Source organism: Rousettus aegyptiacus, unplaced genomic scaffold, assembly GCF_014176215.1.
Source record: "Rousettus aegyptiacus isolate mRouAeg1 unplaced genomic scaffold, mRouAeg1.p scaffold_m13_p_1, whole genome shotgun sequence".
NCBI lineage: Eukaryota > Metazoa > Chordata > Mammalia > Chiroptera > Pteropodidae > Rousettus > Rousettus aegyptiacus.
Window position 1 is genome coordinate 31,679,306 of NW_023416284.1, and position 132,054 is coordinate 31,811,359.

At 35.2% G+C, this 132,054-nt stretch overlaps 1 protein-coding gene across 7 annotated transcripts; it reads right to left on the bottom strand.

Moving 5' to 3' along the window:
- Window positions 1-4,434: 4,434 nt before the first annotated feature.
- Window positions 4,435-99,488, bottom strand: SPATA6 (spermatogenesis associated 6). 7 transcript variants are annotated; one of them, XM_036233728.1, is made up of 13 exons: window positions 99,252-99,488; window positions 84,835-84,972; window positions 83,627-83,675; window positions 70,222-70,263; window positions 69,060-69,184; window positions 60,075-60,155; window positions 55,616-55,912; window positions 50,952-51,039; window positions 44,210-44,250; window positions 31,902-32,086; window positions 29,227-29,326; window positions 14,571-14,662; window positions 4,435-6,858 (listed from the first exon to the last, which is right to left on the bottom strand). In XM_036233728.1, exons 1-13 carry the CDS (start codon window positions 99,300-99,302, stop codon window positions 6,678-6,680), a joined length of 1,470 nt encoding a protein of 489 aa, XP_036089621.1. In that variant the 5' UTR covers window positions 99,303-99,488; the 3' UTR covers window positions 4,435-6,677. The 7 variants fall into 7 exon arrangements, with proteins under 7 accessions (XP_036089621.1, XP_036089622.1, XP_016006799.1 ...); XM_036233729.1 differs by having other exon boundaries at window positions 29,275-29,326; window positions 31,902-32,089; XM_016151313.2 differs by having other exon boundaries at window positions 31,902-32,089.
- Window positions 99,489-132,054: the final 32,566 nt, after the last annotated feature.

Here is a 132,054-nt window from a genome sequence, read left to right on the forward strand (position 1 = left end):
ATAAAACTTTCTGAAAACCTATATATACATTCTTATATACATATATATATATACATTTATATATACATATATAAATTCTTCTATAATTTGTTTGCATATATCACTAATTTTACTGAAAATCAAACACGAACAAAAACTCCAGTGAAAAATGTTTCATTAATAAAAGAAAGGCTCTAACAGGATACTTATTCTCAATTCTATTACATATGTTCAAAGGCATTAAAGGTTTTCTCTTACCTTATTTCTGAACTGTATCACAAACTCAGAAAGCTAAACTTCTTTAAACTTTTACTGCAACAGAAATGTAGTGGTACTTGCAAGTTTTTGACTTAAAGTCTACTATTTCCAATATTACTATAGCCACAAATGTTCTCTTTTGTTTACTATTTGCAAGGAATACTGTTCTCCTTTTCCTGCATTTTAGTTTGTATGTCCTTAAAGTATAAAGTGAGTCTCCCGTAGATAGCACATAGTTGGGTTTTGTTTTATTATCCCTTCAGCCACTGTCTTTTGATTGCGTTTAATCCATTTACATTTAAGGTAATTATCAATAGAAAAGGGTTTACTTTTGTCACTTTGTTTTCTGTTTTGTAGTTCTTTTGTTCCTCTGTTTTTCTATTGTTGTCCCCTTTTATGTTTTGTTATTTTTTTGCAGTAATATTTTTTTAATTTTTCTTATTATTTTGTGTATCCTCTGTATGTAATATATGTATGTGTCTGGTCACTATGTGGCTTGTTAAAATGTCCATGCTACCCAAAATGATCTACAGATCATCATATCTATCATTTCATTGCTATTCTATCAAAATCTCGATGGCATTTTTTATAGAAATTTTTTAAAAATCATAAAATTCCATACAAAAATTTTAAAAACCATAAAAATATGGAGCCACAAAATACCAAGTATAGCCCAAGTGATCTTATGAAAGAACAGCAAAGCGGGAGGCATTACATTTCCTGATTTCAAACTAAATTACAAAGCCATGGTAATAAAACATTACAGTATCAGCAAAAAGACAGACATACAGCAAGGAAACAGAATAGAGAGCCCAGAAATAAAGCAACACGTACGCACAGTCAACTGATCTTTAACAAGGGTGCCAAGAACACAATGGGGAAAGGATAGTTTCTTCAACAAATGTGGTAGGAAAAACTATATCTACATGCAAGAAAAAAAAAAGAAATTGAACCCCTACCTTATATCACAAACAAAAATCAACTCAAAGTCAATTAATGATTTAAATGTAAGACCTAAGACTGTAAAACTCTCCCAAAAAAACACAGGGGAAAAGTTTCTTGGTATTGGTCTTGGATAATTTCTTTGTTATAACACCAAAGCACAGGTAACAAAAGGAAAACCAGACAAGTGGAATCACACCAAGTTAAAAAGCTTCTGCATAAAGGAGGAAACAGCGATTGAAAATCAACCTAGGGTATAGGAGACAATATTTGCAAGCCATATTTGAAAAGGGGTAAGGGGTTAAAATCCCTTTTATTTGTTAATAATAACCCAAGATAAATCCTAGAGAACTGCTGAACAGCATGGTGCCCACAGTTAACCAAAAAAGCGACACCAGGAAACTCTGGGAGGTGTTGCTGAATGCATCTATCACCTTGATTGTGGTGACAGTGTCACAGGTGTTTGCATATGTCCGAATTCATCAAACTGTACATATTAAATATGTGCAGTTCTTTGTATACTAATTATACCTGAATAAGGTTTAGAAAATGCAGTGATGCGTGAATGTGCGGTTACTCAGTCAAAGACGGTCAGGTTAAGGGCTCCACAGAAAGCACACTCTCAAGTCCTTCATCTACAACAGTCCCAGACATGAAGTCTGGTGACCATGAAATCTTGGGTCCGTTAAAATCTTCAGCGATGTTCCTTTCATACACTTCCACCAACTTCTACCTTAGTTCATGAGATGATCTCTATTCGTTTTTAGTGTTTGGATGGTAGAAATCTGCCTTAGGTTTTACTGCATTAACGTGAGTTTAATCTGCATTGTAATCCGCTGACTGGTTCTCACTTGAAGAGACACAAGCTCCATCATTTAAAAACTTATACAATAATATTGCAATAACTACGTATGGTGCAAGATGGGCACTAGACTTATGGAGGGGGCCACTTTGTAAATTATATAAATGTCTAACCATTTTGCTGTACACTGCAACTAAGATAAAATAATATTGAATGTCAACTCTAATCGAAAAAAAAATATTAACTGTAACAAGCAGTTTTCAAGCACTTACCTAGCTGAGAGGCAGACTTGGGGTTAGATTCAAATGCAAGCTTTACCATTTACTGGCTGTGTTTATCACTGGTCCATCACAGCAGTTCGATCCTTAGTTACTTAACCTGTAAAACTGGGAGTATTTATACCTACCCTAGCTAACAAAGTTGTTGTGAATATCAAATAAGATAATGTATGTACATCACCAGGTACTAAATAATAAATATTATTTTAATTTCCTTGTTTTAAAAACTTTAAAGTTGACACTAAGGTGGAGATGGGAAGTTAGAAAACAACAACAAAAAACCACTGCAACCCCTCAAAAAACCTGCAGACGTTCATATACTATATAAATTAGAGCAGAATACAGTATCAGGGTCATTAATGTGAATTGTTGCAGCTTGAGTGTGACTAGGATTTATTAGTAAAAAAGAAAAAAAAAAGACTGTACTACATTGAGACAGTTTTACTTAAATAATCACATAAATACCTAATTCTTAATTAGTCAAGAAAGCCATAGTTTCTAGATTAAGTCAGTTGGTTACATCTGAATGCCAGAAGATAGAGAATTATTCAGTCCTGCAGTCAAAAATGCACTGCTTTGTGAACGACAAAAGATAAGACTTTGGGAAAGAAAATATTTAAGGCTCATCTTGGGAACCAAGAAATTTGCATTTCATAGAAGGGATTTAAACTCCATTGGAATATAAGGTGCTGGAAACAATTGCAGGCAATTGCTTTCTTGGTCCATTGCCTAACCCTATACTTATCACCCTTTGCAGTAGTGGTTTACGAGCAGGCCCGTCACCTAAATGCTGTATCTCTTAGTTGGTTTGCCAAATAACAGACAAAGAAAAAGTCAAGCCATTATTATGACTTTTTTTCTTAATTTAAGAGTATTCTTTTAAAAAATAGATTTCCCTACAGAAACACTAACTCAACTAAGAAACCATATATTTCTTCTCGAGGACCATGGTACAATTAAGATTTTCTCTTTTCCATTTTCATCTCTTTGGCTACAGGCAGAAATAGACTAGCTCACAGCAACAGTTGTGTCAGGGTATCTTATTTCTTGTATTCAGATAGAGTTAGGCTTTGCATTGTTTTTAGTGACCTTTCATGTATTTTTTCTTTCATGCAGTTATTCAACAAACATTGTGTATCTGCTGCGTGCCATGAAAGAAGAGGTAAACAAGGCCCTAGACCAACAGGAAAAAGCACATAAGTTATTCACGATTCAGTTTTTGTTAAGTGCTATAATAAACATATGCCCAGATTGTGGTGCTGGGTTACTTTACAAAGATAAAGAAATACATTCTGTGTAGAAGAGCCTTCACAAAATATGATCGAGTTAAAATGAGGAAATCCATAGCTATTATGTTATAATTGTTTACTTGTTTGACCCTCTATCAATAGTCGATAAGCTCCTTGAGTTCAGAAACCTATTTCTCTTACTTATTTATGTTTAGCACTTTTGTGGAGGTGATCCATAGAAACATAGCAAAATGCACTTTCTTGAATACCTAAATCCTTACAAAAACTTGTACACAAATGTTCAACACAACTCTGCTCCCCAGAACTTCCTGATCGTCCATGTTAATCAATTATACAATTATAGAAATGTTTCAAGATTTAAAGATCATTCTAAATTAACCCCTTCATCACCTTATAGGTAAGAAAATTGAGCTCCAAGAAAAATGACTTAATAAGGTTTACAAACAGTACTGGAACCAGGAAGAATTCCCTTTCAATCCAATCATTCACTGCTTTCCCCAGTTGGTTTGACATTTTCCTTCATATAATCCCCATTTTTTTTCAAAGAAAAAAAATGATTTAAAAGGAAGAAAGCCTCTTTATCTTTCATAAGTCTAATAACTATTATAAGATTGTGGGAAATATAGAAAAAAAAAGGCTAAGAGAATAAACAATTTTACCTTTCTGCTTCTAGCAATGAGAAAATACAACTATTAATATTTAAGATCTTACTCTTTAAAGATACTACAACATAAGAATTCACAGGACTAATTAGAGAGAGCAACAAAGACCCCTCCTTCTTCAAGGGAATGGAAATAATCAGACACATAACAAAGACACTACATATCTAAAAATATGTACCTGATCCTTGAGAGATATGTCGGATTTTATCCACAAGACAATGTCTTTCAGAATGTCACTTTCTGAAGTTCCCCTTTGAGATGCATTTTTTTTTTTTTTGAGGCTTTGGTTATAGCCAATAGCAGTACAAATACAATAAATAATCTTTGTGGTATTTATTCACTCGAGAGGTTTTCTATGATAGCAAAACCTTTTCCTGAAATTCGTATTTGTTCTTTTCACTAAGCAGTAACTTTTAAATGGAGTTTTTCATTTGTTTCCACACACGCACACACACACACAAAATAGATCCTAAGTTTCACTAATAATTTTTTTTTAAAGCATTATTTAATGTTGACCTTCAAAAGCTAATTGTATAAAACAGTATATAACCTACAGCCAGAGGTAACTCAGTGGTGGTTTAATCCAGCATTTCTCCAGCTGGTGTCTATGTACACCTGAGGATGACATCTGAGAGGGTGTGGGAAGTTGAGGAAGACAGAACGGGAGGGGAAAGGTAGCCATAACAACAAATACTGGCACTTGCTCAATTTTGTCTAGGAAATTCTGGGTTACTTAAATAAATATTTAATGAGCACCAAGTAGTGCCAGACTCTCTACTAGATGCTAGAGCAAACCAGGTTTATGCCAGGATTTCTTAGGGCTTCTAATATGCTAGTGTTTACTATGACCATGATGACCATATGTCCTAGTTTTCCTGGGATGGCCCCAGTTTACAACTGTGTTTCAACATTAATAGCACCTCTTTCACTCACGATAGTTCTGTAAGTTGAAGGCAGGGTGACTATAATGCACAGATTTTCTCAAACTTATATGAACAGTGAAATACTTGTATTTACATTTCTACAACCATCTCCTGAAACAGTAGTCCACAAATCACAGTTTGGGAAAACCTGATCTACTCCAGTCTCTCTCTTCATTTAATAGTTGATAGAAACTAAGGACCAGAGAATTAAAGAGACTCAGCTAGAAAATGGCAGAGATGGACTCCTGGCTCCTACCTATGATGCATTTTTTGATGTATCACAGATTGCTACACTAAAACTCTTTAACATGAAGTTAAAAAGTCCTATTATTAGTTTGCAAGTGTTATAATATTTTCTCCTAATAAAAAAATGTCACCCACCTTTACAAGTTAATTTCAATTTAAATATAGTTCAAATAGATTTTTTTCTTTTTAAATCATAGCTGTAGAATTAACCAAAAATGGAGTCAATGAAAAAACATTATCTTGTAGTCAACTCTTTAAGCCTTTAAGCTAAGTTTGCTTATTTCCTATCCTCTGCTTTCTCTCTACTCGCTCCCCAGTAAATGTGAGGTAACTGATTTCTTTGTATCTTCAAAGTGTCACTGGCCTAACAGGTGTGTGTTCAGTATATGGGAAAGGAGTTAATTTTATCAAACAACAGACTTCCCAGTGCCTACTATAAAGAGTTCTACTATATTTTACTCCTCTTTATGGTCCCAAGTGTCCTTTTAAAGTAAGGATACTACTTTCTCAGGCCATTTGTTACCTATGAAAAGTCTGAAAAGGTTAAATTAAAATATAATTTCCCTTATGCTTTTCAAGTCTCTACATGCTCACTAACAAAGACTATTTTCTGATTCTGTTTGCATCAAAAGACATGGCTCTAGAAAAAAATTGGGCAGAGAATTCTATCTTTAAAAATAAATTATTCACATTTTTGGGTCATACATGGCCACTGCTATTTCTAGCTGTTACACATTTTAGATAACTTAAGTAGTTCTTTTGAGAAGAGGGAGCAAATGATTATATAAATTTTAAAAAGAAAGCTATTTCTTATGCACTAAGAAACATAAATGGCCTTTACTGAGGAAAAGCAGAAAATACCAGTTAAAACACAGTTTAAAGTCTTGGGATATACATTTCTGTACAGTGTATCTTTTTGCTCATTACCAGGAAAAGGGAGTTAGCATTAACTCTTACTCAGACGAGATAACCAGTGAAATATATGAAAAGAAAACTATAAGGTGACCAAGGCAGAAGAACATTTCTGGAGCGAATCTACTCTTGGATTTGTAGATGGTGAGATGAGATGTATGCGGCAGAATATCCATCTCGCCGTCGGACTGGACGCTGTGATGGCGGTGCAGAGCTTTGGAACACAGCTCTCTCTTCTGTGACTAGAAAAAGACCTGCCTATGATAATTTACCATTTGAAGTAATGAGCTTATTTAAGTCTAACTACTGTACTCACTTAGAGCCACCTGTTTAAAAAAAAAAAAAAAGAATACAGATATTGATTACATCAAATGTTTTCATTGAGAAGTTGACACGAACACTCATACAGTTTATCGTGGATGGTCTCAGAAGCTTTCCTGTGTATGAGAAACAGAATTACAGGCCTTTTTGTACAAGTTCCTGTATAGCTTGTCCATGCTGTTCTCAAAGACGGGTCGGTGGGACTTTCCTTTATAAGAGGCTGCCCTGTTGGACCAGTATTCGCCATCATCCAAGTGGTGACTTCCACGTGGCCGCTGAAATGAGCTAGAAAAAAGGATATGAAAGGCTGAAACAATGGTGACAGTAGAGGAGAGGTAGTACTATATAGATTGCATATTTACAGAGCACTTCATGGGTATGTGATACTCTGGGTTATGAGAAATAAAAGACAATAAGCCCTGCGCCTTCAAAGGGTGATGCTATTTGGATGAAACAATTACAAAACAATAAAATGGAAATTGTGTGTGAGAGATAGAGTTAATAAGGAATTCAGAGAAGAGGGACAGATGTGCCATGGTAAAAGCAGAGCCCAGAGGCTGTGGTATGGCCAGCTACTGCAGTGGCTGGCCTCTAGAGTCAGGCAGACCTGGCACTGAATTCTGTTCAGTCTCTATAAGCTTGGGACCTTGAGCAGCTTATTTAAACATCCAGAGTCTTGGCTTCCTGTACTGTATCTTTGTAATATTTGCTTTAAAAATTAAAGAGAATATATTTAAAATGCATTGTACAGCGCTTACCTTGCACATGGAAGTTATTAAGTATGAGGCACTGAACTACTAGGACTTTCTACATATTTATATATGTTTATCAACATATCTTACAACCCTCTGAAGTTGGTAAGTGTGGAAATCGAGACTCAGTGAAGTCAAGCGACTGCCTAAGCCTGCTCAGAGAGGAAGTGGCAGAACAGAAAGAGGTACCATGTCTCTGGTTTCAAAACCCTTTCTACTGTGGCAGGCTGCTATTGTCCTCAAGCTGGGGTAGAAAGTTAGCCTGCATGTGGAGCACTTTCGGGAAATGAAAAACAAGGTAGAGGAATCTGGATCCGAAGTGATAAGGATTACTTTAATTTTGAGAGTTTTGAAGAAAAAAAAAAAGAACAGATAGGAAGCTATGAAACAGACCAAGACTTTACTGTTGTAATGGGAATAGAGAAGAAAAGGCAACTCTTTCTGAAAGCTTTTTTATACATACTAAAGTTATAATTTTACTGTCATAAACATTAAGTTCTGGGCTTATTATATCATTTGTTAGAAACAAAATGATGACCTTCGCAAAGACTAAATTCATTTTTTTTGAAATCAATAATTGACCCACTTCAATAAATTAAGTACTTATTATAGATGAGATCTCTCAGGCATGTTAGAGGTTATGAAGTTTGTGACATAAAAAACTATACGGTTATTAAATGCTACAAATATTTTCTTCAGATATTTGGAATCTCGCTTCACACAAACAAACGATTTCTTCCATGACTTATCAGTCTCATGATGTTAGTTCTGTTGTCAATTGTAAAAATAGGAATTCTTGCAGCTATATATCTGTAAAAAGTATTTGCTATTTGGCCTGAAGTCAGTTTTACCACTGAAACAGAATAAAAGTGACCACAAAAAAAAGGCATGGAGTGGCTGTGTTATCATTTCTAGAGCTTGACACAGTGTCAGTGATGACATAAAGTAATGAGAACATTTATCCACTTACTTTAGAAAACAGTTTGGTGTGTGACCTAGTAAGGGTGATTATGTAACATCAACCCAGGAAATCCACTTCTAGGGACCCCAGTGAAATTCTTGCACATGTGTACCGGGAGACAGGTACAGACATGTTCATAATAACACTCTTCGTAACAGAGCTAAGAACTAGAAGCAGCCTGAATGTTAGAACAGATAAATCAAATCAGGGTATATGTATACAATGGTATAATATACAGTGGGAAAATCAATAATCCAAACAATGCACAGTTGTAATTAAATTTATGATGCTTAAAACAAGGAAAATTAAATAATTTTTAAATTAAACATAGATACATATATAACTACTGAAAAAGGGATTAATAGAAAAGTCACACTAGCCGTTACTTCTATGGAAAGAGATGCAATTGCTTAGGGGCATAAGGTGGCTTTATAGGTATTGGTTATATTCTATTTCTTAAGCTTTATGGTAAGTGGTTTTTCATTATTATTATTATTATTATTATTATTATTATTATTATTAGGGATGCACAAACCTTAAAATATATTCCTTTGTTAGAGTGGATATATTTTATATTAAATTTTTAAAAATTCACTTCCATGAACCATGACAATGTGTTTTTCTACTTGCTGATGACTTTGCTAAAATGAGATTCTACCTCATACATCCTACCAATATTTACTAGGTCTTGTCAAACTTTATTTACACTTGGTATTACCTATTTCACCCTGGAAAATTTTGAAAATGATACAGTCTTCGAAATAACAAATATATTTTTTACACTTAAAGTACCTTTATTTATAATAGTCACAAATTCTAAACAATCCGAATGTCCTTCATTTGTGAATGAATAAACAAATTATAGAAACATCCATAAAGTGAAATATTATTCAGCAATAAAAAGGAATCCACTGTTAAAAATAGATACAGGTTCAAAGTTGGATGAATCTTATAGATAAAGGTATTTTGAAACATGATTATTGTTACTTCTATCTTGTCCATTTAGTTTCAGAGAGGTAATTAAAACAATTTCTAATAATGTCAGTATAACCTTTAAAGATTTTCAAAAGGCCTTAGCCAAGTCTCAATGCTACTATTTTGATATCACATTTATTTACTGTCTTTGCTCAAGAAGTAGTCTAGCCAACTGAATACAATTTATTTCACACCACTTCTCCCCAAGCCTAACTCCTACTGTCACTTAAAACCATTTTTTGGCAATTTGAGTCAAGTGATAAAGTCATACACTAGTTAATAGTTCACAAAACACAGATTTGTCCCTATCTCCTTGTTGTCTGCAATTATCAACTTTACTGTACACTGATGGCCAGATAATAATGTCCTTTCCTGAACTATATAGTTTGTTTAGTTGCCAGGCTCATTCTACTACCATGAACCTACTACTCAACAGAAGTTTGAATTTCTAACACACACCACCACCAAACTCTCCAGAAGGTAAGGAGTAGGGCTGCTAACTTGTGAACTTGTGTAGGTTGTGTAGGTATTTCCAAGACTGTAAACCAAATTCCTAATCCCTATCACAAATTATTATATCTAATGTTATCAAGCAAAGATTTTGCTACTGCTTTGGTTCTATTAGACACTTTTTTCCTTCATGTCTCAAAGCTGCCTTAAAATAAACACCTCAATTGCTTGCAATGAATAAATAAAATTCAGAAAGCTTTTAGGAGCAACTATGAACCTGATAAGGTTCTGTAAAGAGCTAAAATGGCCAAAATAGACATTCTAATGCTTTTGGATCTTGCAAATTTGGCAGGGAGTTTGTTTACAGTTAAAATTGCAAACTTTTTCAATTTAGTAAACAGTATTGTGGCTCTCTGGAGAGAATTTTGGAATTGGTTCAGCCTGGAAGTCTGAATTGCAAAGCAGAGATGTGAACACAGAACAGGTTCTAACATGGTTCATGGGTAGACAGGTGCAAACAAAGAATATCAAAATCCTAAAAACAATATTTACTTGTATACAAGGAAGCCTTGGTGAATTAATGCACTGTGAACATATTAAGTCAATTCTTATTTTGTATTATTTGGTTTATTAATAAGTTCAAAATGTGTAAGACACTAAAAAGTCTTATTATAATAACATAGTCTTTTAAAAACTACAGGTCTCTGTTTTACCATGAGTATCTCCAGCATCCATTCATTCAAAAAATGTAGTAAGTTCCTACTATACTCCACAAAATACTGCATCAGTGCTATATGCCATAAAATGGTTATCTTCAAAGCAGGGATAATATTGTTATTTTATTAAATGCAGTGGTTTTTTTTAATCAACTTAATAATCATGCTACTTGAATAGAGAGTATTCTCTTTAATTATGACAACGCTATTAAGAAAAAAAGAAAAACGAACAGAGACCAGGATAATATCTCAGAAATGGGCAGTTTCAAATCCTAAGCGTTAATAAGGTATAAATTATAAATTTATTTTTTAAAGCCTAGTGTATATGCAAAGAAGAGAAACGTCTTAGGCAGCTTATCATGGACCAAGAGACAAAGGACAAACCAGCTTTTTGTTTAGAAAAGGATGAACTCTTTGAAACTCTGATGGTGTTTTCTATAATCAGTATCAAATAAAAACTAAAAATTTATACATAGTGTTCAGATAAAATATCTATAAGGTTGTATACATAGAAAAGAAAGTCAGATGAATATACTACCCAAAGAATATTAATTCTAAAAAATAATTGGAAGATCATGAGAATTTAAAAAGTCATCATTTACCATTTGTCAAAGAATCAGAATTGAAAGTGACTTTAAAAATGATGATGCATATGCTATACTTTAAACTTGTAACCTAAGAATCAATATAATCAAAAACATTTTATAATATGAGATGAATTCCTTTCTATAATACTCTGTAAATGCTCCTATCAAGCAAAATTTTGACGAAATATGTAGAAGACCATTGATGATATAATATATGCTGTGTACACACTGAATGAATGAATGGGTGGAAAGTAGAAAGGATTCAAAGTCTTGGAGTTCAGAAAAGATGATAGAAGGAGATTATATTATGGTCCAATAAAATCTAAAAGGTACTTTGTACCTTTAAAGATACCATACATAGATAAATGTCATAAAAGATCAAAATTTATTGATAAATTATAGCACTATAGTTCTCAAATTTTAATATGCATCAGAGTCATCTGGAAGGTTTATTATAGCTTAAATTATTAAGCCTCAGGTCTGAGATGGGGTCTACAAATGTGAATTTCTAACAGGTACCAGGGTAATGCTGAATGCTGCTGGTCTAAGAACTATGCTTTAGAGAGGATTAAACTAGGTTTAGTTTTCTACAGGAAAAGAAAAAAATCTCAGGGAAAAAATTCCGTGTTGGCATTTATCTTCTATTAATTAGCAGAAACTATACAGGAAACATTAAAAGATATTTATTCAAATAAATTCACTGAAAACTGGTTATTTATAGTTTACTTACAGGTCACTTACTTCCCTTTCCTGAGTAAGAATGTGTAGAAATGAGCCACTGACAACAAATGAGGTCCATTACTGTTAATTCTAGTATTGATCCCTTATCTAGAGATTTTACTAAATATCACAATCATAAAATGGGTTTATTTAAATAATGTCTTAGAGTTTCAGCAATGTAACTGATCATTATTAATAAAAGACTCAATTTTAATATTTGAACAATTTTTTAAAATTGAGCTCCTAGCACATTTCAGAGACCTTGATGGGCAGACAAAAACAAAGACAAGTAAAACCTTTGTGCCTTCAGAGAGCTCATAGCTAGTAGAAGAAAGCAAGACAGACACAGAAGGAAATAGTTATCACTGTGAGACAGGTATTGCTAATTGAAATTATATATATGAGAGGAAGTGGCAAGATAAAAGAGAAAATAACTACGACTTAGTCTTAAAGAATGAGTAGGCATTTGCTAGATAAACAAGAAGAAATGGGTTATTCCAGGCATCATATTGTGACAGAATCAAACATGAAACAGTACAGAATGTCATGAAAAACCAAGTATATCTTCAGAGGTAAGAATAAAGTAAGAGTCAAACAGAGAATTTCATCCTGGGAGTAATAAGAAACTTAAAATGGGAGAATCAAAAAGGGATTTCTATTATGATGGGACATTAAATTAAAATTACAATAATTTTAAATAAAGACAAATTGTCTTTATTTAAACACACAAGAATAGTATTTTAAGATGATATTTTAAGTCATCTCTCTGGTTTCACTAATGCGGGTTAAATTCAATATCATTACCATGTCCACAGAAAGCAACTAATTTATTTTCATTATTCTTTTATGAATGTCATACCATCCTTCCAGTTAAAAAACAAACAAACAAAAAAACAAAACAAAAAAACTAGTCATAAAACTGACCTAATATGTAGTAGAGACAGATTACTTCAGAGAAGATTCATAAATAAATAAAAGAATGAACATATTTATTCCTAAAGGCAGTTATCACTAAAGCTTAAACAACTACAGTTTGAGCATAATATCAGTAATACTACTTATTATGGTTCCCAAAGCTAACTTGAGATTGCTGCTAATAATCTTTTCTATGTCATCATCTAGTCAGTAGTCCACCTACCTAATAATATTCAGTGAGGACCATAACTGCCTCCTCATTTATGAGAATGTTAGAAAATCATAGTCCTTACTAAAAGTTATATTTAATGTATTACTTTCTCATAATCTATTTAAAAAATAAATTAGTCTGGCAAGAATTGCTAGTCATAAAACCATTCTGGTTGTCTACTAATGTTCTTTAAGCAGGCTATAAGTTAAACGCTAGACATGTACTGATATTTTCCAGATACCAGGCATTAATATTAAGTAGGCTAGTCTAATTAATGAGGTTATATTTTTGTTTTTAAAGATGAATATACTTCCCTTTTCTAATAATGAGAAACTTCTCTAGACCCCTAAACTACAATTTTTACACTTTGAAAAATCACGTAAATATGCAGCAACCCAAATTTTCTGAATATCAATATGCCTTTTTGACAAAAACTTTTAAAAAAGAAAAACTAAATCTTAACTATTTAATGAAAAAGTTCTTCATAATGCTTGAATTAATAACACAAGATCCAATGAATTCAAATTAGAATTAAGCAACATTTTTCTCACTTAAAAATGAAAGCTTATTTTTAGTTATTCAAGAGATTTTATGTATATATGTATACACACACATACACACACACACATATATATTTAGACTTTTTTTCCTTCTATTTGTTAATACTAAAGATAGATTTTGGCTATTTATTATATCTTAGTAGATTTGTCAAATTAATCAGATAATTACCAATGGGAAAGAGAACTAAAGTCAATCCTGTGTTATTTAAAAATATATAGGCAAAATTTAAACTGTTTGAGATTCTGTTATAAATAATTTCATCATTGAAACATTTATATTGAGCATATTCCTACTGTTAGTAACCTGAAAAAATATGCATAAGAAAACAGAACACAGTTTTTATCAGTAGCCAATTCCATAAAAGAACAACATGGCTAAAAGTTTTGGGCAATAGACATAAAAGGCCAAGTCATATTCTAAATATGAACTTCAAATTATTTTTATACTATTTCTTTTTTTGGCTAACTCACATCTATATGAAGCATCACCTCATGCCTTGTCTTTAATTATGACTAATGTTCAAATAGGATAGTGATGCCAGAAGTACTGAAGAAATTTGAGATATATATATATATAGAAGATACTAAAAGGAGGGAAGAGCATCCTAGGGCCCTGGGAAGTGGCAAGGCTACCACAGCAAACATCTAAAGTTTTATAAAAGGCGGGTAATATGAAAGTAAGAAGGAAGTGTGTAGGGGTAGTAGATTCTTTCTCCAACCCAGCTCTCAAACCTCAAAGTATTGGAAGCAAAGGTCACTTAATAACTCCTTGAAAAGAGATTTCTTCCAAATCAATTTCATATTCAGAGGTGGTGGGAAACATAGGACAGTTAGCATGGACATATAAATACATCCCGAAATAAGCCCTTGATGTGTGGATTGGCAGGGAAGCCATATATACTAAATATCTTAAGTAGGATCAAAGCATCACCATTAATTGACTATATCTGTTTCCACTGAAAAGTTTCAGTAATACAAACATTAAAAGATTTTAATAGGATTTTACATAATTAAACTTTTAAATTTAAAAAAAAATAATAATTGCTAATTTGAATCTGAATTTCCCACAAATCCAGTAAATTAGGAAGAACGTCATTTTTATATCGACCGTGAGAAAGATCTCTATACATAGAATTAACCAAACTCATACCTATACTCAGGGTCACTGTCATAGGCAGAGTCTCTGTATAAAAGACCTCTTTTTAGTTCCAGTTCATCTTCTTTCTCTAGGTCTCTCTCATCCTGAAAAACATAAAGATTTTCATTAATTCATTTTATAGTTAAAAGGATGCTATGTTTCTTTGGGAAATGTTCTCCTCCTCCCCCATGATAAGAAACTTAAGCAAATGTTTGGATATGTTAGGAAAGAAACAAAAGTGTAAGTGAGACTTTATTATTCTGTTCAATAAAACTAATATGGCTTTATTATATTTTTGCTAATACTGCTCATCAAAGATTGGGCACCCAGTAGACGCTTATTGAATCAATAAATGAATGGGAATGAATACTGTATGTCAAGATATGTAATAAGATGTGTAGTAATATCTTGCACATTGCTATGTGACCTCTCAAAAGATTGTACCTGCATTCTGAAGGATAAGTATTTGGGAGAACTATGTAGATATAAGCATTCTAACACGTACCTATGGCTGACAAAGTAGATGACTCATAAGCTAAAATGCAATAACAAGCTACAAGAAGCAAAAATGAAAAGCAAGCTAGTTGAAATCAAAATACATGACTACTCATTCTTCTATGGGCGACCCATTCTTCTAATAGACACATTCAAGAGCATGAGAAAAATGATTCTAAAGAGACAGCTTTGTGAGTTATATCATTAATAATAATTCTGTTCTTAGTGGTATTTTCTATAATTTAATATCAAACATCTTTCTCATCTACTGGCCAATGCCCTTATTACTCAGTCAAACTGAAACAGAAATAAAGAGAACTGATAACAAAAGGAACTAGGAAACACAAATAGATTGCTACAAGGTTTAGTGTTAATAAGGGATTCATTCACTTTATGTAAGAAATCAGCTGAACACAGATTATGAAGAAAAATGATTTTAAAAATTTGAAGACAGTATGAAATTGAGAAGAGAGCATTCAGTTAAAAATGTAAGCAATAAATAATAGAGCCATTTGTGACAACATGGGTGGACCTCAAAATAAACATGCTAAGTGAAATAAGCCAGACAGAAAAAGTTGAAAATCACATGATATCACGTATATGTGGAATATAAACCTAAAAGCAACAAATGAATGGGACAAAGAGAGATTCATGGACATGGACGATAGACTGGTGGTTACCAGAGGGTAAGAGGAAGGGGAAAGGGAGGAGGGAGATGGGGGGAAAGAGGTCAAATATGTGGCAACAGAAAGAAATGTAACTATGGAAGGTGAACATGCAATGTTAATATATATATGCCTTACTGTTAAATGTACAACTGAAACTTATTGGATTTTATTAACCAATATCAACATAAAAAAAATTAATTAAATTTTAAAATAAGCAAGTTTAAATATCACAGAAAATGTGAATATATATTTGGAATTATTATAGCTTCTAGGTGAATTGAACATGTCTATCATGAAATAACTTCATTTATTTCTATTAATACTTTTTTTCCTCTAACATTTTTGGAGGACTATTAATGTAGCACAATAGCTTTCTTTTAGTATTTGGACAATATATATTTGTCCTTTTATTTTCAGCTTTTCTTTATTATTAGGTTTAGATCTTTTCCTTAAATATCATATAGTTAGATGTCACTTATTTTGGTCTAGTCTTATAATCAATAAAGTGGAGTATTTATTATTAATAAATCTTTATTAATATCACAGCAAATACAATTGCCTGTAATGAACGCAAAAGACACTACAAAAGCTTAAGAAATTAAAAAATGTAATGTTTTCAATCTCAAGAAATAGATTATGTTGCAACTGATTGAGAGATGTACATAATATTAAATTAAAAATTCTATACATTGCAAAAGTTATTAAGTTCTACATTATATTTCTAGATTATATAAGTGATATCAGACATAACCATAAATCAATATTCTTTGTTTAAATTTGTCAATACAATTGAAAAAAATAAATTTTTGACCAGGAGTAATAAAAATATTGACTACATTTTAAAAGTTTATATATAAAAAAATATATAAAAATACCTTGAAAAAATCTTAGCCTCAATTATTCATTAAACAAACACCATATTTTGAGCTGGGTAGTTGCTATTCTAGACTCTGAAGATAGAACAATGACTAAGACATGGTTCCTATTCACTTGTGGAATAAGATTTGTTTATTCTATGAAGCTCTGTGGTAAAATGAACCAAAGGGTAGATTTATCAGGAAACATAGTAAAGAACAGACTAAGAACATTACAATTAATTAAGCATTGGGAAAAGAGAATGGTTGTCTTTAGAGGGCGTAAGATCACAATTACTAAAAACTATTCACGCAAAGCACTTATCCCCATCTAAACTGAGGATTTCATGGAGGGTACTTCTGCCGTGAGAAACAAAAAGGACTAGATGGCCTTCGTGGTTATTCCCTTCGAATTTTAAGACTCTATTTTGTGACATTTTATATATACTTGATACACATACATATCTCTCATAACAGTCCTTTTATATAGTCTTTTTTTTTGAAGGTCAGGTTATATAAAAGCCAAAAGGCAACAAACATCACATTTTATTATAAGCTATTAACTATGGATCAAGCAAACATTCGAAAAGGTGTATCATTCTTGTCAGTGCCACCAAATACATTCCTGGGGCAAGGAGAGGTAATTCTCCCTTATTTCTCACCAACGTTCCCATTTTCCCACATACAAGTGCAGAAAAAGATGGACAACACCAATATTTCTTGAGCACCTTCAAAGTATCTAGGACACAGGTACTTCTCATATGAAACTCAGAAAAATTATATAACTTGCCCAAAGATACAAGTTATTTAGTGATAAAGCTAGACTTTAAATCCAGAGATAATTTGATTTACATTATACTGCCTCCCAGAAAGCAAGTAAACTGGACTATGAAATCGAAACCTCTGTCCCAAGCCATTAGATTATCTTCCTATGTGAAAATGAGGCTCAGATTCCTTCAGCTAATATCTACTTAGTTTTTTAGGAGAATATTCTAAAATAATATAGCCCAGAAGAAACTTTTTCAGAATTTCCATGAATTTTTTTTTCAGCAAAAGTCATCAATAAAATGAAACACTATTAAAAGAAGCCGAGGCTCTCCTCTGAATTAGCAGTTAAGTTAAATGTTCTCTTAAGATTCCTTTCACCAATGATCACTATCTTACACATGTAAATGCCATCATACCTAGAATGTCCCTGAAACAAAAAAATAAAAGATAGCCACTCATGCTTACAAATTTAGAAATTTAGGACAAAAGAAAAAATAAAATAAAATGAATCAACAAATCTGGGTGAATTCATCTGCAGTCAGAGCCACAACTAAAGAAAATCCTAGAGTATTATAATCACAGAAGTAAATAATCATAGAGGAAGCTTGGAGATGCAATGTGGAATAAAGAGCCACAAAATGGTAAAATGTGATTACATCTAAGTAAGTATCACCTACATAAAGTATAATGATGTAATACGATGTTTAAAATATATTAAAAACCCAACACAGGATAACAATAGTATGTTAAATCAGACGGGGAATAAAATTAATATGTTCATTTATATTAAACTTTAAGAATACCTGTTTTAATCTTTAATGTAACTATCAAAAGAATAGAAAAACCATCACAACTTAATAAGTTTGAAATATTAACATATAATCAATCCCAAAGAAGGCAAAAAGAGGAAATACAGAATGTTGAACAGGCAGGATACATACAAATAGTAGATTTATACCCAAATATATCAGTAGGTACATTAAATATGAACATAGTAAATCCTATACTTAAAACACAATGATTACCACATTGCATAACAGGTCAACATATACTATTTAAAATTCCCCTCATGTAAACAGAAATGTTGAAAGAGTAAGGATAAAGGAAGATATTTCTTATAAAATACTAATTGGATAAAGGTATTTTAGCTATAGTAATATCAAACAGATTTAAATAAACATTATTACTAGAAATAGTCACTTAATAACTATATAGTTTACATTTATATGTATCTAATCATATTATTCCAAAATACATAAAGCCGAAATTATTAGATCAAGAATATTAAAGTACATAAATATCAGATTTTAAAAGTTGTTCTCTCAGTAACTGACAGAACTAGTAGACAAGAAAAAAATCAATAGAATAAAGAAATAGAATAAGAATAAAGAAGAACTGGAACACATTAATACACCTGGTCTAGATGTCAAACACACTACTTAACAACAGACATCACATTTTGTTTGCAAGTACACTTGGACCAAAAATGACCACAGACTAGGTATAAATTAAGTCTCAACAAACTGCCCTCCGGTGATTGCCAGAGGGGATGGGGGTTGGGGGTTGGGTGAAAAAGGTGAAAGAATGAAGAAGTACCAATCAGTAGTTACAAAACAGTTATGGGAATTTAGAGTATAGCACAGGGTATATATAGTCAATATTATTGTAATGGTTGTATATAGTGCCAAGAGGGTGCTAGAGTAATCAGAGGGATCATGTTATAAATTATATAAATGTCTGACCATTGTACTGTATATCTGAAACTAATATAAAATGACAAATAAATTCATTTACCATAAATAAAAATAGAAATAAAATAAATTTTCACCAATTATGGGTTATGACATGACTGATATTGAAATGAATGGAAAATTAGGTTAAAAAATGAGGGAATCCTATCATCTGTGACAATATAAATGGACTCGAAAGGTATTATCTTAAGTAAAATAAGTCAGACAGAGAAAGACAAATATTTAGATTCACATATATGAAGACTCTAAAACAAAAACAAAACACCAACATCATAGAAAAAGAGATTAGATTTGTGGTTATCAGAGGTGGGGATTTGGGGGAAGAAGGAATTGAAAGAAGGTGGTCAATAGGTACAAACTAAACACAAAACAAAAAATGAAAACAAGCAAAAACTTCAGAAGACTGAAAAATTGAATAGTCACAAACCACGGAATAAAGCAAAAAAATAAAAAAGTAGAATAACCATACACGAAGAATGTTTGGAAATCTAGCAATATACTTTTAAATAACCCAAGGTAAAAATGAAATTACAACGGAAATTAGAAAATATTTTGAACCAAAATATGTAACAATATGACATTAAAACTTATGAGATCCAGCTAATATATTGCTTAGAAGGAAATCTATAGCTTTAAATACATGTACATATTAGGTGAAAGACTAAATATTAATGATGTGAATGGTCACCAAAAGTTTGTAAGAGAAAGAACAGCAAATTAATTCCAAAGAGGAGAAGGAAGGAAATGTTATACAGCAAAAGTCAATAATGTAGGAAAAATATACGACAGAGCCAATAAAACGAAGTTTTTTAGGGGGAAAGAAGTAATAAATCTCACAAACCTCTGGTGAGACTGACTTCTCAGTTTTTGTAATTATCTGTTTTATTACCATTACAAGTAGCAAACATTTATTAAACACTTTCTATATGCCAGTGTCATTCTAAATATGTTACATATACTATTTCTATTAATACAAGAGACCTTTAAGGAAACTGTAGCACAGAGAAGTAACTTGCCCAACAGACTGGTTCCAGACAGAACCTTCATAAAACGGCACATTCTGAGCATCATGATGAAATCTCCTGCCATCCCACTGAGAATGTGAATCATTCCTTTGTCAAGAGTGTCTAAACTGTATCTGCTACCCATCCCGCTGGTCACTCAGTGGCCATCTCGGTTATCAGATTTACTACTGCAGTATCGCAGTGCTTGTATTTCAATGATCCTTATGTTATTTAACAATGTCCTCACAGCACAATATTGATGCTGGCAATTCGAATAGGCCAAAGAGAAGCTGTAAAGTGCTACCTTTAGGTGAAAAGGTGAAAGTTATTCACTTAATAAGAAAAAAATCGTGTGCAGAGGTTACAAATCTCAACAGTAAGAATGAATCTTCTATTCGTAAAATCGTATGGAAGGAAAGAAATTCGTGTTAGTTTTTCTGTCACACCTCAAACTATAAAAGTTATGGCCACAGTGTATATATGTGGTTAAGTGCTTAGTTAAGAAAGAAAATGCATTAAAATTGTGGGTGGAATATATGAACAGGAAATGTATCTTATAGACAGAAACATGTTATGCAGGAAAGTGCTGAGCCTATGAGAAGACTATAGCCAGGGGCCCCCTGAAATGAGTGACCATGTTCACATAACTTTTATTACAGTATATTATTATAATTGTTTTAATTTTATTATTATTAGTTGTTAATCTTATTGTGCCTGATTTATAAATTAAATTTTATTATCGATATGTATGTATGCAAAGGAAAAAATATACTATGTATAGGGTTTGGTACTCCCTGCAGTTCAGGGGGTCTTGGAACGTAACCCCTGAGATAAGGGTGAGCGTGGGACTGCTGTGCTTACTCTAAGCCTTGAATGCATCTGACTTCATGACTCCTGTATTCCAGGATGAAATCTAAATTTCTTATCCTGTTTTTTCATTATCTGGCCCAACATGAACCTTCTGCTTTAACTGTATTATTCCTCACAATTTCCAGAATGAGTTTTATCTAAAAACATTAATTTCCAGACAGGAGAGGTGGGCAGGATTAAGTCATATTCTCTCTGACTTCTACCAAAAAGCAACAGAGCCTGGGGCTTAGATTTAGTAGTGAAAGGACTGAGATCTTTGTTTAAATGATCTCACATTTTCTTGAATACATGTGCATGTCAAAATGTTGGGTGTTTGCTTCTTTTCAACTGGATTTTATTTTCAACAGACTCTTTCCTGATCACTGACTTCCTTCAGTTTGTTTGAGATGGACTCTCTTTATTTTTTAATGATTGTCAAACTTCTGACATAGTATGTTTTGCGCTCTTTACTAGTCAAATATTTAATAATCACAAAGGACTTTTTCACTGTTCCAGAAGTTGTTATTTGTAAAATAAAAATCTGTTTTATCTTTTAAAATTCTTTGTGAAGCTAAAACACTCCCAGTGGATATCTTTGTCTCTGAGTATCCTTCACACAGGACCAGAATGGACCTGTGTCCAGGGAGTGTGTTTCAGTGTACAGCTCACAACGTCTCTCTCTGGTATGTTACTGTTTATGTTTCTGAACATGTATTGCTACCAAGGATCTCATGTTTGCATGTTTTTACATGTTTGTATTTGAGCATATTATTGGGCTTATGTGTAGCAGATTGACTTTGTGTTTATATCTGTAGAGTTTAGTAGTTATGATCAGAGTATTAATCTAGATTCAAATCTCGGCTCTGATCATCTTAACGAACTGTGACCTTACATAAGTCACTTAACTTTTCTGAGTCTCAGTTCCTCATCTTTAAAATGGTACTTAATACTTTGTAAGATTTTTGTGAAGATAAAATGGAATGATACATACATAATGCCTAGCCTGTAATTAACACTTAATAAACAGTTATTATTCCTATGTGATCAGTTTGGTTTTCTTTGGAAGAAAGATGGCATTTCCTACTTATACTTTTTATTCTTATATGTAATCATATACTATGCCATATTTTTTTTCTCTTTTATATCCACTTATTGGTTTATTAAATAATCACTGGATTATATAAATTCTTTATGGGCAGGAAATTTGATTTCATGAAAATATCTCCAGTGCTTTGCATGGTGCCAAGTACTGAACATGCAGATATTTGGTGAAAAATGCTCAATATATACCAAATGAATAAACAGAAGGCAGAAAAACATGACTCACTTTAAGAGCTTGTTTTCAGGTTGCTCTTAATGCAAAATGACTTAAGACACTGAGATTAGTGTGCAGTGTAAGCCACATGAGCAACATTACTGCCTTCCATTCAAGAAAGTCAGGTGAGGGCGTCTTTTACTCCTGAGTAAGGAATAGTTTGCATGTATTTAAGTACACACATATATTTTTTGCTTATTTTTTTTTGTTTAAAGGCATTAGAAAGCTGCTTAAATGGTACTAGTGGTGCCAAGATTACTGAGAGGAGAAATGAGCTAATGGTCTGCAGCTGGATTTTTTCCCTGGGGGTATATGTGTTTTCTGATCACTGAACAAAATGTCAAGAATCTGTGCTTTGTTCAACCACAAGTCCACTACGGCAGGACAAAGACAACAGCCAGGTTTTGGCAGTCTTCCTGTGCTAGATGAACACAATTAAAAATCCGAGAGGCCAAAATCCAATGAGACACAATGGGTACAAAACTCAGCTGATTGTTCCTTCCAGACAGTTGCAGAATATCTGCAACTGTGCAAGGTGAAGAGACAAAAAGCTAGGCGAAAAGCCTCTGAAATGCTAAGGCAGTTTCTCTGTCTTGCATAAGATAAGAATTATACACAGTGCCTACAAGAGAGAAGAGGGCTATAATCACACCAACTCTCAGTTAAAAACACAATGTGCTGAAATTAAGAACTCAATAGTTAAAATTTCTGTTTTGAATGTTTAGATTTACAGAAAATCTGCAAAGTTAAAGTGTTCCTGTACACAGGAACTTCATCCTTCATCCTTCATCCAGATTCTTTTTAAAATTTTGTAAATTTTATTTTATCATTAGTTTCAAGTATATAGTATATTGGGTAGACATTTACATAGTTTATAAAATGATCCTTGATTGCTCGTTTCTCTCCTCTGGTTCTCCTGGATAGATTCTCTTAAATTTAACATCTTTTGTAACCTATGTGACCACGATACATTTTGCAAAACTTAGAAATTAACACTGGTACAATACTATTATCTAAACTGCAGACTGTATTTTGATTTCACCAGTTTTTCCAAAAATGTACTTTTCTGTTCCAGGATCCAGTATAGGATACCTTATTGCAATTAGTGATCATTTCCCCTTAGTCTCTTCTGATCTGTGACAAGTTTCTGGCCTTCCTGTTTCATGACCTCGACAGTTTGGAAGAGTTCTGGTCAGGTATTTCATAGAAAGTTTCTCAGTTTGGTTTCATCTGATGTTACCTCTTGTATAGACAAAGGTTATGGGTTTGGGGAGACAATATCACAAAGAAGCACTGTGCTCATCACCCGATATCAAGGGATACATCTCAGCGTGAGTTATCACTAGTGACGTTAATAATCTTGATCACAGTGTTTAAGTGTTAAAGTGCCAGATTTTCCATCTAAGTTACTAGTTTTTCTTTTCTATGCTTTATTCATTAGAAGCAAATAAGCCCAGTCCATACTCAAGGGAGAAGGAATTAAGTCTCACTTCCTGGAGGGAGCAATATCCACAATTATTATTTAAAAATCTTCTGTAAGGAAGATGTGTCCATTCTCACCTTTAGACATTAATTGTTTTGCTTAGATCAGTATGGATTCATGAATATTTATCTTATTCTTTGGGTTATAATCCTTTTACTATTGCTATTTTTTTCATTTAACTTTTATTTATTTGAAATTTATTTTTCAATTTGAGTTGCCATTCAAAATTATTTTATATTAGTTTCAGGTATACAGCATAGTAGCTATTTATATAATTTACAAAGTGATCCTCCCAATTAGTCTAGCACTACATAATTACAATATCTTTTATTTTTCCTACGCTGATCTTCACATTCCCTTGACTATTTGGTAATTCCCAAATTGTACCCTTCGCCTTTTTCACCTAGTCTATTGCTATTTATTTTGTTGCACAAATTGTTGCAGCAATATCCACTGGGTGCTCATTTAGGTTGGCTCCTGTGTCCTTATGACATGCACCTAGTCCCCTAACCACCCCCTTTTTGAGCAATTCCTCACTTTCTACACTACAAGATGTTCCATGCTAATCTTGTGTTTTCCCTGCTCCAGCCCCAGAATTAACCATTGCTCCAAGAGAACTGGTAACTTTTCTTAAAAACAGACATATAGAAACCAAGATCTGGGAGCTGGGTGTGCTTATTGCTATTGGGTTATCACTCCTTCTAAGCCCTTTTGGAGAAAAAAGCTAGAACTATGTGTGTATATTAACCTGTATGTACACTCATATCTGTATTTCTAAATCAATCTATCTGTATACATTAAAATAAACACGAATTAAAATTGTTATCATAGACTCTAATCCAACATCACAGGATTCATTATAGTCTTTATTCACCTTGTTTCTTTAAAACTTCTTTTTCTGACAATGAGAAACCAGTTGTCTTTATCTGCAATTAATTTAGTTATTTGTCCAATTTTCATGCACATGCATTTTCAGAGATGCTAATCCATACAGCTACATGAGACACATGTTATCTATTAGAGCGGCTTTTGGCAAACTACAGCTCCCTGGGCAATTCTGGCCCTTTGCCTATTTTGGTATGGTCTGATAGCTAACAGCAATTTCTACATTTTTAAATGACTGGGAGAAAAAAAAGATTTCATGAAAATTCATGTGAAAAGTACATGAAATTGACATTTTAGTGTATCTGGGTAAAGTTTTATTGGAACACAGACATGTTCACTTGATTATGTATTGTCTGTGACTACTTCAGTGCTAAATAGCAGAGATGAGTAGTTGTGACAGGGACCTCATGGCACATAAAAAACAAAAATAAATATCTATTTACCATCTGGCTCTCTGCAGAAAAAGTTTGCTGACCACAACAGAATATAGTGATTATGCTGTTCATTTTGTCTATAGCTTTATAGTATCTAGCCAAATCACTATATTCCAAAATTATTTAGGTTTGGTAATTTAAATATATTTTTTAATACTAAAGACATTTTTAATGCTGTTAAATTCATGTATTACAAACTGCATTAAGTCCTCAGAAGCCTCAATATTATGCTTGCTATTTCCTTCTTTTAATTTTCATAAAGTTCACTCTTTCTGAGGTAAATTTCTTTCTGAAGTTCACATTTCTAGGAGTTTTGACAAATGCATACTGTCATATAATGACCACTCCAGTATCAACAAGTCCTATCACTCTAAAAATCCCCCTGTGAGTCTGGTGTCTTAGTAGTCAGTCATCCTCTTCTGCCTCCCCTAGAATTTGCTATTTTAACAATATCAAGTAAATAAAATTATACAATACATAGCTTTGGGGCTCTGGCTTCTTTGATTTAGCAAACTGAATTGAAGGTTCATCATATTGTTGTGTGAATTAATAGCTCAATTTTTAAAATCGCTAAGTTATATTTCTGGAATGGGCCCACTTAATTATGACGTACTTTCATTTTTATATACTGCTGGATTTGATCGGCTAATGTGTTGTTGAGAATTTCTGCATATATGTTCATGAAGGATTTGGGTTATATATTTTTTTGTGATGCTGTTGTCTGGTTTTGACATTAGAGTAAATGTTGACCTCATAAAATGACTCAGGAAGTTTTCCTTCCATTTTCAGGAATATATAAGATTGATATTATATTTTCCTTAAAGGTTTGCTAGACTTCACCAAAGAAACCAGCTAGCCCTACTATTTTCTTTTATGGAAGACTTGTAACTTCAAATTCAGTTTCTTTAATATTGTACAACTATTGAGATTATCTATTTCTTTTTAAATTAGTTTTGGTAGTTTGATTTTTAAAGTTATATCTTTCAAAAAGTTTCAAATAGTTTTAACAGCAAGTAAACATAGCGGAAGACAGGATTAGCAACCTAGAGGACATTTCAAAAAAAAAAAAATATCCAAATGTGAGAAAGAGAAAAAAGAATTAAAAATATCAAAAAAAGCATAAGATACATGAGTATAATCTAAAGATCTTATATAAGTGTAATTGAGAGATGATTAGTAAAGAGATATTGGGGCATAAGCACTGTTTACAGAAAGAATGGCTCTAAGTTTTCCAAAACTGATGAAAGATATCAACCTACAAGTTTGGGAAGCTCTGAAAACTTAACATAGAATTAATCCAAGAAAACCACATCTAGGTATATAATAACATGATTACTAAACACAGAATTGAAGACCAAATCTTAAATGCAATGTGGGGAAGGGAACACCACATTATTACAAAGGAATAACAGCTGACGTTTCAACAGACACAAAAGAAGCCAGAAGATAATGAATGACTTCTTTAACATGTTAAAGAAGATTAACTACCAACCTAGAATTTTATATCCAATAAAACCATCTTACATAAAAGTAAAGCCAAGATGTTTTCAAGCAAATAAAATCAGAATTCACAACCAGGAAAATGACATGAAAAATATTACAGAGAATTCTTAAAGTAGATGGAAAATGATTCTAGAACTTAGATGGGAACATGGAATTGCAAGAAAAGAATAAAAACTAATAGAAAGGATAAATAGTAGTTAAAATAAATAAAAATTACTACATAAAATTTCTTATCTGTTTCACATATGTAGTATTAAAATCCATGACAATACACAAAAAAGGAGGTGGGTTAAAAAGAGCCAGCTGTTTTTAGATCCTGATATTATTGGAGAGGTCATCTAAGAAATAATTCGTCAGGTATGCATGTTGAAATCTGTAGGACAACCAATAACAGAAAAGTAAAAATAAATAAATAAATAAGTTAATAAAGAGAAAAACAAATGGCAAAAAATACTTATTAATTCAAACAAGAGCTGCATCAAATGACATAAAAGTATTAGATTTTCATTCTTGAAAAAAAAATTTCATGTGCTACTTATGAGATACGCACTTTAAGTTTAATGATAAAATGCAAAGGATGGAAAAAAATACATCTTGCATATACTAGCCAAAAGAAAGCTGCTTTAACTAATGTAGACAAAACACTGTGAAACAAGGAATGACACTAGAATAAAGAGGGACAGTGCACAATAAAAGGTTCATATCACAGTCTGAAATCTGTATCCAACCAATAACATAGCTTCAAAATATGTAAAATAAAATTGACAGAACTAGAAAGAACAAGAGATCCATCCACTACCATGAAACTTGAGCCTTTCTAGAAACTTGAAAACTATTTACCACTCCACAGAAAAAAATAATTGCAACCTGATCATACATTTAAATGTGAAAGAAAATCAAAAGTCTTTAGAGAAAAAAGAACAAAGTTTGGAAGTACACAAGAATTCTAAAAATGCTAATCAAAAAAGAAAATAGATGAATTGGATTCATAAGAATTAAGATCATCTTTTCATCAAGAGATATCAGTAAGAGACTGAAAAGGCATGCAGAGTGGAAAAAGAATGTAAAACATATATCTAAGAATTCATCTCAATAATCTATAAGGAACTCTCAAGCCAAAAGTGAAAGGGAAAATCAGTACAAAAATGGGCACATGACTTGAACAACGCTCACAAAAGAGAATATCCAAATGCCCAATGAACATATTTACCAGTCATCAGGAAGCAGCAAATTAAAACAATTATGTAATAAATTGCTAATTAGTTATCAAAATGCCAAAACAAAAACACACATAGGCACACACACAACCAATCAAGTAGTAATGAGGATGTGGAGCAAGTAGGACTCACACATATCAGTAGTATAAACTATTAAAGTCACCTGGAAAAATCTTTGGCAGTATCTACCAAAGCTGAATGAATACATACCCTATGACGAAGTAATTCCACTGAAAGATATATACTCAAATAAAACGTATACAATCTTACTCAAGGATATGCATAAACTTCTAATAGCAGCTCTATAATAGCCCAAACCAGAAACAACCAAATTGTTGAAAGAAAGAATGAGTAATCGATGACAGTATTTTCATATAATGAAATACCATACTGCAGCAAGAGGGAAGAACTATTGCTAAAATACAACTAGATGTCGGTATTGCAAAAATATCTGACTTGTGAGACCAAGTCAGAAAAAAAGGAATAGACACTGTAGGATGTCATTATATAAAGATCAAAACATACAATACTAATCTTGCTATTAGACGTTAGGAAGATGTTTTATCCTTGGAGTTCAGTAACTGTGAGGAAAAAGGAGGGACCTTCTGCAGAGCTGATAATGTTTTGTTTTTTGATCTGGTAGACAGTGTACATGAGATGATTTGATTATAATTCATGAAGCTGTTACTTATGATTTGTGTATGTTCTAAATGCATATTAAACTTTGAAAACAAGTTTAATTTAAGAACATTATGCATACAGAAGCTTAAAACAGTACAAACTGATGTCAATGTCGCATAATCCAGTTATATTCCCAGGACTGAGCTTAGTGCCCATCATGACACAAATGATAAACAATTGTTTTTAAAACTAATAAATAAAACAAGAAATCAAACACAAAAATAATATACTGTAATTATTTCCCGGCTGTCATTTGTTTACGTTTTTTTTTTTTTTTTTGCTTTATTTCAGAAAGTAGTCTCATATTGATGTTCTCTAATACTAAACCTGATAGCCCTGACCTAGTTTTTTCCTCTTTTAAATATTTCATTAACACAGCAATTACTTGAGAGGTTTCTTCAGAATACATATTTTCTCACCTCCTCCCCACTTCTACCATTTAGAATCAAATCTACTTGTAGGATATAGAACTGCTTTATAATGGGCCACAAAATAAGAGTTCTCATATTTGAAGGCTATGAAAAAATTATCATAAAATCGTTACTTACTGACTCTATGAGATAATTATCACTAACTTTGTTTATAGTTCAGATGATCTGTGTCAAACATTTTGCATAATGGCTCAGGTCAAGCATGAAGTTAGAGATGGAGGTTGTATCTTTTTTCCTTTCCAGTGATTAAATATTGCAAGCTTTAAGCATCTTGGGTCATTTTCATGCCCAAATATAAAAAGCCTTCAAGAGAAAATTTTAGAAACTAACATATAAATGTCTTTGATGAGCCTGATGTGATTTCAAGACATTTTTTACCCGGTCATGGATCTCATCGCAGTTTGAAGGTGAACACCAATCAGAATGGAATCTGTAGGCATAAAAAACAAAGCCGACTTGTAACCAAAGGGAGAGAAAAAAAATCTTTCCAAATGCCAGACACAGAAAGGCATTTTTCCTACCCCTACGTAATCACATATAAAGATTAGAATAACATATTTTCTTCTTTTGACCAAGGATGAGAGGCGTATATAAAATCAGGTACTAATTCTCACCTGTAATATTAAGTCCTCAAAATATGTTCAATAAGTAGTCTTAATAATAAAGTTTGACATGCACTTGGGAGAACATACCAATATATCTGACTATTTTAATAATTTCCATACATAATTATTTAGAGCGTTATCTCTACATAAAGATATAAATTTTCATATTAGAACAATAATTCCATGTAGCATGCCTTTAAAATTAGTTTTTATTTTCTAGTAACTTACTGCTACTTAAGCTATGTAGAAGAAATTCCTTTCTGCATACAGAAAAATACACCTAATTTTGTGAAATAAGATGAAATATTTATAATAGATGAAAATATTATTTATAATCCAATCATGTTCTTATGTCTTCAGAATACAGGAGACTAGTGCAAATATTAAATCATTTCAGGTGTGTCATACACCTGGAACTAATATAATGTGTGTCAATTATGCCTCAATAAACGAACAAAAAAGAATACAGGAGAATATAAAAATTGAATGTTCCCATCTCAGTACAGATTATAACACTGGTCTAGTCTCTGCTATTACATAAGTATGTTTTTAAAAAGTAAAAATTGAAAAATAGGAAAGAAAAACATGACTTTTATTAGAATGTGAGTTTTAGAATCAAAGACGTGAAAGAAAAAATAAAGCAATCATTTCTCTTTCTATGCCTTTCCCAAACTCATAACAAGTCTTAATATAATTAAGCTACTTTGTTTTATATAATAATAAAAATTTCTAGATCTGATTATAGTGCATATATACAAAATATTATTGATAATTCCTTTATAAAGGAATGAGTACTAAAATGCTAATAGGTTGCTTGAAACTTTGTCTTTTTATCTCCTAGTTCTTAAAAAGTTATAATTTTTATATGTTTAAATGGAGTGTAGACTATTAAGTGGGATAAATGATTTATACAATCTTTTTTAAAGAATGCAACCAATAATGATCAACTATATCTAAATTTTAATCTCTTTCATTTGTAAAAGGAAGTGTTACTGCATCTCTACAAATATATTGGCAGACTTTGTTATTTCCTACATATGTAACACATCTTGAATATCTTGAGATCCATATGTAGCTTCAACAGGAGCTCTTCAATGATACCATGAGAGAGGATCCACTAGTCTGTGCTGTGGTATAAGAAATGATTGCCTAACGATCTAACTCCATTTACAAAAATTAAAACCTTAAGCATGATTTAAAAGAAAACCAGCTTCTTTTAATTAGATTTGCTAGTATTAGTCTGATTTTAGTAACAACTCTACAGCCTAATACCAATTACAAGTCATAATATTAATATTTGTACTTTGAGGAGAAAACGGCTTCTGAAATGTAACACTTATCAACATTGAAACTATTTTATGGTGTGCTAACTCTCTGGAGTTATTTTAAAAATGAGCTTAAAGCAAAAGAAACTTCACTATAAATTAAAAAATGTATTTGCTTAAAGTCAGTGATAAAGTTTTTAAAAGTCTGTTTATTCAAAGAACATGGTTAAGGAATCAGTTTCAAAGCATCAGTTTTAAGTTGAACCTTTGACAGACCCTCGACAGACTCTATAATTGAAACTTCATCAATTATGTCTGATGTCCCTGATATGCTGTAAAAATTTAGTGTGCTACTTTAGCTTTTGGATACTAACTGTAAAGATAGATTTTACCTCCATGTTGTTCATGGTATATCTGTTGGGTTTTCAAATTTCCATACAATTTTTAAAATATCCAGGGTTGGGTGCTTTTTTTTTTTTTTAATTTATGACAACTATTTTTTTTCTCTTACTATTTGTGAGAGAGGCAAGGAGGCAAGGAATTTCCAATTTGGATCCAACAACAGCAACAACAAAAACGGATAAAGAGGAATTACTTTTTCACATTCAAATTATAACTGGTGTCTAATTTTGGTTGCAAGAGCATTTTTAGAGGGAGAGCTGGCATCTGGAATCTTTACATAATTCAGGTTCTCATACGGAGTTGGAAGGAGGTTATTTGAGGAAACCAGGTACCACATATCAACAATATATAGTATCATCATTATCACCAAAAGGAAAATATAACCTATGCTATTTTTATACATAAGCCATGCCTATAATATTAAATACCTATGAATCTACTAAAAACAAACTATGACATACTCTATTTTTCACTTTTATGCACTACAGTACTTAATTAGGGCTAAAGTAACTCTAATTAATGATAGTGAACTCGCTTTAAGGGAACTGGGCTGGAGAGGAGTATTTAACACTAAGTAATATGCAATATGTTCTAAACAAAAATAATTTAAGTAAGCTTCTTAAAATCAAATTATACGATTACAAATAATCACTTCACATATGTAATTGCTGCCTTCTCTTTTCTAATTATGATTATTCAAAAAAGTAGTATAGAAATAGAGACTAAATATTACCTTTCCCTGAGAGAAGCTCGATTTAACACAGGGCTTGGAGAATGCTTTGGTACTGTTGAGGGTGCCGAATGTACTAGTAAGGTCCTCGCTGAATGCTGAGACTTGCTACATGACCTTGCGCTCAGATACTCATCACACCTTTCCAAGGAGTCATCGAAGTCTCTCCCATGGGGTGTCCTGATAACCTGCTTTAAAAAATTATATATGTATACACTTAGTAACATTACACACACACACACACATACACACCCTCTTTAAAAGTAAAAAAATATATATATAACACCACAGCTATATTTGAATGTAAATTTCAGAATGTAGCAATCATTATCATTGTAAGATTAAAATTAAACACTATCTGGATCGTTTGTTCCACATGTCTAAAATATACAAAACTCTACCAATTCTAAGAGCTTTTGAGTAAGGGTGAGGTAAAGATAGGGGTGTATATATAAAACAAAAAACAAGTACACATAAAGGAATAATAGCCTAGTTTAACTATGAGGCCAAACAAAACAGAATTCTAACGCTAATATTCATTGCTTCATTTGTTCTGGGGGCAGACAAATAAATAAATTGAGACAGACAAATTAATAAATTTCTGTCTTTTTTACTTATATTCTAGTAAAATTTATATTCTAATAAGGAATGAAAGATTTAAACATACACACACATCAAAATAAATAGGTGAGATATGAAGTATGTCAAAGGACGACACATATCATGGGAAGCAAATAAAGCAGGAAAGGAGAGAAGAAGTGATGGTGGGTGGGGAGGGAGGGGTATGTAGGGAAAGAGCTGTAATTTTAAATAGGACAGTCAATAGGGACCTCACAGAAAAGAGAATGTCTTGGTAAAGACCTAGGGAGCGAAGGCTTGAAGACCTTAGTAAAGACCAGAACACCTAAGTCATGGAGACATCTGTGGGAAGAACACTGCAGAAAGAAAGAAAAATAAATGCAAAGATCTTGATGGGCTGGTTGGGTGGGGTCACGTCTGATACATCAGAAACAGCAAGGAAGACAGCAGGGCTGGACTGAATAGTAAGAGATTAGGGAGATGCGGTCAAAAAAGAGAGATTTTAAGGATTTAAGCTTCTATTCTGGGCAGAGAAATCATGCTCCTTAAAAAAAATAAGATCTCCTTGGCTATTATATTAAGAACAGTTTATAGAGGGCCCATGGAAAATGACAAAGAAATCAGTTAATAAATTATCACAACGAAATAGAGAAAAGGATGCTGGCTTGGATCAGAGTGATAGCAATGGAGGAAAAAAGTGATCAGATGCAGAAGGCAATCCAAAGATGGAGCTAATGAAATTTGCTAATGAACTGGATGTCAAAGATAAAACCAATATCTTCTGGCCTACGCAACTGGAAGAGTTAAGTTTATATGAATAGTTATAACCTTCCAACTGGGAAAAGTGGAAGAGTACAGTATTAGGAGTCTGGTTTTAGACATGTTTAGCTTCTCATACCCATTAATTTGTTAACATATTAGCATGGCATTCAGGGGAAGAGTCCAAGATAAAGATATAAATAGTATTTAAAGATATGACACTAGGTGATATCACCAAGAAAGTGAGAGTAAATAGAAAGAAGAAAACATCTGAAGACTGAGCCTTGGGAATATTCCATCATTTAGAGGCTGGGAAAATGGGAAGGAAATTGACTGAGGAGTGACCAGGGGAGAAGGGGGCAGGGCAGAATAAAAAACAGAAGAAGGGAGAATGTGTTATTCTAGAAGACAACTAAAGAATGCACTTCAAGGAAGGAGAGTTACTGGGTCAAATATCGTTAATAGGTCAAGTTAGAGAAGACAGAATGGTCTTTTAGATTTAATAATAGGGAGATCATCAATAACATCAAAAAGAGTAGCTTTGATGGCACGATGGGAGTGATAATCTGGAGTTGAGTTCAAGAGAGAATGAGATAGAGGAATTGCATTCATTTAACACATAGTTAACTTCCAGTTTGAGGTAAGTGGGTTTACAACAGCTTATATTCTAGTAGTACTATTTCTGAAATATTTGACCTTTAAGAAAGCTACCTAATCTTTCTCAGACTTATTTCCCTCATATGTAAAATAGGATCAATAATAGCTAATTTGTAGATTTTCCAAAGTTTAAAGTATTTTACGGAATGCCTAGGTATATGAATGAATTATACAATAACTGTAAGTAATTTATTAAAACACCAGTCCAACACAGCTTTTTGATTCAACACTACAATTTCCACTGCTTTCCAGAATTACAGCAACATATGGTAAGTTGACAGTCAGCTGAGAGAATCAGGCTTTCATCACAGAACCAAATAGCATGTAATTCAAATGATTCAGTTACAATACCGAATAACTAAGAAATGTGATCTAGATCGAATAAAAGAAAAAAATTAAAAATCGCTCCATTATTAACCATTCATAGAGACAAAAAAGCAAAAACAGTGAATGTCAAAAACAAGATCAAAGAGGTCCATGGTCAAAAATGCAAGTGTATATATTAAGAGACTGACAGGAAAGGGGCAGGGGGCACGGGGAATGCTATAATATTGTTTCTAGAATTATAATCAAATATGAGCCGCTTGGCTTATACTAGAGAGATTATTTTCTCTTCATTAATTTCAATGTCAATTGACACATGTTGGCTGGCTGACCATTTCATTTTTTGTTCACTAAAATTTCTCCACAACAGGTCAGCAATGCTATAAATAAAGCCTCTTCTAGGTGACTACAACTGACTTTTTCTTTATCAGGACATTCACTGAGAAACTCTTGAACATGTTAGCTACTATTCAGATCTAGAGGGGTACATCGATTTAAACTCACAATCCAGATGAGACAGGGCATAAACAAAAAGATAACTGAGAATGAGATATGCTAAGTGTCAGGTATACCCTAATGACAATAACTAATGATTTAAATGGTAGAGGTCTCATGTAGGAGGTGAGATTGGAATTAAGGCCATAGTAAGGAAGAAGGGGAGAAGGGCATTCAGAATGGAGAACAGGGCACGAGGACAGACAGACAATGACTACAATCACTTGGCTATCTCAACAGCAGAGTAATAGAAAAAAATATCACAAAGGTGAAGAAAGGCACATTGTAGAGAACTTTAAATGCTATAACTCAATACTATTCAACAAATTTTTAAATATCTTCTATGTAGTGTATAAAGTACTAAAAAGGTAGGAGAAAGCCATCTCAGATAAATACAACAGGAGACCTAAAGACATTATAATCTATAACAGTAGAAATTAAAAAACGAGTAATGAGGAAACACTGAGAAGTGAAATTCGGGGTAAATAGACATACAGTAAGTAAGTGTGCAATGAGAACACAGCTGGGACGTAGTCTTTCCATAGAATTACAGTAAACATTTGTTTTGGAAAGTTTTGTGTCTACATAGAGAACTGGGAGGTATTATGGAGGATAAGTTTTTGATAAGGATCCTCTTTGAACTTTCAGACTTAAGCCTTAGTTTAAGAAACATTTCCGTAGCTCTAGAGAGTTTTCCATCGGTTACTTATCATTTCCAAAACCCAAATGGAATGTTGTCTCCTTGGCTCATTACAAGAGAGTTTCATTTCTTGGATGACTCCTCAAGAACAATGGCTTAGAGTCCAAAGATGTGGGTTCAAAATCCTTTCTAGTTATGTGACTCTGAGCAAGTCATTTACTCGATCTAAGCTTTGGTTTCCTTACCTATAAACTGGGGAAATAATCTTGTAGGTTTGCCACAAATATAATGAAATAAAGCTAGTGAAAATGCAAAGCAGAGGCTTATGAAAGACAATAATAGTGATTTCTTCTGTTTATAGTAATCTCCAAATGTCAGCATAAGGTTTATTTTTTTTTTCCATTTATGGAAATAGTTCAGTAAATGCCTTTTCTAAGATCTCAGCAATGTAACAATTCCAACATTTCAAATATTGAAATGTACTAAGATTAAAAAAATGTAATATTTTAAACCAATCTGAAACTGTTACAGGTAAGAAAGAAAATTTCATATGCTAAATTCATTATAATTACATAAATGTAATGTGATTATGCAAATGACATACTTTTCAAATCTGTGATATATAATGGTTTGGTTATACCATATTTATAAGAGTCACAGAAGTTACTTATACTTACACAGTAAGTTAGCAAGTTATTCATATTAATGACCACAACATTTTTATATTTACAGGAACATCAAGATCAAGTTAATGAAAGAATTAGACATTAAGTATAATGGGAACCGGAAATTCACTTACAGGACAAATATTTGTTGAAAATCTTCTAGTGTCTGGTACTACACACAATGCTCTAAAATCTCTTCTTTATCATGGGGCATAAAATTTAAGAAATAAATACAAATAATTCCAATGGAAATAGTGGGAAGTAGTTGAGAATAAAGACTGTAGAAAAGGAGGTCAGTATAGGTACTACTTTTAGGATGGTTCTAGTTCAAAAGGGAAAAAAACAAATTTTGGTACTGGATCAGTATTTCAATTTGCCGAGAACATTCTTCAGTGAATGAATTCCTATCTTATCCAATTTAAAAATCCATAAGCTCAACTATCTGGTTTGGTTTAAAGAAGATGTACTTTCTTTACACTGATGAAGAAATTAGAAAAAATTCCAAAATAACACAATAAAATCATAATTCCTAAATATATCAATCCCTGGGGTGGGGGACACTTGTCTTTTTAGACAACTGTTCTAGGCACTTTAAAAAATAACATTAATCCTCACAACAGTCTTATGAGGTAGATATTTTTATTTTCTACACTTTATAGGAGAGGAAACTGAAGCAAATTCAAACAGCCATTAAGCAGAGGGGATCCCAGGCCAATGACATATGAGATTTTCATGGCAGAAAAAAAAAAGAAAAACTTCCCTGATCCAAGCTTCACAGGATACCTGTAAGGAAAGTCCCACAGAAAATGGGCTCGCAATTCAACTTACCAACAACCCGATACACAGAGCTAAGGAACAACTGACAAACTATTCCCAAGAAAGAAAGAAAACATCCCCCAACTAATATTATGACGTGATCATAACAATGCTAGCAAACTCCTTGAGGAAAGCAGAAGAAAGGGATTTATGGACTATCTTCACTAGTGACCATATCTGGAAACAAATCTTAAATAAAATATTAAAAATTAAATTCAGTAATGTTAAAAAAAAAAAAAGAATACAACATGACCAAGTTGGGTTTATTTAAAGAATACAAGGATGGGTTACCATTAGAAAATCTATTAATCCTCTTTTAAAAAAGTCATTATCAACTCAAGAGATGCTGAAACAAAAGCACTCAATAATATTCAACATCCATTCACTCAATTTAAAAATAGACATTCTTTGCCAAAAAGGAATTTCAAAGAGTACTCTTTTAACTTGCCAAAGGATATCTAACTAAAATCTACTGCTAATAACATTTGTAGGTATGAAGGCTTGGACATGATCCTATCAAAGGACCAAGATAAAAGTGTGTACTGTATTAGTCTATGCTGCTCTGTATTAGGCTACAGTGTAGCAGCAAATTAAGTTTGAAAATCAGGGTCTTAACATAATAAATGTTCATTGTTCCCTGTGCTTTATGGTAATACAGGTTAGCAAGAGAAATCACACTTCACAAAATTGCCCAAGGACCTATGCTGATGAGACATGCTGAACAACTTATTGCTGCACCAACTATAAAAGGAAGCCTCATCATCGCTGTTAACAGGAGAGAGTTCATATCGGTTCTTCTATGCTTCACTCTGGAAGGTATCCACATAATTTTCATTCGTAACCTATCGGCTAGGACCAGTATACCTGCAAGAACGCTTGAAAACATGGAGAGGACATAAATAGCCAATAAGCAATAAATGTCTCTGCCGTATCCACTATCACCACTTTTACTCAACACTGTATTAAAGGTCCTAGTAAGTTAAGACAAAAAAATAATTTGAAAGTCAAAAGTAAAATGCAGTATTTGTAGATGATATGGTTTCCTCCATTAAAAAAAAAACCCTCAAGAATACATATGACAAGAATGTTATAGAAAAATCGATTTCAGTAAATCAAAATCAGTAAAACACACAAAAATGTAATTTTACACCAAATACTATTTACCATAGGAACCAAAGCTATAAGGTTTCTAGAAATAACTATAACGACGTGTTAACACATTAATAGAAAAGCATATATTACTTTAGTGAGACATGTGAGAACTGAGACCACCCGCATTCATGTGGCTTAACTATTGGAATAACTGAGGCCCACCTATCTTGACTTTACCATGAATTCCAGTAAATTCTTGTTCAGAAAAATAATGCTATAAACCAGTAAATAATTTCATTATTTGCTTCAGGACCTTCCAATACAGCATGTACCTGAAAGACAGTCTGCTTAATCATTAGTCAGCCTCCTTCTTGGTCTGGGCAAACAGTCCCCTTCTCAGGACAACAGATCACGTCAACTAGACACATCCCTTCCTTATCAAATAACTATTTACTTATCTCGACTCACATTAAGACCCCAACCTTTGCATCCATTAATCCTACATGTATATATCACAAAGTCTATTGACAAGATTCCCTTATTAAAAGTCCAACCTTAAAACACTGGATCCGGGAACTTAAAATGCCATAAATATCTGCCCTTAACCTTCCCAGGGACTTTCAGAGACACAGCTAAGACAGTCAAGATGGTTCTCCCCCTTGCGGCATTATGTCACAAACTCAGCTCTGCTTGATACCAACAGATTAATCAATTATTGTGGCGGTCTTTTGGTGTGCTGCAGTTGATAATTATGGAAGTCCAATAAGATCCAAACAGACCCCCTTGCTGCCACAGCTAAGACCTTCCACTTAGAAACAGCGTTAGAAATTCTCCTCTGAGGCTTCTTGAGCCTCCCTCCTCAAGGGGTTATGCTGACGACAGTGGTGAGGTAAACAGATATTGATGTGGAGTCTTGATGTGGGCCCTAACTTCCTTTTTGTTAAAGCTCCCAAATGCTACATTACTTTGCCTTCTAGGAATGTGGAACCCTTTTAGAAATCTTTTCATTATCTGACCAGATTTGAAAACTTGTGTCCCAGGTGGAAATCAGTCTTATTTCTAACATTACTAATTTGTCTCTATCTTTGTTACTTTTTGTCATGAGACTATAGGAGGAAGTTCATAGGGAAGTGAAGGGGCATAAGCTACCAGATCCATCTGCAAGCCAGGCCCAAGGACCGACAGGTTCAGGTGCTGTCATCATACCAGAATTCTTAGAGTAAAAACTTAGCCCTGGATCGCTTGTCAAAATATGAAAACATTCCTCCATTTTTTCTTGTTTTCTCCGTGGGAGAAAATGCCTCTGGAAGAAATTGCTCCAAAACCTTTACATCTTCCTAGAATTGCAGATTTGTCAGGTCTCCAATTCGAGACACCAACTAGGTTGGGGCCCAAGACACAAGGTGTACAAGCAACGTATTGACCAACGTTGCCTGTCTCCTGTGTGTTGGCTTCAGTTTAGGTCCATGCCCCGTCCAAGTTAGAGTCAAGCTTCTCACATGTATCATACCATAATTTTAAATTATACACTTATTGTTCCGAATGACATTACTTCACCAAGGATATTTTAGAATTACAGCGGCTACTGCAGAGGACATTTTGTGATCATAACTGTTCGTTTGAAAGATGCCTTAGAATGAAAAGGAACAAAAGTACAACATACCCAATGGTCTGCATTTCTTAATTGGAATAAGAAAAATTCCAAAAATAAGTCAGATTCTAAAAATCACTTCCTTAAAAGATTTATTGGGCAAGGCAAGTAAAAAATAAAAAATTTAACACTGTCTGATTTAGATACCCTCACACCCCACCTTCAAGAAATATCATTTACCCCACCATTCCTCATGTCCTGGGCTATGCTCAGACCCCTATCCTTCCTCTGATCTGCTTCCCTTCTCATCTAACCTGCCAGAAACGAAAGCCCAATAACTTCTTAAAGTTAATCCTCTTCGGATTACAAAAAGTACCATCTGACTGACTTTGAAGTCTGGTCTGTTTCTGAGTTGAAAGCCATTGTCAGAGACTCTCCAAAGTCTAAATGAGATAAACAAGTTTTGCAGTACTATTTAAAATTCTGTGAACTCCAAACTCACCTTCATCAGACACTGAGTTGTAAAAATCAGAAATCTAAGAGTCATTCTTAACATTTATATAGCTGAACTCCTTTCAATACTCTCTGCTTTCAATGTTTTATTGTCTATTTTTGCCTAGTTTCTGGAATTACAAAAAATGTGTGGAGATATTTTTAGGGAGATTTTGTTAATTTTCAAAATGCTCTAAGTAAAAGGACATTTTATGATATTGAATCCTTCTCCATGAGAACACAGTATATCTTTTCCATTTTTCAAGTCTACTTTCCATCGACATTAATCCCAAATATCTCCACTGCTATCAACCTCCATTACTACCACACCCTAACCCAAACTATCATCATTTCTCACTCTGACTATTCAATACCCTGCTAACTCATCTGCTAGTCCATTCTACTTTCCATACTGTAATCAAGAGTGATATTTCAAAGTATAAATCTAACCACGTCACCTTGCTGTTCACAACAACTTCATTTGCTTCCCATAGTACTTATGACAACTACCAAAATTCCTATAACATGACCTAAAAGATTTGATTCTATCTACTACTCTAGCCTCAATTTATGCACCTAACTTATGTCTTTTACTTCTGGCAACACTGGTCTTTTAGTTGCCTAGCCACTGAACCTTTATAAATGAATGCTATTTCTTCTCAGTCATATGAAGAGATGAAATACTGCCATTTGCAAAAATATGGATAGACCTTGAAATAACCATACTAAAGTGAAATAAGCCAGACAGAAAAAGTTGAAAATCACATGATGTCACTTACATGTGGGATATAAACCTAAAAGCAACAAATGAACAGAATAAACAGAGACTCATGGACATGGACAATGGACTAATGGTTACCAGAGGGGAGGGGAGAGGGGGAAGGTAGGTGGGGGAAAAATTTAAATCACTTCTTCAATTAAAATAATAATAATAATAATAAAATAAAATAAGGAAAAAAATAAATGATATTTCCCCCTTTTCCTTATACATGTTCTCTTTTTTTCATGTACTAAATTCCTATTCATCTGCAGAGCTCAAGAGCAATCACTGATCCTCCTCAAGATGTTTTTTCCATTCTCTTTCACCATATCAAATTCTCCCAGCATACAAAGTCTCAGCTAGTGCATGTACTCCATGATATTTATCACAGCCCCAAGTATATGCTGTTTTTCTAATTTCGTTAATACCTATCCCTTTCACTATTATGAAATATCTATGAGGGCAGAGATGATTTCTAGTGTTGCTAAATTTTTATTTCCAGTATAATAGAATTTTAGTCACATCATCTTTCTTAAAGGGAAAGAGAGAAGTTGGGAGTGGGGAGGAACAAAGCATTCCAGGTGTGGCAGAAATAGCTAGCTTTCCACCACAATTTCTCTTTCCCTCCTCCAGAGTAGAATTATTTCTGAGAAGCAATTCTTCCTCTGATCAGGAACCAAACTGGCTGACACACTGATTTTGGAATTCTCAGCCTACAGAAATGTGAGAAAATAAATTTCTGTTGTTTAAGTCAGCCAGTCTATGGTATTTGTTCTATTGTAGCCCTCGTTTTAAGAACAAATATTTTGCTTTGCCCTCTACTAAATCCGTAAGTGAAATGTATTGAAAATGTAATTTACAAACACACATACTTTCAAATAAATGTATTGTCCTAACTATAGTAAAAAAGAGAAATTAAAGGCATGTGACTTCGAACATGTACATCAATATATTAATGTTCAAAAATGACTATTCTAGAAAATATAATGAATGTTTGCACTTGCTTATATAAATAAGTTTAAAGTAAATGTAGGAGGATCATAAGCCAGTCCATCCAAGAAAACCAGGAAAATAAATGAGCAGCCATATACGTCATCGTGGTGTTCTATTATACCATATATTTTTTAACAAAACAAACTATAATCTTTATACTACACATGTTTTCCTGTAATATGGTGTATCTCAAAACAATTAAAAACATTCTGTTTTATGTAGAATGGGACTGGTTCTAATAATTATGAACATGTTTTGCACATCCATAATGGTCAGTGAGACAGCTGAAAGTCATGTGGGACGAGAATTCCTCAGTGTTTGGAATTGTCCCACTCTTTATATAGTATATAGCTTCTCTACTCATTAAATGTCAAGAGCACTTTCCCTAAATAACTAACAAAAAAAGTCCCTATATATGTCTAAAATGCCACATTGAGGTTGGTACAACCTCCACTGAAAACCAACATAGTAAATTAATACCTGTTATATGCAAAGCATATGGAACTACATATATGGGAGAAAAGAAGCCAGTGATTCAGGGTGGAGTAATGGTACAACAATAAAAAGAAATGACACTAAAAGAACATAAGTATTTATGAGAATAGTTGCTTATAATTTATCCAGGGTGAAGAGAGTTGAGTTTGGCCAAAAGAACAGATATAGCCGAGCAACTAGAAATCTTATAAAGGGAGCCAGCAGACATAATGGTATGGGGAAGTAGGAAAAGTAGTAAGTAAAGATGTTAAAAAGCCATTATCACTCGAGCCAGACCAGTAGTTTCTCTTTTCTCCTAGGACACTGTACTAATTCTAAATCCAAAGGCTTTTTCACATTACTTTCCTTCTGAAGACACTCTGCTTTTTCTTCTCTTGCCTATGTAAAATATATTTCTCAACAGAATTCAGGTGAAGTACTATTTTTCTAGAAATTTTTTTGCAAGCACCTCCAGTTTCATGACTCTTTTCCTTGTAGAAACCCTAAAGTGTTCTACCACCTGAATATTTATTACCCAGCTCCTACGTGCCTATAAAAAAATCTTTTATTCTTTCCATAGAAAAGACAGTTGTGTTCAATGCTGTTTAAGCACTTCTATGAAAACCTATCCCCCTTGAATACAAAAATAATCCTGTGAGCTCACTTACCATCCACTGCCTTATGAAGGTAGTACGACTTATCAATTTATCTGCTAAATCTAAAAGTAAAGAATCTGGAGGTGAGAGTGGGGGAGAGTTAAAGATGGGTGGAAGTGCAGTTCTTTCAAAGAATTCATTTGGAAAAGAGGACTCTAAATACTTACACCTATTTTTAAATGGACTAGCCAACGAAGAGCCAATCCCTGGTTAGATGGCAAGAGAGCTGCATAAGGATCACCTAAAAACTAGTTTAAACTAAAAAACATTTCCAGTCTCCATTCTCAACAATTTCAACTTAATAGGCCTGAAATGAATTTTTGTAAAGTTCCACCTGGATGATTCTGACACTCCAGTGGATCTAAGCCCATAGTTATACAGTGCCTTGACTCATTACTTCACTGTTCCATATTTCTTTTATCACACTCAAACCATGACAAAACACTATGCTATTTGGTAAGCATGAAATAAATTGTTTTCAAGTAAATAAGCAAAGGTATTGGAAGGAAAGTTATGTATCTTGTTTGGCTTTGTTTTCCCAACTATATTAACTCTATTATCAAGAAGCTTTCACTTAAGGACAGAAAAGAAACTCTGAGATAGAACTCCAAATGTAGGACTTGAACTACTAGCGGTATGACAGATAATTAATATAGTACCCCAAATGATTTTAGATGGTACACAATAATATTTTACACGGCACATGGACATACACTAAAAAATACAGCATCACAAAAAAAATGTATTTTCTTTTCAATTATCTTTCAATCAGAAATCTTCAGTTAGCTATTTATGTGTCCTATATCTCCTTACCATTGCTTACCTCATTTTGAGAAATAGAAAGTATGTTTTACAGTCTTTGGAAAACAACAATTATCTAGCCAGAATTTAGTACAATTGTCTTGCTTTCACTGTATTTTTTAAGACTATCATACTTTGAAAGCATATAATATTGACTTTTCACTTACAGTGGTGAGAAAAAAAAAAGAAGGTAAATTTAGAGAAAATAGCATAAATTCATGCAGGTATTACAAAAATTATGAGGATCCTCTGTGAATGACTGAAGTTTACAAATAGTACTGTCTCTCACACACACTTATACATACATGAACACATTCGATAAGTAACTATACCGAATGAACAATCAAAAGCCACAAAACACTTGTGGGAAGAAATGTAATGAAAAGTCTATTATACCACTTGACAATGTAGCCAAAATAATGACATTCATATGACAATTTTTGTTTGTGCAATAATCTCTGACATGCTTTTGTCTGAGAGCAAGGACAATTATCATTCTGTAATTTATACTACATACCTTATAATCCTTGGGTCGGTAGCAGCCAACATGAGAATGATCTAAAAAAGAATATACAAAACAAACTATAAATATTTCACATCAAAAATAAAATTTTGTTTCAACCTTGGTCTTTTCTACTATCACCCTTTTTCTATGATTATAATGCATACGGCAATTTTCAAAAATATCTTAAAATCCTTCGACAATGTTACATAAGTGAAGATGATAAGCAACAAGTTAAAATCTGTTATCAGTTCTTCGGTAATTAAGGGATTTCACAAATACTAATTTCATTAGAGTAGGAAATACCTGAATATAGATCTGCATAATTTTTAGTTGATAAACCAATTTGTCTACATGATTGGTTATGAAATTGATATGGATGACATGGATAATTTATAGTTGATAAACAAGGTTATGATGAAATATAATTTGATACATAGATTTGATAAGATATTATCAAACTACATGTATTCCTATTCTTGGCATCCATGTTAGAATCTAGTTTGCATAATGGAAACAAGACCAGCTTTAGAGGGTGGTAGCGTATACTTTAGTGTACAGTCCTTATTGACAAGTAGATTTACATTAGTCTTGCCCATAGCACTTCCTGTATGGCCTTGGACACATTACCTAATCTTTCTAAATCTCAGATACCTCATCAGTCTCATGTACCTCTTTCATAATTTTTTTAAAAGATTACATTAGATATTACATGTGAGGCAATAAAATGAATGTTAACTAATATTACTGACACCATCATTGACCTCATTGCTATCAAATTCTAAGTCAAATAAACCAGTGTTTAATTTCTGATCCTACTATTTATCAAATATATTACTTTGGTCCAGTTATACAATTAATCTGTTTCACTCCTAATTTTAAGAGTATAAAGACAATGCTAACTTTATCTCAGAGAGTCATAATAATGATTAAATTATACAGCTTATGAAAGCCCCTATATCTGTAACAAAGTCGATTTCAAAACAATTCTAAATCTCTCACAAAGATAATGACTATTACACAGTCGATGCAGACTTTGGGTTTTACTCATTACTTAAAGGAGTCAACTTTTAAGAATCAACTTTTAAGTATTATAATCTTTTTTATATTGACAGTCAAGCATATTAGAACCATAATTTCCAATTTTACTTCCTTACTCAAACATTCTGGTCAAAAGCATCCTAACATTCTACCTTTCACCTTCTAAACTGCTTTGTCCAGAAAAAAAAATGGCTATAGGGACAGACACCTAGGATAGTCTATATTTAGTCAGTTAGCTTTCTTTTATGGTACAAATGTTGTTTATTTTCCAAGTGTCCTGAACCATTGTAGAAGAGAGCTGAAATATTAATGTATTTCACACAAGGAAAATTTCACCATTTAATTCAGTAAGATTCAACTTACTTCAAGTGCTTTTCGAAATTAAAAATGAAAATAAATCATAGCCCAACTCCTCTTCTGCAAAGTCTAATATACAACATGGCCACAAGTAGCAGAAGAAATAAAATAAAAGAATAATAAGGACACATTGAGCCTAGTTCTCCAAACATGCTAACTTTGAAAATTAAAGTAATAATTTCAGGTATATCTTCCTTTTGACAGCTAATGTAATATCAAAAGTATCAGTATATTAAAACATTAGTATGTCTTTTGCTTTCCACAAAACATTTATAAACTTACTCTAATTCAGGCAGATTTATAATTTTCTTTCATTTTTACAAATTAAATTGTTACTCTGATCTGAGGTTTCCCAATGTTTACGTTGAATCATCCATACCAATAATTACTAATTACATTCTATAACGGAGATAAGAGTCATGGCTTGTGGTTGCAAAGTACTTATAATTTACTTTGGTTAAGTTATACAAAGTTGAATAACGGCAGCATAAAAGAATAGGCAAAGTCAGAATGGTATACACAATTGGTACTATTAAAGTCGTATCAGAGATCAATCTCTCAAGGTTGAAGACAATCAAAAAAGCTTCCTAAATGAGAAGAAAGTTGAGTTGGGCCTTAATAAATGGGTCGCATTTGAGAAAAGTATGAAGAGCTAATTCGATCGTGTGTGTGGCGGCGGGGGCGGTGGGGTGGCGGGGGATAGAGAAAAAAGATTATCTTGATCAACTTCTTTAAATCTCATGTTTCTTCATCTGTAAAATGAGGATAAATAATAGTATCTAAAATTCTCGATATTACTATGAGTAATTAACCAATGAAATATAAGTACTTAGAATATCTGCTAGCAAAAAACATACACTCAATAAATATTAGCTATTATCTGATTCTCTAATAACCTCATGAAATAGGGATTATAGACTGAATGTTTGTGTTGTCTCAAAATTCATATCTTAAAGACCTAGCCCCCCAAAGTGATGGTATTTGAAGATTGGGCCTTTGGGCAGTAATTAGAGTTAGATGAGGTTATAAGGATAGGGCCCTCAGGGACAGAGAGCTTGCACTTATGTGCATACTCATGTGTACTTTCCTACTTTTCTCTCAATCTCTTTCTCCATGCACACACAAAAAAGAGATCATGTGAGCATAGGGTGAGATGGCAGCTACCTATAAGCCAAGAGATCTCAGAATGAAACTTACCTTGCCAGCACCTTGATCTTAGACTTTCCAGCATCCAGATTCTGCAGAAATGCCATAAAATATTGTCTGTTGTTTAAGACCCCAGTCTATGGTATTTTGCTTTGGCAGCCTAAGCAGACTAATGCAATACATAATACTAATTTATTATTTCTAGTCTACATTTCAGGAGGCTGAAATGACATCAGATTATGGATTTGTTAGCCAAATGGATGTGATATACATGCAATCAAATTAATCAAATATCAAGTAATGACTAATAATACATATTGAAAACAAAATGTGGCCATCAGTTATCAAAACCTTTCCTTAGCAGTTATCTAATATAGAAACTAAGGTTCACTTTGTATCAAAGTCACCAGTCACACTGGGAGCAGTTTGATAACTCTGAGTCTCTGCATCCTGCATTTCTCCCTAGTTGACCCTCACCCAATAGGTTCAGATAAGACTCAGTCCTAAAGGATCAATTCCGACTCCAAGCAAGGACTTAAAAATGCTTTAATCTAAAACTCGACATCTCTTAGCAACTCATTCTATCAAAGTAACTCTTGAGCCCCATTCTGATAAAGATTACCACTGTGTTCCTTATGAGTCAGTCCCTATTCTTGGCAACCTCCACAGTACCCTACTATCATCTTCCCTTTTCATAACTTTAAGGAGTTATATCCTATTTTGGTAGTTAGTGCTACTAGTATCGCGAAACTTCTCTAATGCTGAGTGAACCTATTTGAAACTTCAAAGAGCAGACCCCTGGAGTCCTTTATCTGTACATACCCTACTGCTACCCCACTGCCCACAGAACATTCTAAAGTTGACCTCTTCTCTCCTGTGAATCTCCACGGAGCATACAGCCAATGCATTTGCTATATGTCAGTCTATAAATGGAAGCAAAGCTAAGATATCTAGCTTTATAAAATAAAACCAGGGTTTAATATCTCTCAAGGGATCCAGCCTTCTAAAAAGGAAAGGCCCTTAACAAAGTGTTTTCTATCTCTTGCTCATGTGAGGTATTCACCTGAAACTCATTATTCTGATCTCTAAATTTATCTTTCATATTCTCATGTCTGTGAAACTCTCTATAGCAGAAGTCTCAGACCTCCCCCCCCCCTCACTTTTCTCACCTGAAGTTTAGGAAAGAGCAAATTCTCTGTTTACCAGTGGCTGGAAGAGTGATGATCAGCGAAAAAAAATGTATAAATGACTAATAAGCACATCAAAAAACATTCAATGCCATTAATCAAATGCAAATTAAAATCACAATGAGATAGGACTGTATACCCACCAGAATAGTTATAATAATAAAAAAAAGCAATAACAAATGTTGTCAGGGATGTGGAGAAACTAAAAACCTCATATACTGCAGGTGGGAATGTAAAATGATGCAACCACATTGCAAAAACAGTTGGCAATTGCTTAAAAAGTTAAACACAAACTCGCCATATGAACCAGAAATTCCATTCCTAGGTATCCATCCAAGAGAAATTAAAACATATGTCTATGCCAAAACTTTAGTGCAAATATTCACAATAGCCAAAAGGTAGAAAAACAATCCAGGGGCTGAGTGGGGAATGCAGATTTATTTCAAATGGGTATAAAAAAAACTCTTCTGGATGACGGAAATATTCTAAAAATCAATTGTGATAGTTGAGCAACTATGCAAATTTATTAAAATTTATTTAACTGTACACTTAAAACAGGTGAATTCTATGGTAGATAAATCATACCTTACTTAACAAAGCTGTTAAAATGTTTAATAAAGAGTAAAGAAAGAAAGAAACTACAAGAGGAGTTCCTAAACAGGACACAGTTCTGTTGTCTACTGCTTTAAGATGAGGAGGCACACATTTAAATAAAAGCTGACACAAATGAAATATTTTGCTTATAAGTATATACATGATGACGATATGTTATGTTATTAAGAAAATATCAAAATAGTACCACTTTTTGCTATCTACTCAAGATATGGCATATTATGATTTGAATATTATTTCCAATTTATTTTACTTTACAAATAATAACCATCAAACGAAGGGATTAGTGGAAGCTCATAAAAATATTACAATCTTATATAGAAATGAAACTCACAAAAGAATCTTCAAATGAAGAGAATAAGAGAAGTTTCCTCCAAGGGAGGGGACAGAATCTAACACCTTTCCTAAATTCTAAGCAAATAAAATAGGGCTAAGGATGATGGCCTTGATTTTCTCCTCCAAATACCTAAATGATTGGACAAAGCTTCCAAACATTTTGAGACATAGTGAGTTTCTTCAAAAAGACTACAAGAATTACAAGTAGAATTATATATCATGGAAATTCCAGATAGGGAAAATGTGCTCAAAAAATTTATCTAAACAAAACAAAACAAACAAACAAAAAACAAAACAAAACAAAACAAAACAAAACCACCTGAATGAAAGCAGAGAAAGTAGTAGAGTGCTGGAAAACAAAGAAACTTGGGGTTAGAAGATAGGGATTCTAGACTGACCATGGCTATTTCGGAGCTCTCCCACAAATCGACCTCTCCAAGCCTGTCATTTTTTTTTGATCAAATATAGTTTAATTCATCTTCACATGATTATTACGAGGACTAAAACAAACAACAGTGATGAAAATGGTATCCTACAAAAACTTAAGAATTATTAGACAAGATAATTTGGCAAGAAAATATTCAAAAAACTTCCATCAGAGTAAGACAGTTTCAAGTAAAAATTCACTATGTTTAAGAGACTCGATCACATAAGAAATCCCCATATGCATTTAAATAGCTGATGAAAACCCAAATCACAACTGCTCAATTGCCAGCCGGGGGGGGGGGGGGGGGGGGGAGGGGATGTTGTCAAATGAATGGAAGCATTAAAAATTAAAGAAATAAGAAAGGAAAATCTTTATAGTAGAAATGCAAGCAATAAATTTACAAAGAATAATGGAATTTTAAAAATTCACTATTTGGCAAATATCACAGTAATGAATAGTTTCAGGCAAGAATCATCAATGTATGCTAAAGGGGCCAAAGCTGAGGAGTAACAGGATATTACAGAGTCTCCAGGTATCTCCCCATATTATTAAGGGAAGAGATAGCACCTTTATGATAAACAATCCTAGCAGGCACCATCTTAATCACGTGAGCAAACTAACATCAACAGTACAACAAAGCAAAATTGTGTACTTCCTGACACTCAGTGCAACATATTATGCCTATTGTATTATTCTGGGGAAAATGAATGAGCTAAATCTAACCATGAGGGAAAAAAATCAAACGAATTGAGGGATATCCTACAAAACAACTGGACTGTACTCTTCAAAATTATCAATGTTAAAAACATTGATAATTAAGACTAAGGAACTGAAATATGTTAAAGAAAACTAAAGAGACACGGCAACTGAAGGCCATGCATGATGTGGGATTTCTTTTGCTATAAAGATTTTATTGGGACAAGTAGCAATATCTGATTTAGGTTTATAGGTTATATATTATTCTTACACAGTTGTTAATTTTTGTTTTTGATAACTGTATCACATAAGATAATATCTATCAATCTCCTTTGGCTGCCATTACAAAAACCGCAGACTGGGTGGCTTAAACAACATACATTTATTTCTCACAGTTCTGGAGGATAGAAGTCTGAGATCCTTCAAAATGGCTGCCTGAGGGCTGTGTCTTCTCATGGCAGAGAGGGAAAGCAAGATCTCTCTGGTGTCTCTTACTGTAAGGACACTAAACTCATCTAAACCTAATCACCCCCCAAAGGCTCCATCTGCAAATACCATCACACTGGGATTAGAGCTTCGACATATGAATTTTGGAGGGGCACAATTAATTCCATAGTGATGTCCTTGTGAAAAAAAAGTTCATACATAGGTGCACATATAGAGATGGAGGCAGGGAAGGGAAAGAGATGGAGAGGAAGACAACTTTTTTTTTACTAGAGAGTATCAGTCTTTAATATACAAATACATATTTTGAATCTCAAAGGAGGAGATGGTTTATAGCAGCACAGAAATTCTATTATTTTTAGAGAGTGTCCCACAAGTTATAGAACGTAGCACTATACCATATTATTCAATAATACGGCAAAGAATCTGTTTTTGCTAAATGATGCCAAGTTACAGGCTTGAATGAAGCAAAGGCAACTAAGGCAATGAAGAGAGGTAACTTGTAGCTTACCATTGTGCATCCTGGACCACCCATCTCTTTCACAGTCTCTGCCAGAAGATCCATACAAAGCATCAGCCCTGGGACTTGGGGGATCGACCTAGAGGAAGAATGTCAATGCAAAAGAAGAGCTTAAATCTTCTTTCAGTCTCCTGGCACCAGAAAATCAACTAAAATATACAGACCACATATCGTCAGGTTAATGTGATAGTAACTACATGGTTCTTGTATGTTTCAAAGTCAGAGTTTAGTGGAGAATTTTGCTGTTCATTTTTAAACAAAATTAAACTCCGGAGATTTTTAGTTATATGTGTGTGCATATATATATATATATACACATACACACACACACATACATATATATGTATGTGTATATATATGTATTTATATATGTGTATATATATATATGTAAGTCTACTTTAAAATGAACAAATTTACAGTTGAAATATATATTGCTCCATTGCCTAGTTTACTTTCCATTATGAAGTTTAAAAAAGAGGACTCTACTTTGCCACATTTAAGAAACAAGTTTAGCCATTTTCTACTTATCCCTTTGGTATACAGAATTTGAATTCAAACAGTGTCATTATTTGGCTATGTTCAAAGCCCTGCATGCTGAGTGCTTTACAGCTTACAGATAATAACAGTCAATCATGGTTTCTAACCAAAAATAAAAAAGTAAGCATGATATATCTGTACAAAAAAGACAGTTCTGTTCATTAAAATTAAAAACTTTGTGCATAAAAGAACAATACCAAGGGAGTGAAAAGACAATCCATAGGAGAAAACATTTGCAAATGATTTTCTGATTTGCAGGCATTAATATGCAGAAAAATTTTTAAAACTTAATTAAAAAAAACTCAATTAACAGCAGCCAAAGGACTTAGACAGTTCTCCAAAAGATATACAAATGACGAATAAGCCATGACCAACATTCATGAAAAATTGTTCAAAATCACTAATCATTAGGGAAATGCAAATCGAAATCACAGTGAGATAATACTTCACTTCCATTTGGATCTCTATTATTAAAAAAATAAAATAATAAGTGTTGACGAGGATGTAGAGAAATTGAAACCATTTTGTACTGTTGTTGGGAATATAAAATGGTACCACCATGGAAAATAGTAGGGCGGTTCCTCAAAAAACTCAAAATAGGATTGTCATATGATCCAGCAATTCCACTTCTGAGTATATACCCAAAAGAACTGAAAGCAGGAAGCTGAACAGATATTTTTACGCCATGTTCGCAGCAGCATTATTCACAATAGCCAAAAGGTGGAAGCAACTCAAGTGTGCATCAACAGAACAGCCATGTAAAATGTGGCATATACACATTAAAGGATATTATTCTACTGTGAAAAGGAAATTCTGGCACATGCTATAACATGAACGAACATTGGTGACATTATGCTAAGTGAAATAAACCTGTCACAAAAGGACAAATACTGTATGTTCTACTTATATGAGATACTTAAAAGTAGTAAAATTCATAAAGACAGAAAATAGAATGGTAGTTGCCAGAGGCTGAAGAGAAAAGGGAATTGTTTAATGGGTACAAAGTTTCAGTTAAGTAAGATGAAAAAAGTTCTGAAGATAGATGGTGGGTGATGCTTACACACAATGTGAATATTCTTAATGCCACTGATCTGTACATTTAGAAATTGTTAAAATAGTAAATTTTATGTGTATATTTTACCACAATTTGTCAAAATTAAAATTTTAAAAGGGGAGTCAAAAGACAAGCCACAGAATGAGAAAAAAGTTTTGAATCATATCTGATAAGGTTCTAGAATCCTAAATATATAAAGAAAACTTAAAATTAAACATGAAAAGAAAACCACCCCCCACTTAAAAATGGGCAAAGAACTTGAGTAGATATATCTCCAAAGAAAATACATAAATGGCTAACAGGCACATAAAAAGACGCTTAATATCATTAGTCATTAGAGAAATGCAAATCAAAACCATAATGAGATACCGCTCCACACCCCCTATGATGGCTATAATAAAAAGAAAACAAAACAGAAAATAAGTGTTACTGAGAATGTGGATAAATTGGAACCCTCACACATTGCTGGAAGAAACATAAAGTGCAGCAAACACTGTGGAAAACAGTGACAACTCCTCAACAAGTTAAACAATACCTTATGGCCCAGCAATTCTATTCACAGGTATTAAAGCAATTTGGAATTAAAACAGGTATTCAAACAAAAACCTGTGTACAAATTTTCATAGAAGCACTATTTATATAATCAAAAGGTGAAAACAACCCAAATGTCAATCAACAGAGATGATGGCTAAACAAAATATGGTATATCTATATAATGGAATATTATTCAGCCATAAAAAGAATCAAGTACTGATATATGCTATGACATGGATGAAAACTCAAAAATACTATACTAAATGAAAGAAGCCAGACACAAAAGGCCATATAATTGTATGATTCCACTTACATGAAATGGCAGAATAGGAAAACCTACAGAGATAAAAAGTAGGTTAGTGGTTGCCAGGGGCTGGGGAATGGGAGGCGCAGGAAGTGAATGCTTGAGTACAAGCTTTCCATTTAGGATAATGAAGAAGTTCTGGAACTAGATAGTCATGACAGTTGCACAACAATATGAATGTACTTAATGCCACTAAATTACACAATTTAAAGTATACACTTTAAGATGACTGAACTGGTAACTTTTATGTTATATATATTCTACCACAATAGGAAAAAAAAGGGTCCTATTCTGCATAAACGAAATCCTATTCTATATAAATGACTAAGAAAAAAATGCTGTATAACTCTTCCGGAATGATTGTTCCAGTTTGTTTGGGGGCATGTTAGTGATTTCTTGAAATTGATCCATATTCTTTTAGGCTATTTTTCATACAATGTATGTAAAATTAGAATATCTTTCCTAAAAATGTTAACTGTTTTAGTTATCAATTTGGTAAATACTTTTAAAATCATGAATGGCTATGGGGCAGGGGGTGGCGGGAAGACATGACTAGGTTTACAAATACAACTGGAAAAATCCAATCTCCTGCACAGTGAGATAAACAATTTTCTAACTAAAGGCTTAGAAGTATGCATTTCTTTCTATTCATTAGAAAGCTAAGAGGGAAATAATTTAAATTAAAATGTCAAGATTTATACCAAGCCATATTAGAATTATTCTATTTTGAACACTGATGTGAAAAACAATAATATAATAAACATTTAAAAGCAGTTATATCCCCAAACAATTTTTATGTGGTTAACCACACCAAAATTCCTGGTTATCTTTGTGTATAGGCATTTTAATTAAAATGTTACTATTTTTTCAGATTAGAATTTAGTATGTCCTTTCTTTTCAGCTTAATTATAATTGAAGGCAGATATAAAATTAAAGACACTGAAACTGCCATTAAACAAGCAAGCAAATATTACCTGAATATTCTTTATATAAACGACCACAAAAAAAAGTGATCAGAAGTTATAAATTCTACAGAAATAAGACAAATGTAACCACAATAATCTGAATAAAATAATGACATTTAAAAGTACCGATTACATTATGAATTTTCTTTTTATAATAAAAATTCTATTTAAGTTAAAAAATAAAGGATTCAGTGTCAAAATATAAAGACAGAATGAAATGTTTCTTAAGACACATCTAAATTTTAAAAAAGGTATCACAAAGAAAACCTTAGCTTTCAGGTGGTGTATATTCAAAAAGCTATTAGATTGTCAAAGGAGTATATTTACATGTTTAAATTTATATTTACATTTTAGAATTTAGGAAAAGTAGAGGCATTAAATCAGAAAGCTTTATATATATCTCAAAAAGCTGTTTTGCTTCTATAGGCATTTCAGTCTTCAAGTTTATCATCATTATATATATATTAGTATTATATATTAATATTATATATAATCATTATATATTATTAGTAATTTTTTATTAATTTGCAAGCTTTTGTTAAAGAAATGCTTTCAAGGTAAAAATTATAATTTTTTTTCAAGAAACTATGAAGATTCTGAGAAGGCCCTTTTTAAATATTCTCATTATAGACACTTAAAATTAGCCAAAATCTACCTGACCATCATGTGGACATAAACTCTAAACTTAAACCATATTAAAAGCAGGTTTCTGTATAAAAAGATTAGAACTATGAAACCCTTAACTCTCTTCATTTTCAAAGGCTTTTTCATTCCCATTAAATAATGATTGGATTCAAAGATCCATTATATAAGGTTTACCCAAGGGACATAATTTCAAAGGAAACTTACTTTCCATTATAATTTTTAAAACGGCTGAGGCGGGTCTTCCTTTTCATAAAGAAAACTTGGTCCTCTTTTAAAACCCTACTCTGCCATTTTAATAGTAATGTCAATTACATCTAAGTTCAAGGTGTAGGATTATTATCACACTGTCCACTGTTTAAGAAGAAAAGCAATGGGTACTTAGAGGATTTCACATGGCATTCATAATGGAGCTTGATCTCTGTCAGGTGTAGAGACTGACAAAAAAATGTTCTTTTATTCTAAGTTAATTTTCCACTTTAGACTGCTAGGCTAAGAGACAGTTCAGAAGAGAAAATTATTAATATAAGTTAGAAGCTGAAAGAAGTTTTAGAATAATATTTCCAGTGAAGAACAGATTAGATCTGTATTAAATGGAAATGTTTAAGGGAACACATACATGTCTAATCACAAATGGAGGTTTATCTGTTTCTTTTTTGAATTCATAGGGTCCCAGATTTAAATGGGCCAGCCTCCGCCTGGTATCTTCGGATAGCTCACACATGCGTCTTTTTGTGTAGGGAGATGGAGAGTGTGATTTTGAAGAAATCGTAGGCTGTTCGTAGTTTTTTGCATTTACGCAATATTTATTTCTCTCAGGTGACTTGGACTTTTTCTTCTGTGATGACCTTGATGTTCTGCTTTGAAGTTTGCTGTGTGATTTTTCAACTGGAGCTGTATGGTAAATATATTTATCCTAAACGTAGAAAATGAAAACTAAGTTCAGTAGAATGCAGACAGATAGACAGACAGATATAGATACACACTTTAAGAAGTAATTTAAGGCACATATAACCTATAAAATCCAACTAGATTAGTCTGTGGTATCTGTGGGAAGTCAAATCCATATTTTCCAAGGTAACTCTCTGTCCAGTAAGTAGTTAATAAAGTATACTGTATCAAATTTCCTCTTAAGTCTAACAAGTAATTAATGAAAATGAAAGTCCAATATTTAATCACTTGAAAAATCTAAGAAAGTCAGAAAAATTATTTTTCAGCATACTAAATTATGAAGGCAAACTTTGATCTATCATTTATAATTATCTAAAAACTGAATATTTAAGAGGGCTTTGTTTAGTAATGTCACAGATATGCATGCTTAATTGTTGATTATGAAATCTTTATGGAGAAAACTATTAGAATATGTTTCATCCATACTGCTTTAATTACATAAACGTATGAAATGTATTACTTGGATTATACAAGGTAAATAGGATTTTCAGATCTTTTCCAAACTATAACTTTACAATTCAGAGACAGATATTTGTACTATCTTAATTCTGGTTCCATATTGTTATAAAAGTAAAAATGTATAAAAGACACATATTAATTTTAATGACTAGTATTTTATCTTCTAAAAAATTTGTTAGCAGCTTAAAATTTTAAAAAACAAATGCGATGTTTCTAATTCTTTTTTGCATTAGGATAACATTTTATATAGTCTCTGCCTTATGAATGCATTAAACACTGGATTACAAGTAAATAAGACCTTTTCACTATCTAGAATTATATATTTTCCAATATGAAGAGAAAATGGACAGGTAAGAATCTTTGAGCATCTTCCTAAATTTAATCGCTTTTAAAAAACACCGATCATACCCTCTCTCTACTTTCTCAATCCTGCTCCCTATTTTCTAAAGGTATCTCTTCTAAGAAAGTAAAACACGAATGTGAAATAGAAGGGAGAAGAGTCAAGTATTCTTTAAAAACAAATAAACAGGAAAGAACTTATATTTTCCTAATTGGAAAAATAAGTCCATCAGTTTCACACAAACCAGCAGCATCAGATTATTTCATTGCCTTTCTTCTTCTATAGCTCTTGATATGCTCCTGGACCTTCTCCCACCTTGTTCAATGGCTTCGACGAGTAATTCAGAATTCTTCTATGTTATCCCATTTCATCCACCTCTATGACATCACATTGACTCACAGAAGCAAGATTAACATGTAAAAGGAGCTTTGAGGTTTAATAAAATGTTCAAGCAACATATCTAAGACTTCGGGCTTAAACTTTCCATTTATCAGCTTCGATTATCTCCTTATACTTTGTCTTGGATGTCATCATTATTCAGATCCAAACTGAAAATTCTTTGCTGACCAAAACTTCTTTTCCTTAACCTACTTCTTTTATTCTCACCCTCCTCACCTTCTCTGACCCTCGACCTCTTTCCCCGAGACCTTCATAAATTTTTAATAAATCTTCGCTACAGATCCAGATGAACCAACCCATAATCACCCATTTCAGCAATACTGTAAAGTTCTTATTTACCTCTGATTATACCAAACCTAAAGTAACTAACCCCATCTTCTTTCTTCATATTTTTGAATGCTGAATACTACTAGAGGAAGTTATAAACTGTGGTGTATCTACTACAGATATATGCTGTCTAACTTCACTCGACCTTCAGTGCATCCTATTAAAGCCCAATAAAACTTAAAATAATGGCTGTCTTATACTGTTGACATAATAATGGCTCCCTCCTTTGGTCAACAGGACAGTATGATAGCACACATAACACAAGGAGGGATTTGAAAAGTATTTGCAGTCTTTTACTCCTGAAAACCTTCCTGCCTCTAAGTGACTGAGACAAATTGAGCTAAATTAGCCTACTAGAAAATGAGTCTTATGGCATTGTCCCTGCTGAAATCAAGCCAATTACCAGAAATGAAAAGTCTGTCCTGGACCAAAAAGGCAGCCAATCGGCAGACATGTGAACGAAGCCATCCTAGATCATTCAGCCCTAGTCTAGCCAGTACAGACCAAAAGAATCACCGACTCGATCCACAGAACTGTGAGGAACATTGTGTTTTAAGCCACTAAGTTAGTGTGGATTTTACATAGCAAAAGCTTAACAAATATATTAATAAAAGCTACTATTGATATTTAATAATAAATTTTACTTTGTAGGAGATTTAAAAAAGTAGAAAACTAGTTTTATTCTGGAAAATCACAGTAATATGCATAATTTTTCAGTCCTTTCAATTGGTGACAAAACATCCAATTTGAAAACAATGTGCCTAAAAGAATAAAAATCATTATAAGTATTTGTAAACTTCAATAATTTCATGATTTTACTGACTCCTCTCTTAAAAACCAAAATGGTTTGTTTTATTCTTTACTTGAATCTGAAAATGCTGCTTTATCGTCATTCAAATTTTACTTGTTACTAATATTCACTTTTGAAGAAAGCAGATTTATCATGTTCTCAAATAAGTTCAAATCAGATTAAAATACTGGCTGTTCGCATTCAGAATTTTAATGTAAGAGTGTCTATTTTGCTGTGCCTACCAGACAGTGTTGCAACTATTGTCTTCTGATCTCTCCCAATTGTCTTAATTAAAAGATAACCTCGTAATGGCCACAAAATTAATTAATTATATGTTATATGTCAGGCATATTGCATATAGTCTCTATTTTCATTTTTAAAGCAGCCTTATGAGGAAGAGGAACCCATATCTGGCTGATTCTAAAGCATATTTTCTTAAACGGTTTGACACCAAAGCCTAGTCTCTCACATATCTGTTCAATAGCGAAAAAATGAGGGACATTTTTGAAATAGCAAGTTAAAGAAATGAAAAAGTCTTCCAAAAAGTCTACAGAGAAAAATGTTAGCTCCTAAGTCTAAAGAAACAAATGGGGTGACAGCTTACACTTAGAAAGGATCCCCCACCAAGCTGTACTTGCGGAATGTGTGCACTTTAATGTGTATATGTTATACTCCAGATTAAAAAAAAAAAGACTTTTCTACCAACCCACTAAAAGGGCATACCCCAATGTGGAGAGAAAAATTTTGTCTGAGTCCAGGTAAGAGATTTCTAATAATTTATAATTTATAACAACTGTGCACAGCGCATATCACAAAACAAGTCAGTAACATATCTCTATGATTGGAAACCCCAGGCTGTTAGAGCTCTAACGGCTGTGCTTCAACTTGCATTTAAAAAAGATAAACAACTACAGTCAAACTCTGACATACTAAATATCTTGCAAATAAAATATGATTCCCTTGATAATTTTATAATTATATTTTACCTTTTTAGTTTCAATCAGTTATCATCCTCAGCAAATTTACTCTAAAACTGATAATGCAATAATTTAACACTCCACTCTTCCCATCATAGGCCTAGTCCTGCCCTGTTTGGGTTCTCTGGGCTTTATATATTACTGGCTCTTCATCACAGACTGACCATTGTTACCTGGTCATAATGCAACCACATATGAGTGAAACCTAACATGTGGACAAGGTAGCAAGATGATCCTAGTGACTTAGTAAGAAGTTAGACCAAAAGGAATATTAGATCCAGATATCTAAGTTTACTGAAGGCAGTTTTCACAAATATAGAAGGTGCTTAGGCTGGAGTATCCAAGCTTCCCTTGATCTGATAGTATCAGTATGGCTACCAAAACTGAGCAACAGTCCCTTAAGGAATGAGAGACACTCAAGAAACCATACTCACTAAACACCAATATCCCAGCCTGAGAACCTATGATTATATGTGCTAAAAAAGGTATCCTTTGAACTTTCGGTGGTGACCTGTAACTTCTGAAAAACTTATAGAAGCCTCCAATCTAGTTCTCATGGGACTTCTTGATCCCAGTATCTCTCTGACAGCCGAATTTCTTGGCATTAAAACAAAAAGGTCCATAAAGTTAAAAAATAATAATAAAATAACATCATGGCACATTTATTAAGATGTAACCAAGCTGCTAAAACCTATGTTAATCATTTTACCTAAAGATTGACCAAAAAAAGTGAAAATAGCTATATCCAAAAATAATAATAATAAATAATGCTTGCCAAATGCCCATAAATATAAACAAATAAATTAAATCATTAAATACTTTAAATGACTTTAACCTGAGTGCGGCACTTCCTTGAACTTATCAGACATTCAGTAATCACTGAGGTTGTAGAAAATTCCAGCTTTGGAGCAATTCCCTGAGGGGGCAAAAGGATATTGTTAGACATTTCAATTTTAAAAAGGATAATTATTAGTAATGGAAATATGAACTAGAGTAATAAACACTTGTCAAGGTTCAGCTGCTTCATTTGTTGGTTTGCACTTCTTATTAAAGACAACATAATAATGCTAAATGTTAGCTAGAAACAGTTTCACCGCTGATGATTCACTTATGAGTTGATTGCATTATTTTTATAGAATAATTAATACTTTTTTTCATTTTCAAGTGTATCCCTTTTAAGATTTTAAAACTACGATATACTATTAAAGTCACAAGTACATAAAAATATTTAATGGATTTCAGCTCTTTTAATTTTTGCAACTTAAGATATATCTAACTACAATCAAGAAATACTTTGAATAGTCTGTTAAAAAAATCACAGCTCCTGGGTATGCAGTTGTTGAAAATAGAAGAGAGCTAAATCTCTACTAATTCTTTCAACATTTTTTCCATAATGTACCTTACATTCATATCTATGAATGACTCTGGCTTTTATTTCTTGCAACATTTCAATCACCAGCTTGAACATTGTTTTTGAGGAAGTGAAAACAAATGGTGAAATTCAAAGGGACAGTAACAAAGCATCTAAGAAAATATTTGGAAGCACACAAGTTATGAATTCACTGAAACATTAAAAGACATTGTCTGTACCTACTGCAGCTTTACTCTAATATAGTGGAAAACAGACATTGACCAAAGGTACCTACATTGTCCTCTACAAACACAGTCTTTGACCTTCTAAGTTTAAAGTTTCAAACATCAAACATGTTACAGAAAAGCAAGTCTTATTTGCCTAAGAATTAACTGAATGATTGTTTCCTTGCAAACATATCTATTATTAACGATGTCCACTATGCCTTTGTTAGTTATCTATTGCTGATAACATATCAGCAGCTTAAAACATTAATAAACACTTATTATCTCATATGGTTTCTATGGGGCAGGGATGTGCAGAAGCTAAACTGAATAACTTTGGCTCAAAATTTCTCATGAGATTACAATCAAGATGTAATAGGCTGCAGTCATCTGTAGGCTTTATTGGGGCTAGAAGATCTGCTACTCAAGAAGGCTTATTCACACAGCTTTGGCTGAAGGCCTCACTTTTCTAGCTTTTGCAAGGAGACTTAGCTTCTCATCACATAAACCTCTCCACAGGGCTGCCTGAATGTTCTCATGACATATATATATATATATATATATATATATATATATATATATATATATACACACACACACACACACACACACACACACACACACACACACACACACACACATATATATATAGAGAGAGAGAGAGAGAGAGGAGGAAGAGGAGGAGGAGAGGAAGGAGAGAAAAAGAAAAATTCCTATATATGGGAGTCTCTCTCTCTCTTTCTTTATATATATACATCCTTAGCACTCTTCCGAATATATGTAAAAGTTAACTCAAATTGAAGGAAGAAAGATAATTATTAATGGTCCATACTCTTACGTTTACATTGCCAATCTAAAATAATAGAGCATTTTAAATTACTTTTAAAAGACCATAATTTAAAATCATTTTTTTTTCATTGCAGGTTACTATACAGTTGAAACACTTTTTGAAAACTTTCATAATATAGAAGGTGGCTAATGGACACTGAAAACATCCCCAAAAAGAAATATTTCCTAGATTTGCTAGTCCATTTTTATGCTTTCGGCAAGCTGAAGTTGCTGTTTCCTAGGATAGAGCATATCATAAACATAGACCTAAAGGAGAATTAATCCACCATATTGGCTCATATATCACCCCACTTTCCTTATTCAGACTATTCTTTTATAAACTTAGTAAAAAATGTCCAAATTATGTCAAGCTAAACAACTTTTGCTTTTTGCTTTTTTGAAACAGCAGAGGCTTCTCTCAGTTTCTTTAAGTGGAGGACATTTTCAGGGATGAGATTATTTTGAAATCGTCTAACAAAAGTTGAAGGAAGCTGGACAGAGGATGGAAGAGTCAGCTGTCAAACTGCGGTTTTCGCTTTTAGGTGTTATGCATGTATATTCCATCTACTAAACGAACATATAATAACCTGTCCAAACTCCTATTAATGAACATTTCAATTATTTCCACTTTTCACTATAATTAATTAACAATGCTACTAATGAACATTCCTAAGAAGTCTCTTAGTGTATCAGAGAAAATACATCTCCTAGAAGGTTGTAGGCTATGAGAATCTTTGTCTTTGCTAGATAATTCTGAATTGTGGTTGTTCCAGTGTATGTGGTAAACAGCATAAAGGAGTTTCCTTTTTTGATATTGTCAGATTTATTAAATTTTATCATTTTTACACTTTAAAAATGAAATCATATGGTTGTTTTATTTTAGATTTCCATATATATTAGTAATAGTGAGTGCCTTCCAAATGTTTATTGGTCATTCTTTTGAAAGGAAACTAAAGAGAGAAGAGAGACAGACAGATAAGGATGGAGAAGAGGGTGCGGAGGAGAAAGAAAGGAGAGAAATGTGAAGAATATAAGGCAAAATAGCGCTTGGTAATTTTGGGTGGTAGATGCATGGGTTTTGTTAAATTATTTTCATTTCATTCCAGTATGTTTAAAATAACAGTAAAATTTCAGAAAACCATTAAAGTTTTTTTCTGTCTTTATTTTTTATTTTTTATGGTGACATTGGTTAATGAAATCCAATAAGTTTCAGCTATAAACTTTAACAGTAAGGCATATATATGTTTATACTGTTGTTCACTTCTCATAGTCAGAGTTCTCTCTGTCACCACATATTTGATTCCCTTCACTCTGTCTAGCTCCCCCCTCCCCTCGACCCCCTCCCCTCTGGTCCACTGTCCATGTCTATAAGCCTCCATTTGTTTGCCCTCTTCATTTGTTGCTTCTAAGTGTATATTCCACATATAAGTGATATGTGGTTTTCAACTTTTTCTGTCTGGCTTATTTTGCTTAGCATGATTATCTCAAGGTCAATTCATGTTGTCACAAATGGTAGTATTTCATCTCTTCTTATGGCTGAGTAATATTCCATTGTATAAATGTACCACAGCTTCTTTAGGCAATCATCTATCATAGGACACTTCAGTTGCTTCTATGTCCTGGCCACTGGGAATAATGCTGCTAAGAACATTGGTGTGCAAATATCTTTTCAGATATGAGTTTTCAAGTCTTTGGAATAAATACAGGGTACAGGATTGCTGGATTGTATGGTAGATCAATTCTTAGTTTTTTGAGGAACCTCCATGCTGTTTTCCATAGTGGCTCTATTGACTTGCAGTCCCACCAGCAGTGTCTGAGGGTTCCTTTTTCTCCACATCCTTTCCAACATTTGTTATTACTTGTTCTATTGATTATAGCTATTCTAACAGGTGTGAGATGATATCTCACTGTGGTTTAGATTTGCATTTCCCTAATCGTTAGCGATGTTCAGCATCTTTTCTTATATTTATTGGCCATTTGTATGTCTGGTAGGGAGAAGTGTCTGTTCAGGTCCTCTGCTCATTTTTTGATTGGATTGTTTCTTTTTATGTTGCCATTCAGTTGTCTGAGTTCTTTGTATATTTTAGATATTAGGCCCTTATCAGAGGCGTTGCTTGCAAATATATTTTCCTATTTGGACGGTTGTCTCTTTACCTTGTTGATGGTTTCTTTTGCTGAGCAGAAGCTTTTTATTTTGATGTAGTTCCATTCATTTATTTTTGCTTTTACTTCCTTGTTTTTGAGGTCAAATCATAAAATCCTCTTTAAGTTCAAGATCCTTGAATTTTGATCCTATGTTTTCTTCTATGCATTTTATTGTTTCCAGTCTTATATTCAGGTTCTTAATCCATTCTGAGTTAATTTTGGTGTGTAGTGATAAACAACAGTCTAGTTTCATTCTTTTGCAGGTGGCTTTCCAGTTTTCCCAGCACCATTTTATTGAGGAGGCTTACCTTTCTCCACTGTATATTTTGGCTTTTTCTGTCAAAAACTATTTGCCTTTATAAATATGGATTTACTTCTGAACTCTCGATTCTGTTCCACTGGTCCATGTGTCTGTTTTGCTGCCAATACCATGCTGTTTTGATTACTGTTGCTTTGTAGTATAATTTGAAGTAGGGCAGAGTGAAGCCTCCATCCTCATTCTTTTTCTCAGGATGGCTTTGGCAATTCGGGGTCTTTTGTGCTTCCATACAAATCTGACGATTTTTTTGTTGTATTTCTTTAAAAAATGCCGATGGGATTCTGATAGGGATTGCATTAAATCTGTATAATGCTTTAGGTAATATGGTCATTTTAATTATGTTCATTCTTCCAATCCAAGAACATGGAAAATCTTTCCATTTCTTTGTATCTTCTTCGATTTCTTTTAATAAGGCCTTGTAGTTTTTATAATATAGGTCCTTCACATATTTCATTAGATTTATTCCTAGGTATTTTATTCTTTTTGTTCCAATTGCAAAAGGAATTATTTTTCCACTTCTTTTTCTGACACTTCATTATTAGAGTATGGATTTTTGAACATTGATTTTGTATCCAGAAACTTTACTGTATTTGCTTATTGTTTCCAGTAGTGTTCTTGTGGAGTCTTTAGGGTTTTCTATATAGAGGATCATGTCATCCAAAAATAGTGACAGTTTGACTTCTTCGTTTCCTATTTGGATGCCTTTTATATTTTCCTCTTGCCTGATTGCACTCACTAGGACCTCCAATGTTACATTGAATAACAGTGGCGATAATTAACAGCCTTGCCTTGTTCCTGATCTTAGAGGGAAGGTTTTTAGTTTTCGCCACTAAGCATAATGTTGACTGAGGGTTTGTCATATATGGCCTTTATTATGTTAAGTCACTTTCCTTCTATACTGATAATGTTAAGTGTTTTGATCATAAATGGATGCTGTATCTTGTTGAAGACTTTTTCTGCATCTATTGATATGATCATATGATTCTTATGTTTTAATTTGTTTATGTGGTGTACCGCAGTAATTGATTTGCATATATTAAACCATCCCTGTGCCTCTGGGATGAAGCCTACTTGATCATGGTGCATAATCTTTTTAATATGTTGCTGTATTTGGTTCACTAGTATCTTATTTAAGATTTTTGCGTCTGTGTTCATGAGAGATATTAGTCTGTAGTTTTCTTTTTTTGTGTGTTATCTTTACCAGGTTTGGGTATCAGGGTAATATTGGCCTCATATAATGAGTTGGGAAGTATTGCTTCCTTTTTTGGAAGAGTTTGAGGAGAATAGGTATTAAATCATCTTTGAATGTTTGGTAGAATTCACTGGTGAAGCCATCCAGTCCTGGACTTTTACTTTTTGGTAGGTTTTTGATGATTGTTTCCATTTCCATACTGCTAATCAGTCTATTTAGATTTTCCAGTCTTCTTGATTCAGACTACGAAGACTTTATTTTTCTAGGTACTGGTCCATTTCTTCTAGGTATATAACACTTTTTCATAGTATTTTTGTATGATCCTTTGTATTTCTGCAGTATCTGTCATAATTTCCTCTCTTTCATCCCTGATTTTGTGTCCTTTCTTTTTTCCTTAGTGAGTCTAGCCAGGGGTTTGTCAATTTTATTAACCTTCTCAAAGAACCAACTCTTTGTTGCATTTACTTTTTCTATTGTTTTGTTGTTGTTGTTTGTTTTCAATTTCATTTATTTCTGCTCTAATTTGGATTATTTCTTTCCTTCTGCTGACTTTAGGCTTCATTCATTCTTCCTCTTCTAGTTTTTTAAGATGAAGCATTAGGTTTTTTGGGGGGGCTTGTTGTTGTTTTTGGAGATAGGTCTGTCATGATATGAACTTTCCTCTTATGACCACTTTGGTCATGTCCCAAAAGTTTGATATGTTGTATTATCATTATCATTTTCTATGTATCTCGATCTTTTTATTTTTTCTCTGACCCAGTTATTCTTCAGTATTATGTTGTTTAATCTCCATGTATTTGTGGTTCTTCCCGCTTTCTTTTTTACAGTTGATCTCTAGTTTCAAAGCATTATGATCAGAGAATATAGTTGGTATGATTTCAACCCTCATATTTGTTGAGGCTATCTCTGCGTCCCAATATGTGGTCAATCCTTGAGGATATTCCATGTGCACTAGAGAAGAATGTATAAGCTGCTGTTTGGATGAAAGGCTCTGTAAATGTCAATTATGTTCAGTTGGTCTAATGTGTCATTTAAGGATATTATTTCCTTATTGATGTTCTGTTTCAATGACCAGTCCACATCTGACAATGGAAAATAATAGTGTTTTGTTCTGTTTCTCCACTTAGTTCTGTTAGTAACTGTTTTTATATTTTGGGGCTCCTTGGTTGGGAGCAAAATATTAATAACTATTAAGTCTTCTTGATGCATGATTTTCTTTATCATTATGAAGTGTCCCTCAGTATCTTTCTTCATCTTTTTGAATTTGAAGTCTATTTTGTCTGATATTAGTACCACTACTCCTGCTTTTCTCTGAATGCCATTTGCTTGAAATATCATTTTCCACCCCTTCACTTTGAGTCTATATCTGTCTTTGTTGCTGAGATGTGTCTCCTGGAGGCAGCGTATGGTTGGGTTTTGTTTCGTGATCCATTCTGCAACTCTGTGTCTTATTATTGGTGAGTTCAGTCCATTTACATTTAGAGTGATTATTGAAATATGCAGAATTCTTATAGCCATTTTATCTTTTGCTTTCTGGTATATCCCAGTATTTCCATTGCTTCCTTGTCTTTGTGCTTCTGTTATCTTTATTTTGGTTGGCTTTTGTGGGTTTTCCCTCTGGTCCTTCTTGTTTTATGTTAGATACTTCAGTTCTGAATCTTTGGTATGTGGTTACCTTTATGAATATGTAAAAGATAGTTATGTATATACAGTCATCCATTTTCTTCTGCGCATGCTTTACCTCCATTCCCCTTTGCAAATTTGGATCTTTGAATCCCCATCTTTTCAGTCATTATTATCTCAATTTGTCCATATGTATGCTGAATGTTCATTACCATCTTGCAATAGCAAATCTCTTCTTATTGTTTAAGCTTATAATGTCCTGTTCTTAGTAAGGGTTGTACTCCTCTACTTCTATATGCCTGATAGTCACCTTATTCCTAATTATGTTTTTTTTGTTTTTGTCATTTTGTTTTATGTGAGCACTATTTCCTGTAGTGCAGGCTTCGTAGTGGAGAATTCCCTCAATTTTTGTATGTCTGGAAAGGTCTTTATTTCTCTTTCATATTTAAAAGAGAACTTAGCTGGATACATTATTCTAGGCTAGTAGTTCCTTTCACTTAATAGCCTGAATATTTGATTCCACTCCTTTCTGGCTTGTAAGGTTTCTGCTGAGAAGTCCAACAATAATCTAACAGGTTTTCCTTTATAAGTTACCATCTTCTTTCCCCTAGTTGCCCTGAGAATTCTGTCTTTGTCATTGATTTTTGATAATTTTAATGCAATGTGTCTTGGCAAAGGCCTTTCTGGGTTGGGATAATTGAGTGTTCTGTTCACTTTTTGAATTCCAAGCTCCAGCTCATTCCTTATATTTGGGAAATTCTCAACTATTTGTCTGAAAATGATTTCTAAATCGTACTCCTTTTTCTCCACTTTGAGAATGTCCATTATCCTTATGTTTCCTCTCCAGATGGTATGATCAAGTTTTTGTATTTCTCTTTCATTATTTTTCATTCTTTGGTTTCTCTCTTCTTCCTTCTGACTTATTTCTAGATTTCTGTCTTCGATATCACTGATCCATTCCTCCATTTAATCGACTCTATTTCCTAAGCTTGTTATTTCATTTTTCTACTCTTACAGTATATTTCCAGAAGTTCTATTCTGTTCCTTTTGAGGATTTCAATCTCCTTGCTAAAGAACTCATTCTGCTCATCTAGTTGTTTTTTCAATTCCAGAAATTTTGAATATGACTCCTTTCAGATCTCACTGAGTTTTTTCACAAGTACCATCCTGAATTCTCTGTCATTTAAGTCATGTATTTCTATGTCTGTACGCTTATTTTCTGGAGGTTTTTCTCTTTCTTTCTGAGATGCCTTGTCACCTTGGCTGTTCATGGTGTTTAATGGACTATTTCTCCACATGGGCATTAATGGAAATGTATTCTCCTTTTTTTCCAGAAAAAAATATTTATTATAAAAGGTCTCTCTTTAGCCTGTTGCAGAGAAGGTGCTTTTCTTTTGGTTTCCAGTAGGTGGCGTCTAAGCCTCTTGGATCCCTGCATTGTATAAAGCCTTAATAATGTCTTTTTTTTCTTCTAGATGTTTAATTGTGCTTACTACTCTCAGTCTCAGGCCCTGTCAGTTTCAGTAGCACTTGCTCAGATTCTCCTGGGGCTTCACGGTGTTCAGTCTCAGAGGCTATGGAGGGAGGAGCCCTTTGGGTTGGGAGTTGGGGGCTGTGGCTCAGCCTCGGTTTTGCAACCGTGGCTGGTAAAAATTGACTGTTGTTTCTCTGCCATCTTGCTTCTCTGCTTTCTGCCCTGATGACTGGGCCCTGCCGCCAGCTGCATGGAGCTCACCTCACTCTTAGGCAGGGCTGTTCAGGGAACTTATGCACCTTCTCCCCTCCTTCTCCCACAGGGATCTCCAGCAGTTGCGAGAGGCAGCTTCTTTATTTCTCCCAGTTTACCGCCCAACACCCAGGGTTCTAACTTGTGACAGCTCTAACACACAGATCCCATGCTTAGACGTGCTGGTATGCAGTTTGGGTGTTTTTTGTTAAGTTTTAGATGTCCTACTTATTGTCGTTTGAAGGGGCGATATCTGGGGACATCTTTCACTTTGCCATGTTCTCCAGGCCCAGAAAACCATTATGTTTTAAACCAAATTAAACTTTGAACTAGTTCCTCACCTTTCAGGTAATTTGCGTGTTTTAACAATAAGCCTGCATCATGAATTGTTTCAGAAAATAGCAGCACTTACTCGAAGGCCAGAAATCCTCCTCATGGTAACCTGGCGGTTTGAATCATGGTGTCCAGAAATTTGGTTTGGACCCGGGAACATGAAATCTCGTGTATTTTCATCATATGTAGACAGTGTTTCACCCACTACAAGAAAGATATCCTATGATTCAAATTATAACAAAATATTCTATTTAGAAACAAATCATCAGGTAACAATATATATAATGCCTGACGCCTTACTGAAATACCTGCTAGAGGGTGAAGGGGTTTTTTTCTATGAAAAGAAAATTAAAGTTATGTTAAATAAGTTAACATATTTCCTTATTCAGACATGTAGTGCATATTAATCATTATAACTCCCCTCTTTTGTAAAAGTGGGAATATTCATCTAAATTTAGTGAATATCTAAGAGTTCCTAAAAAAAAAACAAAGTCCTTGTAAATACAGCAAGTTGATATAACATTTACAAATCTGAAAGTTAATTACCATTTCCATATTTTTCTACTTTCCATCCTTTTCTACTTGCCATTATAAGGTATTATGTTCCATATTGAAAAAAATGTAGACATTCTCTGGTATTTGTGGTTATCTCAATTAGATACATATTTAATATCCAAAATTTTTCAAATTACTAGTTTTCAATAAAATATAACTCTTTTTTCCATGCAAAACATGTATTTGATTAAGACAGGTTCCTCCTATAATCATAGATATTAATAACTGAAATGAAACTATCCTTCATATTTTAACTCAAGCCATCCTAGAGATTTGTAATGCTTACTAAATGGGAAAGATTTTATTCCTGTTCATTCCCCATAATGGTCCATACATAAAAACAAAGATAATTGACTACTTTATCAAGAAAAGTGTTATAAAAATCACAAAAACTAAAAAATCAATTTTAATGAATGTCACAAAATACGCTGAAATGATATTGAATTATTTTTTCACTTTCAATTATTACTATATACTCATTTTTAGAACAGTGTTTTCAAATGTCACATGTAAATCTTTCTGTACATATTATTTTGGTCTACTGATATTTTACGCACACTAGACCAATACTAGAACCTCGACATTGTTCTTAATTTGGGAAAAAGGAAAAAAGATGAGATATTCAAAAAGCGTTTCATTGAAATGGGTTCACATGTCAATTACTTTATCAAAATACAATACAGTACCTGGTGGAACTAGTTGAATCAACTCAAACAATGCTGTATCATCTGAAAGTTTAAAGAAAAATTTCCTTAAATAAATTAATAACACACAAGTTAGTTACTTGATTAGAGAAGCATCTAAAAGTCAAAGTAATTGCTAGATAGACTACAGATATATTTACTAGTATACTGTGTGTGTGTGTATACACATGCATACATACATATATAATACATCTCTTATGGCTTTATTAACCTATAATGGAGATTAACCCTTCAATCTCTCTGGGGTTTTCTTTCTGATTTTTTAAAGACTTTATTTTTTTAAGTACTCTTTTTAGGTTTACAACACAACTAAGAGGGAGATGCAGAGATTTCCCATAAATTCCCTGTCCCCACACATGCATAGCCATTATCAACCTCGCTCACAGAAGTGGTACCAAGATGGAGCCAATGGAAAGCAGTATGAAGGTACCTCAAAAAATTAAAATTAGAAATACTATAATGATCCAGCAATTTCACTTCTGGGAATATATTCCAAGGAAACAAAAGCACTAACTTGAAATGATATCTACACCCCCATGTTCACAACAGCTTAATTTACAATATCAAGATATGGAAATTGTTTAAGTGTGTCCATCAATGGATGAATGGATAAAGAGGCCGCAAGATACACACACAGAGACACACACACATATACAAACATGCAATGGAATGTTGTTCAATCGTTAAAAAAAATGAGGAAATATTACCATTTACAACAACATGGATGGAACTTGAAGGCATTATACTAAATGAAATAAGTCAGACAGAGAAAGACAAATACCATACAATCTCACTTATACGTGAAATCTATAAAAGACCCCACTAAACTCATAGAAAAAGAGATCAGATTTTGGGGAGGAATTGAAGGAAAGTGGTCAGAAGGTTTGTCTTCCAGTTAAAAGATAAATAAGCATCAGGAATGTGATGTACAACATAATAAGTATAGCTAACACTGTTGTATAATACAGAGGAAAAATTAAGAGAGGAAATCCTAAGAATTCTCATCACAAGGAGACATTGATTTTCTTTTTATTGTATCTACATGAGATGATAGATGTTAACTAGCTACAATCATGTCACAATATATGTAAATCAAACCATCATGCTGTATACTTTAAACGAGGATGCATATCAATTATTTCTCAATAAAACTGGAAAAAAATAAACCTTCTAAAAAGAGGATAATAGAAGCAATAGGCACTTACCAAGAAATTAATGATTTCCTTTGCCTCATGCCATCTGATTTTGACAATTGTTCATCCTCTTTCTCACTAAAACCTCTTAACCTCAAAGTCCCTATAACTTTTTCGCTGACGATAAAACAGGTCTACTTTCCTCTTAAACCTAAGACATGCCATAATTCTGAACAATGTCAACCTGCATGTGAATGCCTCATCCAACACTTCTCTGATCTCAAATCCAGTACACTTATGCAAGGATCTGATTATTTATTTACATGCCTGATTCTTCTTTTATTAAAATGGACACTTCCTTGAACAAAGAGGCTGCATTTCATTCATTTTGGAATCCCCCGTATTCTCTCATAGTGACTGAGATTGCACAGGCAATCAAAAAGTTTTTTAAAAATTTCTTAGTTCTTATTATAGGTCAGTGGATAAGCAGCTTTTGCTTGAGAAGGCTTTTCTATCACCCCTCAAATCACACGACACTTTCCATGAATACATCATACCATTTTTCATCATATTACCAATAAATGGAAAGACAGAAAAGGACTAATGTTAGATAGTACTGAAAAAAAGAAATAGGCTTTTAAACACTCAATCTACTGCATATACAATAATTACAATACCTCATCACAAAGAAAAGCCCTGTCTTTTAGAAAATATCTAAACATAAAATTAAATTTCATTTGAAATCAAACAAATCAAATAATCTTAAGATATGCTCAGTGTCACAACTTTCTATACATACTCACACTATATATTTTTCCTGAGGTCATTTATTTTGCAACCTCAAATATTCAAAAAACATGATTATAAATTAAAGAATACATTAAAAAAGGACATAAGTAGTCAAAACTATAATATTATTTACTACTATTTAAAGAATATCTTCTGTATGTTGGGACTGAACTCCTATAAGCTTTACATAAATCCTCAAAACAAGCCTAACAAGCTATTATCTCCATTTTACTATAAACAAACAAACAACAACAACAACAACAAAAAAACCCAGAGACTAAAGGTTAAGGTTACCAAAGATAGTAAATTTCCTGAGATGAGATTTGAGCTCAGTTATTACTAACTGTCTTCCAAGCTTGCATTGTTTTCATTAACAACTCTACTGGAACTAGAAAGCAGCAATTTGCAAAATAAATGTGAGGTGAGAAAGTTGTATTTTGAATGAGGAGTAGAATAAAGAGATAGGACAGTAACTAGATGGGGGGCAAGGATAATGATAGAAAATATTTCTTTTTAAGATGAGAATTTACAGGATGTTTATACAGGGTGAGGGTTAGGTACAAGAGAGAGACTGAAGACATATGACGAAAGAAATGGAATCTAATGACCAAGGTATTAGAAATGGCATGAGGAGATGGATGAAGGGGATAAATAGAGAGAATAACCTTGAACAGAACAGAGAAACCTGTAAGACCAGGAGAAAGAAGATTAGAGTGGGTAATGATGTAGGTGATCCCAAGGACAAGGGTGCAGTAAACTGAAGCAGATCACTGCCATGGACTCGATTTTGGTCAGTGAAGTAGAAAACAGAGTCATTTGTTCATCTTAAGAATGCTTCGGTTTAAGCAAAAGGCATATATGATAAATGAATAAGCTTAGACTATCTATATGAGAAATTAGAGAGGAAGCTCCCCAGGAAGTAAAAAGACTGAAAGGTAGCACTGAGAAGCAACTTGTGTTGGCACGAACATAAAGTTCATAAGAGTTTATCAGCAACACCAAACTAATGCTTGCAAAATAGGTATTTGCATTATAGATCAAATCTATAATTTACTACATGAAAATTAATAAAGTAATACAAGATGTTGAAGAATTATATAAATCAAATTTAGAAAAACATTAAAGTGAGATGATGTTATAACTCAGAAAGAAGTAGAAATAGAGGAAGTAATTTCAAAAATGAATATTAAACTAAAACAAAAGCAAATAGACACAACAGATAATGCCTTAAAAGAAATTGAACATAAAAGTTTTTTTTTAATCAAAAGGAAACAAAAAAAGATTTTGAAATTTGAGAGAAAATAACTAATACTAACCAAGTAAAAAAGATCAACAAACTATAACAGAGTCTAATCAAGAAGACTATGACAAAGGACAAAAATAAATACTAAATAGTATATTTCAGGAAACTTTACAGAAATGAAAAAGATTAGAAACTACAAATGAAAGAGAACATATTGTACCTAAGAATACCAAGCCATAAAAAAAAAAAAAAAACTTCAGGACATATTCTAATAAAATTACTAGACTTAAAAAATATTTTAGGCATCTAAACAAACAAACAAAAAAAGATTTATAAGGGAAAGGGTACTAAACTTTGAGAAAATGATTTAAAGATCTGTGGGAAAACTAGGGGTAAGTTAAGCAAAAGCTAAAAAACTAAAATAAACTATAAAACTAAGCAAAGCAGAGCAAATTATTAATTTGAGTGAAAACAAAATTCATGCAGGAAAAATAACCACAGTATAAATACCACATGGTTCAGCTATAAATTCTTTAAATACATAATCATGAAAATATAAACCAAAATTGGGATAACATGTATTAAGGAGAGAAAGACAGAAAATAGGCACGTATGTGTTTTGAGGGTAAGCAGAGAATATACAAAAATATTTAAATCCTCATTTTCCATAAGGGAAAGTACAGATAATATCTAAAATTGAAAAATCAGAATGTTTCAAATGCAATATAAACATGTTAGAGATATGTAGGTGAGTACAAAGAAAAACAATTTTTAAAAACTGAAAAGTAGTCCGTAGGGAGCGGGAAATAATGACATGGATGTTATAGGGCTACTATTTTTTTGGTTGTAAAAAGCTTTGCAGACTATATATAACTCTGATATAAAGAAAAATGGCATTTTATAACCAATTAAAAATAATATTTTGATATAAGTAAAAAGCAAATTAAAAGGTAAGACATTAGCATTTGCATATATGTACATATTTATAGATAAGTACATATGCATGTATATGTGTATATGTAGTCACGTATATATGTAGCCTGAAAGTCCTACAGAATAGTAAAATTAAGGTAAAAAATCATTTCATAACAAAAAGTGAAAGACTTTAAAATAAAGCCAAGGAAGGAAACAGGGACTAAGTAAAATGAAAATGCCCCACCCTAGCCAGAATCATTCTGGAACCAAACACACAAGGAGAACATAGTCAATACAGCATCCATCACAATACTACATGATATTGCCAGGTACTATTGCTGTGAACAATTTACATTAAAAAAGAAAGAAAGAAAAAAATGCAGCTGTTAACAAAATGTATTTCCAATATCTTTACTAAAGGTATCAGTGATCTCAGAAGTGGCAATGGCCTCAGGAGTATAAAGTTTAAGAACAGTTTAAACAGAAAACAAAGTTAAGATTTCTGTGAAAATACTCTATACCTTCTAAATCTACCATTGACAAAACAACAAAATAAACAGCTCACATTGTTACTAAAACTCAACTGTAGAGAAAAGGCCCGAAAAGTAATTGCTTGAGTTTTAGTTCATATTTTATTGTAAGAACAAGGATTTTCTAAGAAAAATTATTTCCTAGTTCCTATAAAAAAACTTTCCACTCCTTTATATTTAAAAACCATATTTTGGCAAAAATACTTCAGGTAAATTGTTAAAGGAAAAGTCTTATAGAGAACTAATGCTGCTGGAAACCGAAAACTAAGTTAATATAAATTACAACTACTAGAATATGTAGTATAATTAACCTCATCTTATAGTTACCCTTCATCTTATAACTACTTACAGTTTTCCTCCTCCCTCTGTAAAAGTCTTCATTTTCACATGTACTTTTAGTGTGAGTTACAAAGTAAATGCACTGCAATACTCCAGAAATCTGAGTCATAAATAGCAAATCAAAAGCTACAGTAAATACCTTGAGAGCCAGAATACTATTAAACCTCTGTACCAGAAAGAACAATTGCTATCAAAATTTCCTCTAGATGCCTATTTACCTGCCCTAAATACAAAGGTGAATTGGTTGGAATGAATTTGCCATTGTGGATTTAAAATATGCATCCTGAGTCCTATAAGCTCTCCTGAGGATCCAGGCAAGGATACTTTCATGCATAGACTTTGAGGATTTATTCTCAGCCTTCAAATCTTTACCTGAAAGCATTTTAAACACCTCAAACACCAAGAAAGCACTAATTCCCAGAAGCTGAAAAACAGGGGCTCTAATGAAATTGCTTTTTTTCCCCTACAGGCAAGAGAAAGCAATAGGGACAACTAGTAATCTACTGCAATATAAATAAAGATCATATCTTCTCTTTATCTGAATGTTGAAGGGAATGAAGCCACAGCAGTTATTATAAATTTTCAAATGCAAATTGTTTCCTACAAATAGGTATCTCTCAATAGGATAGCTCCAACACTCATAAAAATAATGAGAGGCAATTATTATTATATTTTATGATATTTTATTTAGCTCCCTGGATAGCAAATGCCTAGTATGTATCATGTATTGTCATATGTACTAGAGATACGGGGAACAAAACAGGAAGAGTCTCTGCTCTTATAAAACTGTTTCTAATGAGAGAAAATAAAAAATAAATCATATATCAGCACTAGGGAGAAAAATAGGAGGACCATTCATCCCTATCTGCCCTGTGCAGTACCATTTTATACCTGTCGTCTTGGTTGAAATATTAAAAGCATACTCTTTTGACCTGAAAATATCCTGGTATAGAAGATATAATAACTCTAAAGATAATGGGAAAGAGATTGAGATATTGACCAAACGGTGATACTATTTTAGACAACACCGATGAGAAAAGGCTTCTTATTAGGATGATAAATTTGAGCAGTGACTGAAAAGAAGTGAGGGAGCAAGCACTGTATTTATCTGTATGAACAACTTTTCAGCAGATATTTGTGGCAGTGTGTGTTTGTACGTGTGTGTGTGTGTGTGAGAGAGAGAGAGAGAGAGAGCGCTTGTCTGTGTGTGTGTGTATGTGTGTGTGTGTGTAAAAGAACCTGCAAACCTTCATTGAGAAAGGATGAAAATCCAATTTCGACAAAGAAGCAGAAAAATTTTCATTATCTCTCTTGCCTAAAAATGGTTCCCAGGATATACAGCTTTAGCCATAACTAATTTTATTCTGGTAAATTCCAGGATTAAAACTATCTCCCTAAAGAAAATGCCTTCACTATGAATGTAAAATTTCCCTGTTATGGCTTATAATACCTTTGGCACTTAATATCATTTTATACATCAAAAATGTATACTTCCTCAGAGTCTTAGGTGATTCTGAGCTTTTGGAGTTTCCTTACAGGTGTGAAATGGAACTGGGAAGTTCTCCAAATATTAGCAACAGTAACAGTAGCAATGCACCACCAATTACAACAAACAATTTTAAGTGTTTACTGTGTGTCAAGGACTGCTCTAAGCACTTTACCTAAGGTTACTCAAGGATCTGACCCTTTACCAGACTGTCCAGTTAAGGCAGTCTTAGAATCTCCTTGAGCATTTGTACCATGCTCAATATGCTTTCAAATAACAATTGTTAATAATGAATTGTTTTGGATTTTAGACAGGCAGACAAGCACACATTAGTTTTGTATGTTACACAACAGAAAATGATATATATGACAATTCCTGCAGTAGACTAGGTGGGTGATGACTCTGGAAGAATCCACATTGATTCAATGTTTCCTTCCTTGAAATGCTTCTCTTTGCTACCATTGACATAAAGCCTGCTTTAGTACTTTGGGCTCCCTTTTATATTTTACTTAAAGGGGCTGTTTCTACTATTTCTACTATCACACTATGTGTGAAGCTTCAGCACTATTGTCAGGAATCATCTCTCTGGGGTGCCAAGGAGGGGTTTCACCAGAAGCTCCTCACTACAAAACCACCGAAAGGAGGATGGCTAAGGGAATGTGTGATGATACCTGGGTTCCAGAGAGGCTGCAGGGGCTACAGAAGTCTGGTCCTGGAAGAAACCTGGCACAATACAGGAGCCTCCCGAGCAAGCACACCCACACCTAGAAGCAAAACTCTTTTCTTCTACAATGTTAATCCAGGCCCTTCTACTACATAAAGCTTCAGGGCCAAACGGAAAGAAAAAAATATTTGAAATTTCAATATTCAACGGAACATTCAAATGCCCTTTTCTCAGTAATTGATAAAATAACCAGACCTCCTCTAGCCCCCAAGAAATAAAATCTGCAAGAATACAGAAGACTTGAACATTATCAACTTGACTAAGTGACAGAAAAAGATTGATATAGAATAATTCAACCAAAAATAACAAAAAACTCATTCTTTTCAAGTATACTTGGAATATTTTCATGCATAGACCTTAGGATAGGCCACAAATAAATCTCAAAAGATTCAAAAGAATTGAAATCCTACAAATTATGTTCTCTCACCTCAACAAAATTAGAAATCGACATTACAAAGAAATCTAGGAAATCTCAGAATATTTTAAAATACAATATATTTCAAAGGAACCCAAAGATCAGAGGAGAAACATCACACAAAGAATTAGATAATATGCTTAAATTAATGAATATAAAAAAATACATCAAAATTTAAGAAATACAGCAAAACAAGGTGAAGAAATTTATAGCTTCAAATGCTTACAAAAATATCTAAAATCAATCTGTTTCCATCTCAAGAAGCTAGAAAATGAAGGACAAATCATGCACCATGTAGGTAGAAGACAGGAATAATTAAAATGAAAATCAATGAGACAGAAAAGAGGAAAATAAAAAAAATTGCGGAAATAAAAAATTGATTTTTTTAGAAAATAACAAAACCTTTAGAAAATATCAACCATCCAATAAAAAATGAGAGAAAACAAATAATCACAAGAATGAAAGAAGGGACATCACTACTAACTCTACAAAAATCAAAAGGATCATAAGGAGAAAAGTATGAACAACTTTAAGCAAACAAAGTAGACATTTTAGGTAAATGGACACATTTCTAGAAATATACAAATAGCAAAGTTAACTCAAGAATAAATATATATAGAGAATTTGATATAGTAATTTTAAAGCTTTCCCACACAAAAAAATAACCATTCTGGTCCATTTGATTTCACTGGTGAATTTTAACAAATATTTAAAGATGAAATAATATCAATAGTATACAAACTCTTCCAGAAAACAGAGAAAGAAGGGAACATTTCTCAGTCCATCCTATGTGACCAGTATTACCCTAATAACAGAGCAAAACGAAACTACAGACCAATGTTCCTCAGAAATGGATGTAAAAATTATTAACAAAACATTAGCAAACTAAATCCAGGAAAATATAAAAAGAATTATATACCATGACCAACTAGAATTCATCCCAGGAGTGAAAGGCTGATTTAATGTTGGAAAATCCAGTATGTAATAAACCATATTAAAATGATAAAGAAGAAAAATCACATGATCATCGTAACACAGAAAAACATTTGACACATGCATGATAAAAATTCTCAACCAGTTAGAAAGAGAACTCTTCATATTCTATTAATAGATCTCTTGATGAAGAACATCTACAATAAAAATCACAGCTAACATCATATTTAATTTAAAAAATGTTTTTCTCCTAACATCAGAAACAAGTCAACAATGTTTGCTTTCACTGCTTCTTTTCAACACTGTACTCGAGGTGCAGAGCAGAGCAATAGGCAAGAAAAAAATTAAAGGAATACAGATTGATAATAAAAAGGTAAAACTGCCTTTATTCTCAGACTATTTAATTCTGTATATAAAAATTAATCTATAAAATATCAACAATATAAAAATTATACCTGAACTAATAAACAAGTTTGGCAGGTTAAAAATTCAATATAAATATATAAAATCAACTTTATTTTATAGTATAGTAAATAAAAATTCAAAAATAAAATTAAAAAACAATTCTATTTGTAATAGTATCAAAAATAAAACACTTAGAACTAAATTTATCAAAGAAATTCACAATTTATATGCTGAAAACTCTAAAATATTGCTCAGAGAAATTAACAACCATCTAAAAAAAATGGACAAATACACTATGTTTATAGATCAGAGATTTGATAGTTTATGAAGGCAGTTCTCCCGAAATTCATCTCTAGATTTAACATTATTTCTATCAACATTATTCTTATTTAATACTTTTCCTATCAAATTTCCAGCCAGCTTTCATGTAGAACTTGACAAGTTCAGTTTAAAATTTACATAGAATGCAAAGAACCTAGTAATAGTCAAAAACAAAGTCTAAGGACCTAACTAGTTTCAAAGCTCACTATAAAGCTACGGTAACCAAGACAGTGGTATTGACACAAGCATAGCTATACAGATGAATGGAACAGATGAGAGTCCTGAAGTAACCCCTCACCCTTACTGTTCATTGGTTTTCAATAGAGGTACAAAGGCAATTCAATGGGGGAAAGGATAGTTTCTTCAGCAAATGATATTGGGACAAAGAATAGCCATCTATCAAAAAAAGACAGACAGAGGAAGGGAGGGAGGAAGGACTAGAACTTTACCACTCACCATACACAAAAATTAACTCAAAATGGGTCATAGGCCTAAATGTAAGGAATAAAATTATAAAATTTCTAGAAGAAAAGATAAAATTTTTGTGACCTTGGATTAAACAAAGATTCCATAGATATAAAATCAAAAACATGATCCACTAAAGAAAAATTGATACGACAGCCTTCATAACTTTTGTTTTTCAAAAGATACTAGTAAGAGAATGAAAAGACAAGCCACAGACTGGGAGGAAATATTCACAAATCATATATCTGAAAAAAGACTTACATTTAGAATATTTTTTTTTTAAAAAAAAAGTAAAAACCTTACAACTCAATAAAACAAACCGCCCAATTCGAAAATGGGCAAAACATCTGAATAAGCATTTACAAGAAAAGATATATAAATACTTGACAACCACATAGAGAGATATGCAATAACATTAATCAAGCTAGCATTACACACCTGCCAAAATGGCTATATTCTAAAACACGGAGAATATAAAATCTTGGGGATGATGTGGAAAAACTGAAATTTCACACATTACTGGTGGGAATGAAAATGGTACAATAACTTTGGAAAACAGGTCAACAGTTTCTTAAAAAGTAAAACATATATTTAGCATGTAACCCAGTACATAGCCATATATTCATAGCTACATTGTTCTAACTAGAAACAATCCTAATGCCCATCCAAACAGCCATAAAATAGAAATAATGTTAAATCTAAAGATAAATTTTGGGCAAACTGCCTTCAAAATCTTTGATCTATGAACATAATGTGCTGTTGTATTTTTTAAAAATTTCTTTAATTTCTCTCAACAACATTTTGGAGTTGTTGGAAGGGAAAAAAGTTCCATACAATAAAATAATATTATTCATCAATAAAAAGGAATGAACTACTAATACACTGAACAACATGCATAAACGTCAAAAACATTTTAAGTGAAAGAAGCCAGACATTACATATTACATTAACCTACGTATGTGAAATTTCTAGAAAAGGCAAATATATACAGAAAAAAAAAAAAACAGTGGTTGCTAAGGACTGGAAGTAGGCATAGGAAATGACCGTAAACAAGCATCAGGGAACTTCCGGAATGATGGAAATATTCTAAATTGGATTGTGATGATGGTGCATCACTGTTTAAATTTTCTAAAATCATTTGACTATAGTTATAATGAGTGAATTTTATGAAATGGAAAATACACCTCACTAAAGCTGTGAAAGTAAGGAGAGGAGAAGAAATAACCCATTTCTATAAGGATTCTTTCAGGGTAACCAACTTGCTGATAAGGAAAAAATTTTTATTAGAAGAATTCCAGCTAATTAAGAATGACATATTAGAAAATATGTCATACATAAAAAAATGACAATATTAGGAAAAAAAGTCACATTTTAAACCCCTAAAGAAAAGATGTATCTTAACAATGCTAAAGCTATTAAAATAAAAGGGTTATGAGGAACTTTATAACAGAGGAATCAGATTGATGCTGCCTGGAGCCAAATGATCAATCTTAATGTCACTAAATTTAAGACAATCAGACATTATATGCCACTCGATGTGATGCAATAAAATACACAACACCAACTATGAAAGATTCTTGCCAAAAAGTAAAATAATTCTGAATCTACTCAAAGTCCTAGGTCTAATTATTAATTTATATAATAAAAGTGATAAGACAACCAGAGCTTTACGAAAGTGATTAACCAAATCCAAACTGTAGGGCATTCTAAAGGAACTGGTTTTTCTAACAAATTCTAACAAGTGTTAAAAGAAAGAGTGAGTGATATTATTACAGAAAAAAAGAAAGGAAAAAAGGAAGGAAAGAACGAACTTAAGAGCTAAACAGTCATATGTAATGTGTTGAACCACACCTAGACTAGATCCTGATTTTAGCAAACCAAGTACAAAAAGACATTTTGGTGACAACTGGGGAAATCTGCATAATGACGACACCTTTGATGTTATTAAGGAATTAAGGAACTGTTATTAATTTTGTTAGATGTGATACCAGCATGGTAGATATATATTTTTTAAAGTATCAGTCAAAAGTCATGTCAGAATATTTGCAATGAAATAATGTATATATAGAATTTGCTTTTAAATATTCTAACAAATATTTTAGTGGCAGGGTATACATGTAATTAGATTGGCAGTATGTTAAATATTGTTGAAGCTGGGTGATAGGTATATGGGGCATTAATATTTTTCCTCTCCATTTTTAGTGTTTTTAAATATTCATAATAGTAAGGTTAAGGGACAGTGCAAGATTGCAAAACTGAGAGAGAGAAAAAAAAAAGCAGAAAAAATGGGGCCCAAAGCACACAAAAGAGATCAGAGATTAAGACTGATGTGAAAGTCATCAGAAGCCAAGTCTTTGAAGAGAATATAAGGGAAAGAGTAGGGACTATGTAAAAAGAGATCAGAGATGTGAAGCCTGTGGAATACTAATATTTAAAGACAGGGCAGAGAAAGATGAATTTAAGACAGATACCAAAATATGAAATGTCAGTGAGTGGGGAAGAGACCTAAGAGGAAAACTGAATCAGAGAAATCGAGGCAAGAAAGTTTCTAAAAAATAATAATCACTAAGTACTCTTTTTATAGGCCCCAAATTTCAAATCAAACAAAAAGACATTGTGTTTAACAGAAGAATTTCCAAACAATAAAAGAATTATCTTCATATCGTCTAAGATACACAAAATCCCAGATATTAAGATGTTCAGGAAATAGTAAAAGTCATATACCCACTGGCACCAAATTGCCAACCAGTTAGTCTACCATAGTGAAAGTTGGAATACCAAGTGACAGAACAGCTATGGAAAGTGAGATATTGACACCGGCCATAAAGAGTACTCTGGAGAAGAGTCACTAAACCATAAATTCCCAGAATGTAAGACAATGAGCCAGCCCTATTCCTCCCTATATGCCCAGATTCTAGCATGGTGCTAGGTTCCATGTTTCTACATTGTTAGAGTCCCAATGGGATGTGGAAAAGGGAAGGTGTGGAAGGGATGGATGGCAACGATGATACCCAATATCTCTGACCTTCTGATCCCCGTTACATATTAGACCAATCTGGTGATCCTTGGTCTCTTTCTAACTACGAGGATGAATAACGGAGCTTTTCATTTCATACCCAGAGCTCAAATAACTTATTCCCAGGTGTATACTTCTGCACTGTTGCTCTCACAAATAGCTGTGCCTTCTAATAGCTGATTCCTAGTACTTTAAAGAGTTTACTTTTATCAAGTCTTAAAAAAGCCTCTTTCAAATAATTTATTAACATTAAATGTAATACAAAGTGAAAAGCATATATATATACACACACACATGTGTGTATACATATATCTACCATTATCACAATCTTCTATTATTTACTCTCTTGATTTACAATATACTGAGGATATTTTTGTCTGCAAAGCCCCACTTAATATGAATCTCTGTCTTTATATCAAAAACTCTATATTATCTAAATCAATAAAAGTTAAAATAAGTCTTTTTGTTTTCCACAGACAAACACAGAAAAAGAAAAAATTCCAAGTACTTGTATTTTTTATTTGCAGGTATATTCTGAAATTCCGAGTATAAAAAATGTGCTCGAGATTTTTAAAAATTCTTATTATACTCTTTTTAACTTTTATCTAACCCAGGATTAAAAATGGTAATTCTAAACCGTATTAGTATCAGGAACTAAAATTTAAAAACTCACATTCAAGCTGAGCAACCACATCTCCAGGGTCTACTGCTTCAGGGAACACCTACAGTGGGGGAATGGAGGGGAAGCAGGATGGAGAAGAGGAAGTGAACAGAACATAAGTATAAAATAGTCTGTTTTTTCCCTCTCATTCCCAAAATATTCCTTTCCCAACCAAAGAAACTTAACACTACTGAGCACTGCTACTTCTCCTCTGCTTCCCATGATCACTATGGAAGATTTCACAAACAAACAAACATTAGAGTTGGCTGTGTGTCCCACTCCAGTTTCATCTGCTAGCTTTCTTCCCTTTGTTTTGTTACCATGGTCATACTGGCCTTCTTGGTGTTTCTCCAGTTCATCAAGCTTATTCCCAACAAGAAGCCTTTATATTTGCTATTCCTCTGTCTAGAGTGCTTTCCCCTTAGACTTTTAAATGACTGATATTGTCTTATAATTCATGCTTGGCTTAAATGTTATTGCCTTCTCTGGCCACTCTTTAAAATAGAAAATCCCCTTAATCTCTCAGTCCCTCTTTGTCTCTTTACCTTCCCTTTATTCTCTTCATGGCACTTATCACTATTCAAAATTATATTATTTGTGTATTTACTTAATTACTATCTGTTTCTTCTTTTACAATGAAAGTTGCAAGAAGCAAAGATGTTTGCCTACCCAGTGTCCAGCACAATGCATGGAACAGAGCAGGTACTGGGTAATCATTTGCGGAGAAAGGAAGAAGGGAGAGGGGAAAGAAAAGAGGAAAGAGGGAGGGAGAGAGGCAGGAAAATAGAAAAGAAACAAAAGAAATTTAAAAGTAAGAAATACAATTGGTAATAAACAAAAGCAACAGTTTTAGGGGGAAAAAAAGAAAAGAGACTTATAGAAAGAAGTACCACAATATAGTCATAAGTAAAATATTCTTACCTATTAATGTCTCTTTTCTCTTTTCAAGAAAATGATTTTTTTAGAATTCTAGGTTCTGTATTTTACATAAAATCCCACTATGACAATTTTAGAAACAAGTTGAGCCATCATGAAAAAGAAGCACTTGATTCAATGTATAATATAATGCATATTTATTTTCAAGTCTCCAGATTTGTGACAAATCTCCTTTTGAATTAAGTCAAAGTAGATAGCAATATTTCCTGTTCTAGGATTTTATTCAAAATTTGGAACAACTTTTGTTTTTCATCTGTTAATTTTGATTTGAGATTTGAACTCACCTTTTCAAACACCATTCTGGCATTGAAGACCAGTGGAAAAGTGGCTGGGACACATTGTGTCTTTTTGTATTGGCCAAACACACAGATGCTAAGATAGATATCCTCCTTGTCTTTCAGCACCACTCCTGGACAAGTTACCTGAAAGAAATTAGACTGATGTGACTGCTTTCTGAACTCCCTGATCTAGCCTACTAAAATGACATAAAACATTATCTAAAATACTAGTCTGCCAAGCTAATAAAAATACAAAGAGAATGCAATTCTGGTGTTTACAGAGTTAAATGAAATGCCTTTATAACTTCCATTCCTCTGAGAAATTTGTGATTTTCCCTTTGGTTATTTGTACCCCATTTGAAGCTCTATGTACTAGCTCTTGGGACAGACACTAACAGTTTTAAACAGTCAGCCTTAGGTACCCACTCTATGCTGAATGCTGACATAAACTTATTTAGTATCATTTAATCACAAAGGATTAAGACTCAATAGAAATAAAGCACTATTCTAGAGGACAAAAAAATATCGATAAAGAGCACAAACTTGATCTGAATTACCCTAAGTAGCAGGCCACACACACCCTCACCAAAAACAAGATGACAAAGCTTCAAAGCAAGTGAATTGTAAGTTTCTAGTCCAATGCAATATTTTTCAAATAAGAAATTGAACTTGACTATTCTCAAAGTTGACAGAAAGTATAGAAATAAAATGTGGAGTTTCTGAAAAATACATGGTACATTCTCTCCAGTCCCTGCCATATTTCATCATCAGTGACTGGCCACGCCCTTAACGAGATCTTAAAGGCTAAGATTTTAACCCAACTTAATCACATGGTACTATTATTCAACGCCCCCTAATAATAGGATCAACGTATAATTTTTTTTATTGTTGTCCAAACTCAAACATTGCTTCCCTGCCTCACATCCTTCCATTTATCTGAATTACTGCCCCATTTTTTCCCCGTTTATCCCCACCACCTGCCAAGGTTTACACCAACTGCCATCTCCTACACAAAACTTCTCTTGATTCACCAGCTATCATTATTCAATTCAAACTAAGTTAAAAATTTATTATGAATTTACTATATCCAAGTAAATATGTTTTAGATTCTTATAACATTTTGTAGTTCTATTAAGGTCCTAATTATTGCCTGCATACATTTTAATAAAGTGGGTACATTTCACCTCTTTTTTTTGACTATACATTCCCTGAGGACAGAAATTTTATTTTCCTCATTAATGTATCCTAAAATATCAACCTTAAGGATTAAGAAGAAACTCAGAGATTATGGGTGTTTTATATATGAAAACAACACAGCCCCCCAAAAAGATAGGTGACTTACTCACTTAAAATCACACAGTAAAGGAGTCAAGAATATGTTAAAAGTGTTTAGAATAGTGCCTGACAAACCATTTATCCAATAGTAACTATCATTGTTAGACTAAAAACTATCATCTGTCATCTTAATAGAGACTATTGCGTTTATGAAATGACTAAGACTTCATGTCCCTTTGTACACAGCAGTTTGCGATGCCAGCTATTTTGACTCTATCTACCTCTTACTCTACTTTCCATTTTTGTCCTAAAATTATTAAAATCAAGGCTCTCAGTAAATCTTATTCTGTTCATCAGTTTCATATCCTACTCTGCCTTGTTAAAACCAAAACTATCTTAGGGTCCCTCAAATCTGTGTTCTCTAACATGATAGCTGCTGCCCACTTATGCCTATACATGTGGCTACTTTAAATTGAGATATGTTGTTATTCTTGTAAAAATACAAGACTTTGAAGATTTCAAAGAATAGTTACAGATAAAAGTAAAATATCGCATTAATAACTTTCATATTAATTATATTTTGAAATATTGCTAATATATTTATTTAAATAAAACTTATTTTAAAAATTAATTTTACAAACTTCTTTTAACTTTTTAAATGTAATTTGTAGAAAGTTTTAAATTACATACATCCATGGCTCATATTATATTTTCATTGGACAGCACTGCTCTAATTGTCCTCAATGGAAAATACTGAGTTTCTTTCCAATTTATAATATGTAAGAAGGCATTACTTTTTTTTTCTTCACCCACAATTCTACAAATTCTGCCATCCTTTAAAGGAATGGCTAGCAGCTTTCCAAAATGAAAGCGGAGGTGGGATGGGGGAGATAAAGAAAATCACATGGAATAAACAGAAAATAAATAGCAAAGTGGTTGACGTAAACCAACTTTATGGAGAATTTCATGAAGTAAATATTATAAGCATTCTAATTAAAAGGCATAAATTGTCAGATGGGATTTTTAAAAAAGCAAGACAATATGCTGTCTGCTAAAACCCACTTTAAAGACACACAGAAAAAGCACTTTCAGGATGGTGAAATAAATGTCTCCCAAAAGCAGCCTTTCTATGAAAGCAATTAGAATACTATCAAGAACTGTGAAAATCAACTTTTTAGAGCTCTGGAAATTAACCAGAGGCTTACAACAACCCAAGGAGTATTTATTCTGGTAAAAACAGTGACATTGTGGTGTTTTAGCATACTCTATTCACAACCCTTTCTATCCAGGTCTTCTGTAGCCTTGAAAACGAAAGCCCTTATAATTATGGTAGCCATGACACCAGCAGCCCCAAAGCCACTGGAGGAGAACAGATGTAGAGCTGCCAAAAAGCCCTATCCTTAGAGAACTTTCACTGTTTGTTCTGTATCGCAGTACCATGGAAACCCCTCTTCACAGAGCTTCTCTTTATTTGGCCTGAATCTGAGCTTACTCTTGACAGACAGACTTCGCCCTCAAAGCATTTGTCAAAAACAATCAGCAGCAATTATTTAACATTATGGATGCCTGCAGTGGGATCACAATGGGGCAAACAATAAACTGATTAAAACACTTAAAAGGCAAAGCTGGAAAATCGTGTGTGTGTGTGTGTGTGTGTGTGTGTGTGTGTGAAGGGTGGGTAGCTGACAAGCTATGATATATTCTTGGCAATTTAGAAAGTCATGCACATGTTCAGGGCTATGCACATGGCTGGAAATAACCTAAGGAAGCCCTATTCTCACCTTTGGCTGACATTGAAGTTTTAGGCATGTCAGAAGCGAAGGCTAAGACAGAGTTATAAACTGCCTGCCAGGATATAGAAAGCATACCCCAACATGCACAGATGGATCCTCAGTAAAGACTGGGTTACTTATTGGTATAAAGCTTTTAAGAAATATAAATCCAGTCATTAGCGGGACAGGAAGCAGAGACTTCAATAGCCATACACGACAAAGAATACAAACTATAGCTTAGAAAAGTAATGAAACAAACAAAAAGCATCAACAGCAGCAAATAACAGTAAACCCTGAGAAACAGTGAGAGTCTGATTTACGGAATTCCACATATAAAATACTCAGTTTTCAAAAAATATTAAAACATGCAAATAAACAAGAATATGACCTATACATCTTGAAAAGCAGCAAAAGAAAATGATTCAGCAATCCCTTTTCTGAGTATCTATCCAAAAAATTTAAAACGTTTATCCATAAAGATGTATGCACCCCAATGTTCACTGCAGCATTGTCCACGGTGGCCAAGACATGGAAACAACTAAAACGCCCTTCAATAGTTGTTTGAATAAAGATTTGGTGCATATTTACAATGGAATATTAGTCATAAGAAAAGATGAAATACTGCCATTTGCGACAACATGGATGGATCTTGAGATTATCATGCCAAGCAAAATAAGTCAGACTGAAAAAGTTGGGAACCATATGATGTCACTCATACGGGATATAAAACCAAAAGCAACAAGCAAACAAGACAAACAAACAAAAACTCACAGACACAGTCAACAGTTAAGTAATTACCAAAAGGAAAGGTGGAAGGGAGAAAGATAGGTAAGGGTAAAGAGGGTTAAATATGTGGTGACCAAAGGAAATTTAACTTTGGGTGGTGACAGACAATGCAATACACATATGACATATTATTGAATTGTACATTTGAAACCTATATAATTTTATTAACCAATGTCACCGTAATAAATTAAAAAAAGAAAAAGAAAAATGATGATTTAGCAGATACCAGAAATCCTCAATAGGATTAACAGCTAATTTCTCAGCAGAAACATTAAACCAGAAGGAAGTGGGATGGCTTACATAAACTGCTAAAAGAAGAATTCAATACCTAGAAAAAATATTCCTTCAAAAAAGAAAATTAAGATATTCTAAGAAAAGCAAAAACAGTTATTTCATTATTGGAACTCTCCTACCAGAAATACTAAAGAAAATCTTTCAGGATGAAATGAAAGATGCCATACAGTAACTTATAATCACATAAAAAAAAATAAAGACCAGTAAGGCAGCTACATAGGTCAATATAGAGACTGGATAAATGTATTTTTTCTTTCATTTCTCCTTTCTTATTTAAAATAAAATTGCATAAAGCGACAATTATTAAACTACGTTTAATGGGCTTATATGCATAAAGATGTAATTTGTATGACAACAAAAAAAAAGGAGAGGAGAGGGAAGGAAACGAAATAGAAGTAAAAGTTTTGTATATTACTGAAATTAAACAATCCCTCCTAGATTGTTATAAATTAAGATGTTAATTGTGGTCTATGATCATGCTACCCTGAGCAAGCTCAATACTGTCTGATCTTGGAAGCTAAGCAGGGTGGGGGCCTGGTTAGTATTTGGATGGGAAGTACTAGGAAGACCAGGTACTGTAGACATAAAAAATAAAAAATAAGGGATTGTAAAATGACAAGGTCCTTGCAATCTGTGAGGTCAACCAAGGGTTACCTCACCCCACCCTCCAAAAAATAAAATTAAATTAAAATAAATTTAAAAAAATGTTAATTGTGAACCCCAGGACAACCACTAAGAAAAAACTTTAAAAAATATAGTAAGAGAAACAACAAAATTAAAATGGTACACTAAATAATAGTTAACACAAAAGAAGTTATTAATATAGAAACAGAAACAAAAAAGACATAAGACATAAAGAAAACAAACAGAAAAACAGAAGTAAATCCTACTTTATCTGCGATTACATTAAAGATAAACTGAATAAACATTCCAATCAAAAAGTACATGAAGCAAGAACAGATATCACTCCAAAAAAGATAAACGAATGGTCAATAAGCACATAAAAACATGTTCAACATCATTAGTCATTAGAGAAATAGAAATAAAAACCACAATAAGAGATCTCTTCATGCTAGCTAGGATAATTATAATAAAAAAGATGGACAAACAAATGTTAGGGAAGATGCCAAAACAGTGGACCCCAACAATACATTACTAAATCGTTCATGAGTCAGAAAAGAAATTACAAGGCAAATTAGAAAATACTTTAAACTGCATAAAAATGAAAACGTATCAAATTTTGTTAGATATAGTTAAACCACTTCTAAAAGGTACATTATAGCATTAAATCTTACGTATTTCCTTCAATTCTTTTTCTGAAGAAAATATACTGACAAAATTTAAGCCCCATTTATAATAAAAACTCTCTGCAACTAGGAATTGAAGGAAATTTCCTCAACTGGTGAAAAATAGCTATGAAAAAGCCTAAATATGGTATCACACATACTTAATATTGAAAGACTGAATCCCTTCTCTTAATATCAGCAAAAAAGTAAGGCTATCCACTTTCTACACCTCAATTCGACAATGTACTACAGAGGTTCTAGCTAGTGTAAAAGGTTAAGACAAAGACATTTAAAAATAAATGAAATAAAAAGCATACAGATTGAAAAGGAAGAAGTAAAATGAAATCTATTTTCAGACAACATAATTTTGGTCTATGATCAACAAATATGCTTCTAGCAATATGTTTATCGAAGTCGCAGGACATAATGTCAATATGAGAAAATCAATTTTATTTCTGTATACTATCAACAACACTTGCAAAATAAAATTTAAAAAAATACCAATTATAAAAGCATTAAAAAATAGGTATGTGCTACTCATAAATTTAACAAAGTAAGGGTATAAATTTATTTTATAAGTTTAAGTAAAAGTATAACAGTAAATAAAGATATAAAAACTGGCTATAAAATTAACAAAATATGTGTAAGAACTGTATACCGAAAACTACAAACATCACTGAAAGAAATGGAGTACCTAAATAGATGAAAAATATACCAGAATCATAAATTGAAAGACTCAGTATTGTTAAGATAACAATCCTCCAAAACTGATTTATAACTTCAATGCAATCCCAAGCACTAAGAAAACCAACAGAGTTAACTATCATGAGATAAATTCACATCAAATTAAGATTAGCTTGCATAATCTGAAAACAATTTAAAAATAAATATTTAGGATCTCTCATCTAATAAGGGAGAAAAACTCCATAAAAATTATAAAATTAAAATAAGTAAAATAAAAATATTTGGCAGATATTTAAAAAAAGAGACTACATGAGAAATCTTAAAATATTTTAGTCAATAAAGTAAAAAAATCTCAATATAGGAGATGAAAATATTTAACTTAAGTAAATAAGAATATAATACTGATGAATTTTCCCAGAACAAGAAAATATAAAAATAAATATTCCATCAACAAAAAACACTTAAGATACAGGGAGAATACAGATAAAAGTTCCAATAAAAGTCTAATAGTACCATTAGAAAAGAGAAAGGCAGAAAACAATATTCAAAGATATAATAACTAAGAATTTTCTGGAACTGAAGAAACTCAAATTCTCAAATGTAAAACATACCCAGTGCAAAAGAGAATAAACAGAAATGAATCCACAGTTCTACACATCACAGTGTACTGGAATACATCTAGGATAAAGTGAAAATACATAATTATAATGAAAACTTTAATCTCCATTACAACCTGGTAGAGATCATGCATGCAGAAATTTAATATGGAATTGAAGATATTTCAGAGAAAATAAACTTGATCAGATAATGATAGATAGAGCCCTACATTCAACAAATGAAGTTATATATTATCTTCAAGTAAAGAGAATATTCACAATAACTGAATAGATGTTAGGACACAAAAGAAATCTCAACAAAAATAATATCATACAGACCTCATTCACTACCCCAATGAAATTACATTGAAATGCCACCATCGAAGATAGTATGCATGTAGATGTGTAATTATGCATGTATGGAGGGGGTTGTATACACACATATATAAATCCTATGCATCTTGAAATTTAAAAAAATTCCTAAATAGGTCATAAGATAAAGTAGAAATAAAAATATAACTTAGAAAATATTTAGAACCAAATAATTTTAAAACAATATTATCCATCCATTTAGGATGACAGTTAAGAAGCTCTTGAAAGTAAATAAAGTGTCTTAAAGACAGGTATTAAAAATGAGATATATATTGAGGAATGAAGAGAAATGATAGCACAAAATTCAGAATAGTGATTAGCAAATGGGAAGAAAGGAGGAAGGATTCCCTTACAGAAACACAGGAGGTTTCACCTTTATCATCTTACTTCTTAAGCCAGCAGGTGGATACACGCGTGTTCATTATGTTACTCTTTGTAACTGTTTGTATGTCTGAAATATTTCAAAATAAATGTTTTAAAAATTAAAAAATGTAAAACTAAATAAGTATTTGACTCATAAACTAAAATATCATTAATGAACACTAATGAAAAGATCCTAAATTTTAAAAATTAGCCAAATCCAGCAAAATATAGTAAAAATAATACATTCTAATCAAAAAGAATTTATATAGGACTGAAATTAGTGAGAATCACAAAATGTTCTTTTTATAAAATATGGGAGCAATATTTTATAATAATCTCATTAAATTGAGAAAAAGTACTCAATATAATTAAATGCTCAAAATATTTTTAAAACTAGGAGTGGAAGGGAACTTTCTTAACTCAATGAATTAAAATCCTACAGCCAATATCATGTTAGGTTGAACTACAAGAAATTGCCATGTTTGTTTAAAGTTTAAAAAAAGATCCACTGTCAGCAATTTCATAAGATTCAATCTAATACTGGCGAAACATCAGAAGCAAAGCTTAAAAAAAAAATAAAAGAAGACAAGTATATCTACTATTATTCCTACTATTTAACATTATACTGGGGATTCTATAGTCAAGGACATACATAAGAAAAAGTAAAGAAAAAGATTATACATGAGAAGTGAAAACTGCATATTTGTAAACATGATTTTCCACATAGAAAATCCAAATAACTATTAGAACTAGTAAGAAAGTTCAGCAATGTTACTGAGTACAAAATGTGCAACAAAGACATGTAAAGAATGTTCACAGAAGGACAATTTGATGATATCTCCAAGCAGGAAAAAATGAAAACATTCACCAACAATAGAATGGATATAAGGAACTGAATAGTTTTCCAAAGAAGACATTCAAATGGCCAACAGGTACATGAAAAAAAGTGCTCAGCATCACTAATGATCAGGAAACTGAGAATCAAAACAATGATAAGATATCAACTCACACCAGTTAGAATGGCTATGATCAAAAAGACAAGAGATAACAAATGTGGGTGAAGGTGTGGAGAAAAGGAAACCCTAATTCACTACTGGTGGGAATGCATACCGGGTACAGCCACTATGGAAAACAGTATGGAGGGTCCTCAAAAAATTAAAAATAAAACTGCTATATGATTCAGAAATCTCATTTCTGGGTATTTATCCAAAGAAATTGAAATCAGGATCTCACAGAGCTATCTGCACTCCCATGTTCACTGCATTACTCACAATAGCCAAGACACACTAACAACTCAAGTATCTGTGGACAGATGAATGGATAAAGGGGTGATAGACATTCAAAATATAATATTACTCAACCATGAGAAAAAAATAAATCCTGCCATTTGTCAACAACTTGGATAAACCTTGAAGACATTATGTTAAGTGAAATAAGTCAGATAAAAGACAAATGCTGTGTGATATCACTTACATGTAGGATATAAAAAGACAAACTCAGAGAAACAGATAGAATGGTGGTAACCAGGGGTTCAAGGGTTGTGGATGGGGGAGGGGGGGAGATGAGGAAACACTGAACAAAGGTCACAAACTTCCAGTTATATGATTAACAAGTTTGGGGATTTAATGTAAAACATGGAGATTTTTGATTACAGCTAATAATACCATATAATAAACTTAAATGTTCCTAAAAGAATATAGATCTTAAATGTTCATTCCACGGCAACTATGGGATGCAAAGGAAGTTGTAGCTAATACTGTGCTGGTAACCATTTTGAATTTATAAGTATATGAAATCAAAGCATTGTATACCTTAAGCTTACACAGTTATGTTCGATTAATATCTCAATAACCCTGGAGGGGGAAAAAATGGATAAAGAAGTATTATTGCCTCACAAAACAAGAAGAATGAATTGTCATGGGAAGGAAGGAGGGAGAAGGAGATATGGATATTTCAAAAATTCAAAATATATTGTGACAGAAGTCAAGGTAGTGGTTACCTTTGGGAGGAAAAGGCTGGCAGGTGGAGTGGCCGAAAGGATGGAGCAATATTCTAATTATTGATCTGGGTAGTAATTACACACTGAGGGTTTGATACACTTTATGAAAGTATGCTATATAGTTCCATGAAAAGTTAATTTAGAAAGTCAATAGCATTCTTTGTTTACCAGCAACAACAAAAAATTAAAAATGAAAAGAAAAAGGCATTACTAAAGAAAGCAAAACCAAAGTGGAAAAATAAGCTTCAATTAAAAGGTCTTTGAAATTTACGTAACATACAACCAATAGAGGTTAGCATCCAACATATATAGAACAAGAAGGAAAAAAAACTCTTACATACCTAAGGATATAAACTGGCTATTCAAAAAAAAAAAAAAAAAAAAAAAAAGGGAACCCCCTAGGATTGAAGACCGGAGTTATGCAGTAGCTAGAAGAACCAGTAAGTCTTCTCCCCTACAGCCTTCTGAGAGAGTGCTGCCCTAGCGATACCTTTGTTTTGTACTTCTGGCTTCCAAAATATAAGGGAATAAGTTGCTATTGTTTTAAGACATCAAGTTTGTAGTAATTTGTTATGGCAGCCCTAGGAAAATAATACAACTCCCTAAAATTCAGTAGTTTCATTTATAAATCTATTCCCTAGAGCACTAAGTCTCTGTAAGATCCAAAACCTCTACATAACGAATATTTTGCAATTTATATATAATTTCTTAGTTATATATAACTAAAAAACCAATATCCTAACTGAAAAAATACACAGAAATAATTTATAATCAAACATGTATTCAATATGCAAATGCTCAAGCAGTACTAAACTAAAAGATACATTTGGATCTATATATAGAAGCTACATGAGATGGACAGTTTCAAAGGCAGAATGACAGGTGTCATATATGGCAACCCAACACAAGTAGGGCTGACACTGGTGCCATGATTTTCTGAAAAATAAATTCTTAAAATTCTAAATAAAACGAAGTACACTATTTCCTCAATTTACTTGGTATTCCTGGAAAACTTACTATATTTTAAAAGCTTCCCCCAAAAAAGAGACTTTGTGTTTATATACAAAACAGTTAGGTTCTTTATACCTGATAATTATAAATAGGTTTTCACCTACATATTCAATGGAACATTCAAGTTGAATAGAATATCAGACAATTAACACTAACAGGACACCACTGCCGCCTCAATGGCAAAGAAAGTCCAACAAATTTTTTAAATGCTCCCTAGAGCAATATATCTGCCCTTGAGAAAAACTGTCACTTTGACACCAGGAGATATGTACAAATATACTCACTGCAACACTGTTTGTAATATTAAAAAAGAGGAAAACACTAGCATTTACAAGCTCTTCAACAGGAGAATAAAAATTAAATCACTGTCATATAAACAAACAGCATTATATAGCAATTAAGAAAATGAACTAGATCTGCAAGAAACAACACTAACAAATTTCAAAAAAACAGTAAAGTGGAAAAAACAGGTTTGCAGAAAGATACGTACAGTTCAATGCCATTTGCATAAAGTTTTAAATGAAATAATAGCATAGGTAGTTCACAGACATACAAAAATATGTAGTAAAAGTACAAAAACCTGATTGAAAAAAACACATTCCAACTTGATCCATGGCAATCACAACCTGGTAACAATCCAAATAATTACATTGATAAAGAATATAAAGAAAACAGAAAAACATGTTGTGATATGCATACAATAGAATATCACTCCACAATCTAAAAGAACTACTGATAAACACGGCAACATGGATGAATCTCAAAAATATGCTGAGCGAAAGCCAACACAAAATATTACAAACTACATGGTTTCATTTACTATGAAGTTCAAGTACCAGCAAACTAATCTATAGTGACACAAATCAGAAGAGTAGTTCTCTGCATGGGGCTTGAAAGGGGTTTAAGGTAATTTCCTAGGGTGAGAGTAGTGTTCTAAATCTTGATCTAAGTAATGGTTACATGAGTGTATGAATTTATCTAAATCTACTGAAAATTAAAAGGAAACACTGTGGGAATGAAATATAAAACTGCTCTATATTAAAATGGACTAAAGAGACCTAACAAGGAAATTCAAAATGTAAACTTTGATTTCTGGTTTGATAATGTTCACTATACAATTCATTTTGGGGACAACTGAGAGAACTTCAGTATGGATTAGACATTAAGCAATTATCATTAATTAACTGTGTGACAATGGTTTTGTGGTTATGTACAACAATCTTTATTTTTAGAAGATGTATATACAGGTATTTAAGAGTGAAATATATCAACAACTTTTAATTTTTCAGCAAAAATATTTATTTTATACATATGCATATACATATATACAGATAAATCATATTAATGTACATAGGTCATGGGATATAGTTATTCATTGTACTATTCTCCGGATACTCTTATTTTGAAAATTGTCCATATAGATATAATAATCTTCAGGATATACTTAATGAAGAAAAAAAGCAAAGTGCAGAATAGCTTAAATAATACGCTACCTATTGTGTAAGAAAGTAAAAAAAAATACATGGAGTGTATTGTGTGTATGTGCGTGTAGGTGTGTGTGTGTGAGTGCATGTCTATCTGGTTATATTACAAAAGGAGATACTAGAAGAATAATTCAAAAATGAATAAAAATGGTTACCAATAACAGATGTAGGTAGTAAGCAGATTTGAATAGGGCTGGAATTGAGACTTCTCTATGCAATTTTATAGTTTTAACTTTTATACTATGTAAATGTAAAAAATTAAATTTAAAAAGAAAAAAACAAAGTTGAAAAGATGTTAAAAAATATCTATGGTCATATAATTCTTCTATTCAATCAAAGCCAAATTAATCAAGCTTTTTACACTTGTATCGTTATTAATAGTCTTTTCTGCTCCTTGTCAACATCAGAGCCATTTAACCTAGCTGTGCTAGTCAGAAAACTTAGCATCTTGTTGTAGACGTGCCCCTTAAAAGTTGTGTAACACTAGAAAAATAATTAGCCATGCTGAGCCTCGATGATTTTCTCACCTGTAAAAAGGAATAAATCCGATGAAAGCTAAGATTTCTTAGAAACATGAAATTCCGAGTCTCAAATGTTTGAAAAAAATTAAATAGGAATGTTTCCACCCGCAGAATTTCTTAAGCCTCCACGAACAACAAAGCTCCATCTTACATTAACTTTCTGCAGTACAACTAATACTGAGCAGAAGAAAGGGTAGTGAAATAAAATCTGTTTCTCAGACTCCTTCAGGCAGTAATCAGTTACAGTACAACAACGTACTTCCTCTTAAAAGGTCTATATCCGCAAAGGAAGGGAGGCAGCGACCAGCCTGTCAGGCTGCAAAATCCCATTGGTTAGCAGGGGAGGAAGCAGCAGCCAGTAACAAAGTCTGTTGAGTTTTAGTAATTGCCCTGAGCGAGCGGTTCAGGAGGGTTCATGTATTCTTTTGCTGAACGTCTTACTATACAAAAAGTTGCCAAACTTTGACAGTTGTGGGAGAAAACATCCTGTGCTAGCGATACAGACTTTCCAATACAGCAAAGAGAAAAATCTCTGCTGTCTTAAAGGCAAACGGTGAGTGCCAGAAACTCATCCCCTCCACCCCTGCCACACACTCTGCCCTACTTAACCTTCCCTCCTAACAAAGGAACTAAAATAGTCTTATGAATTCCCTGGAGGTTTCACGGACTGTGCTGCAGCAGACTCATTCTAATGTGAGGAGGGACAGCCAGGAAAGGGTAGATGCTGCAAGGGTGGGTGGGGTAAGTGGAGAGGGAGCCTCGCCTGCAGGGTGCGCAGGAAGGAAGTGGAGAGCTGGCTTGGTGCAGTAGTGTTGGGCACTTAAATTTTTGCTAGGAGATCAAAGACTGAGTTGAGAGATAAAACTTAGAGAGGTGGGAGGGAAAAAAGGGGCTGAAGGAGGAAGTCTGGTTCCAAACTGTTTGCAAATCTAAATTGGGGGTATGCAAAGGCCCTTTGGGGATTTACTCTAGAGAAGCTGGAACTCTCATCTGAAGAGAATGAGGGGGTTCTCTAAACAATAAAGGGGAAGTTTTCTCATAGCACGGAGAGGTCCAAGCACCCTCGCCGAGGAAGGGACTTGAGGTTCTCTACCTGGGCTGGATCTGCACAGCAGGTTGGGGGAAAAGGAGCCTCTTCGGAACGCCTGGGTGGGGATACAGGTCCTCCAGAGAGACTTCAGAGAATAAGCAGTTTCCCTTTAAAAGTTGGTGCCTCTCTTAGGGCGACAGGAAAGACAAGTGGTCTCTCTCAACATCGGGAGGGTTTAGGGATTGGAGGGGCCTGGAGTGATTTCTACGGGTTTGGCTCCGGGAGTGGGGGGAAGGGGTTGGTGGCAAGATGCTTTGTGCAATGATGACACACTTCAGTTGTTGGGTGTGGGGATTCTACATTGACGACTGAGAGTAAAGGGACAAATCAGATGCTTGGAAATTTGAAAAAGTCCGCCTGCAGTAAGTTAGGAAGAAACAATTCTTTCCCCTCCATCCCAAGACTGAAGGGAAGTGGGGCCAGTAGTACTCTCTCACTAAAAGGCCAGGGGGAGAAAAGAGGAATTTAAACAGAAGTCCTCCCACACACACACACACACACACACACACACAAAGAGAGAGAGAGAGGGAGAGAGAGAGAGAAAGAAAAGAAAACTTATTGGAAAGTTGTGGGCGGGAAGAGGGTCTCTAAAGCGCTTTGGAAATGATTAGAAGGAATCCCAACAGGAAGTTGGGATGAAGCCAGGAGAGTTGAGGCTGAGGCAGGGGGTCGGACCTCACCGTAGCTGGAGTGGGAGAGCACTCATGGGTTTGAAATGGGGAAGACCGGGGTAACAAGAAATCTAGTCTCCCTAAGGATGATTTGGAGGGTGGAGGAGGTTTTGAGATGACTCGGGGTTCTCGGAAGTTAACAGAGGAGGCGTCCCGAGTAAATTGCGGGGGCTTACTGACACCCAGGTGGCGGGGACTGGGAGCGCGACCGGTACTCACAGAGCGGATCTCCAGCGCCAGGGCGCATTGCAGCGCCTTCACCTTCGGCATCCGCGCGGGGTGGGGCGGCGGGGAAGGACCCCGGCCGCGGACCCGAGTGAGGCGAGGAGACGCGGGGCGGGGAGGGGTCAGGGAGGAGACGAGGTGGCGGCGGCGGTGGCAGCTGTGGCCCCCAGGCCGGGGCCCGCGGTCCAGCCTGGGTCCCGCCCGAGCAGCAGCTGTGCGCGGGGCGCGGACTCGTTGTCATGGCAGCCAGGAGGGGCGGGGCCGGAAGAGAGGCGGGGCGGGTACGCACCGCCTCGCAGGGACGAGCGGCTGGGGGCGGGGCTCGACGACGGCCGGGAGGGGAGCGGCCGCGCGAGGAGGCGGGGCTTCCGAAGTGCGGGGTGAGGGCGGGGCAGTTCTTCTGTGACGTCAAACTACGGGCAAAGGAGAGAATAACCATTTGCATAGTGAGACAGTGCACAGATCTGGGAGTTGTACTCAGGAGCTCTGAGTTCCAACGCGGCGATGGCACCTTGGGCTAGTGGTGTCCCGCTGCGGCCTCAATTTCCCCGACTGTAAAAGAATAATATTTAGTTCTCATTTGAATTTCACTATACAATTTACAAAGACAGCATAAGGAGACTGAAGATTAGAGGAGACCGGCCCAAATCAAAGGCAGAATCGGGACTGGAAATCGGGAGCTCTCAAGTAGAAACCCAGTTGCCGCCCTGAGAAGAGGCGCTTCAATCAGATCACCATGTTCCTCTTCGTGGTCTCTTGTTCTGAGATTCGTTGTTAGTGCGTCCCCGTCCCTCTCTTTCTTACAGTTTTCCTGTCTAATTTACGTGTGTTCGGATCTCAAGTTATATTTCTTAAATTGAGCTGTCAATGAAGGGCCAACGACAAATCAGTTGGGAAGGGCCAGGCCATTCATTATACCATCAAAGATGAAAAGAATCTAAGAGATTACCCAATCCAATCGTTTCAAAAACTATTTCAGTGAAAAATGAAAAATACATTATACATACAGAAGTGTATAAAACATGTCTTATATTTTGTGTTTATATTTCTCATATGTTAAGAAGACTTCCCAATTCCTAGGTGAGAGAAATATTTCCTATATTCTCTTCTATCAACTCCATAGTTTAACCTTTCACATTTTGATGTTTATCAAGACTCAATCTTTGTACATGATGTTAGGTAGGAATCCAGGATCCAATTAGTTTTCTCTTCAGAGAGTGAGTTAGATTTCCCAATAATATCTCCTAAACGTTTCATACTCCCCTTTATTGATTTGTGGCACCACTTGTATCATATATTAACTACCTAGAGTTCTGTCTTCTAGCTTTCTATTCTGTTTCAATGTTCAATTGAAGTCCTAGTAGTAGGACTTCTTAATACTCTATTTGGCAAGTCTCCTTTTTTTTATAAGATAGATTTAGCTATTCTACGATCCTTTATTGCTTCGTTTTATTCTAGAGTAAGTTTGTCAATTTCTTCAAAACTCTCCAACTGAAATTTTTACTTCGATGCATTATATTTATAAAGTAATTCAGGGAATTGACCTCCTAGGAATATGACATCATCTTATTCAAGAATATTTGTCTATTTATCAAATCACCTTCTATATCTTTTACTAGAGGTTTCAAGGTCCTACTTAATTCCTAGGTACTTAATTATAGACAATAAGACATTACGTCTCTTCTGAGGTGATGCAGATAGGAGTACACAACACAACCTTTCATGCCAAAAATCAAACTTAAATCTGATCAAGCATTCAAATCTATCACCAGTGTACAGGAAATACAATATTCAAAGTAACTAACTTGTTAAACAAAACCACAGTGATGCAAGCAGCAAAATAAAGACAACGTGATTTCTTCAACAAATAAATTACAAAGGGAAAAAAAAGCAAGGAGGGAGACCCTATGTATTAAAAAAAAAAAAAAGACTAAACAGATATAACCTCATGTAAAGTATTTTTGAGACAACAGGGAAAATTTGAATGCTGATTAGACATATGACGATTTCAAAGAATTTTTGTTAAAATATTTTTAGGAATGATAATGGTACTGGGGTTCTGTTCTTTTTTTTTTCTTTTTTTTTTCCTTTGGCAGTTTTATAACTTTAGTTGACAGTCAACAGTTCTCATCCACATAACTATAGATTTTTGAAAGTGGTGACAGGTATGTGGGTAACCAATGCATAGAGCTTGTTCAGTGGATCTTCACCTTCATTATGTTTGCTAGGCCACCATACTGGGATTCAGTATGGGGCATTCCTTATTCCTACAAAACTTGGTTGAGTCTGGTGTCAATGCATACACCTGGAGTTCCCATCTCCTTCATGGCAAATTTCTGGATTTCTTTGAATGCCCAAGGGGCACACTTCTTGAAACTCCATGATGCAGTTGTGAATCTTGATGGTGTATTCTCTGGTCACTTCTTGGTCAATGGCTGAAGGACCCTCCTTTTTCCTACCACCTTTTTTGTAGGAGCTATTCCGCTGAGCCCAAGATGAAAAGGAACTAGGATCCTGTTCTTTTTAAAGAAAAGAGCTCTTATCTTTTAAAAAGTCCTATGCACTGAAGTGTTTATCAGTGATATATGATGTTCGAGATTTGCTTCAAAAGCTCCAGTGGAGGTGGGAGGTGGTAGTGATGGAAACTGAGTGAGGGTATGGATGAAACAAATTAGCTATGTAATTCCTGAAAGTTGATGACAGATATGCTGAAGTTCATTATACTATTATTTCTACTTTTGTATATGTTTAGCTCCATGTTAATTCATATAAAATAATAGGTGTTGAACAGTGTCATATGCTCTTTCTATATTGATTATTGAGATAATCATATGGACTCTATAAACTTTAGCCTATTTATGAAGTGAATTACATTAATAGAATTTTCTGCCGCTGTGCTTTCCTTGTAGTCCCATGCTATGTTATTTTGTGAATTTATATTATGTTTTGTATTATGTTAGCTAATATTTTACTTAACTATATTCATAAAATAATTGGACCTACAATTTTATTTTCTTTATTGTTCTTTCCCAGTTTTGGAATCTAGATTACGCCAGCCTCGTAAAATAAAAGCATATATTAGACCATTTGCTTGCTCTTGTCCACAGGTCTCTGATGTTCTTTTGATTTTTCTTCAATCTTTTTCTGGTTCTTTAGTTTGAATATTTTCTATTGATCAGGTAACTGACTCATTCTTCTGCCATCCTCAATCTACTGTTAAGCCATCCAGTGAATTTTTAATTCCAGTTAATATATTATTCAGCTCTAAAATTTCCATTCAATCTTTAGTTTCCACATGTCTTCTGAGATTTCCTGTTTGTTCACTTATTAGGCCCAATTGTCCTTTAGTCTTTGAACATATTTGCCTTTAATTCCTTGAACATGTTTACAATAGCTGCTTTAAAGTCTTTATATGCTATATTCAACATTTGTGCCAAGTCAAATTATGTTTCTTCTAACTTCATGTTCATGACCATAGATCACATTTACTGTTTCATTGTATGTCTTGTGATTTTTATTAAATACTGTATATTTTAAAGAACATGTTGTAAGACCCTGGATTCTATTATCTTTTTCTGAAGAATTTTGATTCTTGTTTTAGCAAACAGCTTATTTACTGGCTGATTACATTAAACCTGAGTAAACTTACTGATATATTTGTTAGTACAGATATATATAAAGCCCAAGATGTTTTTAAAGCCCCTCTAACTTGATAGGACTCAACCTCTAAACTCTGTCTCCCCTATAGGTTTTGTTAGGTTTTGGTTATAGACCTTGTTAACATGAATCTAGTGTAGGCCTTACTACAGAGCATTGTCCTTTCTGGTAAAATGCAGCCTTTTTGGTCTCTCAGTTGGAATCCAAGAGTATTAATAAAGTGTCAAAAAGATCTCTCTATGACAGAAGTTTTCACAACGTGATGTTTCCCAGCAGCAACTGATCTCAAGAATCTTTTCTGTTCCCAACCCTATAGCAGCTGCTAAGTGGAAAGCCTCAGGTGCCCACGCCCTGCGTGTGGAAAGCTCATTCCTCAGCCTTGAGCTTTTGGGGAAATCCTTCATAGGTTTCTGGATCTTTCTCTCTGCATAGCTCTTATCTTAATCAATTTGGGCTGCTATAACAGAACACCATAGATCAGGTAGCTAATAAACAATAGAAATTAATTTCTCACAGTTCTAGAGGCTAGAAGTCAAGATCAGGTTGCCAGCATGTCAGTTCTGGTGGGAGTCCTCTTCTGCGTTGCAGATAGCCATTTTCTCTTTGTATCCTCATATAGAGAAGTGGGCAAGAGGGCTCTATGGGGTCTGTTTTATAAAAGCACAATCCCATTTGTGAGGGCTCCACCCTAGTGACCTAATTATCTCTCAAAGGCCCCGCCTACAAATACCATCATATTGAGAGTTAGGATTTCAACATATAAATTCAGGAGGGACACAACCATTCAGTCCATAGCAACTAGTTTGAAGGTGTTCCCTCTGTCATAGCCTTCAAGTTTCAGCTTCATACAGAAATTCAGCTGCCAATTTCTAAGCCTCAGGCATGGAATTTTGGTGAAAATTCTAATATTCATGAAGAACAGCACTATAATTAACGATATCGCGGGAAGATTTATAATCACAGGTAGCAGATAAAATAGAAATCATGCTGCTTCTGTACTTACCCTCGTTTTATCCTCTATAAAATTTTATGGGAAATAAGTCTAATAAAAAATATAAGGTCTTAATCTTTCCCAGAAACCCTACCTCATTTGATGACTATTTTGAGAGAATAAATTAGAGCATTTTTTTTTCTCATCTACAGTCTTCTTTGCATTTTCGAAATAAAGATGATAACTCAGACTCTCTGGCCAAATGGTCAGAAGTCAGAGGCATTTTTAAAGACTCCTATTGTTTTTCATTCATGTTCAATCTCTATAAAGAAATTGATTTCCAACAGAGTCAGTGTCTTCATTAGTTATAAGACTATTAACAACAACAATAGCCATAGTAATCATTCACTGACAATACATTACATATCAGGGATTGTACAAGATAGTTTTCATACAAAATTATATATCTCACACATCTCTACAAGGTAAATATTTATATCCTCATGTAACAAATGAAGAAATGAGCTCAGGGTAAATTAACTTGCCCATGCTCACACAGTACCTGGCACAGCAGGAATTTGAATCTAAGTCTGCCCTACACCAAAGGCAGCCTTCTTTCTGCTATGATATGCTGCCTTTCTTTATTATTTTAATATTATCAATAACAAACATACCATTTAGTTTTAGATACATTGCAACTAACTAATCATGATAACAGTAATTGCTATATGAATAGAATAGATATTATATATATGTCATTATGATCTTGCATTTGAATAGAAATTTGTTTCTTAAAGCATCTTTTAGCCACTTAAGTTGATTCTCAGAATGATTTTGTATATTTTATTTATTTTTATTATTTATTATTATTTATGCCTATAGCACCTGGTCTTCCTAGGTGGTCTCCCATTCAAGTACTAACCAGGCTTGACCCTGCTTAGCTTCTGAGATCAGACATTGGGCTTGTTCAGGGTGGCATGGCCGTAGACCATGGATCATGGCTCGACTGAGGCATGAACCCAGAAACTTCTGTGTGTAAAGCAGACGTGCTAACTGCTACACTATGGAACCATGCCCTGATTCTGTATATTTTAAAGTAGAGCTATATCTAAACCTCAAACACTAGACTGTAGGCCTATTTATCACTGAGAAATATATGAAAGGTTTAAGAGAAACAAGACTTGTAAAATTTCTGATATGCTTTGAAATGAAAAGAGAAAGCAGAAATCACCCTGTAGTAAGAATTTTTTATATAGAACAGTATGAATTGTACCCCTCGGAAAAATGTGTTTCAACTTAAAATGTATTTTGCAACTATAATAATAAATACCCAGAAGAACATTTGTTTTATTAATCTTGTATTCCTATGCAAGATATGCTAGTTCAGTCAATAATAATTAGATTGCCATTCTTCTGAGTTTTAGAAAATAATAAGCTAATGAGGAATCATTTCCAATTTCTTATATAACAGCCTTAGAGAAAATGGACATGTAATACATGCACTTGCTTTAGAAAGACAAGAGGTGGCATATTACAACCTGGGTCTGCTGGAATTAGGCATTACTTCCAACCTGGCTGATAGCCTCCAGATACTCAACCTTACCCTCTCATTTCAGGAATGATAAGGATCTGAGCACATGCACAAGGGGTCCCCAAAGGGCTGGTAGCATTGCATTGACTGCAAACCACATCCATCCAAGGGAAGAATTTCTAAATGAGGAAGAGTCCTCTTATGGTGTTGGAACTAGGTAGCTGTTGAGGATTCTGATGTAAATACCATTTGCTTTGTCCATGACAACCAAAAATCTGTAAGAAATAAGCCGTAAGAACTTGGGACACTGAGTGGTAAACTGAATAATGGCCTCCCAAAGATGTCTACATCCTAATCCCCAAAACGTGTGAATGTTACTTTCTATAGCAAAAAGTACTTTGTAGATGTGATTAAGTTAATGATCTTGCGATGGAGAGATTATTCTGCTTTAGCCAGGTGAGCCTTATATAAGCACAAGGGAACTAGAAGTGAGAATGAGGGCAATGTGATAATGGAAGCAGAGGGAGAAAGGTGATGTGATATGGGGCCATGAGCTAAGAAATGAGGACAGTCTTTAGAAACTTGAAAAGGCAAGGAATGAATCCCTGCCCCCCCACCAGAGACTCCAGAGGAACCAGCCTGTCAGGGCTTTGATTTTAGCCCTACAGGATTCATTTTGGACTTGTGACCTCCAAAACTGTAAGAGGATAAATTTGTGTTGTTTTAAGCCACTAAGTTTGTGGTGATTTGTTACAGCAGTGGTAGGAAACTAATATAGTACTTGATTTAGTCAAAAACACACAGAGACTTATGGACATAGGCTGTGGATTAGTGGTTACCAGAGGGAAGAAGGGAAAGAGGTAGATGGGGTAAAAGGGGTCAAATATTCAGTGACAGAAGAAAATCTAACTTTGGGTGGCGAACACACAATGCAGTATATATAAGATATACTGTTGAATTATACACTTGAAACTTATTTGATTTTATTAATGTCACCCCAAACATTTTTAATGAAAAACCCAGGTGGGTTAGAGGTTAACCAGGCTGACTATAAATTTCTTAAACTACTACAGAATTGATTTTGCAAAAGAAATTGCAAATTTAAAAATCATGACACAAATAATGACCTCAGGGGACTTTTTAAGTCATGCTCTCAGGAAACAAATAACACCTCTGCAGTGTTTGCTAGGGATGGTTTTTTTTAGCACACTAGGTGATAAAACAGCCCCTTTCAGTCTTTCCTTGGCCAGCTTTCAGTTTCAATAAATTAAATTCTAATAACAACCCCTGAAAATAAATCAGGCCTATTAATTGAAGGTGTGGGGGGGAAAAAAAACAACAACAAAAAACAAAAAAAAACCCATAAGTCCATATTGGCACCAAGTGACTGCCCTCCCATCCTGCGCACTCCTGGATATTCTATTCTGCGTGTTCTTCCTCAAATGGATATGGCTGCCAATGCCTCTGGGTGTCTTCATTTCCCCTTGTTCTTATAAGAAAGAGGAGCGGGAGTGAATTGGACCTCTCCCCACTTTCTGAACAAGATGTGAAGCCTGACCCCTACACCGAAGACGCACTTTTACGTTGCTCCTTTTCCAGCTTCTATCCATCAGAACAAGATTTGCTTCTTATCTCTCCCTCAAAGTCCTGGGGGATTTTTAAAACATAAAGAAGCTTTTTTTTTTTTCTTTTCAACTTGGTTTAACCAGTTCTCAGAAGAATAATACCTAAAATTATATATGTAGTCCCACCCTGATCAATTAAATCAGCACCTTTGGAAATGAGGCCTAGGCATCTATATTTTTAAAAATTTCTTTAGATAATTGTAATCAGAATTGAGAACCACCGATCTAAGCCAATCATGAACATCCTGTCTGTGGCCAAATTTTTATCGTCAGTGTTATGAGCTGAATTGTGTCTCCTAAGATTCTTAGGTCGAAGTCTTAAACCCTGGTACCTCAAAATGTGATTGTATTTGGAGATAGAGTCTTTAAAGAGATAATTAAGGTTAAATGAGATTACTGGGATGAGCCCTAATCCCACGGTATCCTTATAAGAAAAGGAGATTCAGACACAGATTCACATAGAGGAAAGATCATACAAAGAAACGGAGAGAAGATGGTCAAATACAAGCTAGGGAGAGAAGGCCTCAGAAGAAGCCAACCCTACCAACGCCTTAATCCTGAACTTCTAGCCTCCAGAACTGTGTGAAAATACATTTCTGTTGTTTTAAGCTACCCAGTCTGTGATACATTGTTATGGCAGCCCTAACAACTAATACTACCAGTAAAAAAGTTGATCTCAAATCCATTGTACATTTTCATCTTAGAAACACTCATTTTCTGAACTCTGATGATCAGCATAGGCTGTACTTCTCTTTTCGCAATCCTAATACCTTTAAGAAAATACCAAATACTCAGGTGAACTGCTTTTACTTGGAAAGAACAGAAAACTCAATTCTCATTGGCCTGAAAAATAAATATATTAAATTACCTCATATAACAAGAAGTCTGGAGGTGATCAGGAAAAGGATGCTGCGGAAGCTCACCTGCTTTGAACGTCCAGGGCTTTCTATCTCTATCTTTCCATTTCACTGTCTTTAGTGCGTTGTTTTAATTTTTTTTTTTTTTTTGGTCTTCATTCTGGTTGTCTTTAGGCTGGTCATCTAAATTCACACCATGAAAAAGGATAAAGGGACGCCCCGGCAGACTAGAAAGTCATGCCTATCCCTTTATATAGAGAAATAAAAGCTTCTTTAGAAGCATCCCAACAGATCTCTGTTTGCTAGGTCACAGGGCTGCCTGAAGCTGCAGGGGAGACTGGAAGGGAAATATCTCACAAGTGAGAAAAGGATGTGTGTGACTGAGAACTATTGGTTCTCAGCCCTGACTGGAATCACCTGGAAAATTTTTTAAATTATAGGTGCCTGGGCTTCATTACCAAAGGTGTAGATTTTATATAATATATTAACTCTATAGGTCGGGGTACATTGTGTAACCAGATTGGAAAACAATGGCGTAGAACAATTAGGGTTCATCCTACAACTCCACCTGGAACAAAACTGGGACTCAAATACTAAGCGAGACAGGAAAAATAATAGGATAGGGATTAATACCTTGCGGCAGACACAGAAATAAAACGAAGACAATGCAGCTGGATTTGGGCATATTTGGATATAAGATTAAAATGATCAATCAGTCTCTTTCTCTGCTCTCCCTCCTGCTCCTCCACCTCCCTTCCCTTTCATCTTTCTTCCCCTCCGTTTTCCTTTCTCTCCAGCTCTCCCCTTTCCACACCATTTTTTCTTCCTTTCGTCTCCCTCCCCCTATCTCTAGTACCTCTTTATAACCAGGGATAGATAATTATAAGCAAAATTATAAGAAACGTTCCCTGCAGAACTGAAGCAAATCATCCAATCATTGGTTGACTGCTTCCAGTGACGGAAAGCTCACTACCTTCCACACAGTTACTACATAAGACAGTGCCAGTTGTGCCCTGCGCTAGTTCACCTGCCCGAAGCAGCAAGTGGGGACTGACTGCCATTGATTTAGGCTTTGATCAGCCAGCGAGAGATGTACCTTCTTCTAATTCACATGCCATATAGGGGCCCTGGCATTAAGAGACTACCTTTTCCACTGCTACATGACTGTGACCACTATGAAGTTATATTTTACAATGAAACAAAAAAATCTGCCTCCTCAAGACTCCAGTCAATGCTCCATTTAATGGTTTGGAGCTGCTTGGAACACATTTGCTCCCTCTTCTCCAGGCCCTGTGACATCTTTTCTCCTCCATGTTTCTCAGCCATTCTGATTCAACATGGCTCGAATTTCCTTCATCATTTTTCCTCAGTCTTCTTTGGATACATTGTTAAGGGGTCAGTTGCCCTGTTAAGCTATAGCACTGTAGCCTGACCATTGGAACAGGGAGAGTCTTCCCAGAGATGGGGTGATTTTCTTGTCCTTGAAGAAGAGAAAGTGGATGTGGAAAATAAAAGCCTCCATTCCCAGAATCTCCTTGCTGCCAGTAAAGAAGATACACGTGGGTAGGCACAAGAACAAGCAGCAGAGTTTAGTGTCATGGAAACTAATAGAGGAAAAAGTTTCAGGGTGATGATCATCAGTGCCCCGTGCTGTTACGAGTTTGGTAAGAAAAGTAGTGACAGTGCTTAATGGCTTTGGAAATTTGGTCGTCAATGATGACTTCATTAGATGAGTTTCAGTTAACGGATGAGTGCCAAATAAGGCAGTAGAGACACTAAGTGCAGAGGAACTAAGAGCTCATAGATGGCAATGACAGGGAGGACACTTTCCAGAAAGTAGAGGGCAGGGTGTGTATGTGTACACGTAAGCATGGGAGAAGTTTGAGTATGGTTATAGGCTGACCAAAAAGAGGCATTGGAGAGGTAGAGGCTGCAACAAGGAAGCAGGAAGATAACTAATGGAGCTATGTTCTGGAGGACCCAGGAGAGTCTGGAGTCAAGGGCACAGGGGGAGGGATCGGCCTTGAATGAGTAGACTAACACATCTTTCTCAGAGCCTGAGGGAAGGAGGAATAATGTATACACAGAGAAGTGGAAGACTCCTTTGAAATGAACACAGAAAGGCTTGAGGAGATGTCTTTTATAAAACAAAGCAATCTCAATGTTAATATGTCCCTCAATCCCTCTCTCTCCTCCCTTCCTAGACTATTTATTGAGTCCTTACCACCCAGCATTGTGGATATGAAAAAGAATAAGACAAAGCCCTTGTCCTTTATAGAGCTTCTGGTCTGGATAGTGACGGCCCTGCTCTTTACCTGTCACTCTCCACCACCAACAGGATCCAGACCAACACTACATATAGGCCAGGGATTAGAGAAAGAGAGAGACGGAGCTCTTTCCTCACAGCCCACGATATCCTATTTCCTTTGAATCTTGCTATATGTTCTCAATTTTCTAATCGTTTTACCAAAGCTGTATAAGAGAACATAGCTCACTGGGATGGTTGGATAAGAGAAGACAAAAAAGAGTTGGGATAGACCAAGTGGGAAAGAAAGATATTATCTTAAGGCAGATGGCCTAATTCCTTTTCTAGGAAGAACTATTTTGGGAGGGGGGAGGGAATAATTTCAAGACTTCTCTACAGGTATGAACAGGGAAACCCAGAGGATATAAGCAGGATAACCTAGTCCAGCCATGCCTTGCACAGTGAAGTGGGATGAGTTCTGAGGTTTGGGTGTGGGGAGGGGAGAAGTTTGAGTTTGCCTCAGATGCTAGAGGGAGAATGGAGGGATGAAAGCACCGTGAGAGCAACCAAGGTACAAGAGCCCTTAACAGTTCATATGTGAATGGAAAATGACTGAGTTGGGGGTTGAAGGGAGGCAAAAGCCCTGAGCTTCCTGGTGATGCTCCGTGTAATTGTTGGTTTGTGTACGGGGCTGGCCCAGCAGTCTGTGAGATCTTTGAAGTCAAGGGCTAAGTCTTGGCTATTCGACTCCCAGTACCTATCATTGTGCCTCAGCAGTTCCAGGTTTTGTGGACCTTGAAGCTTATGTAATTTGTGGAGGAACTTTTAGGAAAAAGAAGACAAAATGTATTAGTGGAAAGTTAAGTAAGGAAGTGAATACTTATTTCAAGTGAAAAACAAATCGCAGAATTTTTAAATATTAAAATCCAGAGAAATCACATATTTTTGTGAATTAACTACCTGATATACCTCTATAATAATTTTCTTCCTGTATTTCCAGTATTTTCTCTTTGATGACTTCTTTATATGACCACGATTTTTGTAAGATCATTTTCTTTTCAGAGAACAGAAAGATAATTCTGACTTCCCTCTAGCATGATGGATAAAAATTGGGTTTTTATTTTCCAGAATTTGGAAAAGTTTCTTTTGGCTTCACACCTCCTTTTTTTTTGTTTGTTTAAATTAAATTTTTTTTAATTTCAAATTTTAAAAAGTTAGACATCTTTACAAACCATGAAGTGATTCCTGATTACTCTAGCACCCATCTGGCACAAACCATTACAATAATATTGATGGCGTTCCCTATGCTGTACTCTAAATCCTTGTGACTGTTTTGTAATTACTGATTTGTACTCCTTCATCCCTTCGCCATTATCATCCAGCCCCCCCTCCCCTTTGGCACTCACCAGTTCGTTCTCTTTATCTGTGAGTCTGTTTTCATTTAGTTTGCTTGCTTCTTTTGTTCCTCAGATTCTGCATATAAGTGAAATCATATGGCATTTATCTTTTTCTTGTTGTTTTGCAAATTTTTCGGACTGTTGTTTTAAAAACCTTTTTCAAGTTTCTTGTTTTAGGTTCCTTAAGAATTCAGTGCATCCTGCATACTCTCTGTGCTAATCCTGCACACTCTCTGTATTGACAGCACTCATTCAACGGTTTGCTGCCAATGGCGGTCTTTGTTGTGGAGGGCCTGCACCTTTGGGTTGCAATGCTGGGTAAGTCAGCACAGTGGGCAGTAGCAGTGTTCTTGGAAGCCATTCCTACACTGAGGAGGGGTAGCAAGAAATGAATTATACATTGGAAGTGACCGCAAAGCACATAAACATAACCTACTACACGCATACTTCAACTCGACTTCCTTTTAGCTGGATTTCCCCAAATGGCACGTCTCTTTGATTGTCACCATATGTGAAGGCAATTTAGGCAGAGGAGGCATTAGAGTGGAAAGAGACAAGGGTCTTAGACGACTGCCATTCAAATCTTCCTTATGTGATTTATAGAAACGTATGATAGATGAACATAGTACTGGAGGAGAAAGTGAAGGGTCCTGGAGCCTCTTGAACCTACAATAAATCTGTTGGTCTGTCACAAAGCGGTACCCAATGAATGAACAGATGTGAAAGGAAAGGAAAGGAAAGGAAGAAGAGGAGAAAGCAGGAACAATACCTGAAAAGGAGATACCAGGTAATGCTGTTGTTGGTGAGGTGTCATTGGTACCCCAGCTTGACCTGAGCCTGGGAAACTTGCTTTGCTTGTGCACTGGGGCTTCTGACCTCTGGAGTAAGCTGCCTGTGTTCCTCCCTTCTCTTCACCCCATCTGTTCCAGCCACACAAAGGGCTATATTCTCATCTCTATAGCAGGAAGTTTGCCAATCGCCAACCCTCCCTGTGTGTCTCTTTGATTTGTAACATTTAAAGGGCATGAAGAGCTGCATTCAGAGTCAGGCTTTTAAACCTGAAGTTACCCTAGTGTGAGTCCCAACTGAAACATCCTCGCGGGCAGTAACCGCTGAGCACAGCTGGGCGGATGGCAGCATTTGCCCTATAAAACATTTGATAGTTTGCCAATAAACTGTAAAGAGGAAAAGAAACCCCCTGTCTAGTTTGAAGTTACAGAGCAGCTTTAGAATGCGCTGACCAAAGCAAAATGTGCAGCTTGTTCCCTTAGATTATAGTGCCCCAGCCCTGCTGATGAATGCAAGCGTAGTCATCAGTACTGCAGCCCTTGGACTCAAGCCAACAGTCAGCAAAGCCCCTAGGATTTCAGGACCTGCCCCAGATCCCTCTCCTCCCCATCAGGGTGGGGTTAGGGGTGTTCTCAGGAACCACTGCAGCCATCCAGCCATGGGTGACACGGTCATTCTCCACTTCACCTTCTTCTAGCTTTGTCAGCTGGGGCTGCTACCATGTCAAAAGAAGAATAGAGACCTGAACCGTGACTGCCATTACTGACATTCTTTAGAGCTGTTTCTTCGCTTGCTCCCTTGCTTCTCTGCTTACCCTATAAGGGTCCTCGAAGGGGAAGTCTCTCTAGCCAATGAAAACATACCCCTTACTCAGACTTAAGAGGGTCTGGTAACCTACTGAAAACAGTTATTTATAAAGCTTACCAAAGGTAAACACCTTTTCTCATTTTCACGTCCATTCTTGAAGAGTGTAGATCATGTTATCCAGGGCCACGTTGGAAGATAGTTGAATGGCAGCATCCAGTATCAAAGGCAAAATATGAGTCTTCCCTGACAACCCACAAAGCTACAACAATTCCAAGACAGGAGTCATAGGCCTCCTACTGTAGAATGAGTTCCTTGAAAATCCATGGGTCCTGCTTGAGGGCATCCTATGAGAGCCAATTTACTTGAGGATTGAAAGGCCAGGGATCTGGGCTCAATCATCAGGTTCACATCCCACTCGCTATTTTTCCTCAGAAGGCCTAGAAGTCCTTATGCAAACAGGGCTCCTGAAAGCTTTGCTCTCCCAGAGTTCCTGTCTTAGTTTGGGTTCCCTCAGAGGCCTCAGACAGGTATTTTAATACAAGTAGTTTACGGAGATGGTGATCCCAGGAAACTAATTAGAGAAGGAAAGAGGCCAATAAAGGGTAAGTTTTCAAGCAGGGTGCTTTCATGGGCAACTGTATAGAGTTTAATTCCCTTGAGAGCTAGTGTAGTGTACACATCTCAGAATTATCCCATCCAAAAGGTGAGGAATCTAGTGTCCTTATCCATCCATTCCCATCAGCCATTGCTTGAGAGTGGTAATTCCAGCCCTTCTTGGCCTGCCATGTGGGCAGAGTAGGTCCCAGCAGCTGCAGAAAGCGGAAAATTACAGGTGGTGGCAGCTGGAAGTCTGGCCAGTGAACTCAACCTAGTGCATGTGAGATAACAGGGGTGGGACACTGACATGGGAGGCTGCAGTTCCCAAGTGGACAAGCGGGACACTCTCATGACCCATGAAGAAGGCCACAACCAAAGAAAAGTAGTTCGTATCATCTTCAGAATGTGATACTCTGTATGAGAGCCCTGAGTAATCTTTTCAGTAAGAAATAGCTGAGAATTCAAAACAAACAAAACGAAAAACCCAAAGCAGTCCTCTATTCCTAGGCCCCTGGGCACTAATGAGAGGAAGGCAGGGAGTTGGGGTTTAGCAAAGAAATCTTAGTTCAAAAAGGAATTGGAAAAGAGGGAAACTGAGGCATAAATTTGCATTGCTATAGATAAATGGTTCTCCATGTGGACGATATCACCCAATTGGCATTTCAGAAATACGTGGGTCTTTAAAAATGACTGTCACAATAATTGGTGGTGGGGGGGTGGTATTTCTAGCATTTAGTGGGATATATTCAGAAATACCAGGCAGTCCTACATAGTGAATTGTCCACCATTCCCAAATCCTACCCCTTCACATATTATTATAGATGAAAAACTTACTTATATTTATCTGCATTTACAGCCTACCTTCTACCTTCATTTCACATATAAACTTGAAGGTTTTTTTTTTTTTTTGCATAACTTAATTCAAAGCAGTTTTTTTCCAGGAATATGCAACTTTTTTTTTTTAAATCAAGAGAAAACTGTATTTTGTTCAGTACTTTATATGAGTTTAGAAAAACGCATTGCTCTCAGCTAGTGGTATAGTATTTGAATCACCTATTCAACATACCTTACTGAGTCAGTTTGCATTTGCAGTTCTCACATTCAGGTCATTTTATAAAGAGACGAAAGCATATGTCATTATATCTTTCTATGTGGTTGTACCAGAGCATTTACATATGGAAATACGTATTATCCTATTATATGTTACTTTAATTTCTCCTTTATATTAGTTAGAATTATATATATATATATATATATATATTTTAAAGTTATACATGTATGCAAGTCACACTTTCTGTGAGTTTCATATAGAAAAAAAGTGTTACAAAATATTTGTTATAAAAAGGGGCATTGGGTCTTGTAGGGCTGAAATTCTGTGCTCTAAGCTTATCAAAAAAAAAAAAAAATACCAGGAAGAGCAAGAATAGCTCCAGACACCCCACACTGGTGAGGACCAGCCGCTGTCATCTCAACAACCTCCTTCACTCTGCATTGTGTTGATTGATTCTGGAGTCTGCCTTCAGATATGGTGATCTGCTGATTAGACTATCAGCAAATCCTAAAGTGCCAAGGGATCTAAGAACCTTACCCAAAAACGAAAACAAGATAAAACAAGCAAAAACCGTGGTTAAGAGGGGATTGGTGACTTACCTTGGAAATGTGATTCAGGAGTGAGCAAAGGTGGAATGAGCGACCTAAATGCTATCATTTAATTTCTGAGGGGCTTGCTAGAGCAAACTGGGTCTGAGCAGGAGAAAGGGGAAAGCTAGGACCAGCTGATTGGAATGAACATCTCCAAAATATTATGGTTCAAATACGGTAACTTTTTTTCTAATTAAATAACCAAATTCTCCTTTCCCTTACCCCTTAAACAAGTTGGTTTCTGGAAGTCCAGTATCTCTTTCCTAAGTTCTCCTTCATTCGTCTGATTGTTTTAAGAATCAAACCCAAACATGAATCTATTAGGCTTTCACAGCCAAATGGAAACAGAACAGAGCATGGGGTATTCCACTCCTGCTGTTGCGTCTTGCTCCCACGTGGTGGCACTGTTGAAGGCAGCCCAACAGAGTACAAAAGATGCTGCAGGCCAGCTGCAGTTGACGGTAATGATTGCCCCGGTTCTTTGAAGAAGGATAACCGTAGCCTAAAGAAACCCCATACTTTGGTCGTAACGTCTTCAATTCCCAGTACTTGCTTTTTCAGCTTAAACACCCAGCCTCCTTTCAAGGAACAAGCTGGCCATATTTGTACTGTGACTCTGGTGTCTGATTCCTTACACCCAAACCTCTGTCCCCAGTATTCACCTTGGGTGAATGGCACCTTTTCTTCTTGAACTCTCAAAAATTCAGGGTCTCATTTTCCCTATTTCTCAAACCATTTGCTCTCCTTTCCACAGTTCCCAACTCATTTTTATTCCTGCTGGGAGGTCAGTGTCTCTTATTATACAATTATGGTTATCTCATAATTAAACTCCCAGCAAAACATCTTCTCTAGCAGGCACCTACCACAATTGATTCAAGGAAGGGCACAGATTTTCACTGAATGTTAGAAGGAACTTTTAAAATCCAGAGCTCTAAGAAGTCTGCCTCAAGTAGTAGTGAGCTCCTCATCTCCAGAAATACTTAAAAGAGGCTATTTGAGGAACCCCCAGACTAGTACCCCAACAGGCATGCAGAACAGACACCTTCTGCTATCTTGTTTTTGTGGCTCAGAGAAGACAATGTTTCCTGTGTTAACTGTCAAACCTCCCAGTCCCCTAAATGTGACCACTATCACAGTTTTCCCTTTTTTGTTGAAACTAATGACTCACGATTCGAGTAATGTTTTTCTGTGACTCCAAAACCATTTTGCTTAATGAGGTAGTAAGTCTTTATAATTAGGCCCAGAAGGAAACGAGGACGTAGCCCTTAAGAGCAATAATTATTTCAGTTATTTATCGTAATAAAAAAATTGAAAATAGGAATTCTTCCTCAGAATGTGACTATTTATTCTTTTACATATTGCCTAACAGGCAATTACCCTATTAAGGCGGCGTTTTGTTGCTAAAGACATTAATTGAAATGTAAATTAAATGTAAATCAGCTAATTAAATTGATATGTAATGAACTTGTCAGGCGGGCCTCTCTGATCAGATGCATTTCACTAATAAACAAGCATTGTAGCGGGCCCAACATGCAGCTGGGGTGTGGGGTGCCTGAGCCGTTCCCCCCAAATCTAGTGATGAAGAAAGGAAGAGGTTTCTTCAGGAGGAAATCTTCAGGAAGAAAGAAGAACAGTTCCATCAGGCCTCTTATGGTTTCAGCATCTACGTTGCCTTCAGATGCAAAAGCTAGAAAATCCAACTCAAACTGGGTCAGGTGAATGGAACATTCAGAGGTAGGATCAATTTTAGAGTGGCTCTTTTGGGGATAGTAGTCTGTAGTTTTCTTTCCTTAAATATATTTGTTTTATTATTTTTTAATCAGGGTAATATTAGCCACATGAAATGAATTGGAAGGTGTTGCCTCCACTCGTAATTTCTGAAAGAGTTGGTGGAGAATTGGTATTATTTCTTCCTTAAATGTTTGATAGAATTCACCAGAGAAACCATCCTGGCCTGGAATGTTTTCGTGGCAAGGTTTTTAACCATAAATTCAATTTCTTTAATAGATACAGAACTATTTGTGTGATGCATTTTTTTTTTTTCTTGAATAAGCTTTGGTAGTTTGTGAGTCTCAAAATTTTTGCATTTCATCTAATTTGTCAGATTTATTGGCATTAAGTGGCTCATTATATTTCCTTATTATTCTTTATTATTTCTAGGATCTGTACTCATATTCTCATTTTCATGCTTAATTTTGGTAATTTGTGTCTTCTCACCTTTTTTTTTTTTTTTCCTGATGAGGCTAGCCAGAGGTTTATTAATTTTATTGATTCTTTTCAAAGAGCCATCATTAGGGGACAAAAAGATTATCCACCTGGTTAATATGCACCACTGCAAACTGAAAATGCGTATCTAGGAATGCATCCTAAGGGACTGGTGCAATGGGGGGACAGAGGGGTGATAGTTGAATATGACTGGATAAGAGAGATTTTGTCAATATGGGGACATTAACTTGTAAATGAGAACTTAGCATCCTGAAGAGACACCTGCAGTCATCATAATATGCTGCTTTTTGGCTCCTTTAATCTTGAAAACACACACACACACATGCACACACACACAATATGGTCTACAGTAAATGAGGAGAGATGCTAGGACTGCCTTGGCAAAGTACTGAAAAGGGGCCAAAAGGTGCAAAGAAGTAGCCAATGATAAAACAGATTTATTATAGAAATCTGAGACCCCATCAACGGATTGTGTGACCTATGAAGGACCCAAGGACGGCCTGCGCTAATGCAGTAAGAAATGTGCAGTGAAAGGGGCCCCATGATCCTTCAAAGCTCAGGGTTGGTTATCCTCTGTTGGCTGAGGTAATAACAGTAAAGGACATTTCTATGAAACTGTCCCTAACATTAACCAGCATGACATAATTCTAGAATAACGGGGGCAAGGAGTAAAAAAACTATCAAAGTGAAGGTAGTTGTGATTATATAATGGGCAGCAAAGCCACAATGGTGATTCCATGGTCCTCACCCACAGGGATCTGTAGCAAAATGATGAGATGGATGGGTAGAAAATGAGGGTTTTTCTTGACTTAACTAAGCAATACTGAGAGGAGGTAAGCAGAAGGCTGATGTCAGTTTCCAGAAGGAAAAATCATGATCCCTCACCCAGTTTCCAGACTTGAGCCAATTCTCATATCTAGAGCTCACTGATAAAAGATGAAGCCAGGTTCCCTTAGGAAATACCACATAATGTACACACAGTTGTGTTCCCCAATCTTTCTCCAAAAGGACCATTCTGACATCTGAACAGAAAGAGATGATTATGTTGGAAGATGGTGGGTTACGGTAAACATAATCGAATGAAAGCCCGATTGCAGCTTTGTAGGATGCAATACATTTACTAGAAGACATCAAAACCGCCTCTGGCATTTGGTATGGGCTACTGACCTGGCACATATATTATTTTAATCTCCATCAAAGAAAAGAATTAGAAGCAAACACATTCACTAAGGACAGCAGTCTATATTCAGTTGTCCCCAGAGCTACATTAACGCCCCTGCTCTCTGCTACAGTATAGTCTGGAGGGGCTTTGATTGTTTGAACCAGTAGAATGTCACACTGGTTCACTGTATTTGTGACATCATAGTAAATGGACCTGAAGAGCAAGAAATGTCCCGTAGTCTGTATGCCCTGAGAGATGCATGTGCTGGAGTAGACAGATAGTCATGGTCGGTTAATTGGTGTTGGGTACTCAGGCAAAGGCTCCCTGAGGAGGGTCTGTAAACAGCAACAAAGGGAAGGAACGGTTAGTGTTATAACCCTAAAACCAAATGAATATGGCATGTTTGAGAAACAGGAAGAAGGCCAGCGTTACCGGAGTATAGAGGACAAGGGATCCTATGTGGTAAGAGGTTTGAGAGGTGGTTGGGGCCACATCATGTTGGGTCATGGGTGCTAAGTTAAGATGCATAAGTTTGAATTGCCCATTTGAAATGTTTTTTGATCTAAGCGTGGTGGGAAAAAAGTGAAGAGACCTCTGCAGGAAAATAATGATGTCTCAGTCTGTTCAGGCTGCTATCTATAGACATATATATTTTTAAAAATCCCATAAACAAGGGCTTATAAACAGCAGATTTTTATCTCATGGTTCTGGAGGCTGGGAAGTCTAAGACCAGAATGCTAGGGGATTCGGTGTCTGGTGAGGCCCACTTCCTGGTTCAGGGATGGCCCTTCTGACTGTGGGGATGACGGAGCTCCGTGGGGTCTCTTTTATAAGAGCACTAATCCCATTCATGAGCTATGTACCCTCATGACCTAAGCACCTCCCAAAGGCCCCACCTCCTAATATCATCCCGTTGGGGATTAGGTTTCAACATGTGACTTTTGAGGGGACATAAACATGCAATCTGTAGCAGATGAGATGATTTATGTTTTTTAAAAAAGAGTGCTTTGGTTGTATGTGGGGAATAGAATGCAGGGGAGTGGAGGTTAAAACAGTTTCCTCAGAAAGATTTTGCATTTACAAAGGCTGGAGATGGTGCTGACTTGGTCTAAAGTGGCTATAATGGAGCTAGAGAGAGGTAGATGGATTTGGGGTATATTTTATAGGTCTAGTAATGTATTAGATATGAAGGATCAAAAGGGAGGCATTGAGAGTAACAACAAAATGTCTGGCGTGAGCAACCAGATATTTGGAGCAGGGAAGAAAAACACGTGAAAATCAAAATTTCTGTTTGAGTCTGAGATGCCTGGTAATCAATTGGCTATATGAGTCTGAATTTCTGGACTGGTGTTAGGCTAGAGATGAGGATCTGGAATTGTTGACACAATTTGTGAGTTTTAAAGCTGCATGTTAAGGTTGGGGAATATCTAGACAGTTGGAGGTGGTGTCCCGATGTTAAGTGCTTGGGTTTTAAAGCCAGTCTGAAGTGAGTTTGAACCCTCCCTCTACCACTTACTAGAGATGTGGCCCTGGGTATGCTACTCTTTGTGTTCCCAACTCCTCATCTACAAAATTAGGACTGTAGTACCTTCTCTCAGGATTGTTGAGAGGGTTGAGAACATACATAAATCTCCTGGAATTAGTAGTAGATGTTGGAGACCTCGGTACCATTATTCACCTGCTAAAAGCTACTTGAGTTATAACCTTAGTGCCTAGGAGTAAATATGCTTATTTTATTGACCCAAATCTTTGAAACATTAACTCATGTTCCATACAACTCCCCCTCTAAAAAAAAATCCCAGATAAATTCTTATACAGGCCTGGACTAGAGTCGGGGCTGAGTAGAGAAATCCTGGTATAAGCAACTGCCACATAGGAATGGTTCTGTGCAACTAATTCATATTGCTTTCCAGTAGTTAACAAAACTTTAAGACATCTTTGAAGTTTTGAAGTCATGGCTTGAAGCCAATGGCTGGACGTCAGCCAGACCAGGGTTCAAATCTCCTATTGGTCTTGACCTTACCCTTAAGTGTGGACTCCAGCTGGTGGGAGCAGCATTGCTGACTTCCCATCTGTAACCTTATTGACACAAGCAGCCCACATTGGTTTCTCCAGGATCTGCATATTTCATTAATATGTCAACTAGCATCTTTGTCATTTTTACTTTAACACAGCTTAGCATTGAGAAGCCCTTGAGTTTGAAGCTTATGGAGCAATTATGTTCCCTCCTGGGAGAATCCAGACCTGGAGACTGTTGGTGCATGGAGATGAGCAATTGTGTATTTGTCTCCCTCTTGCCAGATAAATGAAATGCTCCAGAGTTCATTGAGGACTTATACTGTATTTCAATGAGCTATCTGTACATTGCATACTATGTAATTAATATAGAAAACTGCTCAGCTAATAAACTCAGAGAACTGGCCCATCTTCTATTAATTTCTTTTAATTAGCTATCATCAGGAAATCCCTGAATGTCTGCCAGATGTATTTCCTCCCCGCCTGATGGGAATGGTCAGTAATACCAACGATGGCCTTGCTGATAATCTAAGTGCTGACACATCCATGCTGTCATCTCATGACAGTGCTTTGAGCCGGATATGGCAGATAGGTTTATCCACATCAGATCCTGGAGCTCAGAAAGATGAAATGACTTGCCCGAGATCACAGGGAGGTTTTGTTTCTCTGCAAAGCCAGGTCATTGAAGGTAAAGACTCTGGAGTTAGGCACATCTGCGTTCAAATCCCAGTTCTGACAGTTACTAGCTATGTGACTGACCTTAGCGGCCCTGGTCAGTACTCGCCCTTAATCCTTCATCCTCATCACTGAAGAGAATGCTCCCAACTTCTGACTGCCAGCACCTGCATTTATGTGGCTGCTGGAGCGTGCTTTGCTCCCACCCCCACAGTAGTCCAGAGTGACAGAGAATTAAGCTTCTTGGGAGCAGCCTCAACCAAGACATATCAGAGATGGAGAAAAATACCAGTTCCTTCATCCTCCATGTGAGACGATTCTGAGGTCTGAATACAGTGGCTCCCCAAGTTGCCCCAAAGGGAGTAAGCTCAGGTTATCCATGGTGGCAACTTGCTTGATAACGAGCACTTCATCGGCTGCCCCACCTTTATCATCTCATCTTCCCGTTTCTCTCTCTCTCTTTTTTTCTTGAGAGCTCCTCTAAGTAAACCCCTTTCACCTTGGGTCCTTATCTCACGGTCTATTTCTGGGGAACCTGAAAAAAGATAGTGACTTTTGACCCCTCTCTGATCCTTAGTTTCTTAATCTGCAAAAAGAGAATCTATATAGCACTCTCATTGATTTGCAGGGGAGTCTAAAGACATATTGCTTCTGGAGGATTTTGCACAGTTCTCTTCATAGCAGTAAAATTTATACTAGCAAAGAATAGGAAATGACCAAAATGTCCAATAAGAGGGAAATGGAAAAATAAATTTGGTTTTATCTGCACAACAGAATGTTACATAATTAGTAAAAAATAATCTTTCAAAGAATATTCAATGACAGAAAATTGTACATGAAAGTGATATATTACACAATCCACTTGTGGAATTCAGTGGGGATAAATATCTAAAACTGTGAGTATGAAATTACCTCAGTTTTGTTTAAGAGGTATCAAAAATGCATTTAATATTTTTAATCTCTTAATAGTGGTAGTTTTCTTTATGCTTTTTTTTATTTTTCAAATTTAAAAAAAAAATTCCAAATAGTACTATGTTCATAATGAGGAAAAAGGAAATGTTACTTACAGGAATTCATCTTAACTTCAAGATTTCAACTATGATTTAAAAATAAAGATTCCTAAAAGATGTACAGAAGCTCAACCACTTTGTTTTTTATTTCCATTATTCTGGTGAAATGTACCAATTATGAAAAGGAAATCCAAGTTTCATGCAATATGGAAGTGGACATTAAAGGGCAAGGCTTTGCAAAGGCCTAAAGAGTTTCCAAATCTGATGTCCTTTGAGTCTAAGCTCTGAGGCTATTGTTCTTCATAATTTCAATTTAGTTGTTCCTCTGGTTCCACTCATAGTGTTGATATCTAGCTGAAGTACCAGCTCGGGGAACTCCACCAACAGGCCCAGCACTGATGGCCCATGTGGCCCACCTCACTTGACCCAGCTCTAGATACATTTCTTTGGAAAATTCCTTGACTTACCTGCTCTTGCCCCATGTTGATCACCCACCCCTCTACATCAAAATCTATCTGCATCCAACTTTCCCCGACCTCCATTTACTCCCCACATTTGTAGGAAGAAATTACTGTACAAAAGAAAAAGTCCATCTATCCATCCATATGCACAGCTATCCATCCATCCATCCATTCATCTATCCATCCTTTCAGTCAACGCATCATCTCTGGGTATGCAACTCTGTCGAGGCACTGTGCTAAATTTGGGGAATGTAGAGTTGACTCAGATGCTATTCCTACCAAAATTTCCAGGCACAGGATAGCAAAGATAAAACACTCATGCTTCACTCAACTCTCCTGTCCACCCCCACCTCCATATGCAACACAATGTGCTGCCTGCCACACATCTCCTCAGCTTACTTGATTTCAGCACATGCACAGTGGACAGTTCCATGCACTTGGTCAGCATCCCTTATCAAGTGGACCTGAGCTACCTCAGGGATCAGCCTTGCAGAGGAGCAGCTAGGAAGGGGACTTTACCCCCATGATGACAACACTCAGTTGTCTCCCTGTTCTATGTGGAGACAAATCTAGGGAGTGTTTTTAAGTCATTTCTAAGAAAGTCCATAGAGGGATTGACTCCTTTTCCCTCAGTGGTAATTAGCTCATTAGCATACCTTTTCTTGGGTTTTCTCTTCCGCTCTTCTCAGTTTTGCCTTTCCCTTACTTCTGCTTCCAGGTGTCGCCTGGCAAATAAGCCGCTTGCTCTCAATTCCTTGTCTCAGTCTCTGCTTTTGGAAAATCCCAAAAGTATGACACCATGGCAGGCATAATGAATGAGTGAATGAATGAATGAATGCAGGTTGATAATATTATAATGAGAGGAGAGGAGGACATCATTGGAGGTGGACAAATGACCACCTGCTGTTAATAAAGAAAGACTTTATTACCTCATTATCCATTTACAATGAGGGGCCATAGCTTCCAAGTGTATGTGACAGGTCATTGGCTTGACCGACTACCTTAGAAATATGGAACATAAGAGTAATGTGGATGTGACTAATAATGATAGTTACCCTTGAAGGGATACTTCCATTTGCTAAAGACTTTATTCACATCATGTCATTTACTCTTCACAGACCTCCTGTGACCCAGGACTGACTTAACCCCATTTTATAAGGGAGGAAACTGAGATTTATAGAGGTGGCTCAAAATCACATGGTGAAGAGCTAGATTTCAGCTGGATCTGTGAGATACCAGAATCCATGCTCCTGTGCCCACCTCTCTACATGAGTCTATAACAGCATCCAGTCAGGGACATAATTCTGCAGCTGCTTGGCAAGCAATTTATAGTGCATATCATTGAAATCAAGGTGTGCCTTCTCACAGGGTCTCGGGAAGCCATAGCAGGTCTGTGGAGTGAAATACAAAAAAATAACGCACAAGTTTATTTGTTACTGTTAACCAATACCGAAGATAAAACATCACTTTATTTATTCTGTCTGGCAGCTCAAGGGTACTCCACGGTGTGTCTTACACAATGATATTAATAAGGTCCACAGCACTGCACCTTCTGTATGCAAGGCTCTCCGTGTCACCTGCTGGTCTCATCTCTCCAGCGGCCTCTGGTTCAGCATCAGGTCTGAGGATAGAGAGAATCTTTGGGAGACCAGCATCACCACTAGTGCTGCTGAGCCGAGTATGAAAATTTACTATCTAAACATCTTGCCTACAGCATTAGGGCCTAGCAACCTGACATGCTTTTCAAGGTGGAAAGGGTAGGAAGCTGGGTGGAGAGGGGTCCTAGAATGCAAAAATGGCAGAACTGGAGGAGGTCTTAGTGACCACCTACTTTGACAGGCTTATTTTATAGAAGGGCAAACTGAGGCTTAGAGAGGGAGAGTGACTTTTCTAAAGAGATATAAATGCTAGTGGTCTGGGATTAGATTCCAGATATTTTTGCTTCCAGTTCAGGCTCTTTCTAATGGATCATTTTGAGGTTCCTGTCCCTTGCCCTCAACCTCCTATGTGTGACTTCAGAATGGATGTATGCAGAGAATGTTTGTTCCTTCTCCCCATGATAGCTGTTTCCCCTGAAGCTCCTAAAAGCAAACCTTTGAGTTAGGAAAAGCAGTCTTTCTTAATTCCATCCCGCAGGTGACGGAATTGAGGTTCAAAGAGGGAGGATAAAAGCAGTTAAATCAGGCTTACATTCAGGCTTCTGGGTTAGCACTCTTTCTAATAAACCACATGGCCTGCGTAAGAGTGAATGGACAAACGAACAAAAGAAAGAAAGAATAAACGAACTGACTAAAGAACAAATTAAGGCATGCATGATGAACTAGGTTTAATTTTTCAAAATCCCCATCCTGTGTATTTGCATCTCAATAAAGTAAGTGTCAATGGAGTGTCTATTTGCAATCTCATACTGTCTATTCCAACCACCACCCACTACTCAGCCTAGTTTATAGCGGGCTCTCAACAAGTGCTTCTGAAATTGAATAGAGATGAACATTCATCTAACTCTCCAGGGGCAGTTTGGAGAGGTATTGGGTGTTTAGGAGAGCAGCCTCTTCCTTCTTAACACCACACCACAGTTGTTTTTAACCTTTGGTCAAGACTGGCCTGAAGAAGGAAAAAGAGAAACAAAAAACAAACAAACAAAAATTCCAGATGGGAACACAAAGGCCTGAGATATAGAAAGGAGACCTAAACATGAGATTGCTTGCTGACAGTCAGAAAAAGGGTTTTGGGGAGCTTCCCGCCCCTGGAGACTGGTCTGACTGGAATTAGCATCAGCCTTCACTGGGGTTGGGTAGGAGGACAGGAGGCCCTGACATCCTGCTGGGCTCAATCCAGGGAGGCTGGGCAGAGGGGTGACCCATTAATATGGATGAACTGTCAAGAGATTAGGTAGAATTTCAAACAGAAACTTAACCCAGGACCTCTGACTAGGAGTTGAAGTGAAAATGTGCTTAGAATCGACAATGATCTGTCATCTAATACTCAGGGATGCACACACACACAACTACACACGCTCATGCATTTTTACACTCAAATATAAAGAAATAACTCATAAAAACCTTACATTAATGCAAATATACTAGTGTGCACACTCACTCACTCCCACACACACACTCAAATCCTTCATAGTCAATTATTTCTGTCACTTCTCCCAGCCTCTCCTCATTCCTCTCCTTTGTCTTTCTCCCATGGATGTTTAAAGTTTGACAACTTCCTATATGAGCCTGTAAGCTAGGTTTGATCCACTTTACTCAGCAGTTTAAGGGATTGCCCTTATTTATGAACTTCCAGAAGGAAGAAGAGAAGGAGGGGAGTTGGCCTTCTGAAAATGTTCTGCTCAGAGAAGCCATTCCCATCTTCATCCCCCTCATCAGTAGCAGCAACAATACCTGCAAACTCCCGGTGAATGATTACTCTCTGCCTGACCTCATGGTGGGTCCTGGGACCTGAACAATGAGTAAAATGTGTTCTTGCCATCTCTAATCATCTCACCCCAAGAACAATGTGAAGTTGAATTGGGAAGACAGAGATGATACATGGGAAAAGTGAAATGCCAAGCCCTTGCTAAGTGCCACATGAGACATTTAGACAATAGTTCTCTTAAAAGCTCAAAGGAAGAGTTGTCTGTGAGGGCTGGGAGGTCAGGGAAGACTTCTTGAAGGAGAGTCTTTGAAGGGTAGGTAGGAATCAGGACTACAGAGAGAATAGGACGTGCTTGACAAACACAAGATGTTTAATATATTTTGTTGGATGATAATGACAGGACAATCTAGGCCAAAGGCAAAGCATGGACCAAGCGGGGACCTTCATGAGATCTCAGATGAAGGGGAGAAAATACTGAGAAATACTTTGCAAAAGACTGTACTTTCCCATTCATTCTCTCATGGTATCCTCACAATATCCTTAGGAGGAAGTTGCCTGGGAATTATATTCCCATATTAAAGAGTAATAAATTAAAACCAGTTGAAACTCTGAGTAACTCCAGACAGGACAAGAGATTTACTTAATGTCACACAGCTAGGCAGAATCAGAGCTAGGAGCAGAACCCAGGCTCCCAGTGGCCACATCTTTAAATACCCTGGCTTTTCAATTTGAATCCTGAGGGCTTGAGGTGGGGTGGAGGAAGAAGAAGTCTTCAGGAATTTAGTGGAAAAACTCCCTCTAGCTTGTGATGAGCATCTGATTTACTATGCAGGAGTAGGGAGGGGTAGGGTGGGTTAATAGAGGAGCCAGGCCTCCTCTGCAATACCCCATCCTGGTCTCCTGTCAAAACGTCTCTCTTGTTCTTACAGTTCTGAGTGTAGCGCCACCTCTGCCTGTTAAGACAATCATTTCTTGGCAGTTATTTCAAAGGAAGAGACTCAGGCCAGGAAGACGTGCAGGGACATCCAATTGCAAAGGAGAATACCGAGAGCTGGGCTCAGGGGAATAAGGCAAAATGAGGCCATGCACAGGGATAAAAATGAACCAGTGAGCTCCCTGAGGCAGAGGCTTTTTATAACCACCATTAAATATTTACTAGATTGTCAGTCTTAGGACTGAACACAAAAAGGCAGAGGGAAGAATGGAAAGAACACAAGCACTGGAGTCTGGTGACATCCAGCCTCCTCCACTTAAGAGCTGTGACTTTGAACAGATGATTTAACCTCCCTAAGCTTCTGTTTCCTTATTAGGAAAATGAAGAGAATAACACTCACTTCATGGAGCTGTTGTGAGAATGACATGAGATCATGTATGATAAAGCAACCAGCCGCAGGGCCCGGAGCCAAGCAGGCACTCGGTCGGGGCAGAGCAGCAGCAGCGGCGGCAACGGCTGTACTAGAGGCAGCTTAGCAGTTGTAGCTTAGCAGTAGCAGATGACTAACGTTAACAGTAGTAATGGTAGCAGTAGTAGTAACAATAATCGGAGCATCGGAAGTAGTAGAAGTAGTGGTAGATTAGCAGTAGTAGCAGCAGCAGTCATACTAGTAGTAGATTAGCAGTGGTAGGAGTAATTGTAGCAGTAGGAGGAGGAGGAGGAGGAGTAGCAGGAGTAGGAGTAGCAGCAGCCAATTAACTAAAGTAGTTGCAATGGTAGCGATAGTAGCAGCAATAATAGGAGCAGCAGATGGTGGTAGTAGATTAGTCGTAGTAGCAGCAGTACCAGTATTAGTAGTGGCAGTAAGAGTAGGAGTCAGTGCTTTGGGGAGATAAGCCTGTAATTAGGATTCAGTTATTAGGACGAGCTCAGGATGAAATGTTGGATTTAAGATTCATTCACTTTCTTCTGCTACATTTTCTGAGTGCCTCTGACATATCTGGAACCGTGTCAGAGACTACGAGAGGTATAGAGATGAATAAACCTCAGTCTTTGCTCTCAAAGAAATTAAATGATATTGGGGGAGGCGACTATCACCTGAGTGAAGTAACTGATAGATAAATAAGCAAAGTGCTGGGAGATATAAGAAAAGGAAGCAATTAATTACAACCAAAGAGACTGGGGAGGATGTCGTGGAGTTGAAATACCTGAGCTAAGTCTTGGATGACGAGAAGGATTTTCTTGAGTTAAGAACATTAGAGCTGGTAGATGGAGATGAGAGACTCTGAGCAGGCAGAACCTGTGGGCATTGGCGATTGATCAAAAGAGAAGTGTGAAAGCCACAAAAATGGGATGATATCCAGGTTGCTGGCTTTGACAACTGATTTGAAAGAGGTGTCATAAACACGGGGTCAGGTTTATAGAGATTCAGGAAGCTTCTCTGGAGACGGAATGAGTTGACAGAAAAGCATAAGGACGGGAAAGCCAATGAGGGGCTAAAACAGTGAACCCAGGTGGGTTGGGTGGTGGGAGTGAGAGCACTGGGAGAGGAGAGAAAGGGACATGCACGACAGTCCCGCCAACAAGTATTATTTCCCCGTGTTTAAGGTGGGGAAAGTAAACTCCGCTTTAAATAATTCACAAGACGAAAATAGCAAGTAGTGCAGCTGAAATTAAAACTCAGGTCTGTCTGGCTCCAAAGTCACTCTGTTATACTGCTTGAAGGCAGAAATGTCACAGAGGCAGAAGCAGTGGGCATGGTGACTGGCTGGCTGTGTGGGAAGAGGGAGAGAAGGGAGTTGAGAAAATGGCGAGGTGTCCAGCCTTTGCAAGTAGGCGGAAAAAGAAGACATTAACGAAGACAGCTGATGCCATGAAGAGAAGCAGATTTGGACCTAAGATTGACGTGGGGTCAGCCGAAAATAAATCTCAGGTCTTTGGGGGACAAAGAAATTTTAAGCATTAAGTGCTATAAAAGACATCATAGGGATGTCTTTCTGAATTGGTCAGGCTTCGTGTTATGCCTCCGAATTAAACCCAGAGAGAGGTATGGCAGAGTCAGGATCGTGCCCAGGTTCTGTGCTAGTTACTTACCAGCTGTGGCAAGGGGGAGGGGCTTAATCACACTAATTTTAGTTTCCTCATCTGCAAAATGGGGAACATAAGCCCTGTACAGCATGCACCTGAGTTTAGTGAGAGTAGGAAGAACTAATATTGATGAGAATGCTTCAGGAAAGTCCTGAGTGGCAGCGGGCAGAACGTATACAATATGAGAACTTCATAGAAACAATCTGTGAGAAGTTGTATGCCAATCAAAAATAACAGAGAGAGAGCTTCGAAATCCTGCTAGGATTTGTTATTTTAATAAAGCATGGTATCTTACAGAACCTATATCCCCACCCCACCCCCTCTTTTTAGTCTTGTTGATTCTGCCCCAGTTCAGGCTTGGTGAATGTTGCATCCAACACTGTCTTCCCATCTGTTCAGAGCCCCAACTTACAAAGTCTCTTTCCTATCCCTCGAGGGTTCAGGGCCTTGGATTACCCTCCACATTTGTTCATTCCACACTCAGTGAGCACAGACTACTACGTGTTTCAAGTGCTGAGACCACAACGATGAGCAAGACCTAGGCTCCTGTCTGGACACTGGTCCCTCAGTGTGACTGTCATTTTTCTGAATGCTTCTCTCACTCCTGTCCACAGGGAGGGTTTTGTACTTCTGTCTGTGCTTCATCTGGGAGTAAAAAAACGCTTCGGCTTCAAGAAAAAGGGTGTCCAACCTAATCAAGCAAGTGATTTAGGTAGACGGTTCTACTCTACGTCAGGTATTTTATAGATGTTATTGTTTTCTTAAACAGCTTTAACTGAGGTATAATATGCAAAAACTAATATATGAAAACTGCACCGATTTAATGTGTACAATTGGATGAGTTTGAACATATGCAAATGCCTGTGAACCCACCACAGCCGAGGTAACAGACATTCACCCCCTCCAAACATTTCCTTGTGCTTCTTTGTTGTTTCTTCTTTTGTTGTTATAAGAACACTTAACGTGAGCACTTCTGCCTTACCAGGTGTTTACATGCACAACACAGTATTAATTACAGGTACTATGTTCTATGTAGATTTTATTGCATTTAATCTTCGCAATAACTGTGGGAGGTGGATATTGTCATTCTCATTTTACAGATCAGGATCCTGAGGCTTAAAGAGGTTAAATTCTTTGCTCAGAGCCATACAGCCAGTCAAGAGAAGAGGCGGGGTTCACATTTCAGTTTGTCTGACTTTTTAAACCCAGGCTATGCTGACTGCATCATAATGTCTCTTCTTTTCTGTCTGTGATGGTGCCCCATTGACAGAGCTGAGCCATGATGAAAAGTACCTCTAATTTTGGCGCCTTTAAAGTGTTCAGGAAGCAGGACTCAGGAAGCATTCTGAACCACAATTGAGGGACACAGTAGACTCAGCTCACACACTTCAGAAGGAGAGAGTGATATGGAACCTGAACCAGATTATCTGCCTGGGGTCAGTAACCCAGTGGGTACCAGGATGGGCCCTGCAATGACTACCTTGCTGAGTATCCAGGGGCCCCAGAAGCCTCTGCATGTCAAGTGATAAATGGGCCTCTTGCCCAAACCCTGCCCTGCTGGAGTGCACAGCAGAGACTCAGGCAGGTGTGTGAGAATGCGAGATGGGAAGAAGGCAGGGCTTCAGCAGCAAGTGCTGAAAAGTCCTGGAATCCTTGTACATGCACCTAGCCTGAAAACTCACATGCTCCCTTCCTCTCTCCCCATCTCCCACGACCTTTAAGTGATGCCATCGTTTACTTGTTATTCTGCTTTCACCTGTTTTCCTGTTTTACCTGATTTTACCTAGAGGCGAGTAAAGAGGGCCCTGTGTAGAGTAGCAGAAAGGGAGCTGGGTTCGAATCCAGGTTCTCATTAGCCATATGAATGCAAACAAAGGACTTTACTTTTAGGAGTCTCAATTTTTTCACCTGGGAAATGGAAAAAAAATGATACTCACCTCAAGGGACTGTTAGGAATATCAAAAAAAGACAATGGATGCCAAGGCCTCTAGCACAATGCTTGGCACACAGTAGATGTTCGATAAATATTTGGTAGATGTATGGGTTGATGCTCAATAAATGTTAATTATTCCAGACTTCCATTGTTGGCACTGCTCTTACTACTTAGGAAGATGAGTTGGGGGTCCTCTTAGGCAAGTAGCATGGTGTCACTGACTAACAGTGAAGGGATACAAGCTCATCTTGTGCCTCTCCCCCATTTGAAGGCAAAGGGAAAACTCCTAGCTAAAAGTTCTTTGCTGCTGCTGCTGCTGCTGCTAACAGCATCATCAGAAGCAAGCGACCCAGCCTCTGCTGTCAGCCTCAGCACAAGAATCTCTGGGGGGCCTCCTGATTGTCTGTTATAATCTTTGAGGGTAACTACATCTTTAGTCCTGTCTCTGAGCCTCTGGACTGATGCAGAACAATGATGGCACTATGTATGGAGAGTTGTGTGAGAGCAAGGTAGCGGCTCATTATGTCTCTCCGCTCTCCACCCTTCCTTTCTGTATAGTTGTCTCACTCCCCTCAGGAAAGTGCTTGGTAGCAGGTTCTACCCACTCATGGCTCTATCCCGGGAAGGAAGTGGGCAAGCAAGAAGGGAGGCTAGAGAGCTCCCCCTGCTGGAGCCGGGTGGGAGAGTAGCTTCTGGCTGGTTCATCTGCAGAGTTGGTGCTGTCCTCCATCTCAGCACTGAAAGCCTTCCCTGCTAACTTGAGATCATAGGTATAACTTGGTCCAAAAAAGCTAGGGAGTTGTTGAGCAGGCCAAGGTCACAGGGAGCAGGCCAAGGTCACTGGAAACC

Excerpts from the sequence above, each read along its gene's own strand:
- SPATA6 (XM_016151313.2), bottom strand. The coding sequence starts at position 99,302 with ATGCCGAAGGTGAAGGCGCTGCAATGCGCCCTGGCGCTGGAGATCCGC. Across the intron at positions 69,185-70,221 it reads GATTCAACTAGTTCCACCAG|TGGGTGAAACACTGTCTACA; the intron begins GTACTGTATTGT and ends TCTTTCTTGTAG. Across the intron at positions 14,663-29,226 it reads CTCATCAAAGACATTTATAT|GATGAGAGAGACCTAGAGAA; the intron begins GTTAGTTTCTAA and ends TATGTTTTTCAG.